Source organism: Megalops cyprinoides, chromosome 12 (genome assembly GCF_013368585.1).
Source record: "Megalops cyprinoides isolate fMegCyp1 chromosome 12, fMegCyp1.pri, whole genome shotgun sequence".
NCBI classification, from domain to species: Eukaryota; Metazoa; Chordata; class Actinopteri; order Elopiformes; family Megalopidae; genus Megalops; species Megalops cyprinoides.
Window position 1 is genome coordinate 12,184,968 of NC_050594.1, and position 144,179 is coordinate 12,329,146.

The following is a 144,179-nucleotide window of genomic DNA, read 5'->3' on the forward strand; positions in this document are numbered from 1 at the left end:
TTAATCATCAAACAGGTGAAAGAGAACATATTCTGAAGAAAAAAATCAAGACATTTCAGACAGATTTTTAAAAAAATGCCCCCGAACCCTTTTCCTGTAAAGTGTGAAAATAGAGATTGCATTGTTCATCTGGTCTGCAGTAAAAATATAAGTATGTGACTGTGTTTGTGTGCATGTGTGTGCACGCATGCCTGTGTGTGTGTGTGTGTGTGTGTGTGTGTGTGTATGTCAGTGTGTGTATGTATGTGTGAAAATATGCATGTGTGAGTGAATGTTTGAGTGTGTGTGTGTGTACGCATGTGTGAATGTATGTGTGAGTATGTGTGAGGCCGTGTGTGTGTGTATGTATATCTGTGTGCACATGTGTAAGTATGTGTGCCAGTGTTTGTTTCTGTGTCTGGACTCAGACTTCGGTCTGGAAGTCCCCTTCAGAAGTGTCTGGGGTGGTAGCGGAGGCTGTGCCCCAGGTTTGGCTCAGTTCCAGTTTGTCCTGGTCACTGCTGTCAGTTGTGGGTTCAAAGGTCACTGTCCTGACATTGTCCCAGGAGTGCTGGTCATCTGGGGTGGACTTGTCCTGCCGGAACAGAGACACAAGGCTCCCCAGTGAGCACCTGAGCCTATGTACATACACTACAAAATATATAAGCATTCTACAGGCTGTCAGGCTCATACTCACTTTTAACAACAGTCTATATAGGTGCTTTCATTTGGTAATTTCTCACTCTGATCTAAATGTAGTCTCATCAGTATGTGCATTTCTGCATTGTAAATACTTACCCTTATTTTGCAAATGGAAAGCATAAGTGTACCCTTTAAAGGAGTTAGAGTAGATATGTTTCAAAGTTGAGATGACCTAAAAATTCTCTAAAACAGATTTAAATAACATAGTATACCTGCTCATAGTTTTACTTTACCCATGGTGAAATTGATTACATATGTCATTATTTGTACTTTATTTTTTATTATTTTTTGCATATAATTTACACAGAAGATTATGGTTAAGAGCCTTTGATGTTTGTCTGATACATTTCTTAGTTTTCCACTTAAAATTAAATCTAGTTTAAAAAAAAAAGATTTAGCTCTTTCCAAACTGCTTCTCGGCCAGCTGAATCTGTATACTCACTATACTATAGTGTGTACTATACACAAATCTGTATAATCTGTATATCTCACTATCTCATAAAGAGCACTTAATAAGTAATAATTAGCATATCTTTTCTTGTTATTTTGACTTGTTATCTCAGTATCATCAGAAATAACATAATAGTGACATAATTCTGACATAATTATTACTTTGGTCATAATCTAAAGAAAACATTTAATACCACAGCTTGTAAAACTGTACTTGTGAGAAAAATCTCAACTTTATGTGACAGAAATTCTGTTTTTTTTGGGGGGGGCAGAAATGGGTTTTTAACTTCCTGGGACATTTTTGACTGGGACACACAGCCGAGCCTCAAAATGCAGTTAGAATGACCAGCACCAGGGGGCGATGCAAGACTAATTATTATTCATTTAGGGTTGCCTGAAAATATATATTACATATATATATATATATATATATATATATATATATATATATACACACATATATATATATATATTTATATACACACACACACACACACACACACATACATACATGTAATGCAGACATGCTGGTGAGTGCACAGCATAATATGTTTTTTGTTCTTTGTTTTGTTTTTATATATGCTAGGTTGGATTTTCATATGGGGGAGGGATCATAAAAAGTATGTTCAGTCATTAAAGGGGCTCCAGGGCTTGGCCAGTTTGGGGACCCCTCTCTACTCACACTGGAGGAGTTCTTCTCCCCTTCGGTAGACGAGACGCTCCAGCGCTTCTCCCTCTGGTATCACAGAAAAAAAGAGTCAGCGATGATGTCGTCAGAATCTTACACTGTTGATCTCCGTTGGCCTGAGTTGGAAATGCCTCATTCCCAGACAATCTCGGACTAAATAAAAGAACCAAAGCCTGCTGTGTGATTTTTCAAGAATGTGGATGCAGTCTTTGAGCTTTCCATGACATTCAATAAAATAAGCACAGAATTAGAAAGTGTTCCTTGACTGCTGCTTCACAAAACAATTGAAGTTGGATCTTTTACACATACTTCATTTGAATTAGAAGCAGTGTATCCCAGCTACATGTTTTAAGTTTTTAGAAGAGCTCAATTTTATTTCTCTCTTGTGACCTACTTTTGTAACTCAGACTCCTAAACAAGCCCTTGGATGCGTGAAGTCTGGGATACAGCAGCTGAGCGTGACTTAGAACTGTGACACTGTCAGAAGCTTCATGAGAAAATTCGCCAGTGCGTTCACAACATGACATGTAGGTCTACACAGAACCAGCAAAGTTCACTCCAAGTAGTCCACTAGCCTGGATTATAGACTTAATTTGTGCTCACAGCTACAAGCTAATCAGAAAATGTGTACTGCCATCAACCTGCTAGCTTCAGTTGTTATATTTCACCAAGTGTCTCATTCATCTGTGAACAAATAAGCAATGATAAACCACACACTGTACTCCCTTCAAAGTAAAGTAAAGTAATACCCATATTAATTAGAAAGGAAAATACAGAATGGAAACTTTTTGGTTCCATTCCATAATTATGTATGCAAAATGTGTTGTATTGTTTTATTTTTATAAGCTATTTACTTCATGGGCTTGTTATCTGTGATCTAACGCTCAGCTCGACTGCATTTTCCCTTCTCTGAGATGAAGGTTCATATGGATGTCACCACTAGGTTTATGATCCTAAATCAAAGCTGTGCAAAAATCACAAGGACATTTGATAACGGCAACATCTGTGAGAAACAGGCCTGCCAATTTTTTTTTTGTTTTGTTTTCAGCTTGTGTTTTTTGAAAACATGCTGTACATGTGAAAAGAATATACTATGCGCATTTATGACTGTATTAAAGTTTCATATTTTTAGTTTATTTGAATAGTGCGCTGGCATTTCTTCTCATAATCATCCTTTGAGCTACACTTTATCCAGACCTTGGTCCCAGTGTTCTCATCAAGCAGCAAATTCACAACAGATGCTTCCTCCCCTCTCTCCTCCACTCAGCATTCAGCACACCCACAGATCTCACAGTCCTCTGTATTTTCCATTCCTGTATTTTCAGTCGACAGTTTGCTTAAAATCACTTGTTGACCCTAGCCAATCAGACCCTACCCTTATGCACACAGATGAGCTGATTTGTCAGTTTCAGAGCCCTGACGGGCACACGCTCAGCCTCGTTCTCAGAGCTGTCATTGAGACTCAGTCCTCCCCTCTAAAATACCGAAGCCACGGAGACATCACAAAAATAAACACAGCATAACCAAACCAGCTGTGTTGTACCTTAACTCCAGCTGCTGATGTCATTATAAATCCACCTTCAATGAAAACACATTTATCCTTGAAAATCTGTTTAATGAAAACTGCATTGTGGACATGAGAGACAGCCAGGAGACAGGAGAGAGACAGCCAGGAGACAGGAGAGAGACTGCAGGGAGACAGGAGAGAGACAGCAGGGACACAGGAGAGAGACTGCAGGGAGACAGGAGAGAGACTGCAGTGAGACAGGAGAGAGACTGCAGGGAGACAGGAGAGAGACTGCAGGGACACAGGAGAGAGACTGTAGGGAGACAGGAGAGAGACAGCAGGGAGACAGGAGAGAGACTGCAGTGAGACAGGAGAGAGACTGCAGGGAGACAGGAGAGAGACTGCAGGGAGACAGGAGAGAGACAGCAGGGAGACAGGAGAGAGACAGAGGGGAGACAGGAGAGAGACAGAGGGGAGACAGCAGGGAGACAGACGGAGAACAGGGAGACAGAGGGGTCACAGCTGGAGGACAGGAGAGAGATAGTAGGGGGAACTGGTGGGATGGTGCTGTGTTGCAGGGCGGGATGGAAGAGAACCTTACCTGGGGACTAGGCATAAGCAGGTCTGTGGTCTGCCCACCTGTGGTGCGGAACTCGGTGGAGTGGTTTAGCTCATGGTAGAGCTCATTGTGTCTCTTACGAGTGTGCATCACCTTCTGCAACAGGAAGAAAAACAGCAAGGAATTAAAAAAAAAAAAAAAAAAGGAGAACGACACCCGGAGAGCCCTGGCGACGTCCCCCACACGGCCCACATTTCAGTGAAGAGCATCACAGGCACTGCGGTCAGTGACTATTAAATCTCCCCGTTATTTCAGGGAGGTCTTGTTGTGCAAATGCAGTCCAGTTATGTCAGCAACTCCACCATCTGATCTTTGTGTTTGGGCTGGCACACGGCATGGGGTACGGCATTTGCCAAATTGAAACATCTGCTTGGTTGCTGTCCCCAGCTCATTCCCAAGACTGGCAGGCATTTTAGCATGCATAGCATGTGACACTATGCATGGATGGGGGGTGGGGGATACACAATAATGAGAAGGCAATAGGAACAGGTGAAGGGGCGGGATTGATGATTGGTGATGTCAAAGATCTGAGGAGCAGTGGGGTCTTACCTCAAAATCCAGCTCAGAGTACCGTACCCTTTTCCTCTGGAGGGAGAAAAGACATCGTCAATCACATGGGTTCAGGATCAACACGGCCAAACCCTCTACGGTACCGAGTGGTCGATTGTCTGCAGGGACACGCTCCTCTAGAGTAGGCGGGTCTAGCAGCAGGAAGCACTTCCAAGTAGTCACACTGATTTAATACTCCATGCTGGCCCAATCACAGTGAAGACTTTCCTGTCCTGACATTTTTTACAGGCAGCAGTGTGGAGCAGAAGACCTTTGGTCCATATCCTCGGCAGGGCACCTTGTTCTATCTCAGGGACTTATCATAATAAAATACAGCTATATGAATGGATAAAATGTTAACGTTACCATTTACATGACAATTCACACGTATTCCAGTGTAATGGCACGTAAGGTTGATATCTCATGTTTTGGAACTTTATTTTTCAGGACTGATCTGTGAACTACCACTCCGTAACTAAATGCCTGTAAACTGAGGTAAGTGTATGAACATTTAATAATTTCAATAGGATTATTTAACTATTTGTTTTAATAGTCTAGTACTGTTCAGGGCAGTATTAACTACACTATTATCTGCTCAATTTTCTATACTTACCTTCTAAACTTCACCACCTTACATAATGGTAAACTGTTTCCATGGAGTCTCTCTCTCTCTCTCTCTCTCTCTCACACACACACACACACACACACACACACACACACACACAAACACACACATTTCTTAAAAATCCTCTAACACCTCCACCTGGAGTGGGTGAGGGATTTTCAGCAGGTCTAAAACACAGCAGGAGCAGCAGGAGGGGGAGGAGGAGCAGGAGGAAGAGGAGCGGTCGAGCCGTCTTGAGGCACACAAACAGGACATGCACACATTCAGGACAGGGGCTCGTGCGATCCCCACCTCCTGGGTCGTAGTTCATGAGGGACCAACAGGCAACACCATCTCCTGAATCCACAGGTATAAACCCAGCCTGAATGTCTTTGCCCAGGCTAAATGCTCGTGATGTCACAGCACCATCAAGTACTCTGTGACAGTTTCTTTAATGCGGTATTATTAAGTAAAATTTTACTGATAGATTCATCCACTGTGCCTGCCTTAAGGAACACTGTGAAAGTGAGATCCATCCTTTCTCCCAGAGACAGGACTCTCTTTCTCCTATTAATGTCTTAATGATTCAGGCCCTTGCCCCCACTGTGATGCTATCACTTCAGTGCCCAGGGTCGCTCGTTTCTGAATGTGCGAAATAAAAAGGTTCAGATCCGAACATGGCATGGAACGATGCTCTGATTTTAACAGGAGGCTCGGGGGCCGTAATAAGGCTGTTTGGTGGCGGGGGCGATCTCCATGGGGGGGGGGGGTCTCTGTATCGCAGGGAGTAGACATTGTGCTAATGAGCACCGAGAACACAGAGAGAGTAGGCTGTCTGTCCGTACACGCACTCTGCTCCAGGGTCTGAGGAGGAACCATAGACAGCAGGAGCCATCTGACTGTGGCAATTACAGAGCCCCCAATACACAGGAGTGCAGTCCTGTCTTTTTCAGAGCGTGGGGTATGACTCACAAAACTAAGGCGGTGTGACAGATTAAGCTAAAATCTGACGTGTTATTGGTATATGCAGTGCAGTATGCTTTGACTGCAGCATTTAAATGCATATCTGCTATTCCCTTCACATGGTGCTATAGTCCCTGCCTGTCCATATTATAGTCTCTAAATTTGTGGTATAGTCCCCACCCATCCATATTCTAGTTTTTAAATGCGTGGTATAGTCCCCTCCTGTCTGCGTTAGACTCCACATGTGTGGTATATCTCCGACCTGTCTGTATTAGACTTCACATGTGTGGTATAGTCACAACCTGTCTATAGTATAATCTATAAATGTGTTTTATAGTCCCCACCTGTGGGCATTATAGTCTCTAAATATGTGGTATAGTGCCCACCTCTCTGTATTAGTCTCCACATGTGTGGTATAGTGCCCACCTGTGTGTATTATAGTCTTTAAATGTGTGTTACGGTTGCCATCTGGCTATAAATGTTTTTGCGCACACTTAGAAGGAACATTATACAACTATATAAAAACTAAACAAAACCAAAACCAAAAAATGCAGCTGTTTTTAGAACGGACAGCTAGTCTTTACCATATTCAAATGATTAATATTGCATTTTAATCTAAATCTAAACATTTAATTGAAATAAAATTTAAGAGTTATTACTAGTAAAGTACGTTTATAACGTTCCTTGTTAGTTTATCTTTGTCTTGCAGCAAACTCCACCTTGCTGACATGGAAGCACTGCTGTGTACAAAGCTCTTTTTGGTCTTTCACTGTGTGTGTTTCATGGCCTTCAGAAATTCTGAATCCATTTCACAACCCATCTCACATCTCTTCAGGAATATCAATTAAAAACCATCCTTTGACTGGCTTCATACATTTCACTGTGAATAAAACTGCTGAAACCAACACTATGATAAAGCGGCATATTACAGTGCTGCTCTGAGATTTTTTTCTGAGGGTGAACAGTACAGTGGCATTTGACTTTAGGCAGGTGGCGGGGTGGGCAGGCATGACCATCAACGCCCCTCCCCCACTTACCTCCAGGGACCCCACAGAAAGGCTGGTGTGGGTGCTGCCCAGTTTTCGGGGCAGTGTTCTGGTCCGATTAGCTGTCCCGGTAAGGATGTGTCGGACTGAGGGGTGCTGTTTGAACTGCAGTGCGTGGGTGGGCAGTGGTTTGAGCGTTCTGTAGGACTGGCTCAGGTTCGTGTTGATGTGGTCCATGGACACAAAGCCGTACAGGGCCTTGCCCTCGGCTGGGTGCAGGGCTGGGGGGAAGGGGGCGTCGTGCACCGTGATGTTCAGGGGCATGTCCTCGGCCTCGCGGGGCATGGCCTTGAAGCTCGTCCTGCCGGGCAGGGCCATGTAGTCTCGCTCGCCTCCGCACCCCGGGACGGCCTGGGGCCGCACCCATCCCAGCCCGCTCTCCGTGCACAGGTACACCGGCGTCCCCTGCTGGTGCTGCTGCTCGACGTTCACTTCCTTCTTCAACGACTGTTCGCTTAGCTCGTTCAGGCCCCCTAGTGGCGGGACTTGGACCAGCAGGTTTGGTGGTGGGATGTTGCCCGGCAGGCTGCTGAGATTGATGGTGTCCTTGTTGCTAGCCAGTTTGGGATCATCCTCGTCGTCCAGGGAGATACGGGACAGCGTACCTGTGATGGTGGGCTCTTTAAAAATGACTGCGGGAGACAGAGAGAGCAGGGAGCAAAGGGAGAGGTGATATAGAGAAAGGAGAAAGAAAGAGAGGGATGAAAACAGACAGAAGACAGAAAATAGGAGGTGTACAAAAGAGAGGATGCAGACAGGGTAGGCGGAGAAAGGAATACAGACATAAGGAGGGCGGAGTGAGGTGGGGGGGGGTGGGAGGCAAATTATAAATAAGAGGATCACCACATTCTGGAGGGCAGATATATCCATCTACACCCCACATAGTGAAGTTGCACATTAGCATAGTGGCACTGAGGAGAGCGAGCTGAGGCTGAGGTCCAGGTAACAGGTACAGGTAACAGGTAAAGGTGGGTGATCCGCACCGTTAGGGAGCTCGTCGCTACAAACACTCCATACCCCTCAGTACACCGGCACAGGCCTGCTGTAAACACCACAACGGAATTTGCAATGTTTATTTGGGTTCACCGAGTTCACTGCGCTCTTCCCATGAGGCTGCAATCACTCACATTTCACAGTTCTAAAAACCACACAGAACAGAAAAACTACAAAGACCAGAATACCTCACCTGTCTGACAGGCCAGGTCCACATCTTTCTCAAAGTCTGTCTACAAAAGGACAGGAAGCAGAGAAGAGAGTTAAAGAGTGTTAATGTGACGGCACTGTGTTAAACTGTGATAGTATAACAGAAGACTGAAGCCCCTAGCTGTGGCAGTTTTAGATGTAGGGCACTAGCTATGGCAGTGCTAAATTTAGGGCAATCACTGTGATTGTATTCAGTGAAGTGAAGAATGAGCAGAAACCATGACTCTTTTTAGCTGGATCCAGGGCTACATCTGAAGCACCAACAGACAGGTGTTTAACTATTCCCCACAGCTGGGTCAGCGTGTTGTTGTCTTGACAAGAGTCAAAAGAGAACTAAAACGGGGAACAGAAAAGAAGCAAAATGACAGTGTTGATGATGACACGCCATGGCCCTGCAGGACTGATCATGCTCCACCACAGAAAGGGTGCCCCTTGGTGGAGAACTGAGAGGGTTCGAGACGTGCTGCTGCTTCCCCACTGTCTGCACCTGGCCGTTCTTGCAGGAGTCCGGGGAGTTCTCGCTGTCGTCCTTGCAGACGCCCATGCGACCACACAATGCATCCTGCACCTGGATGACAAAGACCCGGGGGAGGGGGGGGTGCATGGCGGGGAGGGCAGACCAAGAGAGAGGGAGAGAGAGTGACAGCGAGAGAGAGGGGGAGAGTGACACATATACAGAGTAACAAACAGAGACAGGGCGAGAGAGACAGAGGGAGATTAATAGTTATTTTGTACAGTTTTACCATCTGCAAACAACTGGCAGCACTACACATCTGTGTAGTCATTGCAAGACGCTTATTTGAATCATAAGAGAGAGAGCTAAGAAACTGCAGGCTTCCAGGGCCAGGGTAGAGCGGCCCTATAGTCACCATAGCCCTCCAGGGCCAGGGTAGAGCGGCCCTATAGTCACCATAGCCCTCCAGGGCCAGGGTAGGGTAGCCCTGCAGACACTGTGGGCCTCCAGGGCCAGGGAAGGCTTAGTGCCATCAGGTTAGCTGCAAGTGTCAGAAATGAAAGAGAGATGGCGGCCACACTCACCTCTCGCCGCAGTACACAGTGAACGGTGATGATGACCACGCCCTGCACCGCGTCAAAGACGGCGAAGAGCACCTGGAACAGGACGGAGGTCCTGTCGGTGATGGCCAGGACAGCTGACATCCAGGTGAGAGCCAGCAGGGGCAGCACCACGCAGGAGCTCCACAGAGACGCCCTGTGCAGACACAGCGGCGCACCTCAGCACCTCACCACTAGGGAGCCTCAGCACCTCACTCACACCCGCTCTGCAGCATCACAAAGGACTCCGTGACACTAACCAAGAAGAGCTAATGTGGCCCATCCTTCAGATAAACTGGGGTAAATAATCACACGCTGGCATATGCTCATTCATAATTCAACTGACACTCTCTCAGACACACGCATATACACACACACACACGTACATTCACAGTCTCTCTCTCTGTCTGTCTTTTTCAATCTATTTCCCTCTCTTACACACACACACACACACACACACACACACACACACACTCACACTCACACTCACACTCACACACACGCAGGTTAATAGCTCTTCGCCCCAGGAGCAGTGGCAGTCACATCTCTCTACTTGAGTACTAATGGATGCGTTCTCACTTTTCCCAAAGTGCAAAAGAACCGAGGACCTGGCAGGACCTGCCCTGGTTCTTTCTCTCTTTCAAGAGCAGGCCAGTCACTCTCCTCCCCTCTCTCTCAGCAGTGGTAGCGCAGTGGACTCATGGGAACAGTGTCTGTTAAAGTGAGTGCCAGGCCCATGCTGCTGTGTGGCTTGCCGAAGTGGAGATAATTCATTCTGAGAGCAGACTCTGTGGAGATCTTGCTCAAAAGGTCAGCATACTCAGAATGCACCTAATTTTTGTGTCGGTAAATCCCATTTTGGAGACAAATATTGCACCGTTGAGCTACGCTGACCCAGCAGATAGGCAGATATGCAGGCTGTGCCCTCACTGAGGTGTCACGAAGACTGCAGATTGAGTAACACCTGTAGTGCTGTAGTCCAGTGCACTGAGTATACTGTACAGTAATGGTGTAGCAGCAGTGAGACTGCAGCAGCAGCCATACTGAGTCTGGAGACAGAGAGAGAGAGAGAGAGAGAGAGATGGACTGGACGAGCGCTTTGAAGAGCTCCTGTTCTTACGGTCAGGGTGTGGGCGCGAGTGAAAGAGAGAGACAGCAGGTGGAATGGGACTAACATGACGCTGCTGGTGGTGGCCCTGGACAGAGTGCTGCGGGAGTTCACCCCACACTGGGAGCATTTGGGGAGCGGTCCACCGTGCGGCTCCAGCGCCTGACTTCAAGACATAACACAGCAGAGTGGGAGGGGCCAGGGAGCGGGGTGGGCCGGCCCAAGCGCACACACACACACAAGAGGGGTCCGGCCAATCCAAATTCACACAGGGGAAGGGGTGGGCCAAACCAAACGCACACATTGGATGGGATAATGAGAGGGAAAACAAGAGAGGACCCAACCAGACACAAAACAAACAGTGGGAGAACAGAGAAAGAGAGGGATATGAAAAGAGAAACAATGAAAGAATGATTGAAGCAGCATTACAGAGAACATCAACAGAATGAAAACACAGACAAACACCTTTATACCCTGTGACCCCAACATGACTCCACAACACCTGACAACTATACAACCTACTGTATAACACAATCAAACCATGTAAAACCAATATAACATAAAGTCTACAAAGTCTGACAGCTGTATACACTATAACTCCCTTGGAACCCATACCATCCATTCTGCCATGTATACATGTAGAAAATTTGGTAGCAGAGATGATTCATGCTCCAGAACTACACAACTTAATTGAATGGAATAAAACTATACACACCCAAGTGACCTGGTTATGTTATTTGAAGTAATGTGGCTTCAAATAATTTTAAAAATAACAACGATATTGAAGACCTATCCTGAAATTAGAATCAAGACTTTTTATTGTTATAAACAATACAGTTTCACATGTAATTCAATGAAGCAGAACCATTGCATAAGCATTCGAGGAGGAATAATCTGCTCATATGTGACGCTTATTTAAATAAGCTTGCATAATGCTACTAAGAACAGGTCCATGCCCTGCCTGGCACATTAAAGCAAGCCTATGACAGCGCTCACATTTCTTCCTCTGAGGTGAGTTTTGCATTAAGGCCAAAAGTCAGGCCACGCCATGACTTGCATATTTTATATGTTACACATTTATCGTGCAATTACATCCATATGAATAAACAGTGGCAGTACACCTGATATATCAACACATTCTCCATGTGCTGTTTCAACACAATTCTTTTTTCCACATCTGAAACAATTTCATTTCTTATTCTTGGTTCATTTCCCAACCCAGCACGGAGTTGCATGTCTCTTTCAATTCATATTTCAAAAAAGATTAAGAGAAACTGTGTTTGAAAGCAGCTGAACTACACATCACGGTGTGTCCAGAATCACATAAATGTCACTGTTGAAAGCGAGGCAGACTGGTAAGTGCACTGAGATTCTGATATGGCAGTTAATTCAAATCCAAGAGGCTCTGGCTCATCAGACTACACACGTGAATCACCTCTCTGACTCACAGCACACACCCACTGATTCGTCTCTCTAACTCACGGAGCATTGGCTCATTGACTCAGCACACTAGCGGCGCACAGGATCACTAACTCACCTCACTGACTGAATTCCCTCAGCTAGCCATCTGCCCCTTAAAAGACTGTTTGATGGATTCCGATCAATAATATTCCTCCGATAAACCTGCCACAAGCCTGGCCTTCATACCTGAATCCTCCTGGCTTATTAATGTATTTGTGGGAAGACTGTCTGAATCAATACCTGCAGTTCATTAGTGTCAGAATAATGCACTCTATGAAATCACAAGAGGAGTTTGTCGATAAGCAATAAGCCTGGCTCATATGTACCGTGCATAAAAACAAACACACACTAACTAAACAAAGGAAAGGCCAGGCAATCTGAAATGGGTTTACACTGTTTAGCACATACAACATTACACGGCTGTGATTCAAGTGTGTGGGCATTTTTCATTCCTTATCATAATGATGTTGATTTTATGCTTTTATTTTATGCGTACGGTGAGTGTGGTTTGCTCCTGTGTTCCTGTGAGTGTGGTCTGTTTTTGTGTTTCTGTGAGTGTGGTGTGTTTTGTGTTCTTTTGAGTGTGGTGTTTCTGTGTTTCTTTGCATGTGATGTGTGTATTGTGCCTACCCTGCTTTCTGCTTTTTGGACTTGTCTGAGATGCCGTCCCGGGACACAAGCTTGTTGAAGATGACGATTCCGATCAACATGTTCACCTGCAGGGGACAGCATTCCATCACTGCAGGAGCACAGCATGACCTTTGAACTTTCTCACTTATTACATTCACCACTTTATGATTGCATCCATGTAAACAGAAGTACTACAACTAGGTGCACCTTATTAGAAGTAACAGTCATATGTTCTGGAATTGTTCCATTTATACTAGCATTGTGCTTGCATTTTGAACACCAACATTAGGACTGTTGAATCAATTTTCATTGTGGTATCACATAAATAACAAAAATGTACCCTTACATATGAGTGGTAATGCAGCAGAAGTTATCTGGGCATTCATCAATAGAAAAACACCTCTACACAAAACCCAAGTGGCCATAAAGGGAAATGCAATTTTTCATCTGTGTTTTACCTATAGAATTGGCTATGATTCTAAACTGGAAGGAAGGTATTTACTGTGTGTATGTTCATTCAGTACAGTACAGTACTATATCAGTGGTAGAGGAACATAAAATCCAAAAAATCCAGAAGAGGATTTGTTGATGGTCCTGCTGAGTATACTGATGGACAGTGAGATTGGCCAATGGGGAGAGGATTTGTTGATGTAACTCACCAGTACGATGACAGCAGCAGGTCCCACGAAGGCGTACAGCAAGCCCCTTTCCAGGGACAGCCAGCAGCTGAGGACGGAAAGGACACAGGGAGAGAACATGAAAGAGGGGTCCTGTCTCCGTCATACAGCTTCCCTACAGAGACCCCCCAATAATGATACCGCAGCTACTGAATGCAGTGTTGCATCAGTTATTATCATGGTCAGGGATATGGAAGGACAGTAGTCACAGTTCTGTGGAGTCTTGTGCTGGTGTACTGAAAATGGGTCACACATACACCCTGTATTCACACTGAAAGAGGAGACTTAAGGCACAGATGTAACGGATGTTTTATATTTGCACATGGTTATTAGTAACTAATGAGTATTTACACATATTCAGCGATGACAGTTTAGAAGAGGCTGTGAGAAAACTTGGGAGTACAGCCAATTCCCTCACATGAGGAGAGGTCATTAGGCATTCTAGAGGTGAAGAGTTAAAATGTAAGAAAAAACTAATGAAATCAGAGTGTGCTCTTTAATGTCAATGTGAAATTGTAGCCGCTGGTGCTGTGAGGCTGCTGGGACCCAGGAAGATGACTCACGAGCTGACTGAGCCGTAGCCCTGTGCCCTGGTGAATCCCACCGACACCGCAACAACCAGAGCTGGAAGACCTGCGGGGAGAGAGGGAGAGGAAGTGAGTGAGAGGGAGGGAGGGAGGGGGAGAGAAGGTGAGAGGGAGGGAGGGAGGGAGGGGGAGAGAAAGCAAGAATTTGGGAGTCAGAGAGGAGGAGAGATAAGGAGGAGGAGTGTGGATGAGAGAGAATGACACAGATAAGAAGCAAAGGTAAAGAGGGAGTAAAGTCAGTTATATAAAAGTGCATGGAGTTTAACACTAAAAAGACTTTCTAATGCTGCAAGAGAGTCTTGCAGTATGTCTCACTGTTACCTACTACCTATAATCTAGAATTATTGGATTACACCCTCTAACGGGTGCTCAGGTCAAATACTGTGCTAAAACCTACAAGGGCCATCAAACTGCCAGGAATGTAACCCACAGGCTTTTCGTTACAGATACTGATTCCACAGCATCCAGATACAGACACTGATTCCAGAGCAGGCCATGTCCACATCCCCTCCTCTCAGTGTACCCGTCCCCCGGACTTCTATCGCCCCCTGCTGGTAAGGAAATGCCCCTGCCCCTTGGGTCAGGGTAAAAGGCATGTCATTAGCAGCGGTCAGCTTGTAATGTGTCAATTAGGCTTATTAATTCCGCTCTCATTACAACTTTGCTGGTGCCAGTAAGGAGCCTGTTTCTGAAATATTAATTCAATTACCAATGAGCCGATTAACTCTATTAAACAGATGCAATTACGGGAAAAAATACGAACGGATGGGAAAATAGGAAAAGAAAGTGAAGCTGTTGTAGGAAGCACAATGAAGGCTCCAGGGCAACACAGTTCCCGAGCCATAGTTCCCAAGCCACCCCTCCCTGGGGTCAGGTCTGCACATCTCCATGTGCTTGCATACAGCACCATCATTTTCAGTTACAAACAGGTTTTCACCATTTACAGATTCATTTCCGAGCACAGAAAAACATTGCTGATTTTTTACATTTACATTTATTCATTTGGCAGACGCTTTTATCCAAAGCGACTTACATAGGTTACAGTTCTTTACAATGTTATCCATTTATACAGCTGGATATTTACTGAGGCAATTGTGGGTTAAGTACCTTGCCCAAGGGTACAGCAGCGTCCCAGCGGGGATCGATCCGGCAACCTTTCGGTTACGAGACCTGCTCCTTAACCACTATGCTACACTGGTTTTTAAATGCATTGTCTTCTGAAAGGACCTTTGACTTTAACAGATCTTATCATTTGAACAATGAATTATTGAATACAACTAGAGGCAGTTTTCATGGATTTCAGATGTCACAGCACCTACAACACTAAAGAGATTTCATGACTACTGAATCACTGCTTAGGACCAGGACTAATTTTTAAACATTGAGGAATCCCTTATCAACTCTGTACTGACCTAACTCTGGTACACTCTGTAGTGTCGAACCTCTCAGCCAATCAGAAATGACAAACCCGATAATGTTAGCTGCTCTTTAGAAGGGGCATTAGACTCATTATAACATGGCTTATCAACCTATTTTGATAGGAAGATAATCTTTACTTCATGGTTCACCATTATTGTACCTATGATTCTGAATGGCTTCAGTGCTTTGGTGTAGTGTTGTGTTGCAGAGAAGGCCAGGGTTTCACACACAAGCACTTTCTGGACATCTTCTTTAACAGTACAACACATACAAGGTCCCTACCCCAGCCCAGACACAGGAAACGCTTGCGAATGAGGCGTGTCCTTGTCCTGCCATTCACAGCCAGGTAAGACTGCCACGCCTCCGCCAACACCCAGCAGAAAGAGGACAGGAAGAAGAAGTGCAGACAGGCAGCTGTGATCGTGCACACAACCTGAGAGAAAAGAAGAGAGAGAGGGTGAGAGAGGTTGAGGGAAAGAGGGAAGGAGGGGGTGAGGTGAAGAGAGGAAGGAAACAGAAAGGGAGAGAGGGGGAGAGGGAAGGAAGGGGGGAGAATAAAGAGAAAGGGAGAGAGAGAAGGAGGAAGAGAAAGAGGAAGGGAGAAAAAGTAAGAAAGAGGGAAGGAAGCAATAGAGAGAGAGAGAGTCAAAGACAGACACAAAAGGATGGAGACAAGGAGAGAAAAGGAAGGAAACAGTTAGTTACATCATTCATTATTTGAATTAGGAGCAGAAAAAGGAAAGGGAAACAGGAAGAAATAAGTCTGTGTGTGTGTGTGTGTGTGTGTGCGCGCGTGCGTCTGCATATGTGTATGCGCTAACATAATGAAATATGCATGAGGGATGTGCTCAGCCTCTCAGGGCTGGAGGCAGACAGATATCACATCAGAAACTCATACAGTGATAAGAACCACCCCACTAAACCAACCATAAACTGTAACTCCACTAACCCACCAAACCAACTCAGTAAAGCCCCATCCCTGTGGGAGAGGGGAAGAGGGAGACCCCACCTCACCAGGCTCACCTTGTTGAGTGTCTGGGACTGTCCCACCAGGATGAGCACATTAGAGGCCAGGATCGCCAGGCCAAAGTTCAGCAGGATCATGGACCTCTCTGAGCGGATGTACCTGTGGGAGAAAGATAGTGACAGCAACAGCAAAGATGGGTACAGCTGCATATGCCTGCATGTAGTTGTGTGTAGCTGTCTACGTCTGTGTGTAGCTGCATGTGCCCGTGTAGCTGTGTGTAGTTGCAAGTGCCTGTGTTTAGCCAGCTGCCGGTTTTGCCCAAACACAAATCTCTCCCAGCAATATTTTTCCCCATGTGAAATTATGATTACTAACCAGTAACAGTTTGTTTATAGTCAATGATGAATTCAAATCCAGTCAAGATAACAATATAATAACAGTTCAGATGTCTGCACACGAATGTGTCATATGACCCAACGGCAGTGGCCACTCTGTAAGAAAAGGACACAGTGGACAGAGGTGGGACAGAATTGGAGAGCTAGGGAACAGCCAGGGATGGAACCTGAGAATATATGAGCTGGATGGACTACAGTGACAGGCTGGTAACCAGAGGAGAGATGCCCAGTAAAACAGATACACAGCATAGTGGATTTAACCTGAAGCGGTCAGAGAGCACAGATTGGACTGGGGAGAACAGAAGTACAGAATGGGTGAGAATGAGAAGCCTGGTTCAGGAGGGGATGGAAGAAGAGAGAGCAGACAGCCGGGGAGTACCTCCAGAGGGCAGCATAGGCCACCAGCAGGGTGAGCAGTGCCGTGCAGGACACCCCACATCCCACCATGAGGGGCAGCGAGGGCAGGCTGGCAGGCCCCGCCTCCTGGGGAGGGACAAAGGGAAAAGGCAGAGGGGGGGTTTCTGATCACACCCATCGACTGCAAACTTTCCAGGCTCGTTAACTATCATCACGCAGGCCCACTCTGTGGAGGTCCAGAGAACGCTGGATTAAAACGCAGCCATCTGGTTTGGATTTGCAGCTGGCTTTCTCACCACCCACGTCCAAGGCATCAAAAAATTCCATCAGCGTTTCTTTTCTTTTTGCTTATTTTGAAAAGAAGCTGTGTACTTTTCGCACTCTAACTTCATTAACCGAGAGGTCAACTACAGTGAGCCTGACGACGCCATGAACAGTGTGTTCTTGCCAGTTTCCTTGATGAAGATCTCTGTTGTCTCTGTTGTTGAATCAGAAACACAATATTTCATGAAATCAATCATTCATTCTGTGAAACACAGCAGGCACAGGAGTGAGGTATTACATCTTTCAGCTGCCTTGAGCGTCTGCAGGAAAATGTGAGTGGCTTCCTAATTCCAGTAGCTGATAGGGCGTTTAAGACTTTCAGTGCCTGTGATTTTGGTCTCCTAGGGGATATTTTTGTTGTCCATGTCAAAATCCCTGCAGGCACAATGTCTCGGCTTTAGAGAACAGTCTGCCCTGTTAGTCTGCGCTGTTGGAGCATAAACTCTGCTTCAGCGTGTGCTTTAAAGTATGAGCCAGCAACATGCTGGAACCTACTGAATGTCTAAAGCCTATTTCAAATGGAACTTTTCAGTGCATAATCTCCAGAAATACACCATCTCAATTATAGAAGAGAAGAGGGGGTAGAAGGGAAAACTGATAAATCTAGTTTATATATTTAATGGCCAATTCAGTCATGAATATAAAATTTTACCTTTGTGTGAACCTCAACAGAAACATAACGCATAACATAACCTAATTTTCAAACCATTCTGACTGTAAAGCCAGATCTGTGTTGATATTACAGAGTATGACCCACATACGGATTTGAAAAACACATTTGAAAATTGGGGGGATAATCCCCATCCCACATTGATTGCAAGGCATCTAATGCAAGTGACTGATGTATTGCAGGTTACTTGGCTTCTGTTGCATAGTCAGATTGCACAAGTTAACTTGTGGTAGGGCTTGAATGGGAGCCTGGTCTGACACTGTTGCTACTTTAACTTGAATGGATACACTTACGTTCTATTGTGCTGGAGATTGTTCTGGATAAGAAAGTCTGCTGAATGCATGCAATGTGTCAGGTGTCATGTGACAGGAATGAATCACATTTAGGTGTCATGTCACAGACATCAATCACATTCAGGTTCTTCTGTCACAGACATGAATCACACTTAAGTGTCATGTCACAGGAATGAATCACATTTAGGTGTGCTGTTACAGATATGAATCACATGGAGGTGTGCTGTCATGGAAATGAATCACACTTACGCGTACTGTCACATACATGAATCACACTTATCTGTGCTGCCACAGATATGGATTGTGAAGAAAACTCACAAAGGTCGGGTTTACTGTAAATGAGAAGGCTGCTAATCTCATCCTAAATAAGCTGGGACACACACAGCCGACGGGGGGTTACTCTTAGTCAGATTCTGTGTTCCACACACAAGCATGACTGAAGTATTCAACAGTGTGCGAAAGGGAGCCTGAATTTGTGAGCTAGAGCAGCCAGAAATGAGAAAATCATAGGGCTGGAAAAATCCTAAATAAATAGCAGGAATTCACATAAAAAAAACCAAATGCATACCCCAAACACAGCGGGAGACAGAGGCAGAAACCTCCCCTCTGTTCCCCAATCCTGCTGAAACCTGCCCGCAGGATCAGCCAGGCAGAGCACTGATATGGAATATTAATATTAATAATAAATCTTAAAGCCTCTTGAAGCCTCTGCAGATAAAATTCTTGATCTTCATCCTGCTCCGAAAGAGTTAACTTTCTGTCAGTCTCTGAACCCTCATTAGAATGTGGCCTAAAACATTCACAGTTGCCTTAACTGTGATTATTGTTAACTATTACTGTGATTGTTGTTAATTATTCATTGCCACATTTTTACACTTATGCAATAGGTTTATGACACTGATTTTTTAATAAAACACTGATTTCTGAACAAATCACAGTCATTTTCAGAAATCATAAAACATATAATATTTGAGCTCAAAGTTAGAGATCAAAGGAAGCTGGAACTGAAGTTTGAAATGCTGTCAAGTGCTGCCTGATGGATCCATTTTTCTAAAACTACACAATCGGCAAATGAGGGACATCTGAGGCGGGGTCAGCAAAAGGGGCGGCTTTCTGGCTCCAAGGCCAGAAAGAGGCCCATTAGACATACAGTCTCTTCTCTAAATCCATTTTCTCTCCCTCCCTCTCTCTCTCTCCTCCATCCCTTTCTTTATGCAGAATCACACATCAGTCAAAGTCGGGGGGAGCGAGAGAGTTTTTTCTCAAGGGCGCAGGTGAGCGTCACCCACCAAACAGCACACTGGAAGATCATAAACTTCCACAACACAAAAGACATGTCATCGCCCAGGTCGCAGGTCTCAGGTCTGCTCCAGCCACCATGATTAAGCCCTGGTCCCCATCAATCAGAGGCCACAGCCTGTGTCAACGCCGAACCGCATTACTGTCACCTCCATGACGGCCACATCAGCCCCCATCCCCCAAAATCTGCCATAGAAACGCCCTCAGCTCTGCTCTTACCCTTCCTTCTCTTATCTATGACACCAGCGCTCCACTTGGCTTCTGATCTTCTCTTTCTATTTCACACCAACGCTCGGCCTCTCAGGAGACGTTCCACTGTCTTTAATTGCTTTTTTTCCCAATCAATGGCAACGGAAATCCTCTACAAACAGGGAGCGAAAGGCTGATAAGAGCGCAGACTGGCAGTCCTGAGAGAGGCGGAGTGACGGCGCCAAACAAGACGTCCAACGGCAGAGGCAAGGGAGGGGAAAAAGGGCGTAAAACAAACCATCAAAATGCTGGCGGGCTTCCCACCGCCTCTCCGCAGACCGCAGGAGATAAGAGGAAGAGGAGGAGGGGGGGTGGAAGGAGATATACCGAAAGATCAGTAGTGTTTTTCCGGTGCTGTGTTACTGCGTTGACACACGCGCACACTCAGAGTGCAGAATATACTGGCTCTGCAGCCTCTGAAGGGCTGCTGACAAAGGTGTTCCTCCTGGTGCTCGCCCACGGAATAAGCAGTTTTCGAGTGGTTTCCAGCAGTGGTAGTGCTTTTTACCATTTCCCCCTCCTCCAATAACAGGAATTGTAATTCATTCTCCCCATAAATCCCCTCTCCTCCTGGCTACAGCTTGGTCAATGCTCTGCTGCCCTGTCCAGTCTTTCAACGATGATAGACAGACAGAACTTAGCTGGTCTTTAGACTGCTAATGCAGTTAACGATCTTACCAGGCCTTTAGGCTTCTAATTAAATGAACGGTCTTACCTGGTCTTTAGGCTGCTAATTTAATGAACAGCCTTACCCTGTCTTCAAGCTATTATTGTAGCGAACGGTCTTACCTGGTCTTTAGGCTGCTAATGTAGCCAATGGTCTTACCTGCTCCTCTTGCTGCTGTGCTAACACTGCCACTGTGGACAGCCTGCTGCAGAGACACTTGGTGTGCAGCGCTGGAGGCTGGACTGCCTGCGTCTGGCAGCCTTCAGTGTCCCAGTGTTCAGGAACGTCCTCCCTGACCGAGGAGATATTAACATACACACACGCACACACGCGCACAACCACAGGAACAGAGTGGGAAAGAGGGAGAGAGGAAGGAGGAGTGAACATGAGAGGTAGGTATTACTGGGACACTGTGTGTGACAGGCATGAAACCACATGCCTGTGTCCACAAAAAATACTCCCCCCACAGCTTCATGCTCAACACGTTCACTGTGTAAGAGATTCATTCAAACATTCACTCCTACTGACACAGTTTAAGAGTTGCACTAATGTATAGTTTCAAGCATCTGTCAGTGGGCTCCTGGCAACACTTATCCTCCAGAAATTCATATCACCCAAAATCAGCACTTTAGCAAGTCTAAAGTCCAGACTGATCACTGCAACAGTCTGTTACAGTCCTGATATAATACTGCAGCCCTGTACCGGTAGCCATCTCTTTTAAACCCTCAAGCAGTACATCTCTGCCATGCTGTGTGAATCACCCCACACCTGTCCCTGACATCTCTCTCCCATCAGTCGCCTTCCTGCTTCTACTCTCTCCTCTCTCCATACTTATATTCTATCCCTCCCTGTCCTGTTACCAATCCCCTCTCCACCTGTCTTTTCTATCCCTCCTCCCTTTCTTCTCCTCTCTCTGTCTCCTCTTTCCCTCCTTTTCTAACCACATCCTTTCTCTACCAGTCACTTTTTACTTTGGCTCCTTTGCCAGCCAACCCCACCCCCCCTCCCCCCAAAACCCGACACTTAATTACGCCAATGCCCCCATTTCCTGACTGCCCACATTATTAACACATTTGAGCACTATGGGCACATTTACAAGAGGGCAGCACTCTGAATACTTAGACTCCGGAAAAATATTCATTATAAATCAGTATTCCTACTGACCTCCGCCCATGCAAAGGAATATGTAATGCTTCACTCATAAATGCCGACAGCCAGGAGCCAGATGTTCATATCAAAGTGCAATTTAAGTGAGTGTAATGCTATTCCATGGGAGACAGAGGGACTGTAGCATGGTAATATGTTTCCACTGATCTGCAGAACATATGTACAGATCAAAACACATAAATAATATACCACAAACTCTATTAAGACGTCTATTTTTAGTTGCCCCTGTTTTCTGAAAAGCTGATAAATATTTCCCGGCTTAGCAAGCTATGCATTTTCTACATACATACATACATACATATATACATATATACCTAGTTACATAGCTATGTTATTAGAGTTGTTTATAATAACACATATGTGTAAAACATGAATGATATTAGCCTGTCCAATATGAATATTGACTTACATTACATTTGAGAGTTAAACTATTGAACTGATGTTTACATTTCTAATAATATTGATTCAGTAGTTACAAATTTCCACACAATAAAAGCTTGAATATTGTGCTTCTTTTGGGTATGGCGGTAGGAGAGGATTGCCTTCATTTGGCCACAGTTGTTGACATTGTTTTGATATCAAAAACAGGCAAAAGAAAAGGGGAGATGAGGGGAGGAGGGATGTGAAAGCTAATGTGGACCGGAAATGGGAAGAGGGTTTTTCATAGCTGCAGATGGGACTGGATTGCATAGTTAATTGCATAAGGATTGTCTGAAAATTCTCCTCCAACAATCTTCATTTGGAACTTCAATTAGCAGGAGCATTTCACCTGTTTTATTCAGAATTCTTAAATACTCTAACAGAAAGATAAAGGGACACATGTGAGTGCAGTCAGAATTGGTTATCGCATGGACCCCAGAAAAGCCCATAGAAGGCGCATGTGAGCCTTATCTACCCTGGTTGAAACACTCTGTAGGGAAGGAGGTCCCCGCATCCCACAGGCCTTTTTTGATCACCCTTTCACATCCATCTTTTAATTATTCCACAATTCATTCGGTCAGAGCAGTAATCGGTTATTGTGGTAATTGGGTTTAAATTGGATTTTCTGTCTGAGCTACTGGAGCACTGGCCCGCTGCTAGCCCCGAGACAGCCCCCCGGCAGCCTGCTGATGGCCCTGCTGTTCCTGATGTGAGCTCTGACAGGCAGTGCACAGCGGAGGGCCATTTGCTCCATGATTTGTATCTCTACTTACATTCGTACAGTCCCTATACTGCTCTCTTGTGAGTCTTTCACAGGCATTTCTCTCTCTCTCTCTCTCTCTCACACACACACACACACACACACACACACACCTTTGTGTTTGTGTACACGAATGTGCTGGGGCATGCACATATGAGAGCAATTGTGCGCATGTATATGCATTGTTTAAGTGTATGTATTTGTTTGTGCGATTGTGTGTGTGTTTGTGTGTGTGTGTGTGTGTGCGTGTGTGAGTATGTGCATGTGCGTGTGTGTGTGTGTGTGTGTGTGTGTGTGTGTGTGTGTGTGTGTGTGTGTGTGTTTGTGTGTGTGTGTGCGTGTGTGAGTATGTGTATGTGCATGTGTGTGTGTGTGTGTGTGTGTGTGTGTGTGTGTGTGTGTGTGTGTGTGTGTATGTATGTGTTGGTGCAGGCAGCAGACTTACGTATTCCAGTAATCCAGGATAACACAGTGAGGATCTGATGTACCCTACATAGGAAAGAGAGAAGGAGATATTCAGTTTGGGAGAAACAGAGACAAACATATTTCTCTTTCTCTGTGTCTCTTTCACTCCCTCCCTCTGTCTTTCTGTTCATCCCTCTCTCTAGTTTTCAGTTCAATTTGCTTTATTGGCAAGACTAAATCAAGATTTGTATTGCCAAACCATTATATACACAGTAAATGATGTATGCATTATGTAAAGTAACAAGTAACAATCATAATGAATGTTAATTATGAAGAGCAAACCTACATGATCTACATTACTAATTTTGATTATGACAGTAATGTCCCAATAGGTGGCGTAGTTTTGCTTTCGTTGTAATAAATTTGGTTGACTCTACTTAATTTTATGGTGATTTTGTCCTGAGGCTGTAAGGTATTAGTACGGGTTACTGAACTGGGTAGTTAGTTAAAGTGTATAGATACATGGGTGTATACAATAGCTGTGTGTAAGTGTCTAGGTGTGTAGAAGCCTGGGTGTGTACAATAGGTGTATTAGCGTACAGCACATCTTGCATAGATGCATTGGGTGTGGACAGTAGGTGTGTAGATGCCTATGTGCACTGCGTGACTCACGTTGAGCAGAGGGGAGAGCTCCACCACCACTGTGGCATCCATGGTTTTAGGAGGAGGCCGCACCGTCATCGTAAGAACCTTGGAAGTGATGACCAGGGGGCTTCTGGGAAGGGAGACAGATAGGGAGTGCGCCTGTCACATGACCTTACCCTACCAATCCTCTCCCTACTGTATGCCTCCCAGCTATTCTCAAGCTCCTGCCCAGTTTCCATGTACAGGCTGGGAATCGGCTGCCTTTCGCTTCCATTGCTCGCACAGCACATCCGTGCCACCTGATTGCTGAGCCTCTGCACATTCCTCATTCTCAGCATCTCATCATTAGACATTTTGTTTGGGCATTTTCATTTCGCCATCTTTTATTCAAGAAGGAACATGTCACGCCTTGTTTCTTTTTCCAACACTCTCGCATCTATAAAAAAAAGCTGTTACTGGTGAATGAAACCATTTACATTCTGTTTTTAATATGTACGTATTTCACCTTAAATTCCACTCCATTCTGTGAAAGATATCACTACTTATCTTTCGCCAACACTTTCAGTAAGCCTCCGCCTGTGTTGTTTACAATGCCACCCAGACATTATGACGACCACATACCAGCCCATAATAATCTCTCCACTGTTAACCTGGAGGGGGCTAACCTTAGAGGGGGCTCTGTACTCTACATAACAGACATCAAAAACAGCCGGTCCAGTGGCTACTAGATTCCAAGGGCAATATTACAGAATAAACCTCTTAATTGTCACCTTTTATCTTATCTTACTGACAAGACATGGCTTAAGAGTTTGAAATTATGTGGAAAATGTCCTAAACTACACCAAAAAACAATCCAGCTGATACCGCCAACATAATTCTGTCTAATTTAATTTAAGTCAGGATAATACACATTACAAAAGGGTCCTAACTAGTTCACAACTTTGATCATCACACCCATTTTAAAGAGAGAGGAGGGTGTCCTAATTTCAAATGAATATTTTTCTCTAACCAGCTTCAATAACAGCCTTACATTCACTGACTAGATCACGGGTGCAGAGGGTCACATGACGCGTTGGGCTGAGAGGAAAACAGGAGTGGGGTGGGGCATAGAGAGTGATCATGTGATCGACGGTGTTAGGAGGTCACGGAGACACAACTCATAGGGGAAATACAAACTCACCCGAGAAGTAACACAGCAAGTGCCCAAGAACAAATCCCTAGGGGCCTGACTGAAACCGTGCAGGAATCAACCATATGCTTAATGAAAGGAAAAGTAGTAAAGGAAAGATGCTGCTTTTTTTCCTTTGTTGCATGTCTGCTTGGACTGTTTAGGGACACCAGCAGAAGCTGTCAGCAGTGCTTCCACTGACGTGGCGTGTCTCTGGCCCCCAGCGACCCCCCCCCAGACACCCGGGACACAGGGGGAATGAAACAGACGGGAGCTGACCTGACGTTTCCCAGTCTCAGAGGCCACTCTTCATTACCGCGGCAGCGGTCTCAAACAAAGCGCCTCAGCCCTCTACAGGCACGGAGCACTCCGCGCTCCAGGCATATTAACTATTCAGAGTGGAAACTAGGCCAGAGCGCACAATGATGGAGAAAGACAGGGCGAAGAGGCTCCAGAGATGCCATCAGCCACGCTGGTGAGAGTTTTCTCTAATGGAACACATTCTTCTTTGGGATGACAGTTTGGTGCATTATGTTCAGTGTATCAGGGAAGCAGAGGTACAACACAGTCACAGACACAAAACACACACAGAGACACACACACACACACACACACACACACACAGAGCTTACTCGGGTGCTGGCAGGATGAATCCAAGCGTACGGTACAGGATCACCCCGATCACAAAGTACGAGGCGTCCTCAGACTCTGTGAAAAGAATAGACAATAAACCTTCACCTACTTCACTGAAGCACGGGTTCTGCCCTGCCTTCAAACAAGGCACATGCCGCACCCCCCATTCTCCCTCTCCCACACTCTCACCTATAACTCTTCTGCCCCTGCCACCTTTTAAACAGTCTGAGTGATCATGGACTAATGAGGTTGCATAATGGATGGCCTGTCTTCCTCTGCAATGGACAGGGCTGACATCTGATGACTGGGCTCGGATGCAAATATTGACAATAAAAACCCTCAAGCTCTAAATACACTGTAAGGACTGCTACAGTGTTTCCACTGTGCTAAAATAAAAATGTCACTATAAACAAAGATTTGGAAGCGGAGAGTAAATATTTCAAAGCCGTAAAACTCGGTTACGAAGCCATCCGTTTTTAATAGCCTTCATCAGAGCTCATCAATCTCAGCCGTTTGTGAACTGATTCCAATGCACTGCACGTGAATCGAGCAAGCTCGGGATCAGCACTTTCACCGGTCTGAGCCGCCGGACGGATGGACGCCGCCATCTCCCGACCAATGACGGTCACAGGAAATGACGCTTCCAATTTTGTTGGGAAAAGTGCATTTGAGAGGACTGTGCTGCTGACAGCTTCTCTCTCCCTCTCCCTCCTTTTCCTCCCCACTGCCACAGCTGTGTCCCACTGGAGAGAATCCATCAGAGCTCTGCACTCTGGGAGAGAAAGCCAAACAAAACTGTGCCCCAGAGGAGATATGTCTCCAGGCCTTCATTCTTCTATTCCTCCCCTCCCCTCTTCTCCCCCTCTTTCCTTTTTCTGACATGGGGTGGAATGAGATTATTCATGCTCTCTTGGTCCCTCTCTCTTTCTCCCACTCTCCCTTTCTGTCTCTGGGAGAGAGAATAAGCACCACACCTCCTCGTTTTCAGAGTCCCTAAAGGGACTTGTCCAGAAAAACACACACATCTTTACTGGATCTGAGTGGGAGAAGCTAGCAGGACTGTGGAAGTCTGAACATGCTAGCAAGCATTGATAATGGCAGCAGCTGCAGTCCCCTACCTGACACTGCTCAGCCCTCAACATCCACACTCACAGCTCGGTGTTCTGTGAGTCTCACATGGATCACAGAGTGCCGTCAGAGCCAGTCACACACAAAGAGCACCCAGCCTGCTAAGAGCTGGGGCTAACTGCTCTGCACTCTGTCAGTCAGCTTGCAGGTCACACATTCTCATTACTTTCAAGATAAAGGCTGTTACGCAGAGCTACAATGGGCGAATACTGTTTGTGTGTGTGTGCGTGTGTGTGTGTGTGTGCTGGGGGATTTTGGGCATATCAGTTAACTGGACAGCAGATGTATTGCTTGGAGATGCAGATGGGCAGATAGCTGGGTGTGGCTCACCTTCAGAGGACAGGGTGAAGACCTCCTTAGGGATGAAGAGCTTGTCCTCAGAGGAGCGTGCCCAGTCCTTCATCCCCCGCCGCCCCTTCACAGGGAAGTTAATGTCACTGGAGACGGCTGAGACCGGCTCCCGCTGAATAGTGACCACTGGAGAGATGGAGGTAGGGGAAGAAGCAGAGCAGGGTTATCTCCAATATTCATCTAGTTTCTAATGTGAAATGGTTCAGGGTGCTGTGATGCCTTAAAGCTGACAAGGGAACAACTTACTTGGGTTGCCATGATGACAGTGGCAATGGAATGGAACACACTGAGGTTGCCATGGTAATGAATAAAGTGCCAAACAGAGCACTCAGTCAGGGTGCCACAATTGTGAGTGTCATGGTGAGACGCAGAACTCACTCAGGTTGCCATGGTGATGAGAACAATGAGAAGCAGAACTCACTTAGATTACCATGGTGATGAAAACAGTGAGAGGCAGAACACCTACTCAGGTTGCCATGGTGATGAGAACAGTGGCAAACAGAACTCACTTAGATTACCATGGTGATGAGATCAGTGAGTGGCAGAACACTCACTCAGGTTGCCATGGTGATGAGAACCGTGGCAAAGAGAACTCACTCAGGTTGTCTGTGATGATGAGAGAACTCTGGAAAGGCTTCTGAGCCTCCCCCACTAGGTGGATAAAGTCCTCTACAACTCGCATAAGCAGCATGGAGCCAGGAGAGACCTGCAGGGAGAGAAAAATAGACACATTTCATACACGCCTGTCTCACAGACAGACACCTGCCATGCATGCATGCTTTTGTCTATTACCTGGTGAGCATCCTCCCACTTCTCACGATTTTCCAAGTCCAACATGTAGCTGACTACCTGGAAGAATTTCTGCATTGAGAGCAGAAGAGAAAGAGGATGTTTTTACCCTTGGAGTGTGCTAGGCAAAGTGTGTGCGTGTGTTCACACACATGTTCATGTGTACCTGTGTGTGTATTTGGATGTGTGTGCGTGTGTGAGACAGGTGTGTGCGAGCGCGTGCGCGCGCTGACCTGCACATCGTCGGAAGCTGGAACGTAGGTTGCTCGTTTGAAGGTGTCCGTCACATTTCGGAGAATCTCCACTGAGAATAAGAGGTCGCCGCTGTAGTAGCGCCTCCGGGACAGTAACTGGTGAAGACTCCTCACGATCTGAGACATGCCTTCCCCCGCTAGGGTCCTCTGACCCTTCGCAAGATGCTCTCTCAGCTGCAGGGGGGAGAGCCAGCACAACCCGTGTTACATCACCAAGACCCACTCACTGAAACCATAGCTGGTGTAGGAATGGGCAAAATATCTCAGGAGAACAAGATAATGACACAGTATATACATTTAACAAGATCAACTCAGGAAGGCTGGGATAAATCACAATACAGGGAGAGTTAGCTGTGCTAAATGCTCTATATTGTACAGGGAGAATTATATTTGGAGAAGTATTTACTCTTCTTTTTTGAATTCTTGTTTTTTTAATACTATATTTTCTAAGCCCTCCAAAAACACAGGGGATTAGGGGATATATAATAGTGGCCAGTGGAATTCATGTCTCTGGCCACCAGGCTGGTACAATGTGAATCCATTCTATGGCTAAAGAAGTTGTTTGCTGCATTTTTCATGGTAAAGTAAGCAGCTTTGGTTCCCTCGATTTCAATAACAGCTAGAGTAACTCAGTTTCTGGATGTAAGAGTAAAGTTTGATAGAATGATTACAAACTGATGATGAGGGAGAAGGACAGGGTGCAGTGTAGGAGCAGAGGGCTGGGTTATATAGGAGTAGGCGTGGGGGGGGGTGCTGCGTGTGTAGCTCAGGAGTAGAGATTGTGGGTTGTATACTAGAACAGTGGGGGGGGGGGTAATGAGGAGGGAGAGCAGGAGGAAAGTGGTCACCTACTGATAGATGTAAATATCGGAACTCAAGCGAGACGCATCGGGCGAAGGTCGGAGGACCCCAGGAAGCAACTCCATTAGAGTTCAGCAAGCAACGACGACTAGCAGACCCTGCAAACAGACACACAGGCACAGGGTCACTGTCAGTATGACAATCTATCTGCCAAACCATTTATATGTAAAACAAAGACAACCAGAGGATCCTTCCCTTCATCGGGAAAGGAAGCTACACATCATAATCAAAATGATGGGGATTCACATATACTGTGGATTGACTGACAGACAGATATTCAAAAATATAGAAAAAAACAGTGAAACACATGGATCAACAAAACAGACACTCAAGAAGATTAGAAGCTTGAGCAGCTTCAGAAATTACTGGTGTCAAACCCCATTTACACACCCCACCCTGAACAGACCAAATCAAACTATGCTGATACATGCATAAAAAAATACAGGGAATGTATTGCCCATCAAGCTTTAAAAGACACAGAGAAGGGGTTGCCCACCAGTTGCGTTTGATGGACACTTGTTATACACAGTGTCTCCTGCTGTGGCACTCTTCCAGGTCATGGCTTCCCGGTACTCATCGCGACACATCTGATGAGGTGCTGCAGACACACGCACACATGCACGCACGCACGCACGCACGCGTGCACACACACGCACACACGCGCACACATGCACACGTGCACATGCACGCACACACGCACACACACACACGCACACACACGTGCACATACAGACAGATAGTTAGAGACAGAGAGCTCTTATCAGCATATTATGGACCCAGTTCTTGGACAGGTTTATTTGGCTTTGGCACAAAGTGCTACAAAAAAACCTGAGAGTGATGTGAATTTCGTGTTTAATCTTCTGGCCCCCAAAACAACAGGCAAAACCAGAATATTTGAGCACTTGCTGTCTGGTGCATAGCCTTCCACACTCACACATACAACAAAAGAGCTCTCCGCTATTCCATGAATGCGTGTGCTGGCTGTGAGAGAGAGGGGGAGACAGAGTAACGCAGAGAGGAGAGAACAGGAGAGAGGGGCCTTCAGGCACACGCACGGACTACAGAAGGAGGCCTTGAGACACACAAAAGGGAAAAGTTTGGTAAGAGACAGAGAGAAGGAGACAGGTGTAGATGAAAGAGTGCGGGGGAAAGAAACTTAGAGCACAGACCAGCTGGAGGGTAGAGCAACAGATTTAGCGCAAGTAGGGCATCCAAGTTTTATTGCAAGATTAGTGCAAGTAGGACATCAGAAACCCAAAACTATTGTGGCTGGTTTTAATCAAACCATCCTACATGAACAGGAACCATGGGATGGTGGTGAGTCTGGAGCTCCTGTATCTCTGTTCTTCCTAATCTTGTGCATATGATCCCCTAAATATAGAATCTACCAACTGTGCTACAGACGCTGCACTGGGAAACGTTCCAACCGACCCTGCCCCCTCGCCGGTCCCACCTTGCCCTTACCTGGGCACTTCCTGTCGCTGCAGGTGCGCACCTCCTCCCCGCTGCCGTCGCAGGGGTAGCCCTGGGTGCCCACGCCCTGGCACATGCGCAGACGCCGCTGCCACCCGGAGTCACATGTTCTGGAACACGGGCTCCACTCGTTCCAGGAACCCCAGTTCCCGCCAACTACAAAGGAGGGAGGAGGTCACGGACAGAGTGGGAGATGGGAGGGGGGTTGGGAGAATGAAAGGAGAGGGAGGGAGGGAAAGAGAGAGAAAGAGAGAGAGAGAGAGAGAGAGAGAGAGAGAGAGAGAGAGAGAGAGAGAGGAGAGGGACAGAGGGAAAATTGAGAGGAGCCAATGTATCTCTGCTTTCGATGTAACATTTTCAAGGAGGCTGGCAGAAAAGACAATGTTTCTGTCTGCTCCATATCCTGGTCCACGCCCACTTGCTGTCAGGCCAGTCAATGAGCCCTCCTCTTCCAATTCATGGCTGGTCGGAATGAATCTAATGACCTGTTCTTTATGTACTGCTGTAACTGCAGTGGAAGATTGACAGATCAGACAATTCCATTCTGCAAAGCAAAGCGGGGTAGAGGGGTGCACGGTGAGGCAGGGCGGGGCAGAGCACAACAGACCAGTGCAGGGCAGGGTGCGGCAGGGTGAGGGCAGGGCGGAGCAGGTGGAGCAGGGTGGGGGCGGAGCTGTGAGGCAGAGACGAGCAGGACACAGAACGGAAGTGTTAGCTGGCCCGGGGTAGGGCACGGGGGGGCAGGGCGGGCGGGGCGGGCGGGGCGGGGCGGGGCAGTCACTTACCCCCACAGTCCTGGGTGTTGCACTGGCGTGTCTCTGCGTGCGTCCCCCTGCACTCCGCCCAGCCGTGCACCGACACCCTGCACCTCCTCTGCCGCTGCTGCACCCCGCCCCCGCAGGTGGAGGAGCAGCGAGACCACGGGGACCAGTCCAGCCACTGCCCCTCCACTGGGGCACGGAGAGAGAGATTCACTCTATCCATCAGATATCTGTCTGTCTGATCATCTACCTATATACCGGTCTACCTACCCATTTATGTTTTATATATGAATAACATCCATGTTTGTCTGTCTATCCATTTACCATATATACATGTATATCCATTTATCCGTCTGTCTGAATATCTGTCTATCCATCTATCTGTCTGACTCTCTATCCATCTATCTTATACTACTCTGAAGATTCTTGTATGCTGTTATCCATTGTTAAACTTTAGCAATACAGAGTACAAGCATTCCAATATTCCAATAAAGCACTTTGAATTGAATGGAACTGAACAGAAGCGAGAGGGACAGCAGGTGGTAGGGAAAGAGGAAGGGAGAGAGGGGAGAGGTAGAGAAGGACAGCAAGTGAAGAACACACAGTAATACACACATGCACATGCCCACAGGCAAGCACACAGACAGACAGACAGGACACACACACACACACACACACACACACACACGCACACACACACACACACACACACACACACACACACACACACACACACACACACACACACACACTCCTATGTGTCAGTCATTACTGGTGTGTATGTGTGTTACTCGGATCCTTTCCTAGGCGATCCCATCTGAGCCCATTGTTCATCCACAAACCACCGAGTCTAAAAATACCCCCTAATGTCTGGTAGTGAAACAGTAATGTTCCTCCATCGTGCTCCTGTGCTGCGACTGCTCTCATTAAACGTGCTCTCTGCTGCGATTGACAGATAGGCATCTCTCATCTCCACCTGTACTCATCGCCCTCTCTAACCCCCCTGCACCCCCGCAGTCTCACGGCCAATCAGAGGACTGCAGAAGCAGACCACCATGGACAGAACAATCAGGTAGGACATGATGTCACACTGCAGGTTGTGTAAGAAAAACCCTTTCCAGCATTTTCCAGAAAAAAAATGAAGTGAGAAGTCAAGTCTGACTGAATGTGAAAAGATTAAGGAGAAGTCATAAAAAAAAAAAAACCTTGACTGTGAATGACTTCAACAGACAAGATGGTAAACTGAATGCTATTCCTCAAAGGAGATTTGCATTAAATGAAAAGCAGGGTTTTCCCTGGATGGGCATTTTGTTTACACCTATTTTTTTACCTTTTATTAAGTCTTCTGCGAAGGCAGTAAGAAAATGAGGTGCTGAGGGTGGCTTACAGCAAGACATGTTTCTCTGAGCCTTCAATATGAATGCCTTTTTGAAACAAAGAACTGAAAGGTAAGAAACCACAGCCAGAGAGTGTGGGTGTCGAAGCCTTCCTAGACAGTCACTCTCACATACACACTCAGTGGTGCTCTGGAAAAATATGCTTTCTGTTTGCTAACAATGCTTCAGTGTGACTTTTTGGCCAGACTGATCTGGGACCTGTTCCTTCGATTTCTGCAAAAACACCTGAGTATTTTACTGCTGGAAATAACCCTGCTAAAAGGCTGATGGTTCATTCCACCAGCATCTAAACTGCAGCAAGAAGTCTTTTCTCTGCTAAAACTGTGGGTAAGGGAGGCATGGATGTGAATCAAAGTATCTTGATGATCAAGACCCATGTTTACACCTCTTGTCACAAGGATTTATTAAAAAAAGAATCTATCCAAATCCTCAGCCCAGGAAAAAAGTTAGATTCTAGATTTTGTTAGATTGAGAGAGACCCATTGTTCTTGTCTGGGACAAGACTCACAGCTGTTAACATCTCAGGGTTTTTGTAATGTTTGAGATAAGATGAAGTGCTGTAGGGGGTACAGGAGGGCTAAAGGGTACAGGAGACATGGTCGCCTGGGCCAACAAGGTGTGGTCACTACCCATGACACCTGCTCTTCCTGGGAGCACATTTCCTCCCCGGTAAACTAGCACAGTCACAGTCCTGCTCACAACTCCGAGCCCTGCCTGGGAGCCTCATTATGGTTCATAAGAGACAGCGTACATGAGGCTGAGACTGGAGTTAGGCAGAAACTCACACATCCAAATGATTTATTGTTCATCCTCTCAGGTTAATGTCTAATCAATGTGCCGGACCCGCGGGAATGTGAACGTGTTCGTACCCCTGCTATTCAGTCGTGATGATTCATTTTCCTCTGCTCCTCCTCTGTATGGTGCAGTCTTTTAATGACTCAACTGAGAGCTCTCAGACAAGCGACTAGGCTGAGTAAAACAACAATAACAACAAGCAGACGACACAGAAGACAAAGGAGCACGCTAAGGGATACTACACTGTATTCAATCACCCAGGAAAAAGCAGGATAGCACTAAACAAACAGTGTAAGCGAAAGTGACAGAATTATAAACCTGAGAGACTCACAGGCACACACAGAAACAAAGAAAGGCTAAGACAGAGAGAATGAGGGAGAGAAAGAGGGAGAAGTGGAAAAGGAAGCGGGAGGAAGAAGAAAGGAAAAGAGAAAGAAAGGGAAGCAGGGTAGAGAAAAGAAGAGAGGGAAAGAGGAGGGAGAGAGAGGGTGGTACTGTCCAGGGCACACAGCCATGTTGCAGAGCTTGGAAAGAAGTAAAGAGGGGGAGAGGGAGAGAGGGTGGTACTTACCAGGGCACACAGCAATGTTGCAGACCTTCGACTGTAGCTCTGGGCCTCCGCAAGCCTTGCCTCCGTGCTGAGGGGCCATGCAGCTTCGGGTCCGGGTCCGAGAGCCCCTCCCACACGTGACGGAACACAGGCTCCACGGAGACCATTCCTCCCAAAGCCCGTGTACTGCAAAAGCAGCACAGCACACATAGCCAATGAGGAGAGGGAACAACAAGGCAGGGGTGAGTGCACCCACCAATGGCTGATGCCCTGCAAAAATACTGCAGCTATGGGAGTGTGTTTGGAGGGGTGCTTTGGGGAGGGGCAAAGGTGGAGTGTTGTGCATGCAGGTATTATTTTGGCCCCACGTCACACATCAGTGACATGCTATACATCAGCGCTGTGGAGAAATGACTGCATTAAAATGACTTAAAGAATCTGTTAAAATGAAATTGGACAGAGCAGCTGGTGTAGCAGGTAATCCATTCATAAAACAATTCCAACCACTCTGCATTAGCATTCCTACTGTTTGCTGCAAGGTTATTTTAAGGTGTTCCTGCTTTCATAAGATGTTTTCAATTACGGCTGGGGAAATGCACTGTGGATGATCAGCTTACAGTGTGTGGTACTGTATTTCTGTGCATGTGGTGGAGGAATCATGAACAGCACCAATTCAATACACACCAGAGTCATAGTGACCACAGCATTTTCTACTAAAGACACTCCAGCAGTGTATTTGCTCTGCCGCACTGTGGCTGCCCGGACACTTAAGGACAGAGGGCGTGTTTTCAGCTTATTTCACTGCTCAGTGATGGAGTTAAATCCTCTGTTGGGACTGTTGTGCTATTACTACACTACTGAGTGTGGTGAAGACAACTAGGGGGAGTGACACTACAGCACCTGGAGGCAAAGAAGGTGCACATATTTGTATTTGTTTATTTGCACATTAGTTTAATTATCAAAATGGCTCTTCATTTGTGTTTTTTGTGCACAGGGAATCGTCTCTGACAGCTTTGCGCAGTAAAGCAGGCTTCCCCGCAAGGGAACCTGCAAATCACAAAATTATCTTAAAAACAAAACAAGATAAAGTCTAGTTTAATCTTTGTCGCAAATCAGCAGAAAGGCAGCAGCAAGTCTTCAGTTTGAGTAAATCATATTGTTTCTTTTTACAGAAGCCAAACTACAATATCGTAAAAAAAAAATAGGGCCATAACAGTCAGAGACGCTTTCAAAAGTTCTCGCTCAAAAACGAAGACAATCTCGGAAGGACTGCAGCCTCCCAAATCTTCGACTAACTGCTCCTGTGCATTATTGTTCTCCCATAAATCAGATCCCTCCTGCCTGTAGACGTACAAGTGAGAGTACATCTTTACTGATTAATTGAGAAGGTGGAACATGTCGTGCATTTCAGTTCCCTCGCTGTGAAAAATCCTATCCAAATTGATACCAAACGGCTGCCTCCTTCCGACACGTGCGTGCTCTGCAGCCTCGAGCGCTCATGACATCAGTTTAATCGCAGATCGTGCGACCGAATTTGTGTTTATGAAAGTATGAATACAACGTCAGATTAATCATGTCGTGTAGAGTCGAGTTTGTGTTGATTAAATCATAAATGCAACGTCAGCTTAATCTAAACCCATGCGGGCGAGAGTGTGTTAATGAAAGTACGAACGCAACATCGATTTAAACGGAGCTAGTAGTCAAGTTTGTATTTGTAAAAGTATGCAACGTCAGGTTTAATCGCGGTGCATACGGGCGAGTTTGTGTTAATGAAAGTAAATACATGAATAAAACATATGGGCAGAAGCGAATGGTTTCCCGGCGGACAGAGGGAGTCGATGCCAGTCATGCGTATGAGTTATTAAGGACCCTACAGAAAGAGCCTTCCACTTTGATTTTTCTATAACATCCCGTGCAGCTTCGAACAACCTCCCGCCCCGAAACGACAGCACAACGGGGCAGACGCAGCATGAAAGAGACCGCGGAGAATATGAATAAACCTACTTAAGATAAACGAGTTCGCTTCAGCCTCTGACTCACAAAGTGGATAAATAAACCAAAATGAAATATAATCCGCATGCCCACTGATGACTAATGCACACATATTTGAGATGTGTCCTCTAGACATAACCAAACTTCCAGTACATTTCTAGCAGAAATTCTGTAACTGACTAAGAAAGTTCCATCAGACTTTTTTGGTCAGTTACAGCATCTCCCTGTGTCTGCGCCGTACCTGCGCAGTGTCACGGAAATCTCTCACCTGGGCAGGTGACGGTGTTGTTGCAGAGGCGTGTTTCTCTCAGCGGTCCGCTGCACAGGGTCCCGTAAGGGGAGGAGACACAGGAGCGAGTGCGCACCTGCACACCCTGCCCGCACGTCAGAGAGCACACGCTCCACTGCGACCACTCCTCCGCCGCTGGGTCTCCTGGACCAGGACCACGCCAAAGGGAAAAGGGGGGAGGGGGTAAGGTGATACAAAGAAAGAAAAGAAAGAAAGGCACAGCACAGAGGGAGAGGGATGTGAGCGGTGGAGGAAGAGATGGAGAAAGTTTGATTTTGGCGGATGAGACAGTGAAGACGAGAGGTGTGGTTTGCAGTCAGTATCTACTGAGTGACTCTTGCTAGGAGCTTGAAATCTGACACAGTCCTCCACTGCCAAACACAGGCTACTCTAACAACTCTGCTCTAACAACACTGCGATGGCAATGCAGCCCTGATCGGACAGCAGCAGCTTTCAGTTTGTGTCAGACTAAATAAGATCCTTGTTCCTATTATTTGTCTGAGAACAAAGACCATCACCACTTAAGACTCTACCAGCCATCTGTTGTCTCATATGCAGGTCACTATTACTGCAGACCTCACACTTACATTAGCCCTCAGTTTTCGATAAACCCTGCTGACACAAACTCCCTATTTCTGCCCTCTAGTGGAAGCTAACTTGCAGAATTATTTCAGACCAGCCCTTTTTGGAAAAAGATGAAACATTATCAGAGTTTCAATATAATTCCACATATTCCCACTTGACAAATACATTTAAATATCAGTGTCAGTGACAACAACAGCAAACGAATAGCTTGCTATAATTGTTCTTAATATATTTTATGTTAAATGGGGTAATAACTCTTGCTCAGTCTATCAGCATGATAGTTTTTCTTCTTCTCTCTGTGTGATTTTTTTAATGTACAGAACAATGCATGAATAATAATTTCACAAGTTAACTCCTCTCTATAGGGGGAGTGTAACTGGGTCTGAATATAGCAAGCCTCTATAAAACTGTGCGAGAGTCAACTGAGGACAGGTAAACAAGCTCACCTGGCCATGAGTCCTGCAGCACTTGCAGCTGACCTCAGCACACCCTCAAAACATTCTCAAAATTCAACCATTTCACATACAGTACACTCCATATGCGAGACAGTGACTGGCTACTAATACAGCTATGCTAAACACTTAACAAATAAAATGGAACAGATGTAAAACAGCATGGATAGATGTTGCTGTTGAAATAGACCAAGGAAAACTGTTGTGCAAAGACTAATGAACCAGACAGGAGCTGTGTTACCGTAATAACAGAGGGATGCCAGCTCATTCAGCTGCTGCCTGTCAGTGCTATTCACAGATGAAGATGAATAGGATCATTGAAAATAATAATATGATACAATAATGTTAAAAAACAACTATTGTATCACTACTGTCAGCGCAAGAAACAGTGGCATCAGAGTTTAGTTTGTGTCAGTCAATGTGCATATGCACAGGTATATGTATTTGACTTTGTGTCTCTGTTTATGCAGTGAGTATGTATGTATGTCTGTCTGTCTGTGTAAGTGTGTACAAATGTATGCGCATTTGTCATGTGCATGTTTGTACATTTGTGTTTCTGTGTTTGTGTGTGTGTGTGTGTGTGTGTGATTTGGACAAGAGCCTCACCTGTTTGGGCCTGGTACAGTCCAGGTGAGTCAGCAGATCGGGGTCTCTGTGTCTTCACTCTCAGGTCGTCATCTTCTGGGTCTACCAGTGGAGAGAAGAGGGAGCACTGGTATTAAATACAACGTACTGGCTAATATTAATACATACACAAAACATGAACGCACAGACTATTATTACAAATACACACACACACACTGTGAGGGGTGTTGTAATGTTATGTGCAGACAGTAAAACTGTCTCATTCAGTGATAAGCACCCTCTCTGTATGTGAGAACTACAATGTGGCCTCATTCAACTCTTTGCTGCTCCTCAGCAATATCTCTTAAGCCTGACCAGTCCCTGAGCTTCCCACAGGGGACACACTTTAATTCAGCACCCTTGGTAAAACTGGACGTCTTCCCTTTAAACCAAATATGAGACCAATGCCCCACTGCAGTGAGGGGGACACTGTGCTGTGGGAGATGCAGGATATCAGATGTGTAGGTTTGAGAAGCTGTTTACATACTACGGGCTTCGAGGACCAAGGCTGAGCAGCTATAGTATGTTACTAGTGGAGGAAATGTATTCACCGAAATTTCCTGTCTAATTTGCAGTTTCTCCGATAAGCACACCACAGGCAGACTCTGGGTGCACAAACAAGAACATTGCTTTCAGAGCATATCAATTCTTCTCTGTCTAGTGGAATTCTCCTCTGCGGAGGCATTATGAAACTCATAAAATTACTCTTTATGCACTGCAAATGTGTATGATTAGTACCTTGTGTTCTTATTTTGTCAGCTACAGTGGATTTACATTTATTTACATTTATTCATTTTGCAGATGTTCTTGTTCAGAGTGATTTACATTAAGCGCATTTGATAGTGGCAGGAAATTACCTGCACAGATACACATTGTCACAAGTGGTGTAAGTGTTGTCATAAAGTGCATTACTTTAAAGTGTTACTGGCAATTTCCAGCCACCATGTTTGTATTGCCAAAGGTTTATATCGCCACAACAAGTTTACTGCTTCAAAACCCCAAAGCTTGTACCTTCCATGGCTAAATCAATATTCATTTTAACACTACTAGCTTTTATCACAGTGTTGGGGGGTGGGGTGAGGGGGTGGGGGGTCAGAGTTCAGGGAGCCCAGATATAGTCTGAATAGGTGGGTTTTGAGTCTGTGCTGGAAAATGGACAGTGATCTTGCTGTTTTAGCAGCTGTGGTGATGAGCTCATTCCACCACAACTGTGCAAATGGGAGCCTCCTCAATATCCTCTCCCCTCCACCCTCTATCAGTGAAGGAAAGTAGGAACAAACAAGCAAATGGATTAATCAATACAGGGAAAACAATGTGGAAATAAAACTAAAAGTCATTATGGAGAGCTGGCTTCAGGCTGTAACTATGAGTACACTTATTACTACTTTAAGTCTGATTTAGCTCTTTTAGCACCTGTTAGGAGGTTGCTAAATTCTAGAAATTCAGTATGCTGAATTTCAGTGTAGTGAAACTACTCCTCAGCTTAATATCTCACACTACGTAATGTGTTGGGTGCATATGGGACCAACTGCTCTTGCCATCTCCTACAACCTGCCAATGGATTTCAAGAAGGCTTGAAAATTTTCTTAAATTAATTTTAAATGTTGGACTTCACAAGCTGTGAGAAACTGCCAGCAGCCAATGAAAAAATAATCATCCAATAACGTAACTTGTTTCTTCTAACCCGTTTCCTATAAAACTACAGTTTTTTTTGAAGTAAGGCGCAGAGAGAGAATACAAAAGACCGAGCCAAAAAACACACCCTGGACAATAGTAGAGGATGTGAAATTTATCAAACTGTGGCAAGAACCCGAGGCAAACCCCTACCACGAACAACCACTGAGGCCCCGTGAGCAGAAACAGACAGCCAGATCAAAACATTTCATGACCGTGGGTGCCGTGGAATTAAATTCACACACAAAGACTTGAGTTTATAACCTCAAAGGACTGCATCGCTGAACAGTGGGCGTCGCCGCATAGCTCAGAAATTGGCGCCGGGTCCTGTAGGGGTGATGCACAGAGCAATTCTCCAATTTTAGAATGCGTGCAGTACGTAATCCCCCCCCCGCCTCCCGGGAGCCTGCAGCGGCCCAGTCTTACAGTGTATCAGGTTTACATGTGTGCAATACAATGCTTAATGATATTGTTTTCTGGTCCTCCTCAGTCCTCTGTGACGCCACTTCTCCACTGGAGCAATGACAGGCTGACTCACTCGCTAATTGGGCAAAGTGCTTAGTGAAGGATGGCTGGGTCAAGAACGGGTCAGCACTTATATGACAGCATATTTCCTGAAGTGAGTGTTTTTGTACATAAATGCCTGTTGCTCCCTGACAAGGTGAGGTAGTTATCCACACACAGCAAGCGTATGGCTGAGAGCGTGATCAATACCAGCTATTCCCAGCGCAGTGCAGTTGAGACACTGGGCCAAAATGACAAATCCATTTGAGATTCTTTGAGATTTTTTTTTTGCTGTAGTGTTCTTGTTTAGGAACTTCCTTCCTCTTCACCCCCGCACTAGTTTATCGTCTATTTCTCTGGTGTCTGTCTTCTGTTTGTTTTCTCATTGTTTTATTTTCTCCTCTTTTTGGAAACCCGACTGGGTTCACAACCCAAACTGTGCATCCGCTGCAGCTTACTGGAGCCATGGCAGTGCCCTGGCAGCGCCCTGCCCCTCCTGCAGTCACTCCTCTGGCCTGGCACAGCAGCGTAACCCACCTCTAGCTGCACACCGCTGTGTGGATAAACACACAGCAAATGGGGTAACACGACCTGCTAAGGCCCACTGAGGGTAAAACGCACACAGGCGGCGGAATAGGATTGCCAAACGATGCACATACTGCTTTGTGGATGAATACACGGCATTAATGCTAATACCACAGTGACCGGGGAGCGTGCCGGTTTGTGAGTAAACACATGGAATAATTGGATCGAATGAGATATTGGAAAAGACAGCTACTGAGATAGAGAGGGAGAAAGAGAGAGTGAGCGCACGACAGGGGGGCTTAATCATTCATCAGCTGCCTGGCTGTATCCATATGTCAGACAAGTCTCCTCAGAGAGAGAACGCATCGTCATCCAACCGTCACAAATCCTGTGTCGCAGTATTGAATATTTAAACTGTGCAAGCACATTTAAATGGACAAATATTCATACCACATGAATATTTTAGGAATACTTTAGGATATTTAAGGAATTCCATATTTATTTATCCTTTCTTTATAAAAAAAAATTGTTTTTCTAGCCTGTGTTCAGAAATGTATCCCTCACTTACAAAATCACGTATATGAAAAAACAGGATTGAGTTCCTGATGATCTGACTGGTGCTGGAGTTTACAGTAACATTGTATCATAAAAACGGGGACTGCCCGTATTTCAACTTCTTCACAATTTCAAGAAAGACAAAATCCTGGCTCATAGTGCTGCTGGTTGCTTGAGGACCGTGGTGTCCAGCCAATCACGGCAGAGTCTGGCAGAATGCTGCCATGAACACTGCCAGCCTGTGCTGCTTTGTGGTCCTCCAGCCGATGAACTTCCTCAGGGGTGGAGACTTGGGCCGTCACTCAGAGAGGTTAGGATACAGTAGAGACGCTGCTACCCTCAGTGTCCTGGCACTAATCTCACACAGGCGGGTGGAGGAAGAACCAATGTACCCTGAGGAGGCCAAGAGACAGAACGGCTTCCTGCAGTTCTCTCCTACACAGAAATACTTCAAACGGGTCTTTCTCACACTAACAGAATGGATTAAAAAGTCTCTCTCACACTAAAAGAATGGTTTCACTCTGTTCCTCTCCGAGCAAACTGGAGTATCAACAAACCCTACTGCATGAACCCATCCTGAAATGTCATTACACACTTAACTGTGTCAACACACCCTTCAGAATCCCTACTGCATCAACACATCTGACCGTGGGGGAAAAAATACCCCCTGAAGCATCAACGCAGCTTATCACACATTATTGGTCATATTGTTATTGTCTAGACACCCTTACAATTCAGGAGATTATTACAACAACAATGCAGGAGATAATTACAACAATCATAATATCAGTTTACAAAAAAAAAAACATACAAAACAGGCCACGTGCATACTCTCTTCTCTATGTAAAGTTGAAATGAAATCTTACCAGGACATTCTGCATAACATCAAATGGTATTTACCAAGCATATAATGGACTAATAATCACCTTTTTCCTCAATGCAAACATGTGTTTTTAGGAGTTGGCAAAACCTCCTCTCATAATTAACCAGCTGCTTTTTTGGTCAAACTATCAGCCATTGGGAAAATGAAATTTTCCCTGAGCGACAACTCGTGTGTATACTCTTCCTGCTTAGCATACATAAGTGTCAGACCATGTGTACAGCCTCATTTGTGTTATGGATTAAAACGATGAAATGAGAAATTATTCCCGTATTTCAATCACATTACCCACACATTACGTTACACAACAGTAACAACGACTTAGTTCCATTGTGAAATGCCCAGTCCCATTTAAAACCAGAATTTTGTCAATTCTGCGATTCCGTCTGTTATTACACAACAGCAGGAAATTAGGGACCCTCCAGATGGGCGATATGTGAATATCAGCATGTTTCATAAATAAAGCTGCATACGAATATCAGCATGTTTCATAAATAATGCTTCAGGCCAGGCTCCTGCCAGCCAGCGCTTTCTCAGCTTTCTATCCAGGTTAGGGCCTCAGGACATCAGCAGCAGCCCTCCCCAGCTCACCCCCCCACACACACACACACACACACACACACACACACACACACACACACACACAGACACACACATGCACACGCACACACACGTGCACACACATACAAATAAACATGCACATGCACATGCACACACCCACACCAACACCCAAACCAACACCCACATGCGCACGCGCGCACACAAACACACACACACACACACACACAAAGGATTGTAACCTTCAAGAAAAAAAAATTCCTTGCAGTCTGGCTAATGCATTCTCAGTACAAAGTGGAACTCCGCAAGCTGTGCTCCGAGTGCCCAGATCACATGACCCTTCCATCATCACAAATCGAGGGGGACAGAAACAAGCTAAAAGCAGGCAAGCACTGTGACTTTCTCTCCGTCTCTCTCATACTTCTGCCTCCATTTCCAATTCATCCATGGGTTCAAAACACATTAGTCACGCCTCAATAACAAGTCTGCACGCATGGACACTCCTGTAATGCCTTGTGAAGTTGGAAATGAGCATCTCCACAGACTACACCTCATTTCACATGCCGCCTCTGTCTGCATTTTTCAGCGTGTCTGACAGTGTTAAAGCCTCAGTGAAGACAGGGCCTAGCCCCATGAAGAAGAAGAAGAAGAGGGAGAAGAAGAAGATTCATTCCAAGCTTCGCAAGACCAAACACTTGTCATTCCCAACAGTAATATACCAATGTTCTCCATTAGGGGGCAATGTTTTCTTTGTAGACAGTTAATGGACAAAAGGTAGAGGTTTTTTAATAGCGAAACATTGAGCATCAGTCAAGCACTTCTGCTACTGTGTGACTTGTAGAGGTTTAGGCGCAGCATGGTTCACAATATTGTGCACAACTAGCTATGGGTAGTTCCCCCCCACACACCAAATCAGATTGTGTAAAACCACTCAATTATTTCAACCAATCTATTTATCCAGAGAGAACCAAAGAAACATGACAGTCTCTCAGTGACCATCAACCTGAACATTCACGCTCACATTCCCTCTGACTAACCACCTCAACATTCCCACTGACTCATCGCCCAAACATTCAGATTGACTAATCACCTCAACATTCCCCCTGAATAACCACCCAAACATGCCGATGGACTAATCACCCCAATATTTCCACTGACTAATCACCCAAAATTCCAACAGATTAATCATCCCAACATTCTGACAGACTAATCCCCTCAACATTTCCACTGACTAATCACCCCAACATTCCCACTGACTAATCACCGCAACTTTCCTATAGTTCATGACCATTCACGTGCAGTTCTGCTACAGAAATTGCACCCCCCCTTTCCTACAGCTTGTTTTAAAGCTGAGGAGGTGACATCTGAAAGGACAGTAAAGATGGGATTGGTATAAAGTTTTGTGAGATTTCTGCTGAAAAATAAAACTGTTTCTACAGCAATTAAAAGATGACTGTGGGTATTTATCTGGCGGGCCTTTTTACACCAAAGCAATGTTTCAAGTTTATGATGTAGAAATATCAAAGCAGACTACCCCTTTCCACTGGTGTTAGTAGTGTAGCGGCAGAGTGAATTCTGTATGCTGAGAGTATGGTATGAATCTGTTTACTCACTTATCTGCAAACTGAGACACAGTGATCTAATTCCTCTGAAAGGTGCTTAGTCTCCAGAGCAGGGATGTCTGCTTGTTTATTCTCTTCATACTGGAAAATTGAAAAGCGACAAAACAGATGAACTTGGAAAGCCTGTTAACTCTGTAAAAGGCTTTAATTGTGTGTGAGAGGCAATCACTCTGGTGGATGAGCAATGAGGCATTCTGCTGATCAGATATGGCACCTCAACTGTGGATGTGTCTGAAACCCAGGAATAGCTTCAGTTGAATTGACTCTCAGAGACAGCCAATCAGCTTAAAAGAAATAAACTCTCAGAGACAGCCAATCAGCTTCAGTTAAGTAAACTCGCAGGAACAGCCAATCAGCTTCAACAAAATAAGCTTTCAGACAGCTAATTAGCATAAGTGAAATAATCTGTCGGGGCCAAATTTACTAAAAAAAAAAAAAAAAAAAAAGCCACAGCACTAAAAGCTCCATATTGTGTGAGTTAATTACAGTCACACTCAGCGACAATTTAATGAACAATTTACTAAGCTTTCAGGTAATTATGTAGTCAATAAAATAAAATGCATCCTTTTTGCAATTTGCAGGACAAACAATACAGAAATTGCTGCTTAACGCAAACCAGCAATCCTTTGCAGTGCATAACTATAGGGAAAGTTTAAACTGGAACACATCAAGAGCAAATTACTTTGGGAACAAAGAGGGAAGGGAAGCTGGCAGTGAGTTAGGGAGGTGTTTCACGGGTGATATAATTAAGAGAATGCAGAGCAATGATCAACATCAACAATTATCAAACAAAAATAGAATTCAGTTGCAAAGGCATAAGTAACCGGCACAATTTTTGGAAACCGCACCTCAGAAAAGACACATAATGCCCAGCACAAAAACTCCCCCTGACATTTGAACAGAAAGAAGTGACACTCAGTTTATTAGACCTCTAATATTGCTATAAAATCTGGTGATCAACTTTAAAATAACTGAACTTGTGTTAGAAAGATGTGTTGCCGCAGCCTCATTCAGTCATTAAATTACATTGGCTCCCATATGTGTGTGTTTGCCTGTAGCCTTTCAACAGCCTTGCCATTTGATTCTGAGGGGGAGGAAGGAGAGTTTTATTGCTACTTTCTTTGTGTTTTTATTTCAAGGTAATTGCAGTCACACCGCTAAACAAACCATGAGATTTCACTGTCAAAACAATTCAGAGAACCTTGCCTCAAATGCAAAAACCCAACCAGCACAGTGCTGTCCGCATACTTATGAATCCATGGGCAAAAACCAAGGCTCTGCAGTCATTTGTGTACAAGATGTACAGTAAAAATGTGCAGTACAGGTGCATAGAATAGGTGTATATACAGGAATATAGTACATGTGTGTAGTGCAGATGCATAGCACAGGTGACAGAAAGCAACCCTGAGGGGGATATGGCTGAGCTGGCCCTAACTCATTGGTATCTGCTGGTGAGTTAACTGATCCACACAAAATTGGGTTCACTCCTTGATTTAATTATTTTCTAAGTGTAAGCTGAGGCTGTATAGTGTTGAAAGCAGGGTGCCTGAGAGTGATGAGAAAACCCCTACGCCCAGCAGAACAAAGCCAATTTGTTCAGCTGCTGCTGGCCACCGGTCAATGTGGACGGATGACACACATCTCTCGTTTTTACCCAGACTACCCTCCTCTCAGTGAGTGATGGAGGTGCTGAGGATGCCCAGTTTCTAAAAAGGACGACATAAAGTCATGTGAATGACGAGGATGGAGAGAGAGGGAGAGAGAGGGACAGAGAGGGAGAGAGAGGGAGAGGTACTAAAAGTTTTTCAGAGAGACATTAACACTGACAGGCTGTTGCATAAAAAAAATTATGAGCACCAAAACCATACTGAGGGATAATCCACTCTGCACCTCAATTTGCATGCACTCTGCCATGACTACAGCAAATGGCCAGTCTAAGCAAACAGTTATTATACAAACATATAAATAAGCCGATTAGGTTTATTAAGGTGTAGAACCATGGGTGAAGTGATTCTCAGTCACACCACCCTGACGCCTGTTCTGCAGCTTAGAGCTGAAGTTATTGCTTTAGCAGTGCTGTAAAACGACATAAGCCTGAAGATGGACTTCCTATTCACCAACACACACATAGGGTGCATGTGGAACGCAATCAGAGATTCACTGCAATGCATTCTGGGAGCAGTACAGGGAGGTGGCCAGACATGATAACGCTGTGACAGCACACATGGTTGCCCTGAGCCCTCAGGTCGGGCCAGGACTCCAGCAGCAAGAGGAGCTGTGAAACAATCACTGAAGAGGTTCTTTGCTGGATGCCACCGTTGCTCCTGCTCTATGGTAAAGCAAAGGTACAGCCATTACGTTAGGGTGAGCCATCCAGCCAGACAGTCAATGAATGAGTGAGTGGATTAATGACTGAGTGACTGACATTCCTCTTTCTAGGGCTGCTTACTCGCAGCCAAAATTACAGCCACCAGCAAAAGCCTTCACTGTTTAGAGCAGAGAGAGTGACGGAGAGGCACGGCTCCAGAATACTAATCTCATGAGAATCAAAAGCAGATGGGACTGTCTCCTGACTCCCTCCGAGACTGCTGACCCCCTCTCTCCTTGGAGCCTGCAGCTTGCTCATGCACAGCCTGCGAGTGCTCTGCAAATGCAGAATCATTACCGCTGGTGATGTAGGTCAGCCGGACGCTGCCAGCGCTGTGGAGAGTGTCAGCGTGGGTGTCCTGACATGGTCTCCTTCCTCGCTGTGTGAATTATAATGGACTTTCTGTATCTGCACCGGAAGGACTCCTTAAACACACTGATTTGCAACACACGGCGTTCCAATAAAGAGGACCATGTTTGAAAATCAGCTGGAAAAGCCATTAAAACTGAGCCTTTATGGCTGGCCCCTGTTGTCACAGCCAGTGCATATGCTCACATGCTCTCACATGTATATGCACAAATGAGCACCCACGCACAAAAGCGTTTGCACACTCTTACACACACACACACACACACACACACACGCACACACACACACACACACACACAGAAAGCAATTAGGTCGTCTGAATTCTTCAAAAGGAAAATTTACAGTTTTAATACTGTGAACATTGCACAAGCCAATAGCATATTTTACAACTACGGCACACTGTGCTTATAAGAAATACTGATATAAGAATCAACCACATAATGTGATCTGAAAGACTGAAACAGAATCTTTCCCATCATAACAGTGTTTAAAAACTGTACTTCTCAGAATCAAGCAATCCACTTATAATCATCAATACAAGTTTATAGCAAATACGGTACTCATTAGTGTAATGGAGAATAATGATTTTGATGAAAAATGATTTTGAATCTGAAAATGATGTATCCAGCACTAATTAGCAAAACACCTAGCATTGGAAAATATTTTTAGAAAAAATGTAACCAAAATGCATTGCTACCACTCACATTGGCAGTGATAATAAAGACAAATGAACAACACTAGCTTCTAGAGTAGCACTATAATATTAAGACATGCAGCTAAGGAACTGGACTTTCCACATATTACACTGTCTAACGCTATATCTAGAACTAAGGCGGGGTCTCATCAAATGAATGTGAGCAAGCAAGGCAGCACAGCAGCAGTTATCATGGAGCCACTCAAAAGCAAAGATGAGTCAAACCATGATTCTATGTTTTAATTTGGCTAAGGACATTATCTCAGCTAAGTCACTGTAGCTGGAACTGTGCCAGGTACTTGCACAGAGATGTTCAACTAATTAACATGAGTCATGCTATTTTAATTTAATTTAGAGTATTGTATAAAAATACTTAAAATTTGAAACACGTTCTGTTTTTTGTGATTTGGAACTCCACTGAATTACTTATTTACTTATTTACTTAAATATGTAGAAATACATAAAATGTAAAACACTATAAATGTAATGTCTTTATTGTCTGAGAGAAAATAGAATCTTCTGGAAAATTAGGGAATCTTCAAGCCCCGGTGTTTCCACTGCACGTGTGAAACAAGATTAGGAACAGTAGCATTAATAGCATTCGTCACCATCCCATTACAGGGCTGCCATTATTATGGGAGCAAGTTTCCCAAAGGAAGGGCTTGCGGTGTTAATGTTCCCAAAATTTAAATTATCCTCCACAGAGAGATTGGACAGGACCCGCAGTCAGTCCATTACGCCGTTGGTACCATGCCGCTTGACCGAACTGGAACCAAATGTTCTGAATGGGCCAGACAGGGCTTGCTGCTGGGGCTGGTCTGGGCCAGCTGGGACCCGCACAGTGGGGGTCGAGATGCCACCGCTGCTCCTTGGGACAGTCCCTGACAGAGTTCAGTTCACTGCTGGCACCTCCAGACCTGCCGAAGCAGCAGGGGCTTCGGAATTTAATTTTCTGTTTTACAAGCCTAATAAAACCACTGTCTGGCAGGTGGTTGAAAAGACTTCATTTCATCTGCGGCCTCCCCCGTACGGTTTCCAATTCAATGCATCCCCTTGCTTAAACAGATATCCTGAAATATGCAAAAGATCCAAGAAAGATGACTATTCATGTCCATGGAACAATGATTCACATCCAGCCTGACTCATGCCTAATGACAGCACACACACACACACAGGCTCGCAGGGAAAGCGGGCTGTTTTTGGCCCTGGTTTACGTAACCGATTTCTCATCGGTGCTGCTCTGCTCTGGGGCTCCATAAACAACCATGATTCGCACCTCTGGGGACATTTACAAAGGCCAATAACAGCATAAATGTCAGGGTCATTTTATTCGTCCTCATACTGCACATCCCACACTGAGGGCACCATGTTATCTGCCTTAGCGCAGCTCTAATTTTGTCTATGCCTTCATCCATAGAATCTTATTGATTCAGCAGATCTGTTATCATAGCTGTGTTTTCACATAAGCCTTTGCCAATGTGTCTTCATTGCTCCACACTGCTGCTCTGATCACTGCTCCACACTGCTGCTCTGAATACTGCTCCACACTGCTGCTCTGAACACTGCTCCACACTGCTGCTCTGAACACTGCTCCACACTGCTGCCCTGATTACTACTCCACACTGCTGCCCTAATCACTACTCCACACTGCTGCCCTAATCACTATTCCACACTGCTGCTCTGAACACTACTCCACACTGCTGCTCTGAATACTGCTCCACACTGCTGCTCTGAACACTGCTCCACACTGCTGCCCTGATTACTACTCCACACTGCTGCCCTAATCACTACTCCACACTGCTGCCCTAATCACTATTCCACACTGCTGCTCTGAACACTACTCCACACTGCTGCACTGAATATTGCACCACACTGCTGTTGTGACAACCACATATTCCCCATATAATTCCAAATACATTCTTGCTAAATAACAATCCTATGGACAGGCTCCATGGCCACCTAAATTCCACACAGCCTTTAAGTGATTTATGGTGAACCACTAGGCTTCAGCTATTAATCAGGAAGATCCAGACTGTGCTGGTACTCCAGCACCACCTGCAGATCCTCATCCACCATGTGGCACTCAATCCTCTGTATTTAAGGATGTTCCCGCACTCCTACAGAGAAGCCACAGTTTGGTATTAATCAAGCCTTCAGTAGGGCCAGTAGGGGGTGCTCAGGGAACCGTGGAGCTGTGGGCTACATCATTGTCTGGGTGACTAATTGCATCTAGCAGGGTCTGTTCTGTTTGGTGGACGGTTCTCAGACAATGGCTGTCACCTTCTTCTCTATGAGCACCACTACAGGGCAGAGGGGAGCAAATGCCTGAGGGCCAAACTAAGGGAGGGGGCAGTGTAGCATAGCGGTTATGGAGCAGGACTTGTAACCAAAAGGTTGTCGGTTCGAGTCCCTTCTGGGACACTGCTGCTGTAGCCTTGAGCAGGGTACTTAACCCATAATTGCCTCAGTAAATATCCAGCCGTATAAATGGATAACATTGTAAATGAAAAAAAAAAAAACTGTAACTGATGGAAGTTGCTCTGGATAAGGAAGGGAAGGGAAGGGAAAGGCCAAAGTGAGCAAAGGAAAATAACACTCTCCGTGAGACAAATCAGAACACCTGACTTCTCAGGAACGTCAACAGACAAGCTAAGCAGTCAGCGCTGTTACCGTGTGTCCTTCATTACTGGCACAGCGTTATCCGTTCAAAGTGCTGTCAGTCTCCCCAGCTCTGCCTGCAGGCCCCCTGACTCCCACAGACTTGCCCCACTGCTCCCCTCGGTCTCCGCCACATGCAGCTGCAGCGCGTTAGCCAAAAGGAAGCCGACACGGAGAGCACGCAGCGCTGTCAGGGCCGGATCCGTTTCACACATACAACATTTTCCTCTTAGCAAGTCCCATCAAAAAGAAAACAGAAAAAAATGTCACTGGCATTTCACATCACTTTGCTTTGCTGCAGTGGAGGCTGTGGAGCTCTAAGTAGCAGGCACTAAAAATGTCTAACCTGCCCTAAGCATCTTTATGTGTGGTTCTGATGGTTTTCTGTGGTTAACAGGTCTGTCGGATTGAATAAGGCTATCCCAGCTTGAGATGATTACTTTTTTTTATTAAATCTTGTTTAATTTGGTGCTGTTATCTTCATAACCTTTGTGCAAATTACATGAACATTTAAATTGCAATAAAACAAATCAAAATACAGTTAAATCTGACCTCCAATCTCTTCCTTGATCAGACTTATTTAGTGTAACCCAATCTTTTTTTAATGTGAAATACATAAAGGCAATGTAACCACAGATTCAGTCCAGTAAAAAGGGAATCTGTCACAGATAGGTTTGACAGAATGTTTCTCTCTTAGGTAACAGATGACTCAAGTTTAACTATATCTCTGAATGTCATTGTAGATTAAATATCAAGGATGGGTCTTTAAAAGCTGAAATACCACAGAGAATAAATCAAAGAAGCTGTCTTGTTTGGTGTTAGTCATAGCACCCATCATTAGTTCAAAATACTTAGTAATGCATGCATCAAGACCACTGAAACAGTTTCCTTTACGTCTGTAGCATTTTCAATTTTGAGTTTCATCCTTAAGTACTTCCACGTGTATTCGCTTGCATAAGCTGATGAAATAATTGGATGCAATGAATTATTATTCATGAGGCTGGCACACACTGTTAATGCAGTGACTAGCAGATATATATTAGTGGATTTGTTTTATGTTTATTACATTTGCCCTTTGGTGCTCTTATTCAAGAAAGATGTCACTTTTACCCTTCAGTGCCACCCAAGGAAGATCAAAGATGGCAAAACGCATTATGCTCTTTCACTACACTGCATGTACAGGCTATTTTCTGGCCCTCTTCTGTCTAAAGCTAATTGGGTGCTTTTTGAGAGAGACATACTCAGTGCTATTTAGAAGCTCAATATTTTTTACTTCATGGGCTGCCTTCTGCTATTTTTGTCTGTTGCCAGTTCAAGGGGTCTGTATGTTTTCATGGTCCTATGCTTGCATATTTAAAAAGCCAACATACAGCACAGTGTAAATGTCATCCATAAACTGAACACCTACAGGGGGCTGGATGGTAAAGAGCATAGCTTGTATGTTCCCCCTGACCTATTGGAATTGTTCCCCCCCAGGCTAGTACAACCCTCGCTCAAAAAGCAAGGAACGGTGTTCGCAACTGCCTCTTTCCCATGAGCATCATAAATAATGTAACCAGCCAAACTATTTATAACTCATAAACACACTGATTTGAGCCCAGCTCAATTCTTCCATTCTTGATGTTCCAGCTCCCTGAAGTTCACTGCATTTTACATCACACTGACTGAGCTGCTCCAGTTTGCTCAGATCCCTTCTACCCTGCCCTAACGGCCAATGAGAACTCAGCACAACCAGACTGACAGCAAAAACCTATAAAAGCTCAGCACGGTTCTTAGAGCATCCTGTGACAGATGGGCCTTGCCTTGCCGGACGTCCCTGGGCGCGAGAATGATGGCATTCTGGGAGTGCGTCTGAGTGACGCAGCAGTCGTCGGTGGGGGAGAGGATGACGTTGTAGCTGTGGTAGGAGGAGTCGTTGTGGGGCGTGGCGGGGATGAGCGGGACGGGCTGGGTGGTGTCCGGGCAGATACAGCCGGTCTGGGTGATCCCGCATCCCTCGCTCTCCCTGCCCGAGCGCAGGCAGTCCTCAAACCAGCGGCACAGCACCCCGCAGGTGAACTGGCTGGAGTTCTCGTTGTTGATCAGGAGCACCTCCACCAGGTGGAAATCCAGCGTTTCCACGGAGACGGGCTCCGCCCCCGCCGCGGGTTCCGCCGTCAGGCACAGCTGCACGAAGTTCTTGTCGAACTGCATGAAGGCGTAGGGCCCGGCGTGCCGGCACAGCTCCACCACCTCGGGGTCGGGCCGAGCTGGAGCCGCGCACGTCTGATTGGCGAGGTAGTGGTCCAGGGGGATAAGCATGGGGGCGAAGGCGTGGCAGGCCCGGGCGTGCCGGTTGAAGCGGAAGTAGAGGGTGTACTTGGTCGGGTCGGGGTTTTCCACGGTCCAGGAGCAGCCGAGGGCGAGGGTGGGGAAGACGTCCCGGAGAGAGAAGGAGCCGTACAGCACCCCTTCCACCATGGAAGAGCAAGGGGTGTCCTGGCCCCAAGAGAGCGTGAGGAGGGACAGCAGCACAGACAGACAGAGCTGGCCAGCAGGGGTCATCCTATGTCATTGGTCCTGCAGAGAGGTGGGCGGGAAATATGGTCACAAACACAGTAACACAATATAAGCATAAATGAACAATGTTCACTTCAATGTAACAGCACAACATGAGAATGTGGTGCCAGCGCTTGCCTGTCTAAACCAAACCCTTTGTCAAGGGTTGTCCCATTAATCTCATTTTATAGAGCAGTGTATCGTTAAAATGGGTTTCTGCTGCTTAAACATAATGGCTACTATAAAAAAAGACAGTTTCACCCCTCAGGAGCTGAAAGGTAGAAATTGTCAATACTTGTCAAGGAACTGGTGAAATAGAATAGTACTCAGTGTTACTTAGTATTTTCATACGCATGACACCCAGTATTCTATGGTACCCAGAACTCCAATAGGCAGTATTTAACAGTATGCAGCACCCTGCCTTGGAACATTCCATAGTACTCAGTGCCCTGATAGGCAGTATTCTAGAATACTCAGTACCCTGATAGGTAGTATTCTACAGTACTCAGCAGTCAGACATGCAATAGTATACAGTACTTAGTATCACAGCCTGCATTTTTCTACGGTACTCAGTATTCTGCTGTACTTGTCAGCCTGCGGTGTCAAAAGACCCCAATTGACAGGCAGCAGAATAAAAGGCGCTGATCTGGGGAAGCGATATCCACGTAACAAACCCATTTCTGAAACACTGACACCAAGAACCCACAGCGAAGAGCATCCTCATTCCCCCGAGCAGCTGAAATGAATTGTGGAGGCTCTTCTTTGAAAAAAGATGTAATTAGATTATTGGGGTGGATGAATATCGCAGTGTTCCGGCCTCTCTTGTCAGTTACTCTTTGTATTTTGGATTTTAAGGTCAGTGCAATTGTAATTTCAGAGATTTCATTTAAATCACTGATAAATGTGGCAAGAGTGAAGCATCGGGTGTGACCTCAAATTCAGCTTTCATCTCGTGCTTCAGGGTCCAACCTCAATTACGCACTTCTCTCTGGGTTTCACACCAGATCAATCTACAACAGTTTCAAAAAGTTGAAACTTCCAAATTCTTTTTTATTTGTACTTTGAAGATCCTGTCGCCCATGTTTAACACAACATGCACTGTGCTGTAATCCTACTGGGTTTACACCTATAAATGCTAAAATAAATTAACCAGTATTCAAATCCTGCCCTGATCATGTAGCTGATTTTTTTTGCAAATCCTTAAACGACAATTTATAATTCAGTTTAGATGTAATGGCCACCACAGTTGCATTTAATTTAATGCTAGAGATATCCAATGACTCTCTGTGAAAGACAAATTACCAACTGCATGCATAACAGAGACAGGCCCTCATTTTGATTCAACGAGCAGGATAATCAAAGATGCAACAGCAGAGAACACCAAGAGGATGCTTAATACACAGCTATCCCTCTTCATTCAACCCTCACTGTCTCTCTCTCTGTGGATTTCACACACTGACCCACACCACATAGGAGCAAAGGCATCAACACATTCCTACACACACACACAAACCAATCAGGCTCTCGCTTTGGCTCTACAGAGTGATGTGCTTGGAAGGGGCTTTACTACTACACGTACACAGGAATCAATTAATTAACCTCATTTGAATAGATGTCCACCTAATAAGGCTACTGAAGAATGCTCTGGCACTCATGACAAGGCCACTTCAAATCAGAACACTTGGTTTTGGATCAAGGAATAATTATCAGAGTGCAAACTACACAAATACTCCATCTGTCTTTAATGGATACACTACAATGCTAATGGTATGGCAATAAGCCCCGACATGCATAAGGCAGTACTTTTTACATTGCCAGCCAATAGTGTAATTAACAAGGGAAGGACGATTCTTCTTTGTGTCTTCTTTGTAAAACATTATTGAATTTAGGTAAGCTTACAGGTAGGTAGATACAGTAGCATCTAAGTACCTTTACAGAGGCTACTGAGGAGTGTAGCAGGAGAATGCAAGGTTTAGATGAGCACCTCACCTGTGACCAGGTGATTATGTTTGGGAAGGAGGGTCTTTGAGCCAGCCCTGGGCTTGTTTCAGGTGCCGCAGTGGTGAATATCATTTTTTCAGAGCACTCCCAGGGATTGAGCGTGCAGAGTGGGTGGTAGCTTTTGGGTTCAATGCTATTCCTTTCTGTCGGTTCACTCTGACAGCTCCAGGGTTCCTGTGTCAGCTCATGTGAAATCACATGTGTGTGCGTTGGCTTTCTGCAGTCGCTTGTTCAACGCCTTGACTGACAGGTTGTCAAGAAACTCCGCTGAATTGATGAGGATTGGGGAGACTCTGCTATGGGCAAGAGGGGGGGGGGGAGGGTCAGGACTGACCAGACAGTTTTGTGTTTTGACTCAACATCTGCTGTTTTTTTAGCTTGTCATCCTTCACATCCCACCTGTATTTAGCCCTGGCATTGCTCCTGGACTCCCTGAGTCTGATGAATGATGAGGCCTGTTTCTCTTGGGTGACTGCTCATGTGGTTATGGAGTGTCATTTTTAAAAACATTCAGGATTTGATGTGGCATTTAACAAAAACACCAATTGAGCTAGAAAATGGGGACTGATACAGGCTTGGGACTGCACTGAAAAGGTTTCCTGGCGGGAACACTGAGCATACACAATGCTGATATGATGCGGCAACAACATACATTTTTCGCTTCTTTTCCAGAAGGAGCGTGTTTGGGTCTGGGACATGTGGTAGAATCATTCCTTCCCATGAGGCTTTCAGGTGCTCAAGAACATGGGGATCCCCATGATCCCCGGAGTTCCTCAGGACCAGACACAACAGTTTTCAGCCCAGCCTTCAGAGTGCAGGGGCAAGGCAGAATACGGCAGCCATATCAATCCTCTCCCTTTACATGGCCCAGAGGCAAGGGCCAGTTTTAGCAGAACACCGAATGTCATTTTAATGAGAGGCAGAGGTGGGTGATTTCTACTGAGCAGGTCTCGCTCTATGAATCACCCATACCTTTTCAGAAAGGCAAATGGCTTCCTGACTGACTGTGTGTGGTGTCAACATTCTCCTTCACGGTGGCTCTCGTAGTGTCCTCCAGTTAAACTCTGAGCATTTTATTCCATTCACAGGAATGACATGCACTCCAACACAGACATGTAAATGATGGGCCCAAATAGATCAATCCATCAAAGCAACACCATGAGCCATGTATTAACACTGTGGCAATGCTTTTTATTAAAACTTAGCATAACACATAAGTATGCAATAAGCAATTGAGGCAAAAGCCTGGTGGGTTTTGCTGTGGAAAAAGCTTGGAGGTCAAAATGTTGTTTCAACAGAAGCATATAACACTACCAACCTGGTGACTGAACTTGCGAATAATAGTATATGGTGGTACACATTATGACAGCATTGACCATGGCAATGTTTCCCACAATAGCATTACACTACAAAGATGGCAGTAGCAATTCTGTGCAGCTAATTGACCAACCCAATTAAAGGCATGTTTTGTATGTTACTCTGGATAAAAGTGCCTGACCAATGAACGAATGTAAATGTAAATGTATTATCAGCCACCGTGTGGCCCACCAGGAGCCACAGCACTGCACAACCCTCAAAGTGAAGACTTTATGAGCTGTAGGTACCTCACACAAAACCCCTGCAATTAACCCCCCCCCACATCTGAGTGGGCAAGTCTGCAGAAAAGGGAGAAATGAAATAAATCTACAAAGACCTTTGTCTCTGTGTTATTCTGGGCTTAGTGCCGCTGCTCTAATGTGTCACACAGAGGATAAATGTGTGCACTAATGGTCGTCCTCAAGCAGAACGTTTTCCTCTCCTCCAAACGCCCAGCCGAGTAGGACCCGTTAATGGGATTTTTATATCTTTTACCTCAGGACATCCACTCACATACAGCACCAATATGTCAACAACTCAGGGATAAAAAAAAAAAAAAAAAACAGAATATGCCCTGCTGGAGTCACATAGGGCCAGCTAACACTGACAGGCCGTGATGTACCTGAGAGAGCATGAGTGTGTCTGCTTGTTCCTTTGCATGTGTGAGTGTATGCTTAAATGTGCATGAGCGTGAGTGTGTGTGTGTGTGTGTGTGTGTGCGCGCGCGTTGCACAGGAGTGTGTGTCTTTGTGTGAGTGCATGTGTGTGTGTGGGTGTCTTAAATAGACTCAGGTGTGTGGAGGTGTCACAGGCTGTGTGAGGTTCTCTTTAATGAGCCACCATGCCGCTCTGCTACTGTTAAAGCAGATGCGCAGGAGAGCGCTGTAATCCGGCCCCAGAGGGACTGTGTGGGCCCGCAGCCCCGGCGTGCACAGGAGGCTCTGCCCCAGCTTGCTCACAGCTGTTACCTGTTCAACAGGAATGGGCCTGGGCCCAAAACGCAGGATAACCTCTTTCAGAGGGCAGACCAGTTGCAGAACAAACAAATAACTCAGTCCCCATGGCGAGCCGGTGACATATAACCATGCTACCGCAATGCTACAGAAAAGGAGAGCTGGGAGAATTTTTTGATACTTCCCTGAAAATATAAAACATTGCAGTTGCACCCATTTGGTGACAGAGGGAAAGGACTACGACTTTATACTGTCTGGAGGAATCAGCCACAAAATATTTTACAATGTTAACTCGGATCAGATTTTCACTCTGCTGCACAGAGTGGTCCACATTCCATAAACGCACGGTGTATCATTGACATTAATATTATTTAGAGTATATACACACTATGTATGTGTATGTGTGTGTGTGTGTGTGTGTGTGTGTGTGTGTGTGTGTGCCATATCCCATAACCCTTTATTCTATCATTTTTCAGGAGCAGATGCAACCCCTTCCACAAAGGTACGAGACCAGGGATCCGATCTCAGGTGGTAAGTGTAGCACACCTGTGTCCCTCTGTTTGTCTGCACTGCTCCCCTCTTCAACACATTTCATCTCTATTCTCTTAAACAGCTTGCATTTGTGTGCATTATTCATTGACACAGCTGGATATTTATGGAAGCAGTTCAGGTTAAGCACTGCACTCAGAGGTGCAAAGGCAGTGCACCACCTGTGCATGGAACCTGTAACCTGCGGTTACAAGCCCAGCAGGTTAACCTCAACACCTGACACCCTTGGCCGTGCTGACCGTGTGGAAAACTGTCTCTGTGAATTTGACAACCCACCTCGATCCGTAATCACGGTGAGGACGAGAGAAATTGCCTGCGAGATCACTCAGAATTGTGTCTGTCTCACTGGTCCGCCTGTCTACACACTCCCAATCACAGCCAGCACAACTGGCCTTATCTCTGGGAACATCTGCAATCTCTGACCCCAGGGGAAAAGGAAGAGACTGTGTGTCTCTCTGTGCTTTCATACAGGCGACAAGAACAGAAACAGCCTGGGTTATTCCCCTGTCTGCAGGATGAAGTGCTCAGTGGGACACAGCTGTCATGGGAAATGAGAGACCCTCTGTGGCCTTGGTAGCAAACAGGTCCTGCAGCTGTTGCTATTCCATTGATCCCAGGGGTTTCCAAACAGCATGGCGATCAGCTGTGAAATTAATTATAGCTGAAGAAGCCAGTTATTACCATATAATGGCTTAACAGAAGTCAGTTAATATAGTGCAACATGAAACATGAACAGAATTAATAAGACAAAGACCACTTTAGCGTACACAGGCAGCCCTATGGAGGTCAGTTCCTCATGTTGAGCAATCCTGTAGCATATAACCCCGGGGCACATTTCTTCTGCGTCTCAGTATAAACGCTTAATGGCTGGACAGCCAGTCTGCCACGTCATTGCCAATGGGAAAAGTTCTTTCCCGCTCTGGATACTTAGAGGACAAATGCACTGCAATTTAGCCCGGAATCCCAAAGGAAGAAATATGAAGCTGAGAGTTCCTGCGTGAGGAGTGCAGCACAAAGCTTAGAGCTCCTGCGAGAGCAGCAGACAAAGGCAAGCGGACAGGACGCAGATCAAGCCTGTAGCACTCCACGAATAACCAAAGGAGAACAGAGAAGGGGGGTATTCTCCTGCTGGAGGAGAGAGGCAGGGCAGCTGAAAAGAAGAATCCCGTGGAGCGCAGAGCCAGAAGATGAGAGGGTGACATGTACACCCAAACTTTGCCTGGCGTGCACAGCATAATTCAAAAAAAGTTCCTCTAGATTCTATTGTTTCAAAACAACTGCAGAGAATAACTGAAGGCCGGTAAAAAAAAATAAATAAGAAAAAGAAAAGAAAAAAAGAAATAAGGTGAGAGACAGCTGAGAGGTTCCACACGCTCAAACACCCCAACATCACCGCGTTATCTACATATTCCAACACCCAATGCCAAACCCATCCTCATCCACACACAAACACCCAATAAATACTGGAAACAATTAATTTCCAAGTACACAGCTGCTTCCTTTTCCTTTAGAAATTAGTAATCACCACCTATATTAAATGTAACCACACCCCTCTGAGGTGACAGATTGTAGCAAATGACACTCCTTACAGGTGTTACTGAAGACTCATCATACTTACTTTCCCTTGATGGAGCCCTGCAGGCACACAATATATAATGCAATTTTTTGATAAATACAGTGAGGGCTTCTACAGTACACAGTCCCAATTGAAATTCTCACTCTCTCTTTCCAAACATAGCACTCCTCAGTGGTCTGCCACTTGGCCTAAAAGGGTAAAATCAGACATGTCACATGATGTACCTCTTTACTTATAGGCCACTCACAGGAAGCAGGGAGGAAGGCATTTCTAAAGCGAGAGAAGCTATAATCATCTACAGCGCAGCACTCCCCCCAGAACACACACTTGCTATTTTAAGCAATATCTGTGTCAGTTTCAGGAAAAAAAAAACACTTTCAAGGGTTGCTTTCCCTCCAGGCAGGTTGTATCTGAGAGTGGCCAGAAAAGAACATCAGAGAGACCTGCAAGCACTCACAGAGAGATGTAGACAGAGAACACCTGGACACCTGGAGAGAGAGAGATGGGAGGGGGATGCTGGATGGAAAAAGCAGGGCTCCAAGAATACTTAAGTCTAGAAAGAAAGTTTGAGATGGATGGTATTTCAGGCTCCTGCTCTTTAACTCCTACATGTACCTAACCTATTCACCTCAACTATAAATGACCAGGTCGCTTTCAATCTTCCAAGATCAATGGGTCCAGTACATCTCACTGTCCTTGCAACTTTACATATTTTTTTAACTTTTACTCTGGAATATGCTGTGGATAAGACTGCCTGCTAAATAATGCAATTTCCCCTTAAGTCCTTGTCTGCTCCACCTCTCCATCCTGCAGGTCATGCTTCACCCACCCCAGTTCCAGAGTCTGGAGTTCATTACCTCACCTGAACAACCCCACTACAGGTGACCCGGGCTTTCAGCACTACTAGGCAGCTGTTCATCCACCTCCTGGGGCTGAAATATTCACCCGCTATCCATGACTCGTTGGGACTGAATTGCTATGTTTTTTTAAAAACCTTCTTTGAGGCGAGTTATCTGAGCTCATTTCAGGGGGAAGAGACCTTTAATGGACCTTGTGATGACGAACAGATATAGACAGGTCTCACCTCTGGGCTGCACCTCAGGATCGCAATGAGTATCACTATCAGGTATTCCTGTGTCTATTATAAACTTTCTTTCCAAAAACTGATCTGAGATCAGACTCAGTCTTCCATGCATCATCTGGGAGAGACGAGATTAATGGCAGGATAGCATCTGTGATGTCAGCAGGGTGAGCATTCAGCTTCACCTGGGAACAGGATACAATGAGAATGGAAACCCATTGGAAACAACCTAACCAGCATAGGGCTCCATGTTTCCTCAGACCTCTGGGGATTATGGGTTCATGACTCCAACAACAAAAATCACACAAAAACAATACTAAATATTACAATACATCTAATACATATGCAATGGCAAACTTGTAGACGCTTCTTGGTTTCTGTTATACTTCACCTGTAGCTGATCATGTGATAAAGAGAGTGAACATTAGCACTGAAATCACAGGTATGGCATCTAGAGAAAAAGGCAGCACAGCCATTGAAACTAAACTGATTCACTAGAACATGAGTTACCGTTTTTGGCTGTACACACTACTAACTACACAACCAAACAGCCCATGGATATTTTTCTTCATTAGTTATGATTTTTAAACCAATCACTACTACTTATAATGCTGTTTAGATGAGCTGCACTAATCTTGGTCCAGTTTGTCTGCCAAGAAGTGAGGTGTGAGGTGTGAGGTGCATGCAGTTAGAAGCGTTTCCTATGTACTATTCTCATTTGAATTAAAGTTCAGTTCTGAAATTTTGTCTGAGTTTTGTTGAGTGCTGTGACATTTATACAATTCCAATCAATTAATGTGAGCTGCATTAACATAAACAAGTGATTAAGTCTGAACTCAGTTTAAATTGAATTACTCCCATTATCTTTTTAAACCATTTCAATCACCATTAAAACATTGTTATACAGATTCTTAAACCTATCTATTCTGTGCTTGTAGCTCAGTGTTACAGTCTGTGGTTCATACTAAATGCTACAGTCTGTGGTTCTTAGTAAATGCTACAGTCTATGATCCATACTAAATTCTACAGTCTGTGGTTTTTACTAAATGTGGTTGTTAGTGGTAGAGTCTTCCTGTGGGCAGGAACATCATGGGACTCATGGAAGCATGGAAAAATCAATCTGATTCACTTTGCAAACGGCCGTGTGCACTCCTTTCATCATTAGTAAAGTATTTTTTTCCTGTCCAGAAATTGAGCTACTTTCTGATAACAGCCTGAAGAAAATGAAATCAATAACAGCTTCCCTCCACTTTCTCTCGGAAGAGGAGTAGGCGTGACACCACCCTTCAGACACTAAACCAGCCCGTTTTATGTGCAACACACTATGCTATCAATATGCCACAGGCCTGCAACAAGGGCATATAATTTATTCTGCATGAAAATCAGCAAAGGATTTAAGAGGAAACATTAAACTTGAAATTGAAGTTTCAATTTACCAGGGATGATTTGTAAAATAATATACTGTAACATATGTGCCATACAAGGACTCGTATGTTTAAAGGAGAGAATAAATACATCTAAACATTCCCATTACCCCCTACCCACGGATCTGTTAGCCGGCAGAACAGCCCTTCACAAACCGCACGGCCGCCTCATTCATCTTCCTGGCATCAGGACTCGGCTCTCCAGCGCAGATGAGACCCGGCTGACGCGCTCAGGTTTTCTCCATCCCTGTGATCAGAGATGAGCCTGCAGGTGCTCTTAGCGGAGAGAAGTAGACACATCCACGGTGTGTGCAATTCCGCCAGAAAAAAATCAGCGATGCTCCTCAGCCGCATGTAGGAAGGAGTGATAATTACACACATCTTGCTCAGTTTACAGCTTTCAATCGCTTTCCCCCCCCATACATTTCAGCAGCAAGATGAGAGCTGCCTGGGCAGATCCCACACTTTTCTTTCGGGATTGATTTTACCGTAAAGATTTTTTTTGTATGTATCAATTGCAAATTTCCACATGATGTGACCTTTGAATAATTCAGTGAGAGACACACTGTGATGGAGGGGGAGGAGTGGGAAGGCCTGCCCCCTGGTGGCTGTACGTGGTTTGTACATGGTTTGTACATGAGTGGCTCCTTGAATGGTGCCAGGTCAAAAGACACACAGCACTCCGTACAGACACGTTCACCTGTAACAGGTTCAAGCAAGAGAGGTGAAAGAAAGAACAAATGGTGTTCTCATTAAAGCAGAAGTCTCGAAGATCTGTACAAGCGGGTTTGAGGACAGATCTCAGCCCCCCAGTCTGACTGACATATAATACTGTCACAGCATTCTCTTTTCTTGCATACTTAAATAATTGTGGAATTACGGTGCAGTATTTATTTGCCTATGAGAAACTCGTGCTGTGTAACTTGACAACTACAAGACACGCTTCTCTGAAATGTCTCATGCAATATGTATATCAATCCTCATATGAAAAATATCCAAAAGATAAAAGTTCATCTGGAGAATAAAGAATTAGAGATGGAGCACAGTCTGCTGAACATCTTACCAGAAATAGACCCAATCAGATAAGGTATGTGAAACATTAATGAAAACCACTTTTGAAAACCGAAAAAAGGCATTATATGAAAGACACACAGACACACACAGACACACTGTAGGAAACTCAGCTCCAGCTTGGGTGGGTGGGTGGGGGGAGATGAGGGGAGGGGTTTATTGCCTGCCGTTCCACTCAGCCGGTCTACCCCACCTGTTACTACACCTCTCCTCCTCCCCCGCACACCTGGTGCTCGGGCGCTGGGGAGCCAATCAGAGCGTGACCACTGCTGCCAGGAGCCGAGACATGGCAGAACTGGAGGGGTTTCAATCAGCAGAGAGGCAGCACACTCACAGCTAAGAGGAAGAAAAACCCCCAGAGGCCTGCTACATAACACACACACACACACACACACAAAACTCACACACTCACTCATGCACGTGCATATATACACACACACACACACACACACACGCACGCACCTACACCCAAGGGCACAATGGTCCTTAGTTAAATTCTAATTAAAACATTAACAAAACCCTCTTTGCATCCAGCAGGAGACTCACGGAGATATGAGGTGTCCTCATATGACCCAGTTCTATAATCCCATGAGCCTCTGCTGGGCCTGTCGAAAGGAGGAGGCACACACCAATCAACACGATGCTGCCCACGGAAAGCTGGCTGCGACGGACGGCCCAATCACAGCGGCTGGTGCGGTGCTTCCCTGCAGCTCGGTGATGTGCCTGCTTAATATCCAGCTAATGACACATTCAGAGAAGTGATAATTGCGCTCTAATCTCTTGCCTCCTCCATTATATTGACTTACACGAATGAATCTGGACCCTCTCTGACAATGGGGCGGGAGGTCAGAGGGCACGTGGCTCATTTCAGCCGAAGTAAACAAGCGCGGAGAGGATGGGGAGACCAGCGGAGCGCTCGGGCGTGAGATGGATTGTCATTCGGCATCATTACCGCAGCCCATGTGAAAACACGCTGCAGCTCATTAATATTCATGATTTCTGTTGCGGGCTGCTCCTAGCCCAATACGGGACCTAGCTGAGAGACCTGACAGATGAACACAACGCACACGCTACTCAAATAGCAACGCTTGTGGTTCCTCCTCCCTGCCTGCCCCGCCCCAGCCGAGGAGAGTGACGTTGGCAAACCGCGTCTCGAGGGGGGACGTGATAAGATGCTTAAGTAGGCTTGATTAAAACAGAGGAGAAAAGATTCATTAGGCTGTCAGGGAGTATCAGCAGAAGGCATATGGACCTACACTTGCCTGTGTGTGTGTGTGTTTTCCTGGTGCATTTGTATGAGCATGAAGTCAAGAAGTGGAAAACTGTGGCAGTGCTAGAGGCATCTCCAGATGGTGTGTTCAGCCTCTCTTGCATGATATAGGTTTTTAGGTAGAACCAAAACCAATAAAACGACAAAGGTTTAATTACAGTGTTTTGTAATTTCAAGAAAAATACTCAAGAATTGCACATACAACCATCTTACTAAGTAGGGCAGAAATAGTTTGCAACATGTCTGGAATATGTTCACCCATTTTAAAATATGCGATACAAATAACAGGTCAAATTTCTTCAGGCTACACCACAGTCCATCAGCCCAAGCATGGTCTTTTGTCCCTCTTATGAGTAATTATATGTCTTCTTCAGGGTTTTAAGTAATTAGATAGGTGGAGGTTTACCTCAGGGCATGTCTAAGCACTGTATTTAGAATGGGATAACCCTTAGGCTGTGCGCACATGCTGTGCATTGCACTTACATTTCAATCTAGGCATGCACTTGCAATCTCAGCACAATGTCTGGCACTGAAACCTGTTCATATGTAGCTAGTAGTGCCCTGCTTGTACAATATTTCCTAGAGCTTTATTAGATACACTGTGTAAATTGCTCTGAATAACAGCATCGACTAAATGAAAATGATGTAATGTAATGTCAATCAAAATAGACTCAACAATAGTAAAAACACTCAAGCATCACATGCCCCATGAAGACTAATTCTGGCAAGTCTTACAACTATCAGCCACCTACAGCAGCAACAGTACATGAGTCACACCCTTAGCTGGAGAACCTGTTTTGTAAACTTCAGGCAGAGTGTATTAAAGCAGCAGCCCAAATGATTCATTAAAAGAGTTGTAAGAAATATTCAAAGCTAACTTTATACCTGTCAGTTTTTGGTATCCTGTATTCTTGCATCTTTTACATATTTCTCTTTTTCTCAGACTTCATTCTCACCCTTTGATTCTTTAATCAGCCCCATTAGTTTATTTTACAGTGATAAAAGCAATTTAGAATCAGCACTTTCAATGTGTTTATGAGCATATGTACCTCTCCATAGCACAATAATGGTAATGGTAAAAAATCTGTTCCTGGAGGAATACTTATACAGAATATCTGTCTCTTAACATTCAGAGACAGACTTGGTTATTTGAAAAGTCCCTGCACACCTTCTAGAAGCATCAAGTCTTATTTAACTTCCTCTCCACTTCAGCCTCATAGCTACCGACATCATATCCCCTAACCTTGTGTATAAAGCAATGGCAGTCCCACCTCTGGGAGAGGTAGCACCACTGCTTTAACACCCAGCCACCTCTGCTCATGGTGATCAGCCACTTTCAGCCAGGGGAAGAGCAGCCAAACTGATCAAGAACCAAGAGCTGTATCCATATCCATGCCATATGCTGCCTGTCACGCTACTCTGAGCTGGGCGTGCCCATCATCAAATCGCTGCACCACGCTGGAGCACTGTTGAGATCAGCTGGAGATCAGTGTGGGTGTGAGATTATGGTGGACCAGCTAACGAGCAGATGGAGCATTGTTTATTTCTCAAAGAAATAAACAAACAAGCAAACTGCCTCCAATGCATTAGTGCCACTCTGAGGGAGGTGTGTACGTGACTGTGTGTGAATGTGTGTGTGTGTGTGTGAGAGAGAGAGAGCTCAGTTAGGGAGCTGCAAACCCTTACCAATAGATATGAGATGATATGTCCATCTCACATTATGATACAAGTATTCTTTTTTCTTTCTTTTCCTCTGATGTCAAGCCTCTAGCCATGTCAATATTCATGATGTACCATGGGTCTGAGTGTCATATTGCTTTTTAAATGGATCCACAACTGGCTGAACTCTACTTAGCTGCATTAAATAAAAAGAGAGAACAAAATTAACAAGTTGTATTGATTACATGCAACCACCTATGAAAGTTGTACTTGTTACCTACCTTGATAATTATAGCAACTTTACTAACATTATCTAAATGGTGCTGCTGAATTCAGTAGCTAGTCAATAAATGAGCTAGCTAACAAGCTGGCTTTTCAGACATTGTTGTTTATTTCATATTAATGTTACACTATAGAGTTCAGTTGCAGGCTTATTACAATAACTGCTTACTTCTCCAAAAATATGGTAAACGTTTCCATCTTTGGCAGCTTAGCTCTTAGTGATTTGGAATGGATCAGTTACAGTATTTTGCAAGTACAAATTCCACTAATATTTTTGGAAAAAAACGTAAATTACATTCTAGTCAATTTTAATTAAATTTTTACTTACCACACATGAAACATATTCTGAAATACAAAAAAAATTAAATAGCATATGCCATCATAAAACTTTCATTCCTCTTAGAAGATAAATTAGATCCGTGTTATATTATCTCTGTGTGTGTGTGTGTGTGTGTGTATATATATAGACATATATATATATATATATTATTCCTTGAAGTTTATATTGCTCTTTCATTACCGCTGCATGTAAAACCTATATGTTATATTGAGAACGTACACAGAAAGTGACTACGATGTAAATTGTGGCAGGTTCCTTATAAAAATGAAAATAACCCATATCCCCACTGTTCCTCTCCCAGGACTGCCCAATACTGCAGAAAACAAACTACAGAGCCACCAATGATCCAATGGGCACTGTAACCTAACTTCAAACTAACTCACCCCCCATCCAAACTTTCTGAACTCAAGGTGTTTTGAGGGGGAAGTGATGTTATGTAAAAGTAGAGAGTACAGAAATCGCTCCTTGTCGCCATTCAGTGGCGATTATCTTCATTTCATTAAGTAAGGGTCCAGTGCACAGTCCATGGAGACATTAATCTGTGACCCCATGAAAAGATCTTTAATTAATAAATGCACAGTCACATCATCTAATTAAGCCGCAGGATGAAATTTACATGGAACTTTAAAAATACACAGGCACACCCTTGCATGTCTCTCCATACATTAATGACCACAAACCCTAGATGTGTCCATGGCAGACAAAAGGGTCACCTGATGGCTCCAGCAAACCAGAAATGGCTGTCTATGTGCCCTCACTGGAGCTGACCAGCACTGAAGCACAGTGTGTATCTCTACAGCCCAGACCGGAGCTGTCCAGTGCTAAAATGCTATGGGTTACCTCTGCAGGGCAGACTGGAGCTGTCCAGTGCTGAAATACGGTGGCCCACCTCTGCAGGGCAGACTGGAGCTGTCCAGTGCTGAAATACAGTGAGCCACCTCTGCAGGACAAACTGGAGCTGTCCAGTGCTGAAATACAGTGAGCCACCTCTGCAGGGCAAACTGGAGCTGTCCAGTGCTGAAATACGGTTAGCCACCTCTGCAGGGCAAACTGGAGCTGTCCAGTGCTGAAATACGGTCGGCTAGCTCTGCAGCCCAACCTGGAGCTGTCCAGCGCTGAGACACAAGCACATCTGCCTTCCTCTGCATTACACAGCTTCAGCTCATTCTGTGTTGGGTGGAGATGTGGCAAAGACGGATCCCTTGAGGAGGCTGGAGGGGCAAGGTGCTTTGATGCATCTGCATGCTTACCTGCTGTCTCTCTATGTCCCTGCCCCCTGGCTCCACCTTCCCCACCCCAGAGTAGCATGCTGCATCACTGGCACTGTATGCTGGAACTCTCAGAGTAAACACATGGGTCTGTATGTTTGGGTCAAAAACCAGGCAAACCTGTGCACAGATAACACTGCAGTGCTGAGCCCAGGGGGCAGAATTCTGAAGCCCACAGAATCACAGTGGGTCTCTGATAAAACAAACCAGAACAGAGACACAGCCTAACAATATCCCTGAGAGTTTTAAAATGCTCTCACTATCCTGCTTGATGCAAGAGAATGAAACATCAGGTTGCCAGAACAGAGGCCTGACTTGTGCAGTCATTTTGAGTCAGGGTTACTCCAGGACATGGCATTCCTAAGTGTCACTGCAGTGACATGTTGAACAGAGCTCTGCACTGGCCTTCTGAGAGCTGGACAAGCTGCTTGGTGCATCCCATGGCCAGAGACCCAGTACTCACCACTCCCAGCCACATGCAGGACTGAGGGGGAGGAGAGGAGTGGAGGATCTGTGCCATGCCAAAAGTCTTGACAGATCAGGGATACCATATGGTCTGGATGTCAGAGAAAAAAAAACCCTTTCTGAGTCAAATGAGTTCTGAATCTACCTATTACCAAAGACAATTGCTTGATATCTTCCTGTGATCAGTTCTAATCATGCTGTGCTTTATCCAAGTAGCTGAAGGCAATTTGCTTTGTGTGATGCCCCTGGACATACGCCCTGCAACGTTCACTGCCAAAAGTCTCAATTAATTAGTGGAAAAGATCAAGTTTGGGCACCAGGGGAAAAGTACTTTTTAAGGGAGGTATTTCACATGATCCACCTACTCCACACATAGATATTCTGCATCAGCCTCCATCAAGACCCCAACCCCCTTCCCCCTAAAAACCATACTGCCATTAAATGATCTGCTGGGGGTTAACATCACCACCAGCACATCTGTGGTAAACTAAACTCCACATCCCCTCTGTTGAATTAGTTTGGAAAGATAGTGAATAAGCACAAGTCACATGGAAGATGCCTGTTAAGAAAAAACACAGTTCATTCACTCAGAAGCAAAATCCAGCCCTCCCCACTCCAACTCATATCTGATAAAGAGGGAGACCACTCCCCATCTCTGCACTCATGAATATTCATAAGATGTCAGGTCTCCGACCTATCAGGATTGCAAATGAGCGCCAGCTACAGTGATTCTTAACATATCCACAGTGGTAGGAATTAGAATATGCAGGTAATTCTCTAACCAATGAATATTCATACATGCCTGCTTTTACCAGAAGCCTCCAGGTTCTGTCGTGATGGGGACAGGACAGCCAGTGCCTGTTACAGAGTATTGCATACTGCTTGTCAACAGGCACATTAGATGAACTGGATAACAGGGGTCTGCCTTAAGAACAATTCTTAAATAAATCTACAGTTTAAATAATAAAAAAATCAGGGTGCGATTTATGCCTGGTTATACAATCCTGTCAATGTCAGTACACCCAGTGCTCCCTTTCAATCTTTAAATAAGCTGTTTATCAGCCTCGCGCAGGATCATCTCCCTGATGAGAACGCCACAGGAAAGCCCCTCGCGTGAGTCAGCGCAGTCAAAACAAGGACTGCACTTTGGGCATATATATTTTTTTTTGGATCAATATTGCCCAGATTCTGCGCAGATTCACAGAAGTGCATAGTATGTAGATCGGATGATATCGTGAACTCGGGGAATAGAATGGGGTATTCAGATTGCTTACATGGCATATTACATGGATCTTAGTAGAATAAGAGCAGCATTGATTCACAAAAATAAGGAAAAAAGAAAAACATATTCACATCTTCAACTACCGGCTGAGAGGACTACAGCGGGCGCCACAGCACACTCTTCCCCCCAACCAGCCTCTCCTTGAGGTGTTTGGGTGGCGACATAAAAAATCCGCTTGACACTCTTTTGATTTTTGTATGTGAAAGGATGGCCCTCATCCCTTTATTCGATATACATTTTGAGATTATACTGTATCTCGACACTCTGAGCAACAACTACATCACTACACTGTAATACCCTTCAATGATTAATAGGCAGTTAATCGCCGGGTTTCTTTGATCACAAAAAAAAAAAAAAAACATTCCCGGACTCCTTGCATCCTCATACAATACTGGAGACGTGTTATCATTCGCTGCACGCAGTCCAACAGCTCTAAAGAGGAAAGCTCTGGGTTCAGGAGGCGTCAAGACTTTTCACGACAATTACAAGGGGGAGATACGGATCTTCTTTCCAACCACTGCAATAAAATTATAATTATGTGGTTTTAAAACATCCAAAAAGAAAAGCTTCAAAAGGCGCCAAGTCACTTATCTCCCATTTACAGATGTGAGCTTTTGTCGTGAGAACCTGCAGTTTTACTGCGTGGATTTAATTTGCAGGCTATTAACTTCAACCGCCTTTCGCGACTAAGGGAATTAATGTGGGTGCTTGGATTACTAAATCTGGCAATTACTTCTTTACCGCCACGAGCCCTATTTCGAAATACTTTGATCAACGTATACCTGAAGCGTGCTGTCACACCAGCGCTGCTTGCTGTACGACCATAGCCGTTGCACGATCACTTGTACCACACTCAGACAGGTAGGACATTTTCACGAGACATTAAAAAAAATTACACAAACAAAATCAGACAGACACCTTACCTGGTCGCTGTTAGCAGTAGTCACAAGATATCTGACGGTCAGCTTCTTTGAACAACACGAAGTCTCCCATCTCTGGCGACTGAGGAAATGAATACTATTTAACGCTGCGCTAAATCTTCTTCCTCTCTTGCCAGTGGGGAAACCTGTCTGCTCTCCCCCAACGAACGCAAAAATATAACGAAAGAAACGGACGCGAATCAGAGTAATATATCCGTACGTGTACGGAAAACTGAATCAAACGAAAGGCAAAACGGCACAGACAAACAACGCAGAGAAACTAAATAACCACACGATGTAGAAAGGGGGACGGTAGCAGGATTTGATAATTCCATCGAGCATCCCCTTCGTCGGATACACTGTATTCCAAGTCTGTCCGTGCGTTGTTCTAAACTACAAAATCAGACTGCGGTTTCGTGCTATTCCGCCAATGTGCAACTCGCTTCCCAAGGCGTCAAGCTTTGAAGTACTAACTGCACGCACTCTCCCACTCTCTCTCTCTCTTTCTCTGTCTCTATCTCCTTTTATTTTTGCTCCGTCTGCATCCTGCATCGGCATTCAATATATCCACAGAAAATCGCACACAGTCATCTAGCTACCCGAATTTCGCTTCTATACAAACGGGACAGAAGCACGCGCTGTCTTCACTGGGGCCGGGTCGCGCGCACTGTTCACTTGACGTCAGCGCACGTAGGTTCCAATGGATCTTACTGAAACTTTCAGCCTTCGCAGGGGCTTGCCTCATCTGGGAAAATTCCGTTGGATGCACTAGAAATTACATGTGAATATATGAATACTGAATTTGTTATGCATGCATTTATGTTGTGCATAGCACACCCTTTCTCTTTGAATGTTAAATGATCGAAATAAATATAACCTCAAATCATATAATCTAAAGCACTTCTTCCCAAACTCGGCACTGAAACCTCCGTGTAAAATGTATTTTTCGTTTCAAGTAAAATCATAATTGGCTGAGCATAATGTGCTAAGAGTCGACATAAATTGGCCAATTCTCTCGCACCATGGGTGCATTTTTAAACATTATTACTATTGTTGTGTTAAACCTTATATTCAACAAAGAGCGCAAAAAACGTTATTAAACACTCCAGGTATCGCTAATTAAAGCGTGTTCAAATGATTCGCTGACGCCATTAAGTCACCGGGAAGAGGGCAGGTGAATACCTTCACATGAACACATACCACGCTGCTGCTATCGGTCCAATGCCGTTCATTTCTTCCTACACTTCCTTGGCCATTGTGAAAAGCTTTTTATTTACTAAAATAATCTAAAGCAAAAAGTTGTAGATCTCAGAACTGTTCATGTTTCCTCTAAATATTACCCAGGTAATATTTAACCCTGTTTTTTTCTATTCTGCTCGTCTTTGTTGTGTGAATACTCTATGTCCCAATATGGAGGAATTCTACGGAAATAGTGTTAGACTTTTTTTTTCATCGATACAGATACAGATACGGCCTTCCTCGGACGCCGTGCTGTCACCGAAAATTGTACTTCGTGTTGCAGCTCGTCAGCAATGAACTCATAACCTTTGAACAGAGATTAAAGTAACACGATTAATAAACTGATGAAATGACAAGTGAAATAACAACGGGTTTATAAACGGTGAATGTGTGGACATCTTACTGAAATAATACACTGACTGTGGAAAACGAAGATGCACAGGGGAAGAAAACGTAAATGAACAAAACCCGCGTTTTCTTAAAATCAGAAAAGCAATAACGGAAGCAGTGAAAAATGTTTTCAGGAACCTTACCTGGTCAAGAGATAGGGTGGAACAAACACCACCATCCACAGGTAGGGAAGGCCTGAAATAAAGCAAATTGTCTCACCATGATGTTCTCCGATCAAAGCAAATGGAAGATACTTGTGTGTAAAACATTTTAATATATATGTACAGATAATAGATTAAAATGGAATTAACACTTTTTTTCACAAAAACTGAACTGACACAGGCTAGCTCTAAAGATTTTTCATTTCCAGTTGTTGGATCAAACTGGTACATTATTACGTCCTTTAAACGAGATAAGACATAAGTATTTGGATCTTATATTTCTTATTTTCTGTTAGACCCTGACTTTGACACATAAAAAATGTCCTGAGCCTCTCTGTTATTGAACAAAACCCACATACTATCCCCAGGTTCATGTAAAGAAACAATACATCCCAGCATGTTTCCTGACTTGTGTTCTTCCACTTTTATTATTGAACAAATACTTGCAAAATGTGTAAAACCAATCATTTTAACCTCATCTACTGTACTGTGTTAAATGTCCAGCTATAGACTGCTCAGAAAAATGTGAACAGCATTCATTTTAATAAATATTTTTCAATGTGTGAACTTAATTTCCCCTGGAAGAGGTCTAGAGATTGAAATAGCCAGTTCAGAATATTTGGATGAATGGTCTGGATTATTGTCATGCTGGAAAGTCCATTTACAGTCAAGATTAAGCCTCTTGTCTGGGAACATGTTGGAGCTCATGACCCCCTCTTATCTTGACAAGGCCTCTCTGGGACCTGTATACACATAAGAACCACAAAACATGATAGGTCCATTACCACATGGTCAGAGACAGCATGTGATTTTACTCAATATAAACTTCATCTTTTTTACACCAAAAGATTTTATCGAGCATGTAGAGAAACATTTCATTTTCATCTGATTCTAAGACATTACTCCAATTCTCATTCAGCTGTAGTTTGCGAAATTGCAGTGAATCTCTATGGCACACCTGTCTGTTTGATTCTGAATCTACTCACATCTCTTCTGCAGTGTAGCCTTACCCCAGTCAAAAAATGGAACTTTTTAAAGATAATTTCAGTCACTATCTTCCTACTTATTGTTCGACCTGCTTTTTATTCATCTCCCTTCTACACCTTCTACATGCTGTTGAATTTGGGGAGGGTTTTTTTTGTGTGCTTCCTGACAGTTCAGTGAAATTGTTTCGTTAATGTTATGAGGAGACGCAGACTCTAGTTGCATAGAGTGCCTCTCACTGCATCCACAGAGATGCAGGGCATCAGTGTGATCTGTGCAGGTATGGAACAGACTGGCATCCGCTGAACCAGAACGTAACATGTGTTCCGGCTGGAACGGCCCTCGACCAAATTGAATCAAACGGCTCACTTATCGCATTACAGCCTCTGAACCTTGTCTTGCAGCACAGAAAGCACAGTTTATTAAATAACGCTCTCAAAATGAGTTCTCCCTGATAAATATTTAACATCCTCCCAAGCCCCTCCCCTCTCTCATCCCTCACCCCCCACCCCCATCCCCATCCCCACCCATCCTGGCACTTTAAAGTATTAAGTAATACTTTGCAATGGTGTGAAAGGAACACATTATGCCGTCCTCAGTTGCAGACTGATCATTTTATCTCGGCTTTGCAAAAGCGCATAATGACTCATTTGCAGGGATTAGCCTTGTAATGTAAACGCGGTGTTCTTTTTTTTTTGTTTGTTTTTTGCATCTTCTGCTGTTTGGTTGCACACACACACACACACACACACGCCCTCACCCTCTCACACTCTGTCATTAACGAAGCAGTGACACTGATGTCAATGCTACGACAAGGAGACAACAAGATGGGAGAGCCATTGACTGCCAATGAGCCTAAAGTGCTCCACTAGACCAAGAGACAGGGAAGCTGAGCCTCTCCCACACTGATACTGCATCAAAAGAACATTTATTAATAATCACTAATAAGGACTGGTGCTGCATCAGAGAACATCTATTAATAATTTTTAATCAGCTCTGGCGCTGCAGGAAAGAATAGTCAAAGGCCAGCGCCAGTAAGGCAGGCTATAGACAGCCAGACAGCCAATCCGGACAATCCATCTAGATTACTATGAGAGTGGGCATAGACTACTCTCCTCTGGTCCGGTGTGTTGGCGTGTGTGTGACCCATCCAGGGACTGTGAAACCATCATGGAAAACTTTTTAGGATGCCATGGCTGCAATGGCTGGTTTGTTTTTATGTAGGTGTCACTCCCTGACAGAGATGAAGCAAGGATTTTTCCTTTTTTTTTTTTTAACAGGACCCAGAGCCCATTTCAGAATAACTTGCCATGAAGCCAGGCATTAGATTGCCACGCCTGATCGCAGATCAGCGGTTTTGCTTTGTCAGTATAGATAAACCAGGAAACAGAGATAAACCAGCAAACAGCATATTCCTGGATCACAGACTCTGTTGCCTACATGAGACAGATGACTGGTTTGAAAACATATGAAAAGTTTCCTCTTCAACCAACCTAAGAGAAGAAAGAGAAGGGGAATGGCCTTAGTATTGCACCAGCAATAACCGCAGAGCATTCCACTGATCACTCACTCACAGAATGTAATCCATTTTGACTGTTTCTGGCTGAATGCAAATGCACCAATGAGATATATTACATTACATTTAATGAGTAATCATAAGCAGGCATCATTTTACTTGCCAACTCCGAAGTCTCAAGAATACCAGTTGAACAAGAAAAAATGTCTTAAATTAACCAGAAGAGCCTCCATAATTTCAGAGGAAATCATCTCTCTTTTGCAGTGGAGATTTAATGGGAACTAATTAAAAAGGTTTTACTTATGAAAACTTAAAAAAAATCTAGAAGAATTTAATCTTAAAGCGCCAGGTTATAAGGCTTTCATCCGAAAGGTTAAAGTAAGTAATAAGAATTCCATTTCAACAAGTCTGAAGTGCACTTCATTCACAGATTTCGACTTAGGGTAAATCAAACAGTGTTGAAGATTCAGTTTCATTCTCAATGTCAGATCAAATTGGCAGTTTCAACTGATCCAATTAAGTTTAATTACAGAATTCCAGAGGGGTGTGAAGGCAGCAGTGCAAACAGGGCATGATAGACACCCATCGGGGTGAGCGAGGTAAAAAGAGACTACAATAAAAGGCAGATGGAATCTGTGATTGTCTGTTTAATGAAAAGATGAGAGAGATTTGATTATTTTTCCTCCTATAGCAGCTGGTCCCTGTAGCCATGCTCTTGTCTTTATAAAGCCCTTTTTTGCTGCCTCCGCTTGGCTCAGATGCAGCCAGAAGGAAAGATGGATCATTAGACCGAATGTTGTGGGAGAGCCTGGACTCAGCGATTCCCTGGGTATTACCAACAGCCTGGAGTCTCACAACATTCATCCACTTTTCCCTTTTTGTTCCACGGCCTCTTTGTCTCTGTCCATCTTCCCTTTTTTCTCAGCTCTCCTATTGCAGAGACTCAATCAAACTGAGCAACACAAAGACACTAACATTTCAAACACTTAACTTTAAACAAAGTTCAGGTAAAAAAAAAAAAAAACTTTCTGGAACAACAAAGCTTAGTTTGGGGAAACTAGCTTTAGAGACTGCATTGGGATCTGTGCCGGTGGTTAGTTTTAACAAGAAAGACAGAAACATTTCCATTGTAGATTGACCCAAGTCAGTGTGGTGGCAAACCCCACAAACGACATGTAGGTTGGAATGGAGCTCAGGTGAGTCAGATGCCATTCAGACGTATTTGTTCAGTGTTGTCTTTTTGACATCCAGGTCTGCCCGGCAGAGCTCAAAAAATTCAATTTATACACTAGAGGATACAAGAACCAGTCTTGGTTTTTTGTTTAACCACTTGAGCAGTGCTCAGAGCAGCAGTCTGGTGCATAAGTCAAGGGCAGCAGTGTGGAGCAGTGGTGAGAGCAGCAGTATGGAGATACTAAAGAAATACAAATAAAAGAATAATCCTGGTGTCAGTTTTAGTCCGCTGTTTAGAGGCGTTCTGATGATTTGTGACATAATTAGGGTATTCTCACAGAGCGGCCATGGCATGAATAATTCCTTTCAATGAAATTCACAAATGATGAAGTAGTAAAAAAAAAAAAAAATATGGCAACTCTTATTATAATTTAAACAGTTTGATAACATTTACCTGACAGACATAATTAGGGCATTTTTGCAGGGGTGGCACTGTGTGGGTATTCATTATGAATGCTGATGGTGATTCCTGCTGGAATTGCGGTTTTCAGATTTACGGAGTGATTGGTGAGGGTAAGGTGGACAGATTCCTTTGAAGAGTGAGTGCAGAGATGAAAAGGAAGCCTGCGGATGGAGAACCTGGAGAAAATCACCATCATTTTCCTTCTCAATTGTTTGTGCCACTTCCTTAGAAACTCTTGGGAGTAAGACAAACAAATACCACCCTTAATTTGAGCAGATGGAGTTTTATTGAAGTGGTAGTTTGGATTCATGGGTCATTTCAAGGGAAACTATTTACTTAATAATACAAAAGTACTCTGACAATTCTGTACTGCAAGCTGCCTTTCTGATTGAATTGGTGGTGTTGCAAGCATTTGGAACCTTTTTACCCTTACTTTCAAAACACTTACCTGGGAGGAATCAACAGACGCATTCATAAAAAGGAGATAGAGGGGGGAAGTGGAGATGTCCTGCATTCCCCAGCCCCCAGGAACAGCTCTGTGAGCCAAAGGAAAGTGAGTGGGGCAGAGGTAAGGGCTATGTGTGACAACCTGCGGATGCATCTCTAGCACTTTGTTCAAGTGTCAGCCAAATGAGGACCAAACCCATGGCCTTCACAATCTTACCCACCTCTCAAGAAAACAGCCAACTTTCTGTGCAAGGAACCAGGTGCACAGTGCCAATAACACAGAGCCCATGCACAGGTATGCTGTGCTAAAAACACAGTCCCATACAGGGGACTGACTGTGGGGGATGACATCACCATTCAGTACAGACTGACCTCAAGATCTCCGCAACAACACAGCCCAATACTAATGGCAGAAAATGGAACAAACTCATGACTCCTGCTCTCCATTGCACAAGATAAATTGTCATAATCCAGCTCATGGTAAGGTATTGGGCGCTGCTTAAGCAACAATGGATGCTGATTTTTTTTTTAAGAAAGAGCTGAACGCTGTGTGCATAATCAGCTTCTGTAATCAGCTGTAATCAGTCTCCTGCCCTGCAGTGGGTCAGGAGCAGGCAGGACCGAGTGGTGCTGGTTCTGTATGAATTGGATAATTGCAGGTCATTAGCCTATCTGATGTGGGCTGTGATTACCCAGATTCAGGATTCAGACTGGGCCCAGATTCTACACGGCCTATGCTAACTTCAGGCAGTTCTTGACTGCACTTTAAAAAGTGGGAAAATTATTCAGTAACAGACTCCAAACTTATCATCCCGTCCCCCTCCTTTGTAAAGAAAGATATATATGAAGCAAGTAGAGCAAGTGAACTGAGCCCAAGCAGGACAAGAACCGAGCAGATTCTCAGTGCCTAATTCTGATCCGGATCAGTTAGTCTTTGACAGATTAATTCTTACTTGCATATTCCATGGATAATTGTGCACAAAAATGGCAGTCAGTGCTGTGAGCTTATTTTATCCCCTCTTATGGTCCTGTCCCATGGGTCTGCTGGTATGCTAAGTGTTACACTTTGACCTTAGGGTGGAACTAAGGAAAGTCATCCCACGACACTGACGAGTGTTCTCTTCTTTCATAGATGAAACTGAGAGTAATCACAATCTTACAAAAGGATTAACCTTGGGATAACAGGCTGCTGTGCTGCAGTGGTCTTGTGTATAGAAGGTCCTTTGTGGTTTAGCTTTCAGACAGATCACTGTATGAAAGCCATTTTCTCACAATGAGACTCAGCAAGAGTGTAACTCTGGGTTTAGTACATTATAACAGAGCCAACACAAAATGTGCCTGCATGGATCATGTTGTCGCCCGGAACACGGCGTGCTCAAAATGAGGAAAGCTGGGAAATGTGTCCTCAGAACAGCAACACCTACACTGACATGATGGGGAAAAAGTCACTATCTCACTTCTTACGCCATGATACTCTTAATTAGCACAAATGAATTAATCAATTGATTAATTAGCCACCTCAGCATGCTGTTGATGAGCGGTGTCCAGCTGGTACCTGTCGAGCAGGGCTCGCTTCGCCACTTTCCAGGACTGGCTGTAAAACTTACATTTCTACATTTCATTATGCACTTGAGCATTTCTTATTCATGTGCAATCTTGCAATTATTTCAAAGCGGTTGGTTCTTTTCCATGGCCTTGTGTTGATCTGTGGGACAACACCTTCACTTGGCCACCCGACCACCTAAGGTCGTGCCCTTTGTTGTTAAGGAATGAACAGGTATGTATCTGTGATCCCAATGGGTGGGTCAGTTCCCCTCCACACTCTGAACCAAGACATACTCTCAAGGGGACGCAGCAATGACAATTCAACTGAAGAGGTCCATATGCAACAGGAAAGCATTATGCTCATGTAAACATACTTTACACCATCACTTTCAGTGTCAGCCTGACATGAATCTGAATCAGTCTCAACTATCGCTTCATCTCCGTGTTCATCAATCCATCCATCCAGCACTTTTTCTCCATCTCTCCATTTATCTAGTTATCATATCAGTCTCTGTATAGGGTGTGTGGTGTGCATGGGTGAGGACGGGTGTGGGTGAATGTGTGTGTGTGTGTGTGTGTGTGTGTGTGTGTGTGTGTGTGTGTGTGTTATAAAGATCGGCCTTTATTTACAGTACTTAGTCTATAGTGTAACAAACAACAATAAAGACTGGAAGGAATTAAGGAAACTGCATCACATGTAGTGTAATGCTAAATGCCTTTAGAGAGAGAGACTATGCCATGGCAGGCAATCTCAGTGAAGTTAAGAACCACAAAAAGATAAAGACAAACAAACCACAATCTGGCCATAGAGACTGGCAGAAATAAGGCATTCAAGTGTGCGAAAGCAAATCTTCCATGTTACCTGTGAGAGCGCAGAGCAGAACTGCATTTCACTTTAGACTGTAATACACACGGCCAGGCAAGAAAAACCCCAGTCACCTACACTTACCAATGAAATTCCCAACTTCCTAAGTCAGTAGATCCATATCCATTCATTCATGGACAGAAATGCCAGTAGCTGTTTTTTCCTGATCGTGGGCAATGAATGTGTCTACTCTACTACAGGCAGAGTAGTGTCATACTTTAACATAAGAAATAGTGTGTTTCAAATCTGAATACATTAGTAAAAAAAAGTGCCACCACCATATATTCACATTATATGTAGACACTGTATATATGGGTTAGAGAGAGACAGATGGCTAAAGACCTAGTGTGTAAGTCTCAAGGCCTGGCAGTGAAACAAGCACACTGAGTCAGTGAACACATTCAGATCTGTGTGAGAGAGAAACTTTCTCAGCCAGCAAATGCGCAAACACACACACACTCACACACACGCGCGCACACACACACACACACACACACACACACACACACACACACACACACACACACACACACACACACACACACACAGCCAGGCCTGGTCTCAGCTGGGACGTGGGGCCAGACCACATGGTCTGTGTCTCATGCGTGTAGAGACAGATGGTCCTCTCTGCAGTGGGGTGACCTAAGCTACGGATGCTCTCCTCTGGGAGGAACAGCACTCTGCCAGTAACTGGAACTGTCCCCGTGAAACAGGGACCTCTTTATGATGTCACAAACATTGCAAATGTCCTAGGAAAGAGGGGGCATCTTTATGATGTCACAATCATTGAACCCGTCCCAGTGAGACAGAGAGATCTTTATGATGTCACAAACTAGGACTGTGCCTGTGAGATAAGGGACAGGGGAAAGTCAGCAAGAGTGGCGCATGTGCGGAGAAACAGAGAAAGAGAGCGAGAGAGAGAGAGAGAGAGAGGAGAAAAGGAGGAATTACATTATTGCAGTGTTAATAAGACCAACACAAAAGACAAGGAGGCAGAAGTTAGCTGCCAAAAGTGACAGTTTGGTAAAAAAAAAAAAAAAAGGCGACTATGATGACGATGATGTGGGATTTGATGAAGATAATGAAGATGATAACCGTGATGAAAACTACACTGACGGTGATGCATTGGTGGGAATGGTGTGGGAGACCAAAGACCAGTGCTGCAGTGTGTGAACTGCGTGTGAGGAATGTGTTCTCTCAGCAGTTTCGTTCCCTCGTTTCACTTCCGTTTCATTCATTAGCTAAGCTCACGGCCCCTCTCCCATCCAGGGGCTCTAACGAGGTCAGCCTGCTCAAGTGTACAGTTCATTAATTAAAGATACATCATACAGACTACACTCCTAACACATCTGGTCTCCAGACACTAGTCTTCTGATCCTGAGGATCCGTGACACTTTACCTCCATTTCCCAGGATGCTCTCCTGTGCGATGTTAGAGAAGTGTCCCCAGGGGGGGTTTGTTTTTGCTCTTGCCAGACTTTTTTATATTTAGTATAGATTTTTTGTCATCCCCATTGCACTCTTTCAAACATGAGCAACAACAACAACAAAATCTTCAGTGACAGAGGCTATTTTTAAGCAAACTCACTGTGAATTACACCGTACTTCCCATCGCAGTGCAATTGCTTAACTGCTAGATTTTTTGAATCTGAGATGAAACAGCTGTCATATTATGAATGGTATTTGAACAGACTTATTCCAGAATAAACTCTCATACCAAACACAGTATTTGCGGTGTTCTCACTCCAAGTCTCCAATGTGCATTAGCAGAAAGGGATTGCCTGTCTGATGTGGGATTACCAAGAAGCCTACAGGCAAACATTAAATCATAATAGAGCAAAAAGCAATGGCAGGAGATTTAATATTTCTTCTGCAAGCCATAAAAATGTGTGGATATTTTTGTATGCATACATAAATACATGAAGAGGAGGGCTCGTCAATCTGTGAGACACACCATTGAGAAAAGCACATGAGGCGACTTTTGAGAGGAGGGCATAGCAACAGAATCATTCTAAATGAATTATCCCTTTGGAGTTACCTATACCTTAAAATAGAAAATAGATAAAATCCCCATATATCTGCATTATTCCATGTTAGCTCTTTCTGGCATCCCTCCTTCTGCTACCCTACCGACAGACTACCTCTAGTAGACACCACCCCGTTCCCCATACCATACACCATATTGAATGACAGCCAGTGACACAACCAGGTAAGTGCTGAATCAACAAGGTGTTGTTTCAAGAATGTTTCTTTACAATAGATTTTCCTGATACTCTGTCTGGTGCCCTTTCTGCCCTGAGGTTATACACTATTGCATATGCAAATGTTTGTTTACGCACAATGCGACATTACTCATATACTGTACACATGAATACAAATTGAGCCTTTTTTTTTTTTTTTTTTTTATTTACAAATGTGAGCTCAGATTTATAGAAGCTATCATCTACAGTCATACAAATGGCTGTAGCTAATTGTGGGCCTCAAACTTCAGTTATGAAAAGGCTTCAATTTACACCAAACACATAGCATATGAAAGGCATCTGTAGCACACAGTGTGATTGCAGAGTAACTGCACCTGGATATTTGCATGAGAGCAGCTTTTCACAGTGGACATGCCCCCTCATTGAGACTTATTAAAAAGATTAAACGTTTTAAACATTGCCGACTTCCGTGCTTTTATAATCTATGTGCGTGTTCTTACGCCAGAGTCAAGCTGAGGCCCACTTTCCCATTTTCCACTTTAGAACCTGTGTGCACGCGTGGTCCACCCCCAGACCACATGTGTAGTCAATCCAAACCCATAATTTATGTTGCTGGTACAAGTAAATTTGCAGTGAAAGCTGAAGTGTTTAGTTGGAGGGCTCGGAAATGGCCCAATTTACCCGTTAGAACAGGTAATTATCCTGAAATTGTGCTGGTACTAAGCACACACATGATGATGTCGCAAGCAGAGAATGCACAAGCATATCCCTTTGAACAGGATGGTCATCACTCCCCATCCACCTCCTTTAATTCTGAGACAGAGGACCGCAGTTCCTCCATTAGAGGCTTCAAGCTAAGATCAGGGCAAACAACCTACCCATTCGGTCACTAAACTCATAAAACAACACTGACCACACAAACACTGTTTGCTGAAGTCAGGTGCTGCAACCACACTGAACATAGAGCTTCTGTATACAACGCTGCCCTTGTGTCTGGACTTTAACCAATGCTGATGATGTCACTAAGGAACAGAATACTGCCTTATGTCCAGATGGAGACATACCTGCTAACATGACCTTGTTCCTCATTTTTCTAATCAGTCGGAAAATGGGCTGTGGATCCAGGGTCCCAACAGGAGGGGATGTCATAGACTCACAGGAGTCCAAATCCTTGTTCGCTTATGCCTTTGTTCTTAGTGCTGGGTTCTGGGGTTCTGGTCTGGTATCTGTCGTGAGGTTCACTCTAAGACATGCTCAAGGCAGCATAACTGCATTGTTTTCTGCTTCTGTGGGAATTTGTGTGTGTTCTGATGGAGGTTAACATTTACACGCTGGCTTATTACATCGAACACCTCGCTACCATCAACCCATCACTGGCCTAGGACCCTATACAGTAAATAGAGCCAAAGGCAGTGCTGTGGGCCCTGATCAAAAGGACTGGGGAAGCAGCCTTTATGTGGAAGGGCTTCAGTGGTAATCGCCCTGTGATGGACTGGCATCCTGACCTGAGTGGAGTCAGGATGAGCTCTCCGGGCTGGGACACACCTTCTATTGGAAAAGCATGGTGCCACAGCAAGGGGGGGTTATAAATAGCACTGCCGGGGGGAGGGAGGGGGTAAATAGGACAGTGGGAGCTGGGGAAAATGGAACCAGGGCGGGGGGTTGAATGCTGGGGGGGACAGCTCTCCAGAAGTGGGAAGCCATGACGGTAAACCCGCCCCCCTGCTGCACCTCCGCCCCCACCCCTCAACACGGAGCTCATGTGCCCGCAGGACCCCGCTGACCTTAAAAGAGAAGAGGAGTGAAAAGGACAGGATTATCCCGCTCTTTCCCGCTTCCCCTCCTGGTCATGGCACGGGCCTCGTTCCTTTAATGCATGCACGGCCTTAGGGCGCCACCGCTTTGGATGACACAACAGATGTAGTGCAGAGACATACGGACACGGGCCTTCGAGATTTTTACACAGGGCGTTTGGCGCCACCGCTTTCTCTGAACTGGACGCCGGATGTGAATTTAGTCACAGACAAGCGTGGAACCCAAGCCAACCTTTGCAGTTCTCATTTCAGACCCGGGTCATTTGTCAAAGTAACAGTTATATTTGCAAATAAGCCACTGGAAGACATCAAAGTAAGATCTTATTTTTCACACTCTGGACTATTTGATCTGGTGAGGGAGCACTCTTGGGCTGAGACGCTATGTGCCAAACACAGTCCCCACACAGCTCGGTTCACCCTCCAGACCCCACACTCCCATACTGCAGGATGACAGAAGATACAGCCCTTACAGTGATTTGATCTTTCAACCCTTAGAGTGAACATCTCGCATAATTCTAAAATCTTAGTCAAGTTGTTTTAGCACTGTAGAGTTACTGGCAAAAGTCAGGAGTCAACCGATGGCTCTGACACACTTGTCCCAGTAAAGCGCCTTGCACGTTTACTCTCTCACTAACTCATGCTCCAGGTAATGCACTCTAGAATATTCTCCAGGTAACACAGTGCAGAGCGTGTGCTGGGTAGCATACTCCTGAATATACCCCAAAACATGATCTGGGTAATGCACCACAGAGGGTGCTCTGAGTAGAGGACTCTCTGCCAGGCGTTCTAGATTCACCTGAAGAGGTTGGCCATGGGATGTAAAATTAACCCTTTGCTTCAGGGCATTCTTCATACTCAAAGGCAAACAGACAGAACTGTACTTTTGCATTATATAAATCTGTTCTATGATGGTAATACCGAAGCCCCATGTCCCCTGTGTTCATGCATTGCAATGTGATTATAATTCGACCACTTGTTTAACGTGTGACAATGTGCCACTGTTTATCACACACATCATCCCCTTGAAGCAAACCCTCTTTCCTCTATTGTCTTTTCCTGTTACATTTCAAAGTGCTCACTGTACGCGTCCCATTTTTCAGGCACAGAACTTCTTTACAGTCTGTGTCAGGGTGCGCACATACATTTGCGCGTGCCTGCGTGCATTGAGTCATGTTCCCAATATTTAATACATTTTTTCTTCCCCTCAAAGCACTCTTACATCCCTCTGATGTGACAAATCCAATTAATTACTCTTTGTTTTACAGAAAAGCTTTCTCCGCAGCATACGCCATGCTAATCCTTAATTAAAGCCATTTGTTTGCAAGGGATGTTGTGAGAACAGAGGAACTATAAAGGTGTTGCTGTAGTAACAGTACTTAATACAGCACTTTTTTATTTGAATTCACTCTCTCCATATATATGTGTGCATGTGTATTACACACACACACACATTATATTATATATATATATATACACACACACACACACACACACACACACACACACACACACACATATATAATAAACAGTCATGAAAAAATAGCCACACAACAGCCAATGAAAATAATTAAAATGCTGAATTGTGTGAAAAAATAAAAAACGATGAAGAAGAGGAAAAAAAGAAGAGCATGAGGTTGCCTGCTGAGGACAGACTGTTATTGACATGACATTAAGCGCATTCAGAGGAACAATGATAGGTGAAGCCAGGAGGGAGAGAAAACATGACCACGATCAACATGAGAAAGCCTCTGTGCTTCTCTGCACCCTGACACCATGCCTCTCCCTGGGGCCAGACGTCAGCTTTCCCCTCCCTGTCCGAATGCATATGAGCCAGAGTGTCCTCAGCCACAATGTGATGAGACCCGCTGGCTGTCTCCACAGATAACTCACAGCGTCCCCTGCTGCCCATACAGTGAGTTCCCAGGTTTTGCACAAGTCTAAAGGGATTCGGGAAGAGAGGACTCTGTTATGGGTGGAATAAGAATCAGGTAGGGACTTTAAGATTAATGTGAGTGTTTTTCCAAACAGATTGATAGGTGATAGCAGTGGTTCTGAACTAAATTACTATGGGTATGTTAGGCCACAACATAATACATTTAGAGTTATGTATACGGAATAAGCTGTATATAGAATATTACATATTTGGATGAATACTACAACTAAGAAGTCAAAATAAACTGCTGTTTGGAAATGGCTTTTTCTAAATTGTCAAGGAACTTTCTTGGTCCTGATTTGATAAAAACATGATTGGCATCGTGCAAATATTTCTCCATCTAGTTTCCTGATTGGTCAGTATGAAAAGTGTCCCTCATTACAGTTGACCAATCGCCATGCAGTCTGCTTAATTTCGCAGAAGTTTGCAGACATTTTCACATTGGCTTGAAACACTGACCAGGCACTTCAGGCAGAAGTTCAACTAATTTTAACAACAATGTGTATCTAACACATCACTTAATATCATTAAGCTGGTCTTTCAATTTATTTAGTTCAATTTATTCAACAAATCACTCATGCGCAAATGAGCAAGTGATTTTCTGTGGTATGCTGTGAATGATATGAAGAAGAGAGTGGCAGCCTCATAGCCTAGGTTCATGAATCTTATTTCATTCAGCTGTGCTGAAGAAGCGCACCTGCGAGCAGGTACCAAGCCAAGTGCCTGTGTTTTGTGTGCCCCAATTTTCAGTGCTTCATTAGGAATCCTCCCCTTTGTGCCAAAGTAAATGTGCATTCATTTCAATTCAGAAGACTGCAATATGCAACGTTTACATGCTCACACAAAATGCCTTGTGAATGTCTACACAGGTAATAAAAAAATCCTGTTTGGAAGTATTTTTTACAGATTTTTATGCAGATCTACATTCTATGACTAATACCTTGCACAGATGTGTTTCCAAATTCGCAATGCTGTGAACTGATGCACAAAAAATGCTAACTTTCCACACAGTGTAATTTTAGTATGATATACTAATTTTAGTGGCTTCATTCTTGATTAAGAATCAAATATGTCAAACACTCAAATGTGCTGTAAAATGTCCCGTTTGTTGGTGCTCCAAATCAGCCTGCATCCTGCCTTGATTGCGGTTTCATAGCAGCTAACCTCCGAAACCTCTCATAGAGTTGTATGTGTGTCTAGATTGTGCATCTTCTGGTTAAGTCAGATTTGTAATTGTAAGATCTAGGTCTCATCAGATGCTTCTTCATCTGCACCAATGCAATGCCTTTTATGTCCACACTTTTGAAACGTTTTTACAGTATTATAGAATGGATATGATTTCTATAACAGCACCTTTAGGGGTCTGATGTACATCCATTCAGGGAAATATATTACATGAATTACAAGGACAAAATGAACCACAATTACAACAGTTTTCTCTGAAAGTTAGTTTGCCTTTTGAACATTTTATAATGTTACTTTAAATAAAAATATACTCTACCAAAATGACTGGTGCCAAAGTGCTGTGGCTTTTTTCCAACGTTTTAAATCAGACACATATGCACTCAATCAAATATGCAGCTGGCTGAGGCCTCAGCCCAGCAGGTAGGCTTTTAGTCAATAACTGCAGGAAACACACCATGCAGAGTAATTATCCTTTTCTACTGAACCAAATAGATTTGCAGAACTATTTCTCTACATCTCTGAATGAAGTTACGGTATTTTCTGAATAGATAAAAGATGAACATTGGATAATGTTATTTACAATTTTCAGAAGAGGTTACAAATCGATACAGAACCAGTGATGTCAGGGTGGCGTTGGCATAGACTGAACCACATGGGAATTGGAATGTAAAAACAAATTTCAGAAAAATTCAGATTGAAAGAGGAGGGAGTGAGGACAGGTTGAGATGCCCTGCAGTAGAGTGCTCCGTACGTCTCCTGATCACAGACAGAGAAGGAGTTAAACTAAGACCCTGACTAAAGGGACGTGGGCGGCAGTGTAGCATAGTGGTTAAGGAGCAGGACTCGTAACCGAAAGGTTGCCGGTTCGATCCCCGCTGGGACACTGCTGCTGTACCCTTGGGCAAGGTACTTAACCCACAATTGCCTCAGTAAATATCCAGCTGTGTAAATGGATAACATTGTAAAGAACTGTAACCTATGTAAGTGGCTTTGGATAAAAGCGTCTGCCAAATGAATAAATGTAAATGTAAAGCCAGACCACTTAAAGGCCCATAGTCATAGCACCACCTAGTACTAAGACTCATCAATGCTTCCAGCACACCACAATAAAACTAAGACCCAAGACCCAAAACCAATCAAGAAAGAGAAACAAACATGCCAGCCAAGAGACATACCTCAAAACCAGAACACAACAATCCTAAAAATATCACCTGCCAAAGTATAAACTGGATGAGATTGGGGAAAAAAAAACAAGGTGGCATTTTCATATTTTCAGTATAGCAAACGTGGTTGCCATACCATGCAACCAAAATGAAGATATTTAAATTTAGAATGCAGAGGTCTGTCAGACTTGGAAATTACTCACCACATGTCATGCCTCTGAGAGTGAGTTGAAAAGTTGGGTGCTCTTAAAAACAGATATGACCCGAGTATGGAGACCAAATAATGTCAATTTCACCAGTAACTGTCACATTAGGCCAAATTTAAGGTTTTTAAAACACTTTATTGTTTCATTTCTATCAGTTTATTTGGGCAAAAACAAACATATTGATACAGCCCTGGTGTCGATGCAGTCCTAATTTTAAAGTTTAAGAGTTTGCGAATTTGTTGAAAACATCATGAAAGCACCGCTACTTGCACATACTTGTTATGGTGAAGTCTTTCCTGTAGGGAGCATCCAACGACAGTTAAGTTTTTTGCTTTTAAAAAACAACCGTCTTGATCATCTTAGCACAGCAAAAATATAACAAAATAATCTACATTGAAAGCTGTCGATATTTATCTGCTGCAAATGAAGTAAAATGATGCCCAGTGCATTGACTAAAATGCCCAGCTATATTTCCGACATCTCTCAGACTGAGAGAAAGTGAGAGAGCGAGATAGAGTGTTCTAAAAGACAGCTTATGCCACTGATCTGTGGACACTGAAATAATTAATAGCTATGTAGCTGAGCAGACATGAGGTTAGGGACAGGTACTCCGCAGAAAATCTATCAAAGGCCCTTACTGATTTTTTGATTATTTTTGATTCCATGGAAAATGGTTTCACCTCAGACAGACTCGTTCTGTACTGTGATGTCTTAAGTAGGGCAGAGGCTTACTTAACATTCTATGTTCCTGAACTGCTATTAGAACTACTATTGTGTTTTGTGAGGATGGTGCATAAGACATTGTAATTATCTGGCAGGCGCAGGAAAAAAAAAAAAAAAACACTAAATTGAAAATAGTAAGGAGTACAAGGAGCTGGGCAGAGTTGCCCTTGTTCTCTGGACTTCAAAACTTTAGCCCAGAAGTGTAGTGTTTAGAGGGTTGAGAGTCACTTGGTCACAATTAAGGCAATCACCCACCACCCAGACTCAGAGGAGGATTGCCATCTGCTCATACAACACTGTGGACTCTCCATATTCACAGTTCTCCAAATGGCAAGCAGAGAACAGTAAGGGATAATGTTGCGTGAAATGCTCCATGAAGCAAAGTGGGGTTGAATTACTTTGCTATTTATTGTAGTACATTTAACCTTTTGCCACAGTACGGTAAACCCGTTTAGCAATGCAGTTCCTTCAATATTGGTCAAACTTAGATTGGTTGCGACTATTCCACCCTAATCTCACAAACGTCTTCTTTCTGGGATATCAGAAGCAAACAGGGGCATGTCAAACCTCTGAAGCTGCTATGTGCATAGTGCAGGGGGAGTGAGTGTGGACTGTGAGTAAGGGCTTTTCACTTGGCCTTGGAAGCAGTAAATGTGCATTTCGCAGTCATGTTGTGGGCATGTGCTGTCTTGGCAGAAGTTTAATCTCTGAAAGGCCAGACTTTCCACACAAACAAACACTGCACACTGTGAAAGGAGGAGAGAGAGAGCAAATAAAAACTGCAGGTCATCCAGTTTTAGACACACACACACACACACACGTGCGCGCCCTGGCTCTACACCTTGGGCCTCACTTGTGAAAGCGGTTTGATCGGCTTTGCTCTCTACTGTAGTAGGATTAATAGGCACTGCACACTATAACACGTTTTAAGTTTCACAAATTTTCTACATCGTACATCATAGTTTTTGGGTTCCTCATCTGTCTCTCAGCAAAATGATATCACCATCTGTCATTTGGTGACTCTTTTCACAGAAAAGAACAAAAAAAAACTGTCAGCATTCCAACTCCCTGACTCCTCATAAATTGTATTTTAATAGTCGTTTTACTCATATAATAAATGATAAAACTCTGGCTACATGTGAATGTTCCTTGCAAATGTATTGAGACAAGTAAGTAACTGCATTGATTTTACAGTCACCCCATACTACCTTAGATGAGCAAGAAATGTGACGTTTGTTAGGAATAAGCAATTAGGCTTGTCTTAAAATAAGCTTTTAAATATATACACATGCAGCAAGTGTAAAAATAAGGCTGTGGTGGTGGGAATCAGTTGCATTGCATGTCAGTTTTCTCTAATCACCACGGCATGAGAGAAAGAACATAACATCTGGTTATTTATGAGGGGACTCAGGGATCTTTGAATTCTTTTTGATTTGCTTGAGTGTGCTTTCTGAAAACAGTCATCTCCTACTCCTCTACACACCCACATCTTTCCCCATCCCGCAACCCACCAACCCCCTCCCCCCTAGCTCTTCATCTCTTAACCTACAGCAACCTACAATCCCCCAAATCCCCCCCCCCCCCCCCCCCCCCCCCCCCCCCCCCCCCCGTCCCCCTGGCTGGGTCACCTTTAAACCCTCTATACAATGTTTCCTCCTCCTGTGATCTGCTTTGCAAAGGGTTTGCTTGCCAGGCTAAAGACCAAGGTCCCCAGCAAAGAGCCCAAATCACATTCTTTTTTTTGGCTCTGAGGGGTAGTGACAGTGTGGGCTCCACCCTGTTCTGGAAGTTCACCTTCTCAGTCATGTTACTGCCATTTGCTACACCTGCATGTACTGGGCCAGCACTTGGATTCCTGTGTGAATGAATCAAAACTATTAATATTTTTGGAGCATTGATATTTTTTGATACAATCACTGTTTCTCCAGTAACTTATTAGGATGTGGTGTGCAAGTCTCTATACCTGTGCTCTTGCATCTCTTCCCACTGGATTACAAGTCTTCACAAGTTTCACCCTGTTCTCCAAGCCTGCTGGTGGGAGCTGATATGGTCAGACAAGGGGGGATGTCATCTCTCAAGGAATGAATCAGGATTACCCCATAGCTCCCCTCCCTCCAGGCTCACCAAGTGACATGAGTCCAGATGATGGCCGCCATCTTGAAGAGCTGAGCAGTCAGAGAGTGGAGGCTTCTAGAAATTTCCATCACGATTGTGAAAGTGCCCTTCATCTGAGTGTCTCTCGGTAAGATTTTTTAGTTCAATGCAACATCATCGCTTTAAAACATTTAAAAGCTTTTCTGTGACTGAAATGAATTCTGCCAGTGTATCATCACTGAAAGCTTCGAAATAGGCCTCCAGCTATGGCAGATTGGAGAGATCATCCTCTTTGCTGTCACTCTGAGTTTGCTCACCAGGTACATCCAAAAATCTCCATGCAGGGCTTTCTCCTTTCACACCATACGTACCTATGACACAATTTACTGTGACAAACCTGTTATTAAAATTAAAATGAATATGCAGTAACTATTTAAATATGAGCTGTAAGTTTTTTGTGATTATACAGTCAGTGTCTTGGATAAAGGTTTCCTGAGTGTTTTTACTGTAGCTATTACACTATGAATACAAGTGGCTCTGCATTTTTAAATTGATACAGCAGCAATGGTTTTATCATCAGTTTCACTTATGTTTACATGCATGAGAATGTGAGTGGGTGCAGCCACTGGACAATTTTATTAAAAGTTAATTACCCCTATGTTCTGATATGATTGAGATAGTCAGAACAGGCGACAGGAGTGTTTGCGGAAACTTTATACTAGGATAGGATATATTTTTATATTCTCTGTTCCTGGGTTTTATAAGAACATCTTCAATGAAATAATTGGGCACCTTCTTTGATTTGTTACAGATTTGTACTTTTCTGTACAAATCTGTTGCGGATAACCCCTTCTAATTGTGTTGTATGATATACTGTAGCTTTCTGAACACAGTGTACTAAGAAACAGCTCAGCATTATGGTCAATGATAATCCCATTGTGCAGGAGAAAACAGCAAATAAACCAGATATTCATGCTTGGAAGATCTATTGTCCTGTAACCAATCACATCATAGTGAATGTGGATAACATATAACAAAGATCAGCTACCCTGCTACAGCTACACCCTTAGTAAGGATAACGCTCATGTAAAAAAAGGAAAGCACAAAATATTTTTTATAGTTTATTTCTCTCCTTTTTAAATCTATTGCTGCAGGATGTTTATCTTGTAGGTTGTGTAATCAAACTCTGTACCATTCATCACTTCATCAGTATGTGTGTGTGTGTGTGTGTCTGGCAGGGATTTAAACCCACAGTCTTCAGTTACTCCACCCTTCCCAGAATCCTCCAAACCAATTTTGCACAGGGCTGAGCTGAGCTGATGTAGGATCAGTATGAAATAATTAGTTTGGCACCGCTGGTCACCTACATGCCAGCTACATGCAGCACCCATGGGCTCTGTGTGACAAAATCCTGCCTTCACTCTGGAATTAGTCTCTTTCTCTCTCTCTCTCTCTCTCTTCTCTTCTCTCTCTCTCGCTCTCTCTCTCTCTCTCTCTCTCCTGCAGTGAAATCACAGCTTCTTATTTAAAATCATGTCTTTTAATTAAGAAGCTGAGAAGAATTTTTTTTTGTAAATGACAATATCAAAAATGTTGTGTTTGCATGAAATAGTAATGCCAAACCAACTGCCCCTCACCCCCAGTTGGATTCAGTATATTCCTTGATGGGGGCACATGCATTCCATACCTCTACATATCGCAGTTCTGGTGATACTCAGCTGACAGTCATGACCTCTCATAATTATGCTCCAATGTCAGAAACACATTGGAATGGACAGAACAGCTAAGCAGCAGCTATGTGTGAAATCATTAACCTTTGTGATGGGGGAAAAGGACCTCTTTGCTGCTATATTCACTGGTCTCGCCTCACAAAGGTTTACGAGAAAGGCCAGTGCACTTGTGACATTAGACAAATTGAACGGTGTTAATTTCAACGATTAAACTTTAATTACTTGAAGTGTTTCATGACACAGCCCTAATGTGGTGCTGTCTATTCCAGGTTATAAAGTCTTTACTGTGTCATTAAAAAGTGAAACGCACTCCATTTCACTTAAGCCCCAAAATCTTGAGGGACAGCTGAAACTATTAATCTGACATTTATCTATATTAGCAGCATCAGAATGCTCTTGTAAGACGGGACTTCACAAAGCAGAGGTCTTATCACATCACTACCCTAAACCTCAGTCAAATATTTTCTAGATAACACACATCTTAATGGGATCGGGCATGGAAAATCAGAGAGGGATTGGGATGCCACTCACGGTCAGAGTACCCAAAATGCACACAAATCTGTCACAGCTTTGAGTGTGAGGGAGAACACACATGGTGCAGACTGTTGGTGGTGGAGGCTTGGTGACTCCCCCTGACCCGCAGATAGCGGGGAGCCGACGTTACTTGCTCACGCTGAGGCTGTGCAAAGTGAGCTTAATTAGGAGGAAAATGGAAGCAAGAAGTCTCCAGGATCCAGCAAACTGGACTGGTGTAAAATCCCTCAGGTACATTACTGAATTATTTAACTGCTTCACAGAGGCCATTTCCCAAGGCAAGATACAATGCTGACTCTAAGCCATTCATCTGTTCCGGAGTTTTTCTAAACATAGGTACATATGTGGCTGAAAGTCTGTGGTAAATATAGAGGTGAAGGTAGTTATACAGGTATAGGTAGTTATATACAAGTAAAGTTAAAGGCACAACAGCCATGAGACTACTGCCCAGGATTTGCTTATGATGAGTATGTTAAAGCCAAACAAACTCTATTATGAGACCAGTAGATATTTTAGTAAATGTAGGAAGAAAGAACAGAATTTTCAAATATAAATTGTGTAAATTAATCAACTAACAAACACAAAACAAAAAAAATACATAATGGCATAATGAATACAATGACTGACAAACTAATGTAGCATGCAATAAACATTATGACCTGTGTGTCATATCATGTTACATTTCCTTTGAAAACCTATTATTATAACCTGGCTATAATATGTATGCACATGTCTACTTATGTCATGATGCAGTATGTAGCTCTTGTTACAGTGCTGTCAGCTTCAGTGTAACCCACTTCTTAAAATACCTCTTCCATGCTCAGAACTTGTAAAAACAGCTTTAAATTGCTGTGCACCTTGAACCTGGAACATGAAGCAAAAACAGTTCATGATAGATATAATTGCTACCCTTACTGAATTCAAAAGCATGATCCACAATACTGCAACTGAGGAATGTTCCTGTTTATTAGTGTATGCATCCTTATTTCAATGCTGTCCACAAATGTACTGTACACTGTTACAGCATATTATATATCAATGTGTGTAGTGTTTGAAACTTAATGTGCTGTAATGGTTGTGGACACAACCCCTTTGCAAAAAAAATTAAATCTTAATTTCCACGAAAAACAAAGGATAAATAAGTAATACAAATGAATGTCAATGTGCTACCACATCTGTAGTGCCAACATCTGTAGCCAGTTTAAAAAAAAGGCTAGACCTACATGGCATCAAATGTAACCTATAGGCTACCAGGTAACATTTTATTTCCTTTTTTTATTGTGGCAAAGTCCTCTGCTGCCGGCTTGAAATCAAACGTGTTCAACGTGCCTTCGCAGCTTGCAGCGCGCATGCGCCGCGTCTTTCTCTCCTACTCCAGACGACTTCGCAGAGCCGACTGGTAATTACTGGATAACGGAAACCCTGATATATCTATGAACACACACACACACGCACACACCACTGAGCCAGTGAGCACATTTTTCCCCACATGAGTAAGCAGAGAATGCTGATGAGGAAGAAGCAGACCTGTGCAGAGGAGGTGCTGCTCTGAAATAAACTACTGTTTTTACAGAATAATCTGATTTTATGGAATCAGTTAAGTTAATGAATTCTCTTTTACTCTACGTTCCGCCTCCATACACTTGTCGGAGAGAGGGCCCACAATTTTAACCAAAGGAAAGCAGTTTTAATAAGGACAAACTGACAATCCTTGACTGACTGCTGTATAGCGGAGATGTGCTCTGGTCTGCACAGCCTGGTTTGGCAATCAAAACTGTAAACATCATATGTGTTGCTTAAGGAATGCAGAACGCCACAGTTATTGATCTCAAGATTTTTCATAAGATAGAATTATTTATGTACGGTATAAAGAAAGACACGTCAGAAATGATTATTACATGTACAGGTATATGTAGGCATGGATGTGTGTGTGTAGGTTTTATGTGCACATGTGGATGTGCATGTTGACTCACAGTGCTATGGTAGAGGAGATGCACTCTGTTTTACCCTGTTGTACTTTGTACACTCAGCATCAGTCTGATGGAGTCTTCAGGTAGGACCCAAAGGGAGGGATGTAGTAGAACTGAGCAGCAGTAAGGACCAATAGAAAACAAGCTAGCACATCCCATACAGACATATTCATGCATACTCACATGCGCACACACGTACACCTTGAATTTGGCTGCTAAGCCTTTATTTTCCATTTGCAATAAAAAGAAAAGTTCATTGAGCTCCTCCTGTAATTTTAACTTACTTTCCATTTAATTGTTAATTTAATTAAAATTTATTTATGGCGAACACTGCTAAAATATTCTGATTAATTAATTTGCACAGTTCCACCTCAAGAAGCACACCCACAGCTGGGATGGTAATTAAAGGATTTTATAAATTAAACATTAAATATTCTTTTGAACAGTTGAACTTATGAGGGCTCTGTCTTTAGGCACAGTGGCCCACCATAACATTGTGACCTTTTACATGGCTTTGAAGTCGATGTCGTAAAGTTAACGTAAACCGTCTGCCCTCCCTCTCTCTCAGGCAGCTCTGTTTCCACCCATGCAACGATCAGCACGGACAGGTTGTGTATTCGGTTTTATCAAGGTCTTTGGATGGCGACTGGAGGGTGGGGACACTGGAAACGCCCACGTACAACCCCTTGAGAAACGCTCAGATGTGCTCTGAACATTCCCATATGACACAACCGGAGTTGCCCAGGCTGGACTGAAGGGTTCATCTACGTCTGGTGCACCTGCCCTTTGATCCCAAAGGCTTGTGCGATTTCAAGACCTGTGGGGTTTGCTATGCTGTGCTCATCTATCATTGTCTTTACCTGTGGGATTTGCTATTCAGTGCTCGCCTATTATGGTCTTTCCCTGTGGGATTTGCTATTCTGTGCTCGTCTATCATGGTCTTTCCTTGTGGGATTTTCTATGCTGTGCTTGTCTTTCTATGCTTGGTCTTTTCCTGTTGGTTGGGCACTGATGACCAAGCCTGTACAGTGCAGGCAAAGAGGAGCTTGGGTGTGGCATGCACAGCTGCAGTATGAATCTGTGCATGGGCAGGTGTTGAACTCATTATTAACTGCCATGTAAAGATTTTATTCGGATGCACTATCTTCTCCTGCCAGTGGGACCCATCCTAGATTCTTTATGGACCTGTGTAGGAAAGGTGATTTAAAAAACCTTCCATCTTTACAGTGCCCTATTCTTCTCCAAAAGCATTTTAGTACTGATGATGCAAGGTTCCCTCCAAGGGCTCAGCTTTTTTTGGCTGTTCCTCTGTATGCATGGTACCTCTCAGACCAAAAGTGGTTCACATACTGGGATTGAAACCCAAAAAAATGCAGGTTCAATGCCCAGGTGCACCTTGCTGTAGCACCTTAATCTGACCTGCTTCAATACATTTCAAGATGTACAAATGGATATAGTGTGAAATATGACCTATGGAAGTTGCTCTGCATGAAGGAGTCCTCTAAACACATATGCAATATAGAGGTTGGTTTGGAAGGGAGGGTGCGTGACACTAATATTAGGAGCACCTGAGTAGTTTCACACAGATCTTGTTCTGGCTGCTTGACAGAGTTATGAATGAGCCTGCAGTCCAGCGAGTCTGTCACGGCTTAACAACCTATTCATGGCAGTGTGCATTACCTGCTGTTCCAGCGTGTTCACCATCTCATTATCATCATCAAAGCCATTTCTCATTTCATCAATGACCTGCACATACCACATCATTAACCTTCTCGGTGTCAGTTTCAGCATTTCTGTTAGAACTGTGTGAATTTAAAAGAGGAGATATTTCAGCTCCAGCTCCTCTTATGGCTACAAATCTATTGTAACAGCAATTGGCTAAGCGCAGGTTAAGTCCTCTTTACCTTCCTCTGAACAAGCATTCTCAATGCTCATTTTGACAGAGTAAAACCCCTCAAAGACAACTCATATACAACCCCATGACTGCTCTAGCAATCACAACATTCAACATAATCACAATCATACCCATGATACAATAACGCAACATAATTAGTCCTTCACTACTGTGAAAAGAATTTGTGCTATAGCAAAGTTCAAAGAAGTGCAATCATCCTGCACATATCTGTGAGGATAATTAAAACATATCTGGTAACAGATATTATTGACCATAGGATTAGCATGAGACAGAAAATTAATAAGCAATCCTCTTTTCAATACACATACACCTTTCCCCACCATGACAAATAACACTTAAATATTACCAATGTCAACACAATCCACTTGGTCTTCTAAAAATTAACATAATATCACAAAAACAGATTCAAATCCACTGCCCAGAAACAAACAAAGAAAAAACTCACAGATTGGTTTTAGACATGTGACTGTGGAAAGCTGGCCTTGGGAGTTTTAGCGAGCCTGGACTCTTGGACAAGTTGAACTCCAAATGGAACATACAAAGCCTGCAGTTAAAGAGTGATGTTCACTGGCAAACATTCTTTCCAGCATGTCTCCTTGTAGGCCACACCTGGCCTACTGTAGGCCTTCCTGTTTCTCCACCAAGCTTCCTGCCCTAAAGTATACCCTCTTAAAGAGACAAAGCACTTAGCATTTGTGACATGGAAAATAAGACATATCTGACCACCCTGATTTTTTTTTTTTTTTTGCTAACAGTTAAATAAGGTTTAAAAATGGAACAATGTAATACATTGATGCTGCATCTTTTCTGCCTTGGAAGGATTTTTTTTCTATTCATGTAGGATTTCATTCAGAACACATTGTGTGGTAGTGTCACAGGAGGTAAATGCAAAAATGATTAAAAAACATCTGGCGAACAAAAGACAACTCCCAAAAAATGTCATTTAAAACTCTTTTAAATAGGTCAAACAACAGAAATGTCTTGCCTACAAAACCACGAGAGCTCTAGCTGGCAGTCGCCACTGTCAGACCAAGTTCCAACCTATAGCCTTCATGGTTTTATTTTCCCTTTGTCACAGGCTTCCCATCTTGTTTTGCTAGCCAATTCCCTAGTGTCCACAACAGAGGCTGGGTGTGCGTGGTGTTCAGGGCACACATCCACTAAGAGACAATGGCACAGCTGTTTTTTTTTTCTGAAGCAGAGCTAGTTAGGAACTGCCCGTTCAGAGCAGGGACAAAAGGCAACCCCCTTCCTCAGAGATGTGTGGGAACATCAGTAGGGTTTTCAAGTGGCCATCTTCTGCGTTTCAGCCAGCCGACGAGGCCTCAAAGGACTCCACAGTGGAAGCAGCATCCTGGAACCAATCCTTTCTATCCTCCCCTCAGCTCAGTCCAGCTGCCTTCTAATTCAAGGAAAAAAAAAATGCGAAACCAGCAGTGATCTTTTAGCTATCACTATGGAGAAAGCCTTTCGGTTTCTGAATGGCCGATGTATCACATAGATCAGATTTAGAGGCTACCTTGCATGTGAAGCTCCAGTCTATGCACATTTTATGCTGTTTCTTTCACCCCACCTGCAGCCCAGATTACCTCTTGGGTTAGACCTGCGGGTGAGATCAGAGAAACCCTGCTCAATATGTCCGCTGACAGCTAGCACGCACTGTTTCTGTCCCCTGTGTGCAATCAATTAAGCATGAATGAAATACATAAGCTCCACGCCATGTTTCAGAACTGAAACTTGACTGATTCCTGCCCTCTGGTGTCTCAACGTGTCTGTACCATCACTGTTGGTTCATTGGCTGGACCCATGGTTTCCTACTTATATATGAGACTGGCACACAGAATGCACTGCTTTCCTCTGTCTGAAAACCTAGCTGCCCTCGGAGGTGTTCTCACTCCAACTGCACATGATTTCTTTCTTTAAATCACATTACTTATTTGCTTAGCAGGTACCCTTATCCACAGCTTGTCACATGGCATCCATTCACTGTATACAGTTGGACATTTATTGATCCAGAATGGGGTAGATACTCTGCTTAAGGGCACAAAAGTAGAGACCTGTCAGAGAATGAAACCTGAAACCTTCACACTACAAAATATGCTCATTTCCCCTACACCACACTGTCGCCCTGCTCCTTATGACTGCACCGCACTGCTCCTCCATACCACAACACCACACTGCTGCACTGGATACTTCTTGAGAAGATTAATGTGTCTTTCCCTGTGCCGACATTATTTGTTCCCCACAGTGCAATTAGCACTCCAGGGGATTGATTAAAGTTGACAATCACCACATCGCTGTTCTCAGTGGACCGAACATTAATCCTCACAGGGATCCTAGTGAGACAGAGTGAATTAATGTGTTATCTGACCTCCTCTACACGCATAATAACAAACCCATTGCTCCTCAACGGGAACATCTGTCATACCTGGCCCCCCCCTTCCCCATTCACTCAAACACACGACTGCCGTGGTACCTTCCAAAAATAAAACTGTGAGATTAACTGGCGTATTTCTGGACAATCGGCTGACAGTGTGTCCCTACCTGTGACTGCCCCTGATTATGTGACCATGTTGCGGTGACTGTGTGCTCTTTGATCATGTTTGAATGATCATAATGATAATGGTTGTCTCTGTGGTGTAACCTTATGCTTATGACGGTGTGTCTCTGATCATGTGACAGTGCATCTCTGTCCATGTGTCTCAAATCTGGACCCTGTCCCTTAAGATGAGTGATTTCTCATGCACAATGGAGGCCAGAAACCTCTGATCCCGCAATCTAGTGCATGGGTGAGATAACATTACTGTGATGGTCACAGACTCAGGTTTCATATTTAAACACTTGCTTCGATTACATCACTGGCACCAGTGTGCTCTGATCTTTACCACCTCCTTTTCATCACCCAGGTAATAAAAGAGAACAGGTACCTGTGTTTTCAAAGTCAATGGACACTCAGTTCCTGCAGGGACACATGTACAGAAGTCTTCAGCTAACTGCTTAACCCATATAACTTCAGTTTATATCCTGGTGTTTGAATGGGAGATGTTTTGACGTAAAAAGGCAAAAACCTGTTCTTCCAGCAGAGTTAGAGGGCACTGAAAACAAGATTTTGCTTAGAACAGTGTTTCTCATGAGAATGGCTGTTTGGTAAAGTTTAACTTTCTCAAACGTTTCTCTTAGTGTGGAGTTCTCAAACACCTGTAAATGTCAAGACTCACTGACACAATGTATACTTCTGGTCAACATTCAGCTGTCATAAAGCACACAATTAACTGAAGCCTTCACTATACTGTATGTGCTGCAGTCAGACCTATAAATCAAAGACTGCAAGATTTATAACCAAATAAACTGTTATATTTTGATCCTCTGGAGTTCTTTTCAGTGTGTTTCCATATATCCAGAATATATTCTGCTGTAAATGTGTAAAATATTAAACAGAAACTTATGAATATAAATCGTCCCGGTATATGTAACAGTTGGCGAGGAACTCTAAAAGTTATAACATGATTTAAGAAAGAAAAGATCAGGAGATGATCTCGCTCGCTCCATCTCCCCTTCATTGACTTGCATTAATATTTATCCTGTGTTGAGCTGGGAGGGTCTGCTCAGCTCAGCTCTCCGTCTGTAAGAAGCGCTGCAGATAAGGATGCGGTGAGCGGCTCAGCATCTGACATGTCTCATTTTTGAATTAACGAGGTGCCGTAAAACACTTGCCCGCGTCTCTCCGTTTGTGTGTGTGTGTCTGTATCTTTGCTTGTTTACATACTGCATTGATTTGAATGTAGGATTTCCATCTGCTTATTCGTCTGCTGCACAGCATCCTGTTTTGGCATAAAATTATTGCGCAATTCCGCACTGTAGAATGCAAAATGCCGGTTTTACACCACATGGTAAACCCCATGGTAACACTGGGTAAAATATTAACATCTCTTATGATGTGGAGTTTGGTCCTTTAACATAGGCACTTATATACTTACAGTACAATGGTTTTGAGGAAGCTCTTGACTGGACTTGACTTCCTGCTTCAAATTCATCCTGAAGTTCTTTTCCCACACCCCCGAAACGAACGCGGTGCTTGAATAATGTAAAAAGAGTTCTTTGAGGCTGGCCACGCACAGGCGGAATGGTGTATAATCGTGTGGAACTGCAATCATTTTTTTTGCCAAACACAAATATTCTCAGGGTCAGAATGTTTTCTATATTTATTCTAGCTCCGATATTAATTAGTTGAATAATGCATTTTTTAACAAGGAGGTCAAATCTACAGTGGATCCAGCCGGGCTGGTTTTGGGAGCTGGCTGTTCTGAAGGGCAGCCCTCAGCGCCGCTGCCCTGCGTAGGCAGCACTCTCACGAGGGGCGCTTCACTCTCCTCAGGTGTGCTAATGCAGCACAGGTGGCAGGTAGAGGTAGAGCAGACGGGAGAGAGAGACTCGGGCACAGAGCTGTCACTCAGCACCGTGCCGCGTCGGAGGGGGGGTTTATTTATCAGCAAACACATCAATGATGCCATTAGCAGGGGCGTTGTCTTGTTGTCATGCAAATTTAATGTGAGCTTTCGCAAACTAAGTTGTGAGGCTCATGCGCTGTGACAGCGGTAAAGATCTTTAGCTCTCGGTTTGGGACGGACTGAGCGGGGGTTGACTCAGAGTTGCCCTTATGCATGATTGAAAAGAAGATCTGAATTGTATAAACATAACAGGTGCGTTTTTATAGGTACTTCACCCATACCTGCACCTGTAAACAACCCTGAAGGCCACATACTCTCCACATACTGTTAATATAAAAGCTATGAGGAAAAAGACTGCACCAAATACAGTAAGGTTGATAGGATGACTCCTGTGGCATCTCATCAAAGAGTAATAGCCAACGTACATCATTTAAAGTACAAGTATATACACACTGGTGGGGGTTATGACCTTGCATTTATTCATTAATAAATTACAAAGTGTAGTACCATAGGAGAAGAGGAGTGGTTCTGCCTTATCGGTGCCCTCTTTTTAGAGATACCAGAGACAATGTTGAGAGAACTATGAGAAGGAGAATTGTAAGGTGACTTTTGCTATCCATTTGTGTATGGTACTTACTGTGTGCAAAATAAAGATATTATGGGATATTGAAACAGTTAATTTTGTATTTGATTTGCACACATAATTTTAGAATATTCACTACAAAGGGGTAAATACTGGCAGTGAGAGACCAAGACTTCATGAACCACAAAATGGTTGAAGGTGTAATGGCTTATGAATGATCACTAATTTAAACCAATGAAATTGTTTCGCTGTGGAGAGAAAATTGTGATTGCTCCCAACAAGTCGGTGACTGAAATCATGATTTCCACCCAAGAAAGTGTTTGTGAAGCTTCACTGTCACTGACATTTTAGCAATTAGTTTGTGAATGCTGTCAATAAATAATTAAAGGGCATGTTTGTAGCGTGGGCTACTGCACAATTGACCACAAAACCTCATTCATGGCTTTGATACCTTGGATGCAGGTGCAGGTTTGATCTGGATGATGAAATTGGGCTAATTCCACTGTCTGGTCAAATAACCTGAAACCTGAAGATTGCATTAAAAGCAGACTTTTGGAACAGAGAAAAAAGCAATATGCTTATCTTCCCAAAGAACAATCAATACTGGACATTGACTGAAAAGCCCTCAGTAGGGCCCCATTCCTCAACACCTACAGCACCAAACTTCCACTGTGTTTACTACTACACTGGAAAGGTCAATTGATCTGTTTCTTTCTTTGATGTTTGGACATTTATATGTCTGACATTTCTTTCACAAAAACTGTCATAATATATTTCTCTCTCTCACTTACTCACTCACTTACTTACTCACTCACTCACTCACACACGCGCACGCACGCACGCACGCACGCACACACACACACACACACACACACACACACACACACACACACACACACAAACACACACACACACACATATACACAGACTGCCCGTGTGTTTCTATTTGTGCTTTTGTTACCCAGAGCTTTCACTTTTGGAATCTAACACATGTCTCTAAAATGTCTGATGCAAAGAAATATTGTGCTCTGATGATTTGAGTTTGGCATCTGTTGTACAGTCAGTTTGATTTTCATCAGTGAGCATAAAGCGATGAGCCAACTGTGATTGTCATGGTGCTTTACGGGCCATTGGAAAAAGGTTGCTCTATAGAAGATAAACATGCAGTTACGCAAGAACAGCCTTTAGGTGCCTCTCTGGTATGACCTGGCTTTAGATGTCACTGGTGTATGCTGATCCTGAACAATGAGAACTAGAAAGTTCTGTAAGGCCAGAGGAATGGTTAAAAAAAGAAAAAGCAGTATTTTTTTTTTTTTTAGTTACAGAAGATGTTTTTTTTCGTGTTGCATGTTCCTTAGAGCATGGATGGCAAATGTATAATTTTGTCAGCGCTGTTGATCAACCTTGCTATTCTGAGTTGTACAGCAAAATCTTTGAATAAAATATATTCAGACACCCACTGCAACAGCCTTGAAACTTTTACCAAGGTCCATGCAAGCTGCAAATGCAAATCAGGAGGAAAAAAATATTCTATGTAGAGCAGCACGTCTGTCAAATTTGGCCCAAGATGCCCAAGACATCAATTATCAATGAATCAAAACCAGGATGAAGTTAAGTTCTTCTACTTCTTCATCGAATCTTTGCCTCAATTTTGTGACTTTCAAACATTAGTAGCCATATACTGGATGACATGTTTATCTGTTCAAATATAAATAACTTATTCCTATTACATGCCTGCAGTCTGCAGGGAACAGCGGATCAATCCATTATTCATAAAGGACACCATGAAAAGAACATTACAAACTAACACTCCATGCAAACACCCTTTCCTGTTCTCTTTAGAGCTTTGCAGAGCCCCGCCCCTCTTGCCTCCACACCCTACAGCTCTACCACTTTCTCTTCAAAACGTGTAGAGTCCCATCCCTTTCTCCACAATGCCCCAATGAACCCCATCCCTCTCTCCTTCAAACCCTGTAAAGCCCTGTCTCATGTTCCTTCAGGCCCTACCATGTAATTCCCCTTTCTCGAGCCATTATCTAGCTTAATTGAATAGCTAGCCATCATAGCTAATGTTAATGAGCTAATGGATTTTAGCTAGCATTGCAAATGAGCTACCTACACTATTTTCTCTTGTTCAGTGAATGACAGTGTTTCACCTTACAGTTAGACTTGTGCTGTTGTAAAAGCTGGGGCTTGAACTCGGTGACTGCAGTGAACATGAATTATTAAACAGGGCATTAAGATAAACATCAGTGTGTCTGCTCAGAAGCAAACAGCAGTGCTCACAAGTATCGCCTTGTCTTTGGGCCCTGCACTGATTAAACTTCAGATAGCTATGCCACCCTGCTCCGCACAACCCACAAACACCCCCAATAACACATTTCTGAACATACATCAGAGGTCATGCCTTGCTAGAGATTTGAGGCTGAGTCTACATATTAGATTGTATGTCCCAAACATTGTCACAATTCCTTGCACAAACATTTTACCATGTTGCTTGGCTAGCCAAGAGTAGGCCGAGGAGCGCCGCATGCTGAGAAGCTAGCAGCAGAATGAAGGGAATTAGCTAATGTACTTGGCTGGGCACAGCATTACAGGATGTCAGTTCATTTCATACCACCTCAAATCACTTATTGATATCATTTATTCAACAATCACCTAATAGGCTTGATTCCACAGGTTAACTGGCTGCATTTTACGACATACTAAATTAAGGAATGACTGGAAGATATACAGTACTGATCAGGTGCTAATATTAGCAAAATATCAGATGTGCATATTTCATATGTATTCTGCTTTTTCTAAAGAGGACTCCTTTGACCTCCCACAGTCAAAATGTGCAGTCCCTCAAGGTTCAGTTCTTGGACCTCAGTATTGTCTCCTACATATACTGCCAGTCTGATATGTCATCTGAAGAGTACATTTTATTGATATGCACAAGACGGCTTACTCTGTGCATCCATTAAAGCAAATAAAGTTGCACCAAATTAAAAATGTGCCAGCGCAATATAAAGAACTGGATGACATCCAGCTTCCCAGTGTTAAACTGCTAAACTGATTTTACTGCTTCAAACCTACAAAGCGCCAAACAGGCTTTCCTTAGCGTAACTAAAAAGGCTTGTAATTCTCTTCATCCCTGCATGGTGACTCTGTAGAAAAGAAACTAGCTTTGCACAGCTGCTGAAAGCAGAGCAGGTGGTAAAAACTTCTGTTTCTACACACCCAAACTGAGGAAGCATCCACCAAAACCTGTACAGCAATCAGTGGGTGTAACTCTATGGTAATTCTTTGATCAACTCTGAGTTATGCTTCACAAGTGCTCTCAGACAGTCCCATGTAAAGGGTGAAACACATATGTGATTTTTATAGAATAACTTTGCTCACCACCTACGTGTGATTTATTTAATCTGCCTTTTAACATTCCATTTACACACGCAAGAACTGTTCATTCATCGGACAGACAGGAGACAGTTTCGGGTGCACCAAAACAAACTCGCACATGCAGTTCGATATGTAGAGAGAGGCTGAGGCAGAGACAGATATTTGTGCAGGAGATTAAATTCCTTGTCTGGTAACAGGCAAACTCACAAACTCCCAAATCCTATGGAGAAAACAGCGTGTGCTAGGCGTCACCATTCAGGGGTATCTATTGGGACTTGTCTCTCAGTGCCACTGTGTTTTCAATGCGTCTTTTTCTCTATTAATTAAACGAGTTTGGCACAGTCATATATTCATGTCATATGGTCTTTTTTTGGTCTATGAAACATCTCTAGACTGGGTAAAGATAAATCCAAGCATGACCTGGTTTTTAAATAATTAAACAAAAACCTCTATCCCTCCCCCCCGACCCTGTTCCTCACCCTCTCAGTGCAGATATTTACCATGTGTCTCAGAAATACTGCTGTGGAGTGGGGGACTGGAGTGTGTCCATGGATTTATTCAAATTGCTGTCAAAATTAAGATTCCCTGAGGATTTAGCGGTGTGGGCTGTTGGCAGAGCCTTTTTAAATCCAGCGTCTCCTTGCTGACGGAGAGATGCTTTAATTAAAGCACAGGCCAGGTGATCCCGCTTTTGCTGCTCTGTGGCCCTGTGTTGACCTTGCATTAATAGTTCATGTCTGAAAGCTCAGTCAATGCCACACAATGAATAAAACAGTAGTCTGTAAACAATGACCTCCAAGGAGCCAGGAGGGTTGAATGACAAACAAAAAAAAAAAAACTTCATTTGAAATCATAAATCCATATTTATGGAAGCCGTTTATGGATATAGTCTGCAATCACTAAGGATGAAGGAATAGTCCGTTTCCATCAGCTGCATCAATTAGGGACTAATCAGGCACTGAAGGGTGCAAGCTTTGTATTAGACTGGACCAGAATCCAGAATACATACCAGGAGAGGCAAAGTGAGAACGTGAGTATAAGGAATGCTAATGTGTATATATCTATGGGAAATAAATGTGTCTGTACAGTAGTTGAATGCATGTATGTACACAAGTATGACATACATGTAAAGGGAGTAGACAAAATTATGGAAACAAAAAACAATACATGAATGTTTCTTAACTAACAAGGAGCTGGGCCGCTCTTTACCTTTGGAACAGCTTCAATCCTTTTGTAATGCTGTTATACAAGTTTTGAACTCTTCCTAGTGGGATTCTGGGGAATTCTTCAAGAAAGAAAGCCCTCAGTTCTTTGAGAGATGAAGAAGGTGGAAATCTACTTCATGCTCTACATTCCTGAACTGCCCGTAAAGGCTCAGTGTTGTTAAATCTTGAGATTGGGCAGGCCACAGAGACTGACTTCATCCTGTTTGTTGCAAGCAGGTATAGGCAGAGGTGGGTGATGCTCTGTTACAAGGGCTGAGGTACAGCTCAAATCACAGCCTGAATTCTCTCATGCTGTCTCAAAGCCTCATCTCACCCTTTGTTACCGATCCACTCCTTTCTGCTAATCAGAGTTTGCCACCAGGTGAGAAGCTGCTGGACTGCTGACAGCAATGGTTTGCTAATGAACCCACCCATGGACTAGAATGGAAAATGAGCTTTTAGCTAATAGTTGTACAATACATCAAAAGTACTGACCTTTGTGTTTCAAATTTTACATGCTGTCTGAATGGTAAAAATAGAGAATCGTGTGACAGGCATCTCAGGCATTCACCTGGAACACCAGGTAAGTTTCTACATTCTGACACTGTTAGCCTCTGGAGTCTGCTACTTGTAGCCCCTATGGAAAAGACACAATCTGAGCTGCTTCAGTACCTCAGGGTATATAGTTTCTATGGAGTTAAAAGGGTGGGGGGGGGGGGGGGGGGTAGGGTTAGAGTTGCGGGGGGGGGGGGGGGGGGGGGTTCTGGATTGCTTTGATGCATCATGATAATGTTATTGCAAATTGTGTGTTTCATAAACCACTGTCTTGTGTGGGGAAAAAAGGATGGTAAAGGAAAAAAAAACAACAGTAAAAGAAAAATTCTTCCATGAATGCATAGTCCAATTAATATGCGTCAGAACAAGCAGGGATAGTGTATTCACAAGCGGACATGTGCATGTGTTTGAGTCTGCTTTTGTTTCTCGTGTCAGTGCTGTTTGCAAAGGTAGCTCTCGCACTCTCCCCATCATTAGCTCCCTACTGTGGCATCCCCCCCGAGTCCGAAGGAACCAGAATTAATAACACAGACAGAAGCATCCAACCCCCACCCCCACCCTGCCCCTAGCCGTTGGAGAATCTGAACTGAATTTACATTGTAATCAGAGGCTAAAAGGAAGAAAGGAACAGGCTTTTGCTCTTTCCCTTCATCTCTCTGCCTCTCTCTCCCTCTCCTCTGGTGCTTTTTATATATAATGTCTCATACAGTGACATGAGTCCTCACTCTCCATGGTCACAGACATCTGGGCTTGGACCCCATTAATAAAACCGAAGTCTGCAAACGCTGCTGATCTACTGGGACAGTTCCACTGGGGGTCATGTCTCCGCTCAGTGACAGCATGGTTTTGACCTTCCACAGCTCATCCGACAATAATCCTAATAGTGAACTGCACAGTTACACACACAAAACTCAACCATTTCCCTCCTCTAGCACCACCTCCTCTGTGTGTCTGTCTCTTCCTCATACAAATATGCAGTTTATCTCTCGCAAACAGTCTGTCAGAACAGAGGTATGCGAAATTAATCTGAAATACTTTTAAATGCTACTTTGACTCCATTTTCAGGTGCATATTCTAGTCATCACTCAGGGTAAGAGGTTCAGTTTTTGGTTTTATTTATCTGTCTATTTGGAGGCTGATCCCCCTCCTTCTACAGCCCGCCACACTCTCGAGCACACGCTGAAATTTACCATAGAGTCTTAGCCCTATCAGTGCTACCAAAACACAATATCACTTTAATTATTTATTTTAGACTCCATCTGTGGATTAATATATTCATCCATAGTTTGCATTCATATGCATACTGGAATGAGAAATTGAGTATCACCCAGTGGATGCATTCATATGGATTGTGGAATAAGAGATTGAAAAGATTGCCTGGTGGATGCATTCATATGTGTTCTGGAATGAGTCATTCAACAGATCTCCCAGTGTGGGCATTAATGTATGTCCTGACCATTTCATTAGTTTTGGTTCTAATCCATCAAGCTCTGCTTTCTTTGTAGAATTGAATTCGTTTAAACTAGATAAAACTTCATTCAGCTTCATTCAAGAAGCTATTCTTTCATTTCTTGTGCATTTAAAGATTCCCTTGTGATAGTATTTGTAATCCTGGATTGGGTTGAATAATTTGATATGAAGTGATTTTTAAAAATATATAAAATCTCTGACTGATTTGCAGTTATATATTGAATAGGTTGCTGATGCTTTTCCAAACCTGTACTGGGATTGTTCTGTGCTCTGCTCTGTAGTGTAGAATGTCAGCTTATAAACACCAAAAGGTCTTCCAGTCTGCATAACTTTCAGTCTTTCTAAATGTAATTTTAGTCATAATGCATGGAATATATTACAATAAACCAATATTGCCTTGCTAGCTGTTTATCTAGCTAAGTAGATAACTTTTACCGTCTCACCCAGAACAACTACCAAAGTCACTCAATGCTATAGCTAGCTACTGATACAATGACATTCATCCATGAAGTTCAAGGTCACAAAATGACACATTAGCCATACGTCTCAGAAACACATTTTACTTTGACAGACAATCTTGCTGACTTTCATTGATAGCGTGCTATGTAGCTTATGCAGCCAAATGGAGAAGAATTGACATGAATAATCCTGATTTTATTCATGGTCATAGTGGCAATAAAACAAAGAACAACTGCTACCTAGCCCTCTGCACTGGCACAAGGTCTCCACACTCCACACTAGGTGCACTTTAAACTAAAAAATCCCCAGCTCAAATTCTCCCCTTCCCTTTTGACCACGGCATCCCTTGATCACCACACTCCCCTTAACTTTAAGGCACACCACCTTAAAGTTTAAGTTGATTGATGTCAACTTAAACTTTAAGTTGACATCAATCATTCAATCAATCAATCAATCAACTTAAAATGTCCAGTCCACAGTAACATCATACCCAGGGCTGCCAGCTGTTACACTTACTCTTTGCTGCAGCTTGTTATAACCATGTCACAGATCATGGTACCAGGGTGACTGGTGACCCCTTAGCAGTCCCCTGTAGCAAAACAGTTCCTCTTCCTATACCAACACCACTTCCTGTAATTTTAAAACCCATAAAACACACAGAGAGTACATTTACTGTACTTAAATACATAAAAATACAATCCTAAACCAATGAATGGATCATATACTGTATATGTATTTTCCATCACTTTTACACCAAAATGTCATCACATACAAAAGAACATTTCGGAAATGCCACTGACGTGTCATAAATGGCATTGAACCGCACATAATTCAATCACAGCTGTTGTTTTTCTAACCTTAGATGTAGCAACAACCCTGATTACAGGGCAAAATGAACATTTCTAGTTTTGTAAACGAAAACCAGCAAGATGAGAGTCTGGGAAGATACTGATGTCTCTCCTGGGATACCATCACTGTTATTAACATTTTTATGAGGAAATATGAGCACACACTCCCTCCTGCCAGAGCTGTGTAAATTTGTGGTCTGAAAAATATAATTATTTCAATCTGGCAGAAGGTCATTGTCAGTTCTCGCTGGGTGGCTGTGGTGGTATTAGATTTGCATTTTCACAGCTGCCAGGGTGAAACACACATTCTAATGCTGCCTTCATACAGAAGCTTAGAACTGTGCCCACAATCACGAATGTATAAAACAAGCAAACAACATGAATATAAACTTAGGGGGAATGTAAATGATGGATGATCCTTTCCAAAATACAGATAAATCTTTAGATAAATTGTATGAATTTAATTATTTATTGTATGGTTAAGAGTAAGTGACCTCATCAAAATGAAGTATTCGAAAAAATTTTTTCGAACATTACTGCATTTCACCATAAAACTGGAATATACTATTATACAGCTAGTAAACCAGAGCAAGAATCACAGTCTCAAAATCACAAAAAACAGAAAATATCTTAGAGCAATTTGACAGAAAAACAAATTATGCACCAGCAAGATACTGTCCAAAAATGTTTATCCCTCCTGCTCCCCCCAAAAAGGAAAGCAAAACAATACAAACAAAAAGACATCATGCTTTGTGACACAGATACGCTATCAGCCTCTGCCAGTCTGATAGAGACATGGCTTTTCTGGCTCATATCACTAACAGCTGCGAAAAATGAGCTAAGGCTGGGTTATACTCAGCTACCTATGGCTTCCAACCACCCATTTTCCTTATTTATTTATATTTTACGTAAATAAAATAATGCACCCCAACTTTTGAGTCAGCAATGTAGTGTGTGGCAGAGCAACCACTGCACTCCCACAGCTGCGCTACCGTGCAATGAGTGCAATCCTATGACACACTCACAATGGCGATTTCTCACACTCCACGTCCCTCAGCGCACCAGCAGAGCAGACGCGGGGCGGGTGAATACCCCCGATGTCCGCTCAGTGACTCGCAGCCGGCCAACAGGTTGCAGGGTGTGTGAGAGTGGCGAGACGCGGGGGATCGTGCTGACAAATCCACCCCCCCCCCCCCCCAGCGGAACGTAGCCAGTTAGCTCTGCCGCTCTGGGCTCCTGGTTGTTGTTAGCGGATGACACGGCTGGGATTGAAACCAAGCCTTATGGCCCAGACTCAGGAGCCATTTTTCCTTTTTAAATTAGTCTTTATAATGTGCCCTACGTGCATATAGACACACGCTTGTGATAAAACTGCAGACATTCTATACAAAGGGCCAGCCTTTCTTTTCTTTGAAAAATATAAAGAACTATGTAGCTAACGTTTGCCACCGCTCTAAGTATGATGTGTTACGGCATTTCAACCTTCTTGAGCATACAGCGGGGTCAGGGAGAGATTAAAGTTCAGTGTATTTGAAGACTGAAGCCAGTGCCCAAACAGTGAAAGTCATTCTGAAATGGAACATTTGACAACAGAAGAACTCCACCATTGATGCAACCATTGCACATTAGCAGTGCTGGTCGGGGGGGGGGGGGGGGGAGAACAAACCCGTCTTTACTCTGATACTACAAAGGGATTTTGGATCCTTAGAGGGAAGGCACTATATAAATGGAATTCATTGCCATAGTTACTTTGCAAATACAGACTTGTTCCCATGGTAACTTCAGGACCCTATGCAAAACCTCAGCTTCACACACACACAAGCATGTGTGTGTGCAATTGTCCGATGAACAGTGTTAATTGTTACACAACTGATCATATATAACGGCAGAAGATGAAAAAATGCATCACTGATCCTCTTTTAAATCAATGTGCATGTTTCACAGAAGGAAATTTTACAGAGTAGCTATTAATTTCCTATTTTTATTCCAATGAAAGTGTCTGCTGCCACCAATCACTCATGTAATCAGTGCATACATCCCTTAAGCAGGAATTCCTTTTCTCCTGAGAGATTTTGTGCCAGTATATACATATTATGCAGCCCAACTCCTGCCAAGAAACAAACTCAACCTGACTGAATCCTGGAATTCAGTCCACTCTGCCAGAGGACCCAAGCAAATCAGTAGAATCTACTGGGCAATATGAAAGCTCTTGCCGAATCAAGGGTGATGTCATCTTCTGTAACAGTGTCATCATAAAAGTCAATATACACTACAAAAATATGTTATTTAAATCCAAATCAGGCACATGTTCATATTCCTCATCCATCGTCTGAACAAGACACACAGAATCACTTAAGGTGATCTCATAATCATTGCTCTTGGTTGATCACGTGACCCTCATTGTATCTGTCCTTTATCGACATCATTTTGAAAATGAATTATGTTCTGATCCACCAGTCGTTTGTTGTCATGTGGCAAGGTAATTCACCCATGAAATCTTATCTCCTTTCTGCTGCATTTGACTTTTTCCTTTTAACCAATGGATTGCTCGCCCACCCCTCTGCCATTTGAGGGGTGTGATGGTTAAAGGAGCAGGTGTACCTGCACAGTGTGGCATGGAAGGACCAGGTGTACCTGCACTGTGTGGTGTGGAAGGACTAGTGTATCTGCACTGTGTGATGTGAAAGGACCAGGTGTACCTGTGCAGTGTATTGTTAACGACAGAGACACTTGGGATGCGTGTAAGTCATCAAATGGAAAAAAGCAGTCCTAATAACAAGTCAACAGCACTCAGACAGCAATAACACAAGAAAAAAGTAATAATAATTACACTGGTGCCAAACAGCAATCAAAGTTATTCTCTTAAGTTGAGAAAGGATGCATTCCAGGTCAAAATCTTTTTGAGGACTTTTTGTAGGTCGTTTATGCTGTTTTTGAAATTACTTCAGCTTTGTGTGAATGCATATGAATAGGTAATTAAAAGTGATGATTGTAAGGATGGAGAAGCTGAGGGGAGGAGTGTTGAAGTGATTGTGGCGTTTAAGTGAAGGCGCATTGTGTGAGCAGAAACACGGACTTCCACTCTTGCCACACCGCTCGTACCGGGAGGAGCGATCCAAAGGCGAAGCACTAAAGCAACATTGCGTGATCCTTCTGTCACCGAGGACTTTAGGCTGAGGAAAGAGAACGGTTGACATCAGTATTAAAGTCAGCTTCCATTTCACTGGAGCATGAATACACACAGAGACACTGTGGGGATAAAAGTAGAGCAGAACCATGTGAGGGCTGCAGAATCAGCTTATGCACGCAAGGTGCTGTGGGCATCTGTAATCTGATGAATTCATCAACATCTGATTGGTAATCAGTATCAGAGAAGGTAAAAAGGTCAATCTGCAGACGCATAGATGAAAAGGCTTATATTAAAGACCGAGGTTGTGTTCTTCCCCTAGAATTATGTAACGCCACCTGTTCTCACAATCTTCACGGCACATTTCACAAAAACAACAGAAACCTGAGATGACACGCACATTGGCAGGCATAAACCTAACCTCCACCATATGGAAATGTAATCATTAGAGCAAAGATAAATGCCTCAATGGGATATTATGCAAATGTGCTTTTAGTCTGAGTGATTCTTCAATATTTCATTGCGTTTCTTTTGTTATGTCACTGAGTATCTTTACTCAGGGGACTGAGAGGGTTTCTCTCGCCAACTTGGGACTGAATTTAATTTCTAAAGGCTTTCAGACATCTCTTATTAACGTCTCATTCTCAACTGCCGCACTTCCCTTTGGGGTTGGGCTTTGTTTCTGCACCACTGAGGGAGGAGTGACGGGCCCATATTACAATGCTGAGCAGAGACAGACAGAGCTGTGCAGACTGTGATGGGCCTGTTTTACAATACTGTGCAGATTGTAATGTGCAGAGAGACAGTGACAGGCACATTTTACAGAACTGTGTAACTGTAAAAGGGCCCATTTTTAAATGCTCTGTTGATGGTGAGATCACATTCGTTGTCATGTGCATACTTGTCACTGAGGCCTTAAAATCAAGAGATGAGAGAACCTTGTACATAGAATCATTTTCAAAATTTCTCAGATTACGACATTGTTACGTAATTATATTTAACGAGCTACATGCCTACATGAAGAATAAAGATTGATTGACGCACATGGTGATTTATGCCATCAGCTCTCTATGACCTGGGGGCGCATAAAGAATGGACAGTGGCATGCAGCGATGCCTGCGGAGCCCTGCTGCATTTAACCGTGGTGTTCCTTTGCATCAGCCAGGCATATGGCCGTTTAAAAGTCATGAAGTATCTCTTCTCATCGCTTACCACTGAATGTTGTTCTAGCCCTTCACCGGCCTGCTTTGCAATCTGTGTGCTCCTCAGGTAAACGGTGAGAGAGTCCTGCAATCTGTCAGTCGCAACACAAAGTTTTAACAAATCTGAACCATAATCAGAGGTACAGGTGCAATCTTCACGTAAAGCTCAGTGGATTTCAGTGCATAGATACCCTGCATGTTACGAACATGAACAAGTGCAAATGTCTTCCAGGCATTGGAACTTTTCTCATTAATTAATGATGAGATTTATCATAGGGAATGGGGATAGCAGGCAGGGATGGCAAACAAATGAAGAGTCTGTTGACTTAAGTTAGGTATTTACCATATCTGGTGACATGACCACCAGACCTGGCCTCTCCCTATCTCTCAAACTGCTTACCTAAAGGGAATCTAAATAAAAATGTATGTAAAAATGTAAAAATAAACATGTTTACTGTTGTTGGCAACGGTACAGATATTCAAGCAATGACTTAGGTGAAGTTAAATGTTGGGCTTGGAAATGTTTCCAGCGTTCACACTTTTGCAACCTCTAGACATCACTGTGGGCTTGCATAGAGACGTGTAATTTTTATTTTGTGATAAACAGACATCAGCTTTGAAGTGGAGAAAACATATTTGCATGGAGGCACAGAAATGGCCATGTTTTTGTGTGAAAGCAGGACTTGTTTTATTTTTTGATGTTAAATATCTTCATATTAGCAATAGAAGCTTAAAACAGCAATGGAATCTGATGACTGTATGTGATGTCATAAAGTCCCATCTACTACAGAGCATGCCCTTCACCAACTCCGCCCACAGCATGGCACACAAGTTGAAAAGCAATGTGAGTGGGACCTGAGTGGTTTTGAGTGGGTATTGCAGTAGTTTCATACATTCGAAATCTCAGAGATTGACTTTACGACTCATAAGTCATCACGAGCAATTGTCAATCACTCTGGGTAAGTGTCTGCCAAATGACAACAGTGTAAAGTAATGTAATATCAGGTTCAGAGAGAAATGTTTTCAGCACATTTGAACAAATGTTCAGTACATAATGTAATGACCTGTGTCTTCACATACTTGTGTGTATAGAGGTACAGTATGAGTATAAGGGTTCACTGACTGTCCTTTTTTGGTTACCTTACAATTCCATGATTTCCTCAGAGGACACTCATTCAGAGCAGCACGCATAGCTTTCATATCATCCCCTTATGCGGCTGGATATTTACTGAAGCAACTCAGGTAAAGTTCATTTCTCAATGGTACAACTTCAGTGTTTCACCCCCGGAGTCGAAAACAACCTTTGGGTTCACTAGCCCTTCCCTTTACCACTTTAATACACCAAGATTGTTTTCTGAGGAGTCTTGGCCTCTTGTGCTCAATCATGGCCCTATGTTCACCACAGTCACAATGAAAAGTTTATTAATTAGCTTAATAACATTTGCTAAATTACCACCTCTAAACTACATATTTACAGGAGTGCAGTGTGCCTTTCCATTCAATTAGTCGGCCCGTTATCGTGAGCTGTCTGTGAGGGTGAAACGGCCCTGGGGTCAGAGGCCATCCCCGCGAGGCCACTGGATGTACCAGCCCTCCTGTGAAGGGATCGCCTCGCTTCTGCAAATGCAGTTGTTTTGTAGTTGACATTTAAATCACAAAAAAGCCCAAACAAATAAATAAAAAAGCAGCAATACAGGGGAGGCATCACAAGAGGGTTTTTCTCTACAGCAAACACAAATCTACTAAGAGCCCTTCTGAGGAAAAAACACAAGAGCCCTGTGTTCTTTTAAAAGCAATTTCCCCGCATGTTGACCTGAGGGAGGACTGCGTGATGAAGTAATGACTTTCATCAGTGATTGAAAGGCAGCAAAACACTGCAGGCTCAAGGTCCACTTTCTCCTCACATGCACCCCCCCCCCCGCCTTTTCTGACTCCCGCTGCCTGACCTGCTGGAAACTTCTTTATCTTCAGGAAAGTTGTCTTTTTTATAACAATGGGTAGAGTTGTGAGCACAGGGTGAAAGGACATTGATGAATGATTGCACAGTACATCCTATTCGTTTGTATGCCGGTCTGTCTACCTCTCACATGTGGTTAAGATCAAACTGTGGAGACAGGCGGAGCCATACTGCTGATGTACCACCAGGCTACAAAAACAGACCAAAACTATGCTTCTCCAAAGTCTGAGTAGCAAATGATATGGTTTTATACTACTGCAGCAGTGTACAGAGGATATATACACACACACATACAGTACCAGTCAATAGTTTGGACACAGCTGATTAAGGTAATGGGAAAAATGCATTAAAAGACATTTTGATCTGAAGACTTATGCTTGAATTCTTGAAATTTGTTTATTACATAAATATAAATGCTGAAGTCGATGCCTATGTATGAATTTTTTTTCCAAAAAATACATTTTAAAAATATTTTTGGCTACTTAAAAAAATCTAGAATATAAGATAGCGTTGATTTGTTTAATACATACAGCATAATTCCATTTGTGTTATTTCATAGTTTTGATGTCTTTACTATTATTCTAAAATATGGAAATATCCACATATATATGTGTGTGTGTGTGTGTGTGTGTGTGTGTGTGTGTGTTTGATGAGCTTATTGTGGTTCTCCAAAACATGTGTGAGAGAAAATATGTTCATAAGAAGATAAGGAAATGTAAGGAATTCTTTCCTAAGGAAACGTTCAAAATAAGGAAGGAAAATGTGGAGGGAAGTAATGGGAGGGAATCATGAAAAAATGTCCTATGATGTCAGTTATTAAAAAAATAACCAAACACATTCTTATTCAGAGATAAATACTTTTCCCCTGAAAGCACTTTAGTTTCTTTTTTTCCAGTTTGACACATTTTCTGTGTATATATATTGCTTATACTTTCATTTTGTTATTGCTATTGTTCACACAGTATATCATGCAGCAGGCAGCTACTGTTTCCATATTAAACTTTTATAATGAAAAGAATAAATCAGACTTTTACACAAGTGTTATTTTTACTACAAACACTGTGTGTGTGTGTGTGTGAGAGTGTGTGTGTGTGTGTGTGTGTGTGTGTGTGTGTGTGTGTGTGTGTGTGCATGTGTGTGAAAGAGTGGTAGACAATGTATGAATGCATGCATGTACAGAGAAGTTGACTGTGTGTGTGTGTATTTGTACAGTATGTGTATGTGTTTATTCACATCTCCATAAAGCTGTATAAGATATTCTTGTATGACAGCACAGAGCTGTCCATCTCTCCTCCCCGGTGGCGGGTTCGAGGGCAGTCCAAGTACAATGTCCCCTCTCTGTTCTCCATAGGGAACCCCAACCCAGTTAACACTGAAATGGAGTTCTTGTAACCCAGAGCTTTTAAACACATCTTATTCAAGGACAGTATGGGAAGGATCTGAGCAGGAGGTGACCACAGTCTGAGTGTCTGTCAGTCTGTCAGTCAAGACGGTCCTGGTGAGCATGAATGTTCTATTACATTTGCTTAGCAGACGCCCACTTACCCAGAGTGACATACACAGCTTGCACATTTATTAAATTTACAAATTCCATTCATATGGCTGAATATTTACTGAGGAAATCTGGGTTAAGCACCTTGTCCAGGGGTACAACAACAGTGCTCCACCAAGGAATCTATCCAGAAACCTTTAGGTTGCAAGCCCTGCTCTTGATCACTACACCACATTGCTGCCCAAAAAGGTTATTTACAATAGAGACATTTTAAAACAAGCACGAAGCAGGGAGGTTCTATATTCACCTTGCCAGAACAGTGGAATTGTAGGTAAGAGACATGTTATCACTGGACTTCTACTGCATCCCTCATAAGATGAGTTGTTTTGGTTCTTAGAGTACGAGACAATAGTTAGATATGCCCTAACATACTCTGTTTCAGGAGTCAGGAGCTTGTGGAACCAAAGACTGTATGCTGAGCCAAAGATTAAGACTACTATACTCTGGCAGACTCCATCATGCACTGCTGTATAACTGACTCAACCTTTTCCCCTGTCTCTGAATTGAACATTAAGGTTTTTTCTTTTTTTTTGGGGGGGGGTGGGGGGGGGTGGCAGGAGATGGATCAAGACGATTATGTGAGAGAGTCATTAATTTGGTCTGAAAGGCCCACCGCAACTCAGCAGTGCTTCTCAGTGTACACTGAGAGGGACAGAAAGCGGCAACAACAGAAACAGTGAAACCAAATCCAAGATGATGACAGAGGGGAGGGACTGAGGGAGGAGAGGGGGGGGGTAGAGAGGAGGATTGGCCAATAGGGGAGGCTCACCTGATTTTCCTATCTTTGGTTAAAATGACCCAGCCTCTCCAGGGTCGACACCCTAAGATAATGGCATACGCATGTCATTATCACAAGATCCCCTATCTGTGGGTTCCCTTTAAAATCAGAGTTATGTTTTTACAAAGTTTTTAGATAACATTTTGATGATAAATGGATTGTTTATATAGAAATAGTACAGAATTACCCCCCACGCAATGTTAGTGGTAACATTTTGGCCTGTGACTTTAATAACTGCATCCTCTTTATTGCTGTAATAATGAAATTCCTGTGAAATTAGGTTACTGTGAAATGTGGGAGGAACACTTTTTGAGAGACGTTACTTTCAAAATATTCAGGTCTGCAACAGCATGCACTTACAAATGCTTTTAATGGTGAATGTTAGTCACTGTTAAACTGAAATAATAATATGGCATTCTCTGCCCCAAAAATAACACATACACCTTTGCTGTAAGAATGCAAGTGGACCTTGATTCGTGCAGGAAAGAATATGACATGCATTACTTCAAGACAATAGAAAAGCCTTCAGTAACATCCCTCCAATTCGGACATTATTCTCACCCGTCTCCCGTTTGCAGGGTGCATGTAGCAGTGTTTACACTGGGATCGGGATAAGGTTGGTGGAGAAATGTGGATCTCCCTCTTTCTGCACAGAACTACAATCCAGCATGGCTTGCACCACAGAGGCACTACCTGAAAGAACACTTCCTGCTTCTCCAAGTAGCTGTGCCGGTGACATATAACCGCAAAACTCTCATGGTTCAGAGTCGGCTGAAACAAGGCTCCTGGACAGACTTTTTGAGTATTTTATCATTCAGGGCCAATGCTTTGGCTGAACATTTAGACTTCATTTTGGTCTTTGTTCTTTTTTTTCTTCGATTCTGCACAAATACACTGATCATTTGTTATCTGAATGGGTTGGCGGGTATACAAAGATAAAAATGAGTCCTTCAGATGAGATAAAGATCAGCTGATTTGCAAAAGTCTTGCATAGTTGAGCTGCAAGAGTGAATAAGCAGGAGGTAAGGGACACTGTCCCTGGGAGAAGTAAGTCCTCAGAGGCTACTAAAATGAATACACTACACCCAGCACACTAAAACCAACACACTACAACCTGACTACTACAAGGTGACTACTACACCTTGAATACGGCAAACAGATCACCATACCTAGTGCACTACAGTCAGCACACTACACCCAGAACACTACAACACACCATGCCCACATGCCCACACACTACATCTCCGGTGCTACATTTTTACCGATAAACCTTTAAATTTGTCGAAACTGAAAAAATGAAAATGTTGAAACATGCTCATTATCTGTCAAAGTGTTCTGGATATTTGGACTCTATCCCTGACGCTGATGACTCGGTAAATAGGTGGACAAAGAACATCGTCCTCAGTCTCTGCCCCAGATCAAGGTGACCTCACCATCAATTCCCACATCAGTTCATGCCCCAAATCACACTGACCTCCCCATCAAACCCCTCATCAGTCCCTACCCCAAATCACAACAGCCACCTGCACACACTTCACTCTCTCATCCAGACATATACGCACACATGAATAGAGTTATACGAATAGATTCAGAGTTGCAAAGAAGGAGAATGGATTCTCTTTATTCTGTGGCATACAGTGTCACAACAAGTGCTCTCTACTTGCTACTGTTCTGAAAAACAGAAAAACTCTGTGCTGCCCCCTCCCTCCATGTGAAATGTGGCCTGGGTCGGGAAGCCCGGGGAGAATGCGTCTGCAGCCTTTAGATGGATCATGCTTTCGTTAAAGATGCCAGCGCAGCACGCACAGCAGGACCCTGCTGTTTGCATTCCACTTATTTAGCAAAGCCTCCAAGAGAGGAGACTTTCTCTTTTTTTTCCCTTTATTCTCGCATGCACTGCTCCTGATCAGTTACCTGCAGGTCTGTCAGATGCTCCTGCAAAGGAAAGGCTGAGGCTCTCAGCTCTGGTGCAATGGACTCTCAGTCCTCTCCTGGTTATTCACAGTGCTGCGGCAGTTCCAACTCCTCCCCGTCTCCCTGCATTACACATTCAGGCAAGGGAAGTCTCAGTGATTCTGAGGCTCCATGCAAAAAGCTGAGAAAGGTAAAACAACTCTTTACCCCCTCCTTCCTCTCCACTTACCCCACTCACCCCCCCCCGTTAAATAAATGCGCAGCCAAATGCCGGAAATATTGACCAACATTTCAACAGACACTCTTTGAAGCTGTCAGGACCCCACAGCAAAATGCATGTAAGAAATGCCACAGAGATGAATAAGTTAACATTTTAATACACAGTTTTCTCTCTTTCCTTCTCTCTCTCTCTCTCTCTCTCTCACACACACACACACACAACCATATACTCAATCTTTTTCTCATACACAAAAACACACTACATTATATATTCTCACACACACATACACACACACACACATACATATACACACACAATAGTGATTTCCCAAAAGTCATCCTTTTGTGAAGACCTGAGGATCAGCCAAAATATGTTTAGTAATCACAGACACCATTTAGGAGAGGAATAACCCCTGCTATAGATCTAAAGGAGGACACAGCTCCAGAAAACAACCGCATAGAAATAAGTACAACCTGGCAACGACGGTTCCTTGGAGTCAAATTACATGAGGCCAACAGTCAATCTAATTAACAATCATTACAGGGGGAAAAAAAACAGAATCATCCTGAGAGGTCAGTAAGAGGTAGCCTGAGTCCAAGAGACCCGGCAAAGTCCCGCCAGAACTCTACATCTGCCAGTACCTGCAGAAGGAAAGCAATTATGCTGTTACATTCAATTTACTTTGGTGTACTAACTAATTAATCTAAATAAAATGTTTAGGAAAGCACTAAATCTTACCAGAGCTCCTTACTATGACCACATTCTAATGAACATGGTATATGCTAATGAACAGTAATAATAAAATTAAAAACAGCAATAAATAAGAGCAGCACCACTACCACTACTACTAAAACTAATAATAATAATAATAATAATTATAATAATTATTATTATTAATAGTTCTCAGGGACTGGATTTATTTGGACATACTAGGCACATGTCAGTTTTAGATGTGGCACCATGTTGGTTCATTGTTGGGTTTTTTCTATGCTTGAGATCTGAAAAGCTTTTCTTTGAGATCTTGTCCCTGTTTTAACACTGATAGTGTGTGTAAGGCACTGCTCTGTACTTATGTCCTTTTTCTTGCAGGTCGTACAATGTGCACAGCATGTATCCATGAAGACCTTAAATGCCACTCTGGATAAGTACATCCACAGAACGAATGAAGACAGAGCTGAATGTGACACACGACTGTAATTGTCATTCTTCTGTGATCAGGTGGGGGCCTGGTATTCACCCCACAAATGGAGCACAATCTCCTAATGCAGGTGCCTTCACAGGGACTGAATTATGCAGGCCAAGCTTCACAGCACACAGTGTGCCTCAAGACTTGACCTGAGGCAGATGTTTCCTCCCTCCTGAGATTTGATTAAAAAAATTTGAAAAAAATCAAGGTGTTTCTCGTTAGATTCCATTTATCCATTTCTACACTACAAGTAGTAACTACTTTTACAGACCAGGTCCATATGTAAAGTTTCCCTAGCCTCAATGAAGGATGTTTGCAAAGATGAAAATTTTTGGAAATCTCCCCCACTCAGAATTTGCCACCATGATAACATTGGTGTAGTGTGGACAAATCTCTTCATTCAGCTTGGTTCTTTGGTCATGAGATGAGTGACAAGATGAGAGACTCAGCCCTACATCACTGATTTTGCAGATTAACCGGCTCAGTCCGAAGCCGAGGAGACACCACTTCCACCAACTGCCCTCAGCTCAGCAAGACTGCAAAACCGAGTTATTCAAATATCTGACTTTGAAATGCAGCTCCTTTGGCCTGGGTCAGAGATGTGGGATTACTGTGAGACACTAATGATCTACTCCTCTGCAGCAGGCCGAGTCCAGCCATGCCGGCTCCCGTACCAGCAGAGACAGGACCATTGCCTACCTAGCAGGGCTCCCTTTATCTGTGTCTGTGTAGATTAAAGGAGAGCATTAACAAAGAGATACTCACGAGCAGAGAGCTTCAGAGCGAGGGGAACAAAGAAACACAGAACCCAAAATGGATGTTTCCCTGCTCTGCCAACGCTTCTTAATTGCTTGCATGATGGTGATAATTACCTGATCAAGAGGATTTTGAAAACGGTAAGGAAATGGCTCACCCACGGGCAGGATTGAATATTATACCATGCAGCAGTGGAGGGAGAGAGTCTTGACTTTCATGCCTCCTTTTTATATAAAACAAGGGGCTTAACCGATATTAACATTCATCAATTAAAAACGGAAACAAAGCTAAACAACAAAAAACAAAGACCCAAAGACACAATTAAAATGAAAAAAAAAACAACAAAAAACTATAAGCAGAAGGCACAAATGCCCAAGATGGAAATAAAGAACAAAACACAAGGACTTTAAGACAAGTGCAGGTCCTCTTTAAACACATAGATACAGCCCTCAGTCCCCCAGGATTTCCTGACAGAAGGCAAGTCATTAATTAATGAATAATGATGGAACTAATTTTTTCAGCACAATTACATTATCAGTTGAGCCCCTTCCACCTGCAATTTTATGTTTTCTGGGATAAGTATATTGGCTTGTCCAAAGAGAAAATGCAGCAACTTCTCCATCTCCTAGAAACCATGTATTTAGGATTACGCCCCCCCCCCCCAAATCCCCTCCTTACTGCCTGCTCCTTGCCCCCCACTGAACACTGACACCACCCCCTGACCACTTCAAACATGCCCACTGACAGGCAACATGCCTACATGTTTCCACAAACTGATGGAAGGCAATGCTAAAAACACAGAGTTGTGGTGGCTTCAAGCTGAGGACTATTCACAAGCACACACTGTTCAAAGCTTGTCCACTGTTCACCTGGTTCAAAGCTTGGTGTGAGGTAGACTACTGGTGCATGAAGAGTGAAACACCAGAATCTGCACATGGATGCCCTCCCATTCATAGTGTTCATATAATGTAAATAAATACTTAAAATACACACAAATAAAATGCTTCATACTGTACCAGTATTTAATATTTTGTATTTCGCATTTCAGAGCAGATAGGGAGTTGTGTATTGTCAATCTCAGCCAAGGAGGTGGTGTTAATAATCAGACTCGTTTCACAGCCAAAAACATGCCTTTTGATGGAACTGGTGGTGGAAGTGTAATGTTTATTGTTGAACATTTAAGAAATGATAGTCTTTAATGAATAAAAATATGCAGTCATACATTTCCTGGAGCCGGTGCCAGCAACACTAGGGGGCCAACACAAATCCCTGCTCTGGAAATATGCAGTTGCCCTCCTCTTCCCTTTGTGAGGATCCAGACTCCAGGAACTCCATCACATGGCAGTCAATGCAGCTTGCACCCCACATATCAGTCTCTGACCATTACTGTCTGATCTGAAGCCAGCATCCTGCACACCACAGAGCAGTCTCTCAATAGTACCAACTGATTTGGAGCCAGCTCTAGCTGCAATGTCTTCTGCAGCCAGCCAGCCACCTTCAGTCCTTAAGTGGAACAGTTTTGTGATGCCAGCTGTTCCCAGACCAGCCTCTGATGCTGACAGAATCCAAAGTCTCCACAGGTAAGGCGGGTCTGTGAAACAGTGGATCCTCCCTCACTCATTCAGTCGGATTGAAGCTCCTCACATAACTCTGGAAGAGCAGTCCATGCCTAAAGAACTGTCTGGTAAAAAGGGGTCAGGTCCAACAGGTCCCTACCCGTCACTTTCATCAGGGCTGCCCTAACCACCCACACCACTTTTAGAGTGTACAGGCAACACCCACCCAAGCCAGAGGCTTTCCATACAGCATCTCAGTGCAGCCTGCAGCCAGAAAGCAGCAACTCTGTACTCCTCAGCAACTAACAGAACATTCAGTCTGCTCCTTAACCAGCACAATAAGGGCTCTACGACTACACAGTATAATTTCCCAGATAGCAGGCAACTCTGCCTAATGCCCCTCTTCACCTTCTTGTTTAACCAAACAAGTGGCCCCTGAATATAGCAGCCCAACCCATGAAGCAAACTCTTCCCAATACTCAAAAGCCTTTAAAACACTGAACAAATACCCATGGTCCACATGGTCAGGTGCCTTTTCTTGGCTTATTGCTTTTTCTTGGAGACCAGACCCAAATATCTATTAGCTAGTGTTGCAATATTTGAAAAACTAGCCATTCCCAGCCCAGGGGAGAGTGATATAGCTACCCCTGCATACACATCCCCAACCCTCCCACTACAAACCCCAATAAATTTCATCATTATATTTGGTATGCATTTCCTGTAAAAATGTCACAGAGAGAGAGGGAGAGAGAGCTTTGCATAGAACAAAAACCAAAGGACCTTGTATCTAATTAAATGTTTCTCCCGTTTCAGGCAGAACAAAGGGCTGTTTCATTTTTCCATTTACTATCATACAAAGACCAGTCCCTCAGGAGACTATATATTAACAGGAAAAGAAAATAGCTTGTCAAGCCCCTCAGCATGTCTCTTTTTACTTACATACAAACAAATCCCACCAAACTATGTTGACAGAACCATGTTGAGACATGCTATTATAGGATAGCACAGATAAAAATATGAAGGAAGTTCAAATTATATGGCTCAGGATTCACTTCTCATCACTGTCGGTCATGCCCTCTACCAGTTTTATTATTCTTTTAATACAGACTGAAAGAAACAAATGTGGACCCCATCTGACATCCATAAGCTGCATCAGCCATGAAGTACAGTTCCTCAGTTCCTGTTGAACCCTGCGACGGCCCAAACAAAACCAACTCTTTGTGATAATTGGGGGATGCTGATTACCCTCTCGGTCGCTGCTGGAATCCCTTTAAGTGGTTATGGGTGGCCTGCAGATGGCTGGCTTCCTTGTGAATTTCACTTGGTCTTGCAGTTCTGCAATCACTCAAAAACCAAACTGGACTGACAGGGTCAGAAACCCCTGAGGGACAGGTGATCTGGAGTAATATGAGCAACTGACCAGGGCCACTCTCTAAATGTGTGCTGGAACTGTTTTCTTTTTGAAACTGTTATGGTTCAAAAAATGATTTTGTGTTGACCTAGTGTACACAACATGTAAGCCTGCCTTTGACAAAATGCAGGTATGACTGTACAGTAGTATTTGTTGTCTTGGCTGTAATCCAGCAGGACCTAGCTTACATACAATTGAACATACAGTATTACAACATTTTTCTTGTCTTGGCTCTAATCCAGAGGGATATAGCGTACATATATATCCAAATGAACTGTTGGACATTTACAAAGGCATTTTGGGTTAAATTTCTTGCTTTTCTTATTGAAGCCTCAGCCTGTGAGTTCTAAACCCTGCTCCTTATGACAGCACCGCACTGTTGACCCTGATATCCCAGCTGAATACTTTGACATAGGTTGTAAAAACAATATACATATTTGTCTTTTTTGTGATCACATTTTATGTAATTTTTTATGGTCATTTTTAAGGTAATTTTAACTGCATGTTATATTAATGTCAATGAAAAAAACATCAAAATTGTATTTGAAAATTTAATATAAATGCAATCAACTCAGGATTTCTATAGTTAATGGCTGACAGGAAATGTTTGAGATATTTGATCCGTGTTGCTGTTGATTAGTGTTAATTGCTTCCACATCTGTTTAATAATATTCTGTTTCTCATCTAGCCCAATTTCTCTTCAGAAGTGATCATCAGTAGAATAAAAGTCTAAATATCTCTTGAGTGGATGCATTATTAATGTGATTTCAACATTCTTTTGCTTTTCAATGGTCTTTCTCGCTTCGGCAAAAACTAACATTGCCACAGTAACGTCATTTTCACAACCACTGATGTGTTCCCTGGCATGTCTGCAGACAAAGTATGCAATGATGCAATCAAAATCCAATATAACAGCATCATAGACAGAGAGGGATATGGAACAGTCCCACAGAGAGAGACACTGATGGGCATTGTATATTTCTCTCAGTTTGTGTGTCTCTTCTATAATCCACTCTGTCTTTCTGTTACAGAGAACATAAATTTGAAAAATTTGATCAGTTACATTCAACACTGTCTGTGTTATCAGTCCATGATAAATAAAATAAAAGTTTATTTTTATCCACACAATGATTTTTAATACTTGAATTATTAAATAAATACATAAATATTATGTAAGATGGCCAGATTTACATACAAAAAAAACCTTAATACATGAATACTACAAAAGTGTTTTGAAATGCATGAGCAGTTGCCTAGTCTTTATCAGTTCTGGTCCTAGAAATGACTGTTTTGTTTTCTATTTTACTTTTAACTGTTAAATTAGTTTTCACTGAATACCAAACTGAAAATGCCATTACTTCACTATTTGTAACAGTTTGTGAAAATGAGAAACAAATTAGCTGTTTCTGGTATGTTCATGCTAATAAAAAACAGAAGTAAATATTTTTAAATCTAATTTCATTAATATCCTCTACAAATAGAGGCTCCATTGATTAAGCTTAATTGCTTGTTTAATTGTTCTAGGCGCAATGACATTTAATTGCACAATTAATTAGTCTTAATTGCCATTGAAAATAATGTAAAAATCTTGAAAATATCCCAATTAAGAGGCATGAATGAACAAAAATAAACTGAGATTCAGTTTGCACCCAAATTATGTTGTTTTATATGAGGAGCAGTATCACATAATATATGTATTGTATCTACAGGTTTTTAATGCTTTGTTCCCTGTTATTATTTTTTACACATGTAAAACACGTTCTACTACAGCCATAAATGAAAAGTGCTAATGAAATAAAGTTCTTCTTCTTCTTTTTCTTTTTTCTTATTCTTATTAGTACGACTACCTGATTTTTTGTTAGTACAAATACACCTCCAATCTGTCATTTTACTCACTAAGAAATTCATGCAGGTAACTGCCAAATAGAAGCGAATTCACATGAATATTCCACTGAGGGCATATTTGCTGAGGCTTCGTCAACTGAGGTATAAATATGCACGCATACACACGCACACACACAAACACAAACACACACACATAGACACATACATGCATTATTAATGACACAAATATATGTAAACTAATCTAATTAAGGCATTATTCCTGAGGGTTTGGCAAGCCACTGTCACTGCAGAATAGATTGGTTTATGTTGTTTATTTAATTATTTACTTTTTTTGTTAATGACTATAAACTCTAAAATACTATTATTCTTACTTCAGATCAAATACATCCCCTGGAAGAGGATCTAATGCCAGACCCCAACACTTTGTAGTCAGGTTTTCATCCCCTCTCCAAATAGCACTATTATATTATGAGTACATACAGATACATAAAGAATCCATTAGGGACACTTTAAAAATCAGCAGTTTGTGATTTATCTTCAATCAGATTAATTAAAATACATTTCCAAGCGTGGAATTGCAACATTTTAACCAATTTAATTTGTGATGTGTTCCAATAATCCCTTTAGAGGGTAAGCTTAAAATAAATTGCCGAGTCATTTTGACAGTGTGTGTAAAATTTTAAGTTATCCACAATTGATGTAGATCCTCAATAATGAGTAGAGGAGACCCTTGCCATTTGCAGTTTGGAATTTCCTGCCAGGTGGCTCTCCTTGTTGCTGGTTGCTCTTATATTTGTGTTACATATACATTTACATTTACATCTATTTATTTAGCAGACGCTTTTATCCAAAGCGACTTACAAAAGTGCATACAGCAAGTATAGCGACAGTACGGGGACAGGATGTGTACAGTTCCACAATGAGACAGTTCTCAGCTGAGAGCAAGGTCTGTTTGAGGACACAGTACTATCAGATTTGTACAATTACAGCCTATAGGGCAACTAATACGATACACTTTCAAACGGCGGACTTCAACAACTTCAAACGGCGTAATGAGCGTCAGGGTAAAGGTGGCATATAACATGTAATAAACAAAAAATAAAAATACGTTGTGTCTGATCATAAGGACGGCTATCTAAGAGTAGTGTGTCTAATTTGTAAAAAAGCATGTTCCATTCGTGCCACATTGCTGGGGGATACTGGCTCTGGACCATGATAGTTGTCTATGGAGATTTCACCTTTCCTTGGAGATTACAGTCCAGTAAAACATGTGTTGACCCAACAGCCTACATACTTGAGGGCACAATCGACTCTGAATAAAACATATATAGATTTTGCCCGTGGCAATATTTTTGCTATTTCTGCAGTTGAGCTCTTTTCAGCATAAGGCCTGAAGCAGCAGCAGGGGAAGAATATACTTTGTGCTTTTATTTCATTATGCGTTGAAGTGCCATAGCCTTTGCATCTGCTAATTTCAGATGTGGCTGGTGGGTGGCGAGTAAACATACTGGAAGTGTGCTGCATTATTGCATGCTGTATCCATGCTCATAAGCCATAACAGTTCATTAAAACGGCTATTAATATACATTGTACAGATATAGATCTAAAACAGGGACATGTCGACTTGAGTGTGATCCAATTATGCACACAATTCTTGTTTTTTATCACATTCTTTTTTATTGTTAAACAATTATCTCTAAACGGAAATGCAGAAATAACGGAGCATGGAGTTCACGTTAAGTCCCTCATGCCTGGAAAAGACTTTGTGATGTCGGAATTATATAACACATATTCTTAACATGTTTTGTGAAATTACCTCAGCTCTTTCAGTTAAAGATATTGCATAGACTGCTGTGATTAATCTTAGCCTTATTTGCTCCATATTCATGATATCATAAGTTTTTTTTTCTCAACCATGTTGCATCCCCTGTGGTTTAATAAGAAAAACACTGCTATCAAACTAACCTCCACCCCTTAGACAATGCAGACCTACTCTGTGAAGAGCTGTGTGGCACTCTTCCAGGTGAACAATGGGTAAACACTGTAAAAGAGACAAAGGACGAATTTAAAGAGGCTGTCTCCCAGAACCCCTTGAGGAGAAAAGTCATGCTCTCCCTGCTGAGAACACAGGGCTGGTGGGGCAATCTACGACTGCCATTTCAAACACGTTCTCATTTTTGCATTGCTGTTTGTCTCCTGACCTGTTTGTGTTGATTTTGCTGTTATAAAGCTACAGATAAACTGTGGTATCTTATTTTGTTCCACTGCTATGGTATAAGCCCCACTCAGCTTGATCTGGTATTTAAACAGAGCTGACATGGGAATATCAAAGTAAGTATGTAATCCCTGTAAATGATTCATAAATTCATGAAGTTATCTTCTGTCTCCACAGGTATGAACAGTTGCAATACAGACACTCAACTTGTTCTGGGTGCAAACCAATGTTAAGGTACCTGTCAGCAAGCATGTAGATATGTAGCAAGCATAGGCAATGAGCAAGCATATAGAATTAGTAAGCATGTAAAATAAGAAAGCATGTACAGTGAATTTGTTGCTTGAGGCAGTGTAATGGCAGACTGATTTGTCCTTTTATCTGCAAGTTCTCCTTTAATCTTTACTGACAATGTGCAAACATCATTTCTTTTTGCTGTCATGAGCTGTATATCCAGTTTTGTTGGTTTTGCTAAATGTGATAACAGTATACACTACCCAACCACTATGCAACAAGACAGGTCAGGAAACTCATTTGAATTCATTGTAATTCTGTTTTAATTTCTATATGTTTTGTTTCTTTTTGTTTCATTTTTATTTTTATCTGCATTTTTGTATGCTTGGCTATGTCCATTGTGTGATTGTAAATGCTTTCAGAAACTTTGTTTAAAGAATGCCTACATTAATGAACAAACAAAAATTATTATGAAATTACATGGTCCTTGGTGTAGTGGAGGGGTGTAAGGAGAGTTGTGGGATAAAAGATGGGGGGTACTGTAGGGGCAAGAAGGCATTTTGGTCACTAAAACAAATGGAAAAAATGAGTTTGTAGTAGAAAAAAAAACAGTTGCACTTACATGTAATAGTGTGTCAAAGTTAAGAACAAATGTTGATTGAATCCAGGCCGTAATCTCTTTAGTCTTGGCAAAGGAAGATTGAGGGGGATTTGACTGAGGGTTTTACTTTTCTAAAAGGGATTAATAAAGTGGACCACAGCAGCTATTTCAGGCTGAGCTCTGACAGCAGAACAGGAGCACAAAGGTGGAAATTAGATGAAGGTAAATTTCACTCCGACATCAGGAGCAATGTTTCACTCAGAGAGTCATTAATGCATGGAATATCTTACTGGGATTCATTGTAGAAGCAGAGATCCAGGCAAAGTGATGAGACTAGCTGGGTTGAATGGCCTGCTCTCATTACAAGACTTACCATCTTCTCAAACATGAGAATGTAGTCTTTGTATTGGCTTACGTGTACGACAGACTCTACCATTTTCCAAACAGAAATTTCATCTCTCTTCTAGGCAACATTTACTGACTTAGGACATAGCCAAAGAGGTAGACAGATAAGAGGCCGGCAGTGTAGCATAGTGGTAAGGAGTAGGATTCGTAGCCTAAAGGTCGCTGGTTTCATTCCCCCCTGGGGCAATGCTTTTGTACCCTTGGGCTGGGTACTTGCTCCAGATTTGCCTCAGTTAATATTCAGCTGTATAAATAGGTAACATGTAAAACATTGTGTCCTATGGAAGTTGCTCTGGATAAGAGTGTCTGCTAAATGCCAATAAAGCAATGTAAAGGTTCCAAAACTGGGATGGCTGCCTGCCCATTTAAAACTCTGCAGTGCAGCTTTGAGAAACTTGGGCGATACAATGCAGTTCCTAACAAGCACTTAAGCACTGTTTACCGTGGGGGGGAAAAACAACATTGCGAGGGTGATTTCAGCTCACATTACCTTTCAGATGAGTGAGCCATTCTGTTCATGCAAATGAAGGCTGTCACTGTCACCAGTCTATTTTCAGCATTCACAGAGAATTAATTTATGTGTGACCTTCGGGGAAAGTCAATAGAAAGAAAAACAAAGACTGTGCTGAACAAGGTATGACCCCTGTGTGGAAGACAACAGGATTTAATCCATGAAACTTGATTTGGCTGCTGCGCTGCCCCTCCTGTGTGTGTGAACGTGTGCACTCGAAGAAGATAAATTGAAAGAGACAGCATTCTGAAACAATTTACCAACATCAGGCCATGGTTATAATGTGAGGCCCAAAGAAAAAAAGATGGCCATGAAAAGGCAGTGCTTTAAGAAAGAGTAACAAGACTTGCACTGGAGGAATTATTGGTATGATGAGTAAGCATCACTTCCGATTAGTCAACTAATCAAAAAAAGACAGGCAAGATTAACCAGCATCAGCTTTTTGTCCTTTCATTTCTGTCCTATCCTATCTTTTGCGTAAGATATGCAAAATAGGACGGAATGAACGCAGAAGTCTGAGATTATGAGATCTGAGCAAAAGACACAGTCTTAAATTCACAGTGTGAAACCAAAGGTATATAATGGCATCTACTTATGAATCTTGAGATTACTCTTTATTTAGCTAACTAAAGTTACAGCTAGCTAGTTGTAACTAGCGGGCTTCAGTAATAACTAGGACAAATTTTTAGCTAGTCAATGACCATCTCAAAAAAAAAATAGACTTGTAAAATCATTCTCATAGACAATAATGGTGGAATTACACTCAATTACAGATTATAAAAAAGTAGCATGGACACAAGCACGGATACCCATACACACATATTCCAGGAGGTATCACTGTCACAAGAATCAATTACACAGCTTGCACGCCATTATCTTCAGATATCCTAGCAGTAGCTCTTTCCCCTTTGTGTAATACTGAGTTTCAATCAGGTTCTAACCACATTTAGGGGCTTCTGAGTTTATTTTATCCTGTCTCTCAGAAAGGGTTAATTTTTCATCCATTTTGGCATGCATCCATCCATCCTCCATTTTCAACAATCCATTATCTCTGTTTGTCTATTACTTGCCCAACTGATTACTATACAGTATGTAGTTTCATACATAGACATTATCAATTTACATGCTTTTGCAATGCAAGATCATTAATCAGAATGGACTATGGATTCACATTGCAATGTTGCAATGGCAAACCTTCCTCTATTATATGGATAATGTTTAGAATATTGCACCCGCTACACGGTCTCTCATTGATCTGGAGTATCTGAATTTAATTGTGATTTAATAATCATTAACAACAAGTTAAGAGAATATCAAATGTCAAACCATATCTGTAGAGTAACAGAGAGGAATATGGAGCTGTAATAGACATGGGGGGACACAGAGATAGATAGAAAGCTTAAATCATGAAATTCATGCGCTTATCTTTTTTTCCCGCAGGACAGTCAGTTGTCAACATTGTTCATCATACATTATATTAGGGGTACAAACAAGATTCACGTTTCCGTAATAGAGTTAATACTTGGGGGGAATTAACTCAAAGATGAGCTTATGAATGAATCATGAACAAATAATTCATATTTGGTCATACATTAATCATTGAGAATGCAAATGAAGTGGAACACGGCTCATTTCAATTCTTGAGGAGATCTGAGTCTTCAATATTTAATGAACATAAACAAGTCACAGATCGGAGAGCTACAAAACATACTGGGGGTAATGATAAAAAACAGACATTTTCCATCTTTGGCTGTAATAAAACCAGGCCTTTACTGCATCTGTGCTGTGAGTGCCATAAGCCATTAAATCCCTCCCTTGTAACTGCCTACCCTTACTCCCTGACCACTCACACCTACAGAGTCAGCATTGGCGAGACTCGTATGACTCACTCTCTCTCTATGACTCTGTATCTCTCTCCCTCTGTGACTGTGTCTCTCTGTATCTCTCCCTCTGTAACTGTGTGTCTCTGTGACTCTGTATCTTTTTCTCTATCTATGATTGTGTGGGTCTCTGTGTAACTAGTTGTATCTCTCTCTCTCTTGCTCTTTCTCTCTCTCTGACAGTGTATGTTTCTCTGACTCTGGGTATCTCTCTTTAACTGTAACTGTGTGTATCTCTGTCTCAGCATGGTGTGGGATGCTGATGAGATTGCCGCCTCCTGTAGAAGGGTAGTCCGTTCCCTCAGACTTACTCCCCAGAGACAACCTTTGTGTTTTCCCTCACTGAGAACACACAAATTCTAAAGCAAAGGCCTGTGATGACACAAGACACTTTGCCTCACCCTTGCCCCCTAACAAAGAATGAAAGAATAATGCAATTAGAATATTACCGTGTAACACTGTGATGCATAATTCAGGTTCTGGAAGCTTCTAAAGCAAGTGTGACTTTAGTGAGAAGGACAGAGAGTCAAGTGGAGATGGTGGGTGAATAATGGTGTAGTCTTTCTTTATTGCATAGCCCATAGAGGAGCTGATCCTCTGTTTGGAGGGATCACTGCTGGAGAGGCATCAGCAGAGAGAATGACCTGCTGGTGTGTGGATGAGGATGATGGAAGTTTGTATTTGTTTCAGTGGAAGTTAGGCTGTCACAGACTAGCAGACGATGGGCGAAAGGCTATCATTTACCTGATGCAACAGAGTGGAGACCAAACACTATGTGACAGCAAGGTGACTACACCTTGATACACCAAGCCCAGGTAAGGGAGGACACTCAGCTGACTCAGCAACAACCAAACAAACCAAGAAGCCGCACAGTTCACTTGCTGCAGAGAAACAGACTAGCATACACATGATGAGAAAGAAAGAAAGAAAGAAAAAGATATTGTTAGAAATCTATACTAACCATATTTGTATGCCAAATCTGAGACAAAAAGATCTAACTAGCAAAACAAGCTGAAAAACTAAACCCGAAAACATCTCAAAAAAGCATTCACTTCCAGTAACAAAACTGAGCGCTTGCTGTCTAAACCCTCACACTGTAAAACTGCATATCTACAATGGCAATCAATAGCAATCCACTGAGCAGTTCTGCTCTTGTTAGAGACCACAATTTTCCATGTTCTTTGATGCCCTTGTCAATAATTTTGGATACCAGCCAGTACTTACTAGCAATTCAGTCACTCTGCTGTTTTTCCTTCGTTTGACAAAAAACCAATTATCTGATCTGAGTGTATATCTGTCAGATTTAATAACATAATATGGTGTTATGTAACACTGTGTAATCATATCAGATTCATGAAATTAACTATGGTGCAATGCAGATGGGTGAGAAAAATAAAGTTTGATATTGCCTGGAGGGGATTATGCAAGAGAACAGGTCCACCACAGTAGGATCAGATATTCATTCCAGTGTTTTAGATGGTGCTGAATGTGTGTGGTTTTGCCAATTTTCTTCAGATAAGAGATGGACATAGTGAAATTATCTTAAATGTATGAAGTCAATATTTTTAATTAAGGAAATGGCTGGTATTTTGTATTTCAATGATGCCAACTCTAGTAGATGAGTCAGAGTCATGTTTAAGTATCACATGAATGTTAACACACAATTTGTCAAATTTAGTTTCTAATTTGTTGCATTTCACCCTTGTATATACCAGATATTTTCAGTTGAAAAAAAATTACAAGATGGAATTTTGTACCTCTTAAGATCATGAAGTCAATGCAGTTTTGTAACCCCACATCATCCACAAGAGTTTAAAGTACTGAGCATAAAAAGTGAATGTTAACAACTGCATTATGTTATCTGCTTAACAGACACAGCACTCTTACCGGGAGCAACTTGCGTAGCTTAAATTACATTTATACAGCTAGACATTTACTGAATCAGACTTGGGTAAGTGCCTTACTCAGAGATGCAACAACAGTGGCTCCCCTGGGAATTGAACCGGAAACGTTTGGGATATGAGCCCTGCTGCTTGCCACTACACCACACTCCTACCCCTACTGTGAGTAAGTGACACGTGACACCTGACACCTGAGACATTGACAGGGCCTCAATGTTTCCAGTAATAAGAGGGAAAGAAGCTCCAATAGATCTGTATAGTCCCTCCCAGTACATGCGCCTAAAGCAGAGATTTGAATGTAAGACTCATGTAAGTTTTCAGTTTGCTGAATGTGATGTGTTTTGCCAAAAGGGAATGCTTCAAAAGACTGTCGGCATTCTCGGAAAGACAGAATCGGTGCATCCAAAGTTAGCATGTTACTATTGCTCGGAATTGTTCATTATTACAGTATGCATCCACCTTAGTGACACAAACATGTTTTTCATGCCGGTAAAGCTGTTGGAATTTAACTTGAAAGCAAGAGCAACAGTGCCTTTTCATTCAGCGCTAAGGGAAAAGAGGAAACATCCACTCTGCAAAGAGAGAGGAGGTGTTTAGGCAAAATGTTAATTAAAAAATCAAGGCACTAGGTCTTCTTGAGTGGGCAGACATTACGCTGCTCAAGCACACGCTTTTAACAATGAGAGATGAGGGTTGGAGGAAAAAGGGGAGAGAGAGATATGCCCTGGCTACAATGCCTAAAGACCCAGGCCTCCAGCATAGGAAAATAGTGATGTCACCCTCCATGCCGTGTTAAACCCATCTTACAGAACAGCCGTATATGGAGAAGGAACAATCAGGACTAATGCTCAGCTGAGTATTACACAAGAGTTTGCGCAAGAATGCAGATGCAAAGGTAATATTTAATTTCCTTCCCCATACAACTACCTGGCTACGTAACATCTTCATCTAACATGGACAAAACACGTGTGCAAGCTACACATGAAATCCTGATGTCTCATAAGCCAACAGCAAGGTAACTAGCCGGTAAAGAACTGACAAGCTAGTTATATAACACATCACTTAGATACCCAGTTAACAACAACATCTAACTCACCAGTGAGATTGTATTAGCTAGTTTTGCTAACATATATTAATACTGAATTAATCATCAACAACATAATGCTGCATAATACTGTAATTAATGATTTAAAGATTTACACCTGCACTGTATTCTTACGTGTTACCCATAGACTGCTAGGTAGGTCCCACTAATTATTAACATTACCTGCCATTCCATTCCAGCAAGACTTACACCACTTACAAACAGACTCTAAGTATACATAAATATTACATACTTGTTGCTTTTAATTGGTCTGAGAAATTTGTATAAATGAATCAAGACATGAATGACACCAATCTGAAAAATGCAATTTCGGCACAGAAATCTGGAGGGAGTCTGTGCTTCATCCCGACTCTGGTGTTGTGCAAATGTGATGAGACAGGTATCTAAAATTGTAACTGGACGCTCATGGCACTTTTTTCCGGATTAAAAATAATTACCCTCTCTGTCCCCAAGCAATGCAATAAAACTCCACACAAAGGCTAAGAGACAAAGAAGTTCATCAACGGAGTCCTACTGGCACATAATTACACGCCTTTATTCAGCGTGGAAGATTGTTTTTGTCTGGTTTGACTGATTTTCATTAAAAAACAACATTTTTTAAAAATCAACCAACTTTCATGTAAAGCTGTCTCAAGAGGAACACTGAAGGGAGAAAAGCTTCTCTCTGAAAAGCTTTGACAGTGTTAGAAGAGCCTTTATTGTCTTAATGAAAGAGGGGGGCATTCAGGGTGAGGCTGCTGCACAGTGAGGCCTGTTTTGGAGTCTTTGTGGAGGCATATGCTAAACAATTTGCCATGAGCTAGAGGTTGTGCGGGTATTTTGCTGTGGATTGGATCAGGTTGGGAGTTATTTTCGGTTATTGTAGTGTTTACAGGAAATCACAAATAGGCCTACTTTACTTCACTCTAAAGCTCAGTTAAATTGCTTCATATCTTGCCTATGTGATGAGTGTTATTCTGGAGGGAAAAAAAGCAGACACCAAAGCTGAATGTTATCAGTGCGGCTTGTGAGCAAGATGGATGCCGATGCAATCAAACAAAAGCTCTCAGTGGGAAAGCTAATTATGGTCATGAACCACAGCGGAAAATTGTCAGTTTGGAAGTTTGGTCCAATTGATATTCTTAGATAGATTGGACAACCCAAGGATAGTGGATTTCTGTGAACTGTAGTGTTTTCATGTGTATTTCAGTGTTTTCTGTAGTATTTCTTGTACTAGAGTGTTTTTCTCTGTACTTAAATGTTTTCCTGTACACTGTAGTGTTTTCTAGCTGACGAGCAGATGGGAAACTGCAGTAGTCATAGAGACTCAGGTGATGCTGGGACCTGCAGGCTGGACAGGGGAGACACAGACAATCAGTCCTCATAAGCACACCATTACAGCACAACGAGTCTGGATCTGCCTCATCCACAGCTACACATGCAGCTATGAACTGTGGATGGGGCCACGTACAAGTTTAGGTCTGGACTGGGCTGAGCACTAAACCGGACCCACAGGATCTGATCCACTGTTGGTCCCGACTCAATCTGGCGGCACGGCTGTTCCCTATTGGCTCAACTGAATGAAACAGATTCTTCCCAAATCACAGAAGTCCATTTGGGGAGAATGAAGGGACACATTGTGACAAGGGAAGGGAATGGGGAAGGGGAAGGTTGCCGGTAGTGCTGGGGCCATGAGGAATGATGTTAGCACATGTGTTAATTTTCTAGTATAATTTTCTCTCCCAGGAGCCCCAGGCTGTCAGCTACTGTAGATTATAAAAAGTGAAATGTGCAGACAAACAAGGGCGAGTACAAGGCCCTGTGATCATGATGTCCAAAGAAAGTAAACAGGCCTCTGGGAAAGAACGAGGAGAGTGGGGGAGACAGAGAGAGAGAGAGCATTTAAATGAAGAGCAGGCAGGGGCATTCAGAGCACTTGAGGGTGGTTTATGGGGTTGAGAGTGGTTGACGAGCAGTGATGAGAATGGTTGCCAGCCGTCTCTCTGGCTCTCCATTAAGGCTCAGTGAAGCTTGAGGTTCTTCAGAACAAATGGAACATGGGAGGGAAGTGGGGGGGGGGGGGGGGGGGGGGGATACAGGAAATACAGGACTACCCTTCCCTCTCCTACTACAGTTTCAGCTCCTTCTATTTCTGTTTGTCTCTCCCTCATCCCCTCCCTCTCGCTCTCTCTGTCCCTCTTTCTCCCTCTGTCTCTCTCTGTCATTTCAATTCCAATGCTTTATTGACATGACATGCAAAGTACATGTTGCCAAAAAAATCATCAACAAACGAGAGTACACACAACAAGAAATCAACTTGTCAATACAAAAAAAAAACCACCCTATACAATTACTGAACAATTATCATAAGAACAACAGAAATAGCTGTAATTATGGTAATAATAATATCAACTGTAATGATGATTGTGTTGGTGTCTGTCAGGCAGACAGGCAGGTGTATTTGTGCTGCCAGGGTCAGACATTCTTCCTCTCCTAGAAAATTTGGGAGCTTCTCCCCTTTGTAACAAATGTTTGCTATTTTTCAAATAGCATAGCCAGTCTGTAGTCACTGAGCTCTTTGGGCAGTCATGCCTGCCTGTGACGTCCTGTCCCAGTGTCTCTATAGCCGGCCTGTGTCTATTTGGGGCAGCCTGTCTTTACAGCCAGGCTGTGCTCACTGAGTCTGTACTTTGTCAAGGTTTTTCGTAGTTTTAAATTTTTTACCGTGGTGAGGTATTCTCACACAGTATTTTTTTTTAGTGCCGATAGCATGTTTTGTTTTTTGCAGAGCTGGGTATGTCTGACTACACAACGCCTCTACCTTGATATATACAAGGTACGACTTAAAATAATTTAACAAATAAATGACATAACACTATTGTAATAACAGAATAATAATGTAACACCATAATGCATTTTCAAACAAGGATAACAATTGCATTGTTATATAGGTACAATTAAGTACTGTATCTGTTAACTTACAAAATATACCCCAACAGAAATTCCATGAAGCTGTTCAGAGATATTCAGAACCTCCTCTTACTGCAATACAGAGTATTGACTGAGAGTGGTCCTAAGGCTGTAACATGTGACCACATATTGGGCTGCTAGCAGGGGCCCCTCTCCTAGCATGCCACACATCTTCTGTACATCACTCATATTGGAAAACGAGCAGGGATAGTTATATCAATTTCTCCTGTACCTGGGAGAATTGCCTGGGAACGCAGTGTACAAAGAAGCAAGTGTCTGTCTCAGCTTCTCCTGTTTCAATTATCACAAAGCCAGTTTACCTCCTTCTCTCTCACTTTCTCTCCTCAACTATACTTTCATCTTGAATTTGAATATAAGCTTAGCACCTGATCATTTACAACAAATGTAATGAAAACACATTCTAAGTTGTACTGATTTCCTCCATCTCAATGTGTTTCCATTTAAAAACTTGCAGAAATAATTCACTGTGTCTGGATCCCTGTGGCGTGCTTTAAAAAAATCACCAGATCTGTAACAACACTGATATTCATAGCACAGTGTCCGATCTGAAGAGCTGTATTTCAGTGTAGCAATAAGATGCGTTATTATTTTGCTCTGCAGAAATCACTCTGAAGGTTTTGCCTTCGCACGAACTCCCTCCAGAAGAGTATGGGTTGTGCACATATCTCCAAACAGATCAATATTTCGCATACAAAGCGGAAATGTATTTGTAACAGCTCGCGCTAACAGGATCATAAAGGTGCAGCGTGAGCTTCATTGACCGGTTGCTTCCTTGTTCCTGGTAGGTGCTCTGTTCAGCATTCCTCTCAATGGCACCATCACACCTGTCACTCGGCCTGACCCAGTTGCTTGTGATGATGTGGTGATCGGGGGGGTGGGGTAGGGTGGGGTAGGGTGTGGTGGGGTGTGGTGGGGGGTGTTCTCTCTGGTTTCCCAACATCCTTTGCTTTCTCGTCGTTACAGAGGTGACAGACCCTGACTCAGCTGGACAGATGCACGCAGTATGTGTGTGTACACACAGTCCAGAGCTCAGGAGAGATGGGAGGGAGGAGCCAGTCCATGAGACACAGAGAGGGGAGGTTATCCATGGAGTAAAGAAGGAAAAGGGGAGGCAGTGGGGGAGGATGTGGAGCGTGATACACCCAGAACCAAGATGTGTGTGTGTGTATGTGTGCATGTCCCTGTGTGCATGTGTTTGTGTTTGTGTGTGTGTGGGGCGGACAGGCACTTCCTGTCCGGTCTGTTTTCTGTCACACTCCGGTGCTTTTCTGAATGCTGCTGCGCCTTTTATTATTTCTGTGCATCCCCCTGTGAATTATAGAACGCTCCGCCATGCCTTAAGGCTATGTGGTGGGAAACGATGTCTCATTCTTAGCCTGTTAAAGCTGAACGTCGAAAAAAGACAGGAAGAGGAGCGGGAGAGAAACGATAAAAGGGGGGGCTGTTTTCTGAATCTGCAGGCGTGCATTATTAAAGAGAGTGTTTCCATCAGGCTCCGCTGTGTCTCCAGCCCTCTCGTATCGGACCCCTCAGGCTGTGAAGCACCGTGTTCTTCCTGCTACAAAACGCATCCCTGCTCGCTCGACCCATCGCCCAAATCTGGCTGCTCCGCCAGCAGAGACACTTTTAATGCTGAAACGCCAAAGTAGTTTCACTAGACCTTAAATGCACCAGCATTCATAATTCACACACCTTGTATATACAGTACATAAACTTTTTGCTTTCAATGACACGCTTGCAGAAATGCTGTATTATAGTGCGACAATTGCCAGGCTGTAGTTTAAGTTTGAACCACCTTTGCATTCAAACTGGCTACGACATATGCTTCTTCATTCTATTTAAACTGATGATTTTCCCAGAGTCACTTCAGACAGAGAACGAGAGGTAAATTTACACAATGTCCCACAGCAGACCAGACTGCCATATCAAAGACTTGAGGTAATTGGCTTTTTTATATTCAGCTAGGTTTTCGGAGTCAATGTCTTAATGATCATTGCCTTAAGTTCTGCCATGTAAGTGCGGAATTGTTTGGAAACTGTACAGTTATGTTGTTCCTATGCATCCAGACTTTTGCACTGTGCTCATTATGTATGAAATACAGTGAACAAATTTTGAAATATCAGTTTTGAAGTGTTTTTTGAAGGAGTGTTGAATTGTAAGTACAGAAGTGGACAGATGGCAAAATAATTGTTTTTGTCTGCAGGTTACAAACTGGCTCTATTCAAAACAGGAAGTGATGTCACTGCACCTATCCCTGTATTTCTGACTCAGCAGCTTTGACTCTATAAGCTCAATGCAGCATCACACCCTAATGGACTCTATTGCTTACACATGATGAGGTGCCTGCATGGGCATGTCCTACTTTAAATGTATGGATTTGATTAGATAATTTATATTCAGTGTGCATTTTTGCATTAAATATAAACTAGCTAAAATGATGAGGGATTTAAGTTTTATGTACAGGGTTAAAGAACAACCTTATTCTGAGGCTCCTGTGTGTATTATTTAGCAAAGACCACAAATCCATGCTGTTATCGCAACTGAACTGTAAATGATTTATTTATATTGCTACAAAAAAAAAGAATGAATAAAAACACAAGTCAGTTGTACTGCTCCAGTAATTTTCATTTTAATTTACTGAATACATTAGCATAATAATACATATGAATGACATTATCGTTAGTAATATGTATTTAAAGGAATTTGGTGACAGAGCAACGTAATTGTTCCTATTTACATCTTTGCAAAATCATGGTTCAAATATAAAAATTCAAATTACCCTATTTTCCTGTAGTCCTGAGGTATACTTCCAATTTAATTTGAATATAAAGTTGGCAGATGAACCTCTATTGCAAATGTAATAAAAACACATTCTAGGTTGTTTTGATTAATTCCGTTGGTGTGTTAAAATAAACTCCAATTATTTCAACATAAAATATAACATTTTTATTTTAAACAGGAGGTGAAAGGGTTCATTTCTAAACTCGGAGGAAGACTTGCCTGTGTCTGACTTTCAGTTACACATAAACAGGATCTGACGAGAAGTAAAAATAAATAACACTAATGAGTAAATTATTATTTATTGTATATAACAGCCCAGATGTCCGTGGCCCAGTGTCAGATCTGTAGAGGTTTGCCATAATGGAATATCATGAGGTGTGATTAATCTCCTCTGCAGGACTGAGCATGTTCTCCAGCAGGGAGACTGCGAATTGCATGCATTTTAAAAAACGTATTCCTAAACTATATATCACAAGTCCGGTTTTATGATGCAAGATAGTAAAAACTGGGTGTGATTTTCACGTATGGTTTGATAATCCTGCCAGAAGAGAGCCGGTAAGATGCTGACTATAATTCTATCAGAAGGCATTGTTAGCAAAAGGTCATAGAAAGCACTAGTGCAAAATATGTGTCCCATTATTATCAATTTATTATGCACCTGACCTCTGAGTATCTCACACAATATAAAATCTGGTATAACTCACACTGTACGAGCCAGAACTGTTGATCTTTCTTCAGACAGTGACTTACAGTGTTCATACTGATAAAAGATGATTTACCCCTTTATTACACGTTTATTATGTGTAGTTATTATTCATTTACTACATATTTGCTTGCTATGTGGAACGGACGGCCCTGTGAGGTCCTACGTCATGGTGTACTGGACCTTGTTCTACTGAATCGAGACAGACAAGCAAGCTTTTCACCCCCTTCTGAATAAAGAAGTATACCGCAGCCAGACCTTCCCCGGGTGGCTTTTTAGTGCTTTTTTGTGCCCAACCCGCTTACCAAAACGTTGCCTAACCTAATATTTATAGCTTTTAGCTTATGCCAGAATAACCACAAGTACTCCAAACAAGAGTGGTATTCAGTTTTATTTATGTGAATGCTTGTGGAAGGTTTGTAATTTGTGTATTTTACATGTTGCTATCCCACAGAGGTCCGCATCTTCTGTCAGGAGGATGTGACTGATGAGTAAGTTCTTTCTTTATGGCCCTGTCAAAGGTCTCATCTCATCTATGTCTCATCCCATCTGTGTGGTACAGATGAGAGAGCATCACCTCCCTCCTCTGACTCTATTAGAGGTCAGATGTCAGAGACCTCCCCTCCACATGGCCGGAACAAAACAGTCTGAAGATGCTTAGCTGCAGACTATATTTATTTGGATGTAGTTACTGCAAAGTGGTAGGAAGGTCTAAATTTTATAGTGTTCCTATTTAGTTACATAACAGCCCCAGAGAGAGAACAATTATGCTTCTGTACTATGACTAACAATCAATTACACCCAAGAGAGCAACAAATAATGACATACTGTATTTCCATTCCAATTACTTTTTACAATTTTACTGAAGTCAGATCTGAAGGGTCATTTCAGCTGAAACTTCAAAAGACTATGAAGTGTACCATTTAAGCTGCCTTCAGCACTCGGAGAAACTGTCTCTTGCCAATCCAGGAAAATCTGAGAACTGCATAATACACACACACACACACACACACACACACACGCACACACACACACACACACACACGGAGCATAGCTCAAAATGTGGAGATGAGGAGTCCATTATGTGTTTTTTTTGCCTTGATACAAGTTACCAGCTGCTAGACCTCAGAGGATTTACTGCTTGTTCACTACCCCCCTCATCCCACATCATCACACTCTCTCTCTCTCTTCTTTGTTTATCATACCCTACTCAGCTGCACCTGCATCCTCCATCGCCAATACTTCCTCCGTCTCTCCATCGCCCCCTCATGGACATGATCACCGTGGAGCCTGTCAGGGCATCTCAGGAAAGCCAGGTTCGCCTTACAAGAAAACATTACGACAAAGTACCAGGGTGCTGATTCTGCGTATTAATAATGCAGCCCACGGTGCATTCTGGGTGAAATGTTGCATATTAGAGAAAAAACATATTAAATTGAATATGAGGGGAACATAGAGGGGGCCCCTGCTCGCTGTGATTAAATGTTGCATCAAAGCGCCTCCCTTAATTCTCACTCTGTACTTGTGCATTTCCTCCAGTGACTGCAGCCCACATTCACTCCGTCAGAGCTCCGGGATGAAAACCCCACACAACCTCCGTCTTCCCGCTCCTTTTCTGAGGCTGAGGCAACAATATCGCACCTAGGCTTAATTTGACAGGTAGCGTTCCTGTATTTGCAACATGGGTGAAATTTCAGCACGCGGGGGGGGTGGGGGGGGGGGGGGGTGGTTGACTACATAGGCATTGCTACATATTGTATCAGAAG

At 43.2% G+C, this 144,179-nt stretch overlaps 2 protein-coding genes across 5 annotated transcripts; both read right to left on the bottom strand.

Moving 5' to 3' along the window:
• Nucleotides 1-333: 333 nt before the first annotated feature.
• Nucleotides 334-5,174, bottom strand: LOC118786692 (adhesion G protein-coupled receptor B2-like). 2 transcript variants are annotated; one of them, XM_036541957.1, is made up of 4 exons: nt 4,495-5,174; nt 3,928-4,041; nt 1,814-1,867; nt 334-574 (listed from the first exon to the last, which is right to left on the bottom strand). In XM_036541957.1, exons 2-4 carry the CDS (start codon nt 4,033-4,035, stop codon nt 404-406), a joined length of 333 nt encoding a protein of 110 aa, XP_036397850.1. In that variant the 5' UTR covers nt 4,036-4,041; nt 4,495-5,174; the 3' UTR covers nt 334-403. The 2 variants fall into 2 exon arrangements, with proteins under 2 accessions (XP_036397850.1, XP_036397849.1); XM_036541956.1 differs by having other exon boundaries at nt 3,928-5,174.
• Nucleotides 5,175-6,829: 1,655 nt separating this feature from the next.
• LOC118786689 (adhesion G protein-coupled receptor B2-like) lies at nt 6,830-71,059 on the bottom strand. Of its 3 annotated transcripts, XM_036541949.1 has the most exons (28): nt 70,411-71,059; nt 52,175-52,931; nt 37,948-38,028; nt 36,284-36,448; nt 34,045-34,209; nt 31,306-31,470; nt 30,512-30,676; nt 29,544-29,645; nt 29,039-29,145; nt 28,166-28,360; nt 27,936-28,004; nt 27,741-27,849; nt 27,123-27,269; nt 25,664-25,739; nt 23,891-23,993; nt 23,259-23,302; nt 20,626-20,758; nt 16,987-17,090; nt 16,269-16,371; nt 15,528-15,678; nt 13,803-13,872; nt 13,222-13,288; nt 12,563-12,648; nt 10,539-10,637; nt 9,349-9,520; nt 8,798-8,878; nt 8,294-8,333; nt 6,830-7,739 (listed from the first exon to the last, which is right to left on the bottom strand). In XM_036541949.1, exons 2-28 carry the CDS (start codon nt 52,914-52,916, stop codon nt 6,883-6,885), a joined length of 4,398 nt encoding a protein of 1,465 aa, XP_036397842.1. In that variant the 5' UTR covers nt 52,917-52,931; nt 70,411-71,059; the 3' UTR covers nt 6,830-6,882. The 3 variants fall into 3 exon arrangements, with proteins under 3 accessions (XP_036397842.1, XP_036397845.1, XP_036397844.1); XM_036541952.1 differs by lacking the exon at nt 31,306-31,470; XM_036541951.1 differs by lacking the exon at nt 10,539-10,637.
• Between the last annotated feature and the right edge of the window lie 73,120 nt (nt 71,060-144,179).

Excerpts from the sequence above, each read along its gene's own strand:
- LOC118786692 (XM_036541957.1), bottom strand. The coding sequence starts at position 4,035 with ATGCACACTCGTAAGAGACACAATGAGCTCTACCATGAGCTAAACCAC. Across the intron at positions 1,868-3,927 it reads TGCTTATGCCTAGTCCCCAG|AGGGAGAAGCGCTGGAGCGT; the intron begins GTAAGGTTCTCT and ends CTGTGATACCAG. Across the intron at positions 575-1,813 it reads GGGAGAAGAACTCCTCCAGT|GACAAGTCCACCCCAGATGA; the intron begins GTGAGTAGAGAG and ends CTGTTCCGGCAG.
- LOC118786689 (XM_036541949.1), bottom strand. The coding sequence starts at position 52,916 with ATGACCCCTGCTGGCCAGCTCTGTCTGTCTGTGCTGCTGTCCCTCCTC. Across the intron at positions 28,361-29,038 it reads TCCGATATTTACATCTATCA|CTGAGAGAGCATCTTGCGAA; the intron begins GTAGGTGACCAC and ends TCCCCCCTGCAG. Across the intron at positions 13,873-15,527 it reads TTTCCTGTGTCTGGGCTGGG|GTCTTCCAGCTCTGGTTGTT; the intron begins GTAGGGACCTTG and ends CTCTCCCCGCAG.